This window comes from Gilbertella persicaria (genome assembly GCF_025201335.1).
Source record: "Gilbertella persicaria strain CBS 190.32 chromosome Unknown B0P05scaffold_69, whole genome shotgun sequence".
In the NCBI taxonomy this organism is placed as follows: domain Eukaryota; kingdom Fungi; phylum Mucoromycota; class Mucoromycetes; order Mucorales; family Choanephoraceae; genus Gilbertella; species Gilbertella persicaria.
This window is the reverse complement of record NW_026252030.1, coordinates 1-110409: the sequence shown is the minus strand read 5'-3', so window position 1 is coordinate 110409 and position 110409 is coordinate 1. Positions and strand designations below refer to the sequence as shown.

Genomic DNA, 110409 nt, shown 5'->3' with positions numbered 1-110409 from the left:
GCGAAACACATTCAACAGTTCATGGGATTAATCAATTATTTTAGAGAATTTGTACCGATGATCTCTACTGTTGCTGAGCCTTTGACTAGATTGAGCCATGCAAAGAACGTAGAAGAGCTGTGGTCTGATGAGCAAACTAAGAGCTTTAATGCCTTGAAAGCCATCTTACACTCAAATATGCTTTTGCATTAACCTGATTTCACCAAAGAATTCTTTGTTGCCTCTGATGCTTCTCAGTATGGTATATCCGCTGTATTATTTCAGAGAGATGATAAGGGTAGAGACAAATATATTAGTTTTGTGTCCAATGCTCTATCACCCTCACAACGCAGATGGAGTGCTACTCGTCGTGAGTTATATGGTGTTCTGATGGCTTTTCGTCGCTTCCATCAATATATTTGGGGACGCAGATTTACATTGCACACAGATCACAAAGCATTGATTTATATGCATACTCAACGAGATTGCAACAATATGATGTTGAATTGGTACGAAGAAATTCTGACTTATGACTTTGACGCTGTGCATATTCCTGGTATCCTTCTTAAACTGCCAGATTTGTTAAGTCGTTTGTATTCCCCTCTCGATAATTTCGATGGTAATCACAAACTGGTGGAGGGTAGCACTGACAGTCAAAAACGAAATGAACAAGCTGCCAGAATAAAACGAGTGACTATTCGTAGGAAGAAATATAGCAGAGACAAAAACCTGCATGTTCTTACCACACAACTTGTTGAGCAGACTAAGAAATCATTAGATTACTTCACACCGCCTGAGACTGAAAGAGAAAAGCTCTTGCGTGATGTGCACACTTTTGGACACTTTGGCAGTCATGCTATTGTTCGTGAACTGCACTCTCAAGGACTTCATTGGACAAATATGTATCAAGAAGCCAAGGAATTAGTAAGCTCATGTACTGAGTGCCAGAAGCATAACATTTCTAAAAGAGGTTACCATCCTTTGACAAGCATTGTTGCATTGCGACCATTTGATCATGTATCTGTTGACTCGTTAGGTCCTCTACCTGTCACTGGAACTGGAAATACTGAAATCTTGGTCTTGACTGACATCTGTTCGAAATACATCGTCGTCAGAGCGCTCAAGAATCAACAATCAGATACCATTGCCAATACACTTATGCAGATCTTTGGAGACTATGGATTTCCTCGTATTCTACAATCCGACAATGGCAGAGCATACCATAACTTGTTACTTGAAACTATTTCAAAAAAGCTCGGCATTGATCGAAGGTACTCCACTCCCTACCATCCTAGAGGAAATGGAAGTGCTGAATCCAGTGTAAAAATTGTTGAAAACACACTGAGAAAGATGTGTCAATCGAATAGTAAAGACTGGGATTATTACTTACCAGTAGTCCAGCTTTCTATCAACAACGCTATCAAGAATAAGACGTTGAGTTCACCCTTCTCATTGATGTTCGCACGCAAAGTCGGCTTACCTAAAAACTATGAAGAAAAGAACAAATATCCACTTCCTAGAGATATGATGACGCGCGATGATCTTGAGCAGCGCATTGATCACATGGAGAAGATTGTCTTTCCCGCTATCTTTGAAAGAACTCAAAAGATAAATGAGGAGCACACAAAGAGGTTTGATACGAAGAATATGCTTGTCGATATTGAACCCGGAACATATGTTATGGTAAGACTGCAAAAGAGACCGAGTAAACTGTCTCCATTATATGAAGGCCCCTATACTGTTGTAAGAAGAAACAAAGGTGGCTCATATGAATTAAAAGACGAGCAAAATGAATTATTGCATCGCAACTACGCACCTTCGGAGTTGAAAATCGTGACAATCGATGAATCAGCTATTGAAGACGAATACTTTGTAGTAGAAGATATTCGTGATCACAGAGGTCCACCAGGTAACAGACAGTTCTTTGTTAAATGGGCTGGATTCGGAGAGAAGGCCAACACTTGGGAACCTGCCTCCAGTTTCACTGACCCAACCATTATTGATCGTTACTGGACTAAAATTGAAAAGATCAAACAACTAGAGCAAGAAAGAACAAATGCCAAAATTAAGGACATATCTGCATCTATAAAAAATAATAAGAGTGTAAATAAGAAGACAGAAATAAGCAAGAGGGCTCTTCCTACCAGACAAAGTAGAGAAGAAGCATCTGTTGTAACAAGAGCTAGTAAAAGACTAAGAAAATAACTTGTGAAATGATAAGAGAAGAAAGATAAAATTTCCTTACGATTAGAAAACATATCACGCTAGACTCTGTACACAATTGCATTACATATGTTACAGTCAACTTGTAAATGCTGACATAAATGATAATTATGCGCATGAATTGATATGTTCACCTTTTAAAGAGCCGACTACAACTATCAAAGATAGATTGACTCTGGTGGAGGGTAATGTTGTGAACATATAGAATCTATATGCATATGATGATCTGACACTAAATAAGTCTTCATTTACATACTAAAATATATCATAATCAATTTACATCAGAAATAGACATAAAAGAACCTCTTGTACTAAATAAGACAATGTATCTTTTAATAGATCAAGACTTATAACCGAAATCCATAATTTACATTATTTAATTAACTTAAAGTAGTCTATGATAATAGAGACTCAGTCATTTGCATGAACTCTACTACTACTTACTCCGACATCTCTTCATATATAAATACCTAGAGAATGAAGAGCTAGAGATAGATACATATTTATTTTTGGATAATAAACCTATACAAGTTCTAATCGACTTCTTTGTTTTTATCTTCTCTCTTACATCACAACACGTAGAAGTACCTTCAAATCAGACCAGTCTTGAGGAAGATGTTCTGTTTCACACATCTTCAACTGAGAAAACCAGAGTTGGGCATCTCCCCTCAATAAAGACAAGGCGTACAACAACTGGTCTTGACCATGGGTCACCTTAACCAGCTGAAAATACAAGTCCATTGAGTTGATCCAACTATCGACCACCAGGGCATTTCTCTCGCCCTTGAACACTTCCGGCTCACGGACCTTGGGAGCCATACCTACTGCATATAGACCTGCAGCATTACCCATCTGAGTATCTGTATTCATCTTGAAAACCAGAGAAAAACCAGACGAAAAAAAACCAGAAAAAACCAATAGAAATAACCTAGATAAGACCTCTAGAAATAACCTACAATATAGACCTTGTAGAAAAAAAAACCCCTAGTATGACCTAGTAAAGAACCTTGCGATATCCTTTAACTTGCTTAAATAATTACGTCTGATGCTACCAGTTGTCGTCTTGATATTATAACAACTAATAGTATTTAAGTAATACTAATTAAGAGTAAAGAGATAGTTAATTAATTTCTTTATTGAATAACGATGATCTTATATTTATACTTTTCTACCAAGTACTATGGATAATTCTATAAAGAAAATAAGAAAGTTGTGGAAGGTTCCGGAACCATGGTTACTAATCTCTGATTAGTAATCAAGTGACTTGCTGTCTAGAACCTTCTAGCATTTTACTTTCCAGAACCTTCTTGTACCTTCGAGATGTCACGTGACCGCCTTGGTTTTGGAGTTGGCTTGAATCTTCTTCTCGTTACGACAGTTTTAAGAAGTTAAATGTTCCTCCTGTCTGACTCAAAAATACCAAGAAAGTGGTGACGCAAGCGGCTATTCCGATCCGGGTTTGTTTGTGTCCGTGCCGTTTCTATACTCTGGGTGTACGTAGTAAAGTGGTGAAGCACCCTCTGAGTAATGGCTGTTCTTGTTCTGGGTGTTGTAGCAGATGTTGGTGATGATTCTGGTGCGTTCGTGGTGAACATGTGGATCTAAGGACCAACAAGAATACTAACAAGCAAAACAATAAGCCATCTCTCATTTCATACAGGTTATGTATTTTCTCAACAGTGTTAATTCCCATTATTTTCTTATACTCTTTCTTATGTAAGCAAATCAAGACCTTTATTATCTTTACTTCCTTTTTTACCCGTTATCTGTCTGTACCTATCTATGTTCTTATCGTTGTATCTTAATACATTATATTTCTACTATCTAATTCCGTTGAATTGTATAAAAGCTGAATAAGCAAAACCTAATAAAATTATCGAACTTTTCTGAAAAGGATATTTTTGAAGGAGATTACCTGAAAATCTGGTGCTATTACATTCGAAGTAGGTTCTTTACAGTCTTTCCTTGGTGCTCGTGTGTAATAAGTGATTAATCGGCTATCTTACTTCTAGAATATCTGCTTCAATTCTTCTATAAACTCACATATCATCACTGTCAGTTTTGTCGTACCCAAACTTTGGTTCAAGCCCAATGTTAAGAAAGCGGCCAGAAGACACCAGCAGGTGCTCGAAGGTTCTGGAAATTATTAGTCAGATGTTTATCTGATTATCATTACCATATCTGGCATTTCCCTTATATGGCTACGACTTCAAATACTAGAAGCTTCCACTTGAGTCACAACTCAGACATTATAGATAGTATAAATATAAGTTGCATTCAATGAAATAAACATCATCTTTCAACACAAATACTAAGTATTAGTTACACTCTATAGTAAGTTTAGCTCTACAACTTATTATACGTATCTCCGGTTATACTTTACAAGTTTTATTGGCTTTGCTACTTATTGGATCTATCTACAAAGACGACAGTTTGACGTATGTTTATTTTGGTTGTGTCGCTTTTGGGTACTCTATTTTTCTGATTTTCTCAAGAGACTGCTATTCAAGATAAGTAATGGTGTATATGTTCTGTTGGTTGGTTTTGCTGGCTGTCGTTTGGTATTTGTTTGGTCGATATCCCTTAAGAATTGGTCGAGTTACAGTTGTTACAAGTTTAGTCCAATGGTAGTTCAAGATCTTCGGGCGAATCAGATTGCTTGTTGTGTTGGTGAGTTTTCGAAGAGTTTGGCGCAGGGTGTCTGTAGCAATGCTGGATGAATTTGTTTTTCCGCTCTATTGTGTTCTTTATTCATTTCATATTTTCTTTATACTCAATGGGTTATGCCATACAATTGTACTGTATGTGTTAGTTCCATTTCGTATTCTTTGTTTGACACTTATTTTTGTTTTGTTTTGATAGTCAATTGACTTTCTACTTTTTATATTTTCTTTATATTATTATTATTATTATTATTATTATTTCATTTCGTTTGGTATTTTCCTGTCTTTGATGTTAGCTATTTTGGTTTCTGTACTCAGTAGCGGACTTGTCAAGAATGGTACAAGATCAAGAAATTCCATTCGAATTATTGTTGAAATCACTAGGTGCATTGGTACTATTGGTGTTGTTGAAATTGTCTTATTTAAATCTCATTTGTAAAAAGGTTAAAAAGGAAGTGATTTACTTCAAATAAATTAAAATCGAATCTTTTCTTTCTGTTATCTTTTTATAACAACTTTATTTTTTTACTATCTTCAAATTCTGTCTTTGAAGCTTACTAGTACCTAAATCTTAAATCTATTCTTATTCCTCTTTGTTGTAATTGATATTCTTTACAGTCTTCTATCTCCCTTTGTCTTATTTGGTTCTACATATATTTCTAGTCAAAGGTAAACATACAGGAGGGATAAAGCGTTGTCAGGGTTTGTCGTCTTAATGTTGAAATAATTAATAGTATTCTTACAATAAAAATTAATTGTAAAGCGATAATTGATTTCCTTTATTTCATTGTATGTTATGTTTATATCTATACATTTTGTAAGGTACAATAGAAATGTCTAAGTAGAAAATAAGAAAGCTGTAGAAGGTTCAGGAACTATGATTACTAATCTCGGTGTAATGGCTGGAAATTCCGCCATTGATCAATAAGGAACTACCTAGAAAATACTAGAGTGGCGTAGCAACTCATTAGTAGCTGATATTCACTCGAACTTGCTAGAAATACTGCGGTTTACTATCTTTTAGAAAAGTATAAATAGGGTCGAGTTTAGTCATTTAGAAAATAGTTTTTTTGGAAAAAAAAATAAGAAAATAATAAAGTATATTTCACACTCCTAAATTAAATAAGCCTCAAATATTACACTCGGATTAGTAATCATGTGACTTTCTATGAGGAACCTTCTAGAGCCTTACCTTCTAGAACCTTCTTAGACATTCGAGATGTCATGTAACCTTCTTGGCTTTGGGTTCGGCTTGAACCTTCTTTTCGTTACGACAGGGTTGTGAAGTTAACAATTGAGTGTCCAAGTTTGACTTCAAAATATTTTTGGGTAACGTTGCAATTACTTTGATTGGTTCGTTGCTTGAAAACAATTTCTACTGCCAAGATATAAGCACTCAAGATCGCTCTGAAGCAACTCATACTATCTCTAAAAATGGAAGGCAACCTGAACACCAAAGAAGTTTCACAAATGTTTACATTTAAGCGAAAAAGATCACCTCACAATCGCAAATCTTCTCAAATCAATCATTTTCATCAATTCAATTTTTATCGAATGATACTCTAGAATAACAAAAATCATACGAAAAAGAGATACTGAAAACATATAAATATCGATATATTTCTTTTTAAAAATAAAAAAGAATAATCTTGGATCATCATCATCTTATAATGTTATAATAAAAAAAGACAGGTTATTTCTCTGACTACTTAATTGAAGAAGAAATCTGGAAAATCTTGGGAAGATTGAATCTGTCTGTCTGTCAATTGAAGTATACAAGAGAAAGGAAAGAAACAAATAAGCAAGAAGAAAGCTACTACACAATATTGTTAATTGGAGTCTGTCCTTGGTAAAACTCCTGTCTTAGTAACTGGTTGCTCTGGGAAAGAACACACTTGGTAGTTATCTGAAGAAGGATGCTTTTGGGAACATTTATTAACATTATCATGTACCTTAGTTATTTTTATCTTATATTCTATTTGTTTTGTTGTCAATTGTATTTTGAATTATTTGTACTGGATTTGTAAGTAAAAATCCATTGATGAGATCATGACCGTTTACATTCTGTAAATAAGCTTTTTTCTGTTGATCCGCGTTTAATTTAATAACACCAAAACTACTATAAAGAACACCCTCAACTTAGACTGAATACTCAACATTATACCGTGACATGGGTATGTGTAATTTAATCACTAATAAAATGGTTAAATCAATAAGTCGATTAGAACCAAAGACGGCCAAAAGAAGTTCTACTTTATCAAAGGTTATATTTTGTATTGTATTCATACTGTTTGTATGATAATTGATGATCCCTGATTTGGAACTAAGGGTGTATACACTATTTAAACGGCTGAATGGATTAAGGTACACAAGAACTGGGTACATGATCAGGGCACAGACCTCGTCTACCATTGTGATGTTTTGATAATAGAGTTATATAATAAGATGATATAGAGACAAAGGTAGATACTTTGAGACTGTTCTATACAATTTTATTGTTTTTTTTCTTGATTATAAATTATTCTAGCATATTTATACATGAAGAGATGTCGGAGTAAGTAGTAGTAGAGTTCATGCAAATGTCTAAGTCTCTATTATCATAGACTACTTTAAGTTAATTAAATAATGTAAATTATGGATTTCGGTTATACGTCTTGATCTATTAAAAGATACATTGTCTTACTCAGTACAAGAGGTTCTTTTATGTCTATTTCTGATGTAAATTGATTATGATATATTTTTAGTATGTAATTGAAGACTTATTTAATGTCAGATCATCACACGTATAATAGGTTGTAGAGTTTAGCTTACTATAGAGTGTAACTAATACTTAATACTTGTGTTGAAAGACAATGTTTATTGAATTGAATGCAACTTATATCTATACTATTTAGAATGTCTGAGTTGTGACTCAAGTGAAAGCTTCTAGCATTTGAAGTCGTAGCCAGATATGGTAACGATAATCAGATAAAAATCTGACTACTAATTTCCAGAACCTTCGAGCACCTACTGGTGTCTTCTGGCAGCTTTCTTCACATCGGATTTAGACTTAACTTTGGGTGCGACAGGTGAGACATGGCATGGAAAATAAAAAATTACATCATCTGGTTTTCTCGGACCACACGTGACTATTGGCTCCTCTGCGACTCGGACAATACCTCTTGTGCCGGATCTTCTCTGGTGTGTACTTAAGAAGGAGGTCTTATGCATTTTGTTCCTGCAATACTATAACAATAGCTTTTTGACCCGTTTTATTTTATTTTATATAATTTGACCTTGCTTTTGATGTTTGGAAACTGAATTGAATAAAGAGAAATTGAAGAACAAATCAAATAGAACAAGAATCGACAATTATATTCAATATCATAAACAGTCCTAAATCTCACACAACCACATCACACTAAGGCACTGCAAACGTATTATTGGAGGTCTCACCGAGACATATATTATAATTATCTGTTACTTATAATAACTGTCTAAAAACATCATATTTGCCTTGCCAACAAAAGTATAAGTCATCAGAAAAACAAAAAAAAACCTAGCAACAATTCGTCAACACAAGAAAAGAAACAACAAAGAGATTTTACCTGGTAAACTACAACAAAGCAGTACTATCAAAATAGAAAACAACAAAATGACACAACAGAGTGATGTATTCCTAAGATTTCTCCCACCTTTGGAGATATTCGAAGGAGCAGATGATTCAAGTAAAGCAGAAGAATGGATTAGATTAGTGAAAAGATTGAAGGAATTAGCCTCAATGAACGACAATGTAATTTTGGCTATCGCTTCCTCCAGTATGAAGAGCAAAGCAAGGACATGATGGTCAACAGTAGATGAAGAAATCAAAACTTGGAAGGAATTTGAAGACAAACTCACTGCGAAACTCATGAAGAACCGAGTGACTGAAGCTTGGGAAATGATCAAAACTATAAAACAAGGAGAGCATCAAGATTGTGCTGAAGTTGTCGACATTTTGAACCCATTGTTTAAAACGGTAAAACTCACAAATAATGATTTTAAAGTTTCCTTCTTCATAGCCTCAGTCAAACCAAACATAGCATATGAGTTAGCACGAGAAAAATCAGGACTCAAAACATATCAAAAAGTTACAGATAAAGCCATCGAAATCGAAAAGCTACAGAAAAAGTACAAACAAGGTAATTCACAGTCATCAGTAGTCCAAGAAAAAGAAAGTTCAATTTGATGTTGAACGTATCGACGTTCATCACGAGAACCAGAACACCAAAACAAACAATAATAGTCATAATGAATCAGACATTAGTGAGAGAAGAATATCAGCCGACTCGTTATCAGAACTCATTAATGCAGTGAACAAGCTCAATATTAATCTGGTGCAACATGGAAATAGAAATTATCAGCCTCACTGACTGAGTCTAGTCCCTGAGAAGAGACCACTTGTGCGTTGGAACTGCAACCAACCTAGTCATCCCAGTCGATTGTGTCCAGTTTCCCATGAACAGGGTAACCAAAACAATAATACATATCCTAACTCCAATTCTAATACTCGTGCAGACGGTATGGGAAAAGGGAGCGGGCATCAGTAAATTCAATGGATTACACTGATGCCCAAACGAGTACTCACAATTTTCATCCCCAAAACATAGTACAACACCCTCAGATCAACAACTCACAAGTAAATGCCGTAGAAGTGGTCAGCTCGTCTGTGACACCCAGACAAATCTACATCAGTCAACAACAAAACAACCCACCACAGAAAGAAGTAGATATCAATGCAGTAAAAACAAAAATCCAATCTGAAGAAACAACCTCATCACTAAAAAGAACTGGACAAGTACCTACAATGACATCAAGCACAATGGTACTGCCACCCTTATCAAATATACCAGTTAATGTACCACAAACGCAGCCTTACCGAAATCAGTATGTCACATTACCACCAGTACTTAAAGCACGGCAACCCCAATCAATGATGGGCCAATTTGATAGTGGAATGATGCCCATACGTAAGATAACAAAGAAAAATAAGGGTAAAAAGAAAAAAAGTCCACCTAGAAAATTAGAAGTGGAAGTACCTGTTGAAAAGACATGGGACAAATTGAGAAACACGCGTATATTTATTCCTTTAGCAGAATATCTAGCTACCAATAGAAAAGCAGCCCAAGTTGTAAAACTAGGAATAGCACATTTATACAGAAGAAAGAAGAAGAAGCAACCTGACGCAACAGAACCCATGATTATCAGTACCCTCAGAACGAACAAACTACTAGATGAACAAGCATACAAAAATCAACTCATTAATAACATACATATCACAGATGAAGATAGTGATTATGACACCGACTATGATAGTGCAGACGAAGAAAATAGCAGTAATAATAGCGATTTCTACGACTCTGACGAAGATAGTGACAGTCATGTTGATTATCCTTTTAATGCAGACGAAATGAGATACGCACAGCCATGTCGAGTATTAATTGTGATAAACAACCAACCTGTTGAAGCAATTCTGGATTCAGGTGCTGCTGTTTCAGTACTTAGTGCCAAACTAGCAAATAGATTGGGAATTACTCCAGACACAAGTGACTCTATACCGCTCAGTGGATTTGCTAGTCATAGCAGAGCCGTCAATTGTAAAGTAGCAACAGATGTTGAAGTCAGAATTGGTGGCAAGTTACGTCGGGAGCATTTTTGCATTGATGAATCTGAAAAAGAGAAGAACACTTGCTTACTAGGAAGACCATGGATCCGTCAACATGATATCAGACTGATCAACAGAGGAACAATGGCTGTAGTACTTACCAAAGGTGGATGTTGTGATGTAAGAGAGAAGATAAAAACAAAGAAGTCGATTAGAACTTGTATAGGTTTATTATCCAAAAATAAATATGTATCTATCTCTAGCTCTTCATTCTCTAGGTATTTATATATGAAGAGATGTCGGAGTAAGTAGTAGTAGAGTTCATGCAAATGACTGAGTCTCTATTATCATAGACTACTTTAAGTTAATTAAATAATGTAAATTATGGACTTCGGTTATACGTCTTGATCTATTAAAAGATACATTGTCTTATTCAGTACAAGAGGTTCTTTTATGTCTATTTCTGATGTAAATTGATTATGATATATTTTTAGTATGTAATTGAAGACTTATTTAATGTCAGATCATCATATGCATATAGATTCTATATGTTCACAACAGTGGACATGACAACATAGAAGTCCAGTGCTTGATAGATAATGAACATATTGGTAACAAAAATGAAGCACATGAAAATATACAAATATACTCCGTACAATTGTACAACACAAACATACAGACAAAAATAGATACAGGAAATAGGAGATTAGCTGATTTTACTACTTACCAAGAAGATGTGGTATCACAACCAGAATTCTTGAAAGAAGTGTTGCCAGAAGATAATCAAGAGTTATCAAAAGAAACAGCTGAACTGGTTAAAAGGTACAAAGATTGTTTTGTTGAATTCAATGGATTAGGAGTAGTAGAAAAAGTATATCATGAAATAAAAACAACCACAGAAGTACCAGTGAGATCAAAACCGTACCGTTTGACCTTGGATGAAGAAGAAAGCCTAAGAGAGGAGCTAGACAATTTACTCAAGCTAAATATTATTAAACCAAGCAAGAGAGAAAAGTATTGCGCTCCTATATTTTTTGTTCCAAAGAAAAATGGGAAGTTCAGAATTGTAGTGAACTATACTCAGCTCAACAAGATAACAGAAAAGCAATCATATCCTATACCACACATAGAGGAAGTACTTGATTCGTTAGGTGGAGCTACAATCTTCTCCACCTTAGACACCGCACAGGGATTCTGGCAAATTCAGATGCATCCAGATAGTGTTGAAAAAACAGGTTTTGTATCAAAGTTTGGATGTTTTGAATTCAATGTGATGCCGTTCGGGCTGACAGGTGCCCCTTCTACATACCAAAGAATGATGACAAATATACTTCAAGAGTATATAGGAAAGTTTTTATATGTTTTTATAGATGATGTTATCATATATTCTAGAAACAAAAAAGCACATTTAGAACACTTAGAATTGGTATTTTAAGCCTGTAGAAAAGCCAACCTGCGTTTGCGCCTCGAAAAGTGTAATTTGATGAAGAAAAGAGTGGTATACTTGGGGCACGAAGTAGGTGAAGGACTTCGCCCCGCAGAAGAAAATATCAAGAAGATTTTGAAATTGAAGGAGCCCAAGAACCTTGATGAAGTGAGATCCCTATTGGGAATGACAGGTTATTTTCGTAGATTTATAGAAGATTATAGTTCCAAGTGCCAACCATTAGTTAAGTTGATGAAGAAAAATGCACAATCTGAATGGACCCAGGAACAACAAGATTCATTTAATTACTTGATGAGCACCTTGATCTCACCACCAATATTATCATATCCGATCAGTGATCAAATCAAGATAAATACAACTGATGTAAGTTACAAGGGTTTAGGTGCAATTTTGTCTCAGTCTCCAGAGGGAAGTAATGAGAATGAAACAATAATTAGCTATGGATCGAAATCACTTGACAACACCCAACTCAATTACACAACATCTCATCTTGAAGCGTTATGTATCATCTGGGCTGTGAATAGATATACAGTGGTTACATTAAGTGTCCCATAAAACTCATTTGTAAGCATAAATTAATATATTTTCGTCGTATTGACCTTGTGTTAGTATCAGAAAAAGCACATTTTTCTGCTGGTTACTTCAATTTCTCTATTTAGTAAGGGATATCATTTTGGACAACTTAGGTAAAAAATGACGTAGCGTTTTCAAAAAAATTTCCTGCAAAACCTGAATACCTTATTTTCTTCGGCGAATAAGCATTCTCAATCGTGCGTTTTCCACATTCTTCGGCAGATTCTAGCACAACCTACCCAACTACATATAAATACGGCAAGCTTTTCAGAAAAAAAACTCTCTTTTCTTCATTCTATATAAATACCTTTTCTCCTTATTATCATGCCTTACAGCCTCCCGTACGATAAACGAAACAATGTCAAGTCTGCACTTTTATCTGGCAAATCGATTCGTCAGGTCTCAAAACTAACAGGTGTTACCAAATTAACAGTTTCTCGTATTAGAAAAGAGTTGCCAGAAATGAAGACTTGCACTGATACCGGTAGACCATCAAAAGTAGGTCATCTTACGGCTTGTTTGCTACGAGTGAAAGTCCGAACTGGAGCATTGAAGAATGTCAAAGAAGTCGAAACTTGACTGTCTGGACAGGGTATTGCTTTGACGTATAGTGGAACAGTCTCTCTGATGAAAAGGGTAGGACTATACTCAAAGCTTAAGCAGAAGAAAATTTTTCTGAGAGTTTCTCACCTTTCGAAGAAATACAAATGAGCCTTAAAATATTGTAACTGGTCCGCAAATGAGTGGAAGAGTGTCATTCTTACTGACAAGACGAAGGTCAATCTTTGGGGATCAGATGGTGCAACATACACTTGGCTACAGCAAGGGTTTAAAGCAAAGCCCAATAACTACAAGCTATTGCTCAAGTATGGAGGTGGCTCTCTGATGATATGGGGGTGCATGACATCTTCCGGAGTAGGATATGCCTCTCGAGTGCTTCAAAAGACAATGGATGCCGATTGCTATTTGGAGATTCTATTTGGAAATTCTAGGGTCGTCATACCTCGATACATTGGAGTATTATAGTATGGATCCATAAAAACCTATCTTTCAACAAGACAACGACCCAAAACAGAAAGCAAAGGCTACCATTTCTTGGCTCAAAGCCCACAAAGTCAACTTTATTGCTGACTGGCCACCTAACAGTTCCGACTTGAACCCAATAGAGCATCTTTGGAAACAGTCAAAGTGCAGGCTAGCTGGATATGATACAAAACCAAAAAATCTGGACGAATTTTGGTCAAGGGTCGAAAAAGAATGGTACAAATTTCGCAAAGGTGACATGGAGGCATACTATAGCAGCATGCCTCAACGTATAGAAGCATTCATCAAAGCAAAGGGCGGTTATACTAAATTTTGAGCATTTCAAATAAAGAGTAAATTTTGATGAAACACAAATTTTCTCTCTTTTAAAAATGAAGCACTGTTATCCTTACTGTCAATGCCTAATTGATCTATGTGCCAAGTCTCAGAAGGACCGACCGAGTTTTTGTAGAGAAGGGTAAAAAAACAGGTTTTATGGGACACTTAGTGTAACCACTGTATCTTCCCGGCACATCCGTGCATATTGACTTGAGCATATATTGAGGATTGAGTGAGACAGTTCCACAATGTTGAATCCATAAATCAGAGTTCGTCTGAAACTGCATATTTAATTGATTTATGATTTGAGCATTATTGGCATGTGTTTCTTGGAAAGCGATAATGTCAATGTCTAAGGAGCGAAGATATCGTATAAAAAGTTTTTATTGAGAGGGATTGGAGGTTTTTCGTAGGCTGCGACAGTTGAGTGTCGCAACTCTTATTTTACATGTGTTGGACATATTTAATGGATACTGTAGTTGTTTAGAGTTGGTCGCTAAGACCACCTTGTCCTAGTTCCATAGTCGGAGCTGAATTCATAACGGCTAATTGTACTTCTGGGAATTGAAAACCTGCATTGGTCATGGTTCTTTCACCTAACAAGCCAACCCACAAAATGACATCCTCCAAAGGGCGTCGTAACAACGATAATTTACCCAGAACTTGGTCGCAAGTAGCGGCTAGAACTATTGTGTCTGCTAACCAGTCGTCATCATTGGCTGCCATAGCTTCATCTGCACGCACTTCTGGTTCTTCCCAGTCGAAGTATGCTAGTACCAACACTCTTTCTTCAGGCACTATTACATCTTATATTGTCGGTTTAGAGAAAGATAGTGTATTGATTGATATCACCAACATTTATGATGTGAATGGCCTTAGACAGTTTCTTGGGTCACTTAATACCCATAAAGAGTATTATTTCTTTGACACTTTACTTTTTGAGCGCAAATATTTGCAGAGACGTTTTATTGAAACTTGCTGGGACATCAACTCAGAAGTATACAATAAGTTGATCAACACCGGTTTGCAGATGGAAGATAATAATATTATCAAAGGTTACCGCAGCTTGACCCAGAATGCGAAAATTGCTCGAGTTAAGGTTGAACGACTCCCTTTGATTCATCCTTCAACTCTCCGCGAACAAATAACCAAACGTTTTTCCCATTTTGGTGAAGTCCTAGATCTGGGATTTCATATGGACGGTGCTGTATTTTTCGGCCAGGGCTACGTCGTTCTTGACCTGAACAATCCTCACAAGTCTGAGCCTGAGCAACTTGGTCGAGTAGTGGATTGGCCCGAATTTGATCGTGAACTTCTGCTTACGTGGGATGAAATGCCCCAATTTTGTCGTTTTTGTCAAAAATCCGACCATTGTCGAGCAGATTGCATGGAACTCATTAATACTCGTCATTGTTATAACTGCAATGAGCGTGGCCATATCAGCCGTGATTGTCCTCGTCGTAGTCATGGATCAGGCCACCCTCCTAATAAGCGTATTGGGATCACAAAAGACAAGGCTAGTAGATCAGGATCCAACCTGCCCAATGAGCAACTGGTACAAAGTGCGAAGCCTAAGCAAATTGTCTCCTGCTGCATTGACTACCGTTCCTCGTAGTCAAATAGCAACCGAGACTATTCAAACATTTTCAAACGATATTACAGTAGTCGAGCATGAATTGATGGATCATGAAATGAAAGAGCAAGGAGATAGTGTAGTAGAAATCATTGACTCCGATGGAGAGGATGATGATGAATATCTTCAAAATATTTTAAGCAATAATCCAACCCAAGAAGCTTTGAACTTAGAAATGTTTATCCAGGAGCGTAAAAAGATCAAATTTAATCATGACGATGAGAGACATAGAGTGGTGCCTAATCATAATACAGGTGGATCTACAGGTACCTCTCCTGACTTTCAATAAGATAATCTATGCCTAAAAACTCTATGCAAATTGCCACCCTTAATTGTCGTGGCTTTACGAAAACTTCAGATCCTTACAAACAGTCCTTATTCATCCGCTTTCTACGTTCAACTAAATATGACATTCTATGCTTACAAGAAACACACGCATCTACACTTAATATACAGAAACAGCTCAACCTCAAGTTCCAGACTAAATCTAGTCTTTGGACAGAACACTGTGGCATTGTTTCCTTAAAATTTCAATTCTACCGATGGCCGCTTTCTCTTAGCGTCCGCCGTTCATGCCTCTGAACCCTCCATTCCTTTTATGTATATCCCCAATATTTATGCTCCTGCTCAGCGTAGTAGTCGATCCACATTCTTTCGCACGTTATCTTCCAATCAGCCATTAATGTCACATTTACAGTCAACGTCTTTGTCTATAATTATTGCTGGCGATTTCAACTATGACATTTACCGTAAATTCAATATTGATACGTGCTGGAATGATCTACTTCTTACTTCATTCCAAGATTGCTTTCAAAGTGATCCTCTTCCTACATTTGTTAGTACCACTGGTAGTCGCACACATATTGACTATATATTTTGCACTCTACCTCATGCTGACAATGTAATTTCTATGACTCAAAATTTTGTCAACTACAGTTGGACTGACCATGCCTTGCTTTCTATCAACTATCAACTGGTACACACTCCAGCTGGACCTGGTCCTTGGAAAGGTAATCCTAATCTTGCTCGACTATCTGCATATAGAAAAGGTTTGACAACACATATTGAGCAATACATGGATAACATCAACCGCTTGGATCCTGATTGCCCTTCAGCTCAAACTATTTGGAATGAATTGAAAGAACAAGTCAAAGTTTTTACTCGATCCTTCCAGATCGAGCGTAACAACTGGCAATCCAAATCTCTGAAAAAGCTTCAATCCAAACGCAAAAAATTTTACGAGATCATAAAAATACATCTATTTTATCATCTCTTTTACCAAAGGTAGAACAAATGATTACCATCTTGCAGGATGAATCGGCAGAAATAGAACATCTCAAAGCAGGCAAATTTTGGCAAAAAAAAGGTGAACGATCTCCTGGTCTTCTCAAAAAAACTTGCACAAGATAGGTCTACACAGCGAACAATACCAAAGCTCTTTGATCCCAATTCTAAACGATTGGTTACTAATACAGAAAGGAAGACAAAGGTGATGGTTGCCTTCTATAAGGCGCTATATCGTCCTGACAAGATCCAATCCTCTGATGTCAATACGCTTTTACAACGTACCAACAGCCAACGACTTACTAAAGAGCAAGTATCTACCCCTGAAAGTCCTATCACTTGGCTGGAGATATCGAAAGCAAGTAGACGCTCACCTCGTCAGAGTAGTCCTGGTAGCGATGGTTTGCCATACGAAATTCTAGGTATTTTACTTCGTGTTCCTTGTTTAAGGCAGCTGATTCTACAAGTATACAATGATGCCTTAGCTCATTCTTTATTCCCGAAATCATGGCTGCTATCACTTATGACTCTTTTGCCTAAGAAAAGTGATTTAACGCGGGCAGAGAACTATCGTCCTATCCAGTTGGTGAATACAGATAACAAGATCTTCACTCGGATAATCAACCACAGGATTATGACAGTAGCTACTACACTTATCAAAAGACATCAGCTAGGCTTTATGCCTGGTAGATATATTGCTGAGCATGGCTTGCTCACCCAAATAATAATGGAGAATGCAGCAGCAAACTACCGCCGACCAGACAAAGATCTTGGCATTCCTTTAGACCAAGAAAAGGCCTATGATTGTGTCAACCTTGGCTATCGCTTCAAGCATAATGATTTTAGTCAAGCTATCACCTTACCTGCTATCAAATTGCTTAGTTATGCTGATGACACTTTAGTTTTTATTCATAATATCCGTGACCTTCGCAGAATGCAGTTTTACTTGCAGACCTACAGTAAAGCATCCAATGCCAAGATTAACTACCATAAAGTGCGAGCAATCTCTCTCTCTGGCCATGTGATGATCTGACATTAAATAAGTCTTCAATTACATACTAAAATATATCATAATCAATTTACATCAGAAATAGACATAAAAGAACCTCTTGTACTGAATAAGACAAAGTATCTTTTAATAGATCAAGACTTATAACCGAAATCCATAATTTACATTATTTAATTAATTTAAAGTAGTCTATGATAATAGAGACTCAGTCATTTGCATGAACTCTACTACTACTTACTCCGACATCTCTTCATGTATAAATATGCTAGAATAATTTATAATCAAAAAGGAACAACAATAAAATTGTATAGAACAGTCTCAAAGTACCTACCTTTGTCATACAACTTTCTATTATCAGAATATCACACTATCCTTAATTGAGAAGTTAATTGGAGGACGATTACACCACTATCTCAACGAGAAATTAACTAACAAATAAGCCTTTCTATTGTATGAGATATAGCTATTTCAAAACTATTGTCAGTCATATAATGACCAAAAAGCCCAAGTATTATTCTTTAGAGTTTGGTGACCTAGGGCGTGGAGCGCAATTAGGTTGATAGGATTTATGGGGAGCAATGGCCTAATTTGGAGTATTTGGGAATAGGTTATGTAACCGCCGAGAACTATGCATTTTCATTGGCTCAAATTCTCCACCTACAACTGTATGGCCCCTGCCAACCAATAGACGCCAGTTTATACTTTATGCAAATAAATGATATCACTTTTCTTCATCTTTTAACATGAGCTTAACCGAAGACAATCCTCTTCCTTCAAGCGTCATTATAGTTAATGAGTCTACGCCACTTATTTCTCATGAGCAACAGTTAGCCGCCGGTCAATTGCATACAGATACTTCTTTCAGTCTCTCTCATTGCTTATCTTTTAGTCGAGACGAGCGTGCTCGAGAACAACAAATCATAGGACTTGGATCACTCGTCATGTCTTCGTTCTTGTTTGCAGGTGTATCTGTTATAGTCAAATGGCTAAATGCAGCTCATTATCCTAGCTTTCAAATTGTACTCGCACGTGCTTGTGTCCAGCTACCTTTAGGCTTGTTAGGTTGTCTTTTTACTTGGGTGAATCCATTTGGCAAGAAAGGAATACGACGATGGATCTTTTTTCGAGCATTGGCAAGTTCAGTTGCCTTGATTCTTTTTTTTCACAGTCTGACCCAGTTGCCTCTTCTTGATGCTACAGGTAAATAATGTTGAGATAGGACATGATACTTACTCAAATATAGTTATCTTCTTTGTTGGTCCAGTATTTAAAGTGATTATTGCTTGCATTGTTTTCAACGAGAGATTCTCAACCCTTGATGTGGTTTACATTCTTATATGCTTTGGAGGTCTTTTGTTAGTCGGCAAATCGAGTTCCATGACTAAGGCAGATGAATACGAGAGGTCATTTGCTGTTTCATGTGCATTAGCAGCGTCTTTGATGTCTGCTATGGCTTACATGACAGTCAAAAAAGTAGGCCAAGGAACGCATTTGATGGTGCATGTTGTGTATTTTGGATGGGTGACAATCTTGTTATGTTTGCCTGTAGTTTTGTTTGGATTACAAGACTTTAAAGCGCCTGTTCAGATTACTGGGCGTGAGTTTGTATGGATGGCAGGAATTGGTTTATTAGCTTTCTTTGGACAGTCTTTTATCAATATGGGGTAAGCAAATAGACTTTATAAATGGGAAAAGACAGTTGAATGTATTTCTATAGATTGAAAAAGGCGCCCATGGGACCAGGTATGTTTATTCAGTAAAAAGAGATCACTCATGTTTCGTTTAGTGACAGTCATGCGTACTGGTGATATCTTGTTTGCATTCTTATTTGGTGTTGGATTATTTAAAGAAATACCTGGAGTTTACACTATTCTTGGCACACTTATCATTGTCTGTATGACAACTTGCTTAAGCATGTATCGTTGGCATCGACAAGAACTAAAAGCAGCTGAAATTCGTCGGCGTAAATTAAGAGATAGACTTGTACAAAGACGCCAAGAAGAATAATACCCCCCCTATTACTTATATTTTTTATACATAAAGTTTTTTATTTTAATATACTGGGTTCACCAGGAATCCATTTACGAAGAGGTAAAGGCAAATTGACTGTACCATCAGGTGTTTGGTGTGTTTCCAAGAGAGCAATGATGGTACGAGGTACTGCCATAGCAGTGCCATTGAGTGTATGACAGTAATTCACCCAGTTCTCTTTAATATGCCAAGGCACGCGAGTATCTTTAGGACCTACGTTTTCTTTAAAGCCTTTTGACAAATATCGAACATCTAATCGACGTGTTTGATAGTCTGTACAATTTGAAGTAGAAGAAATCTAATTGAATGAGAAACATGACTGGGACTAATTATCCTGTTACCTCTCCCCAACCATTCTTTCCTGGCATCCAAGCTTCCATGTCATATTTTCTATAAGCACTAGCTCCTAATTCTTCTGTAGGCATATCTAGAATTCTAAAGCAGAGACCCAACTCGGTAAACATCTCCTCTTGTAAGGAGCGCATTTCTTCCATCATGGCCTCACTTTGTTCAGGTGTAGTGACAGCAAACAGCTCCACTTTAGAAAACTGGTGTACACGATACAACCCACGCTCTTCTGCTGATCCATGACCTGCTTCTGCTCTGAATGCATGGCTGAATCCCACAATGCGTCTAGGCAATTCATCTTCTTTAAACATTTTCTTTGCTGACAAGCCTGCTAATGGAATTTCGGCTGTACCTACAAGGCAAAGTGGAGGTGCAGTGGTGTTTGTTGTACTGGCTGTTGTCACATTGTAAATCTGAGAGGCTTCTTTCTTGCGTGGCTGGAACCCACATCCATAAGCAATGGAAGTACGGACCATATCAGGTGCCAACACAGGTGTAAATCCTTTGGACGCGGCTTTATGCATAGCGTACTGGATCAAGGCAAATTCAAGCCATGCACCGTAGTTTTTCAAGTAGTAAAATTTGCTACCAGTCACTAAAGCAGCTTGTTCAAAGTCGATCATGTCGAGTTTTTCTGCAATGTCAACATGGTCCATCAAAGGCGTTTGGAGCGTTGACATGCGTGGCTCACCTACTGTCTTGATGATCTTAGCGTTTGTCTCAGGGCCTAAGGGTGTATCCGCATGTGTATCGTTTGGAATTAGCAGAGCTTGTGCTGTCATGGCTTCTTCTACAGACACTAGTTTTTCTTCTACTTGACGGATCTGATCTTTCCATGCTTTGGCTTTACTGATGTGTTGATCTCGCTCTGCTTTTGTGGATGCTTCTCTGATCTGCGCATTGACTTGATCGCGTGCTTCTCTAAGCGTTTCAGAAGTTTGTTTGAGTTCCAGATGTTGTTGGTAAAGCTCTTTGAAGAGGAAAGCCGATTCAGGCTCATAGTTTCGAAGCTTCATGTTATTGGCTATAGTCTCTGTGTTATTGGCATAATATTGAAGGTTGAGTTGGGGTGGAATACGGTGGATATCAGTGTCTACTTTTGTAGAGGAAAAGCGAAGTCTAGGCAATAGAGTTCTGTTGATCTTGTTTTTAAGTTGGAGATGACAACACTGTCTTAACATGGTTTCATGTAAAAAGAAAAGGGGAGGAGGAGGGAGAGGGGGGGGGTACAGGGGATTAGCCTAAGAAAAAAAAAGTACCGGGCTGACTTGGGGCACAAAGAAAGGGGTTTTTTCTAACCGGACATGTATTTTGCCATAGCTTTGCATAGACGTACTTGACCAAGTCCACATGGACTAATTTATATGTTAATCCAATGTCTTTTTCAGTAAATCATTGTATCGATCCTTGGTTGGCAGAAGTCAGTTACAGCCTGGCTGATGGATATTGTCAGTTTATATATGCGTTAAAAGACAAGATTTTATTTGCTGTTGACTAACTTGGGGCCAGATAAACCGGATGTGATAAATGACACAGCATTAACTGTATAAAACAGCTGCTCAAATCAACCTTTGTTAATGAATGTTGTCTCGATCAACCCATGGACCAAACAAAAACGTAAAAAAGAAAAAACTCTTTCCTTTTAAACAAAGATACAGTTACATTCAAGTGACATTCAGATTTTGAAGCATAAATAAAAGAAATCTGTACTTGATAAAAGGCAAGTTTGCTAGCCAGTTTAAACAATTCCTTAAAGAAAACACTAATCATTTGAAGATACAGCCTATAGTAATAAACTAAAAGAAGAAGAAACGTTGAAGATAACTGAATGCAAAAGTTGAGTGGATACTGACAGTTTCTTAAAAGCAGAATTCTTTTTTCTTAGAAGCATACCATAGTAAAGCGTGGTACCACACTCATCTTTGCTCAGCTGTTATCGACTATGCATCCAAGAAAGTCAAGAATTATCCTACGAAATAGAACTAAGATATTCAATCTCTATGAAAAATTAGATACCACCTATTTTAATAAATAAAAGGACAAAAGTAAAGCTTTCGCTGCTTCTCCATTCGCTTTGATCACATCAATGTTTCGCAATGATAAAATATGTTTACTATGTCGATAGAAGACAACACATCTGTTTATCATTACTTACGCAAATGATAACAAGAGGCACTTTTACTCAAAATCCGTTTTTTCATGTTGTAGAAACATAGCCAATTTCGCTAAGAAAGTATGTTCCTTTGTTTCTTTCCTTACTTTACGTAGTATAAAGAATGTGTATGGCATTCCTCTTAGAAGCTAAGCTATTAAATAAAATAGTGCCGGAATTTCTATTTTGTAATGATGGACAATCGCAAAATGCACCCTTATTCCTAATGAATGCTTAAAAAGGTGTACGCAATATCCAGACTATAACAGTAAAAGAGAGAGAGAGAGAAAAAGGTGCCAATTTAGCCAATGGAGGTGAGGAAGTACGCGGGATTTGAACAGCTTGATGAATTAAACTAAAAAAGTCTCCTTTCTTTGTGTATCCAATGTATGCTTCTACAACACATACTTTTCACACGACCGAATACAGCTCTCATAACCCACCTTGGCAAAAACTGCTTTGGGTAAAACAAAACTATCCTGACAATTACGTTGATGACACATTCTTAGATGAGCTACAGAGAAACGGTATTGTACATCACTTTGTGATATGACTGACAAGTTCAAGTGAATGTAAGGACGTATGACTACTGGACGATGGTCTATGAATCAGGCATCATTACACAGCATATTAGCAGTGTTGTGATCTTTATAGCTGTTTTTATTTATTTACAAGATCACTCACTCTCTGGTAACCACTTGATCTGGACTGGATCCTTTTTGACAGGTGTTGGTTATATTTTTTGGGACTTGAGGATCAGAAACATGAACGAACTAAAGCGTAAATAGCTTTATTTTATATAGAGTGACTTATGATATTGAATAGGCCAGCGAGTTGTCAAAAGTGCATTTTTCTTCTTTATTACTTTGTTGGGTCTTTCGCCTATCTTGAAGACATTGACAAGTCAAATAAGTGATGATACCATTTATGCACTGACTGTGTGCTGCTTCCTTGCTAATATTTTATTTCACGACTATACGACTCAAGTCAAGTAATGTTGTTTTCATTCTTATGTAATTGAGACTGATGGATCCATAGAATACCTGGCTCATTGTCAACCAACGCAGCCATTTTTGCTTCTGTATTACTCGCTTCAAGATTAGATACGAATGTGGATGTGTTTGCGTTCCTGTCATTTGCAGTCGAATGGTTTTCTTTATTTCCAATCTTTCGAAGGCAATCCAAGGTACAGAGAACTAGCAATTGAACATTGCTGACAAGAGTGTAGGGTCTAGTTCAGATAAGCCTGACAGTGACAATGCTACTTGCCTGTGTCTTACTGTTCATTCGTATTTCAAAAGCCGTTGTGTTTCTGTACATGCTGGGCTTTTGCTTTCTCACTTTTGTTTGTCCTTACTGGCTAATTTTTATCCAGAAATATAAAAAGTAAGTCTATAGAAAGAAACACACAAGACTGACTTTTCAAGTGAAATCCATGGTCCTTGGGACGAAGCAAGGCCTCGCCTACAAAGACCAAGGCGTAACATGTATAGTAGAAAAAAAGTCAATGCATAAAGTTTATTTTAACCATGAAGCATCATCATCAGATAATCTTCTCGAAGGTTTTTTAGGTGTTACTTTTGGTTTTTCATACAAGTGACACTACCAAGCAATATTAGAGAAAGACTTTAGAAAATAAAACACGAACCTTATGAGCGTGGCGATACCATAACATGTAGTTGTTCTTCTTTTTTCCGTTACAGACGGGTACATAGTGACGACATTGGTGACAAAGGCCTTCAATCATGTCACCTTTGCCCATACGTTGGTCTAAAGGCTTCATGAATGGTTTGCCAGAGACAGAAGAAATTCCATGACAAAACTGCTTGTGGTACCTAGTGGCTATCAAGTTAATAAAGCAATCACAAATACCACGACTTACCAATAAGCACTGTTTTTGAGCTGTAGCCATTTTCCAGGATGACAACTATCACAGTAGCCTTCCTTGAGATGACCTGTATAGCGAACCCATTTAGGTGTGTAATAGTCTCCATCATAACGAAGCTTTTGACGACGTGGCATACCTATCAAAGAGAGTGAATACATTAGATTTTTGTAGCCACAATTACCATCTGATACAAAGTGACTATTGGGCAACATATAGGATTGCTTCTCTTCTGTTGCTGTGATGATGGATGGTGGTGTAGGCACCATGGGGGAACTAGTATAAGGTATGCTATCGTTCTCTTGAGTGGGAATATACGATGGATAGAGCATATGTGTGTTGCTGCCATGACTATCACAAGCAGTAAACCCATTGAGTTCACGAACAGACTTGGTTCGTTTACGATAGATACTTGATGGAGCCCAAGGATCTGTGCTGATTGGAATAGGTTCACTGAAACTAGGTACAATAGTAGGTGACACATCTTCTACACAGCGCTTTTTTGTTGCTTGACATATGGGCGTGTTGGAAGCATGAGAGACAAGCGTGTCTTTTGAAAATGTGTTTTGTTGCCAGCTGATTTGACATGGAGAGAACGATGTATCTGATGCTGGTAGGCTAAAATAAGTAAGGGTGGGCTGAACTTGATAAGGATGCATGGGAGGTGGTGGATGGTACCCGAGTCCAAACTGACTTGTGGTTTCTGACTCTAGTTCCAGTGAAGAATAGCGTCGAAAGGGGTGGTTGAAAAGTATCACATCCTCTGTCACAATAGAGGACGAGGGTGATTCTGGATCGATTGTTGTGGCTACGAAAGTATCTGAATACTTGCGTTCGACAGCCTTATTACTTGTGCTGCCTATGTCTTTATCTAATGTATACAAAACTACATAAGTTAGTATGACTAAAGGTATTTACACCAAGTCATACATTACAGCTCAAGTCTTGGTTGAATTCATTCCATGGTACATCTGTTGAGTTTGATTGGTTTTTATCTTCCAAATAAACTTTTTGCCAACAAGTAGCAGCAAACATGTCTTGATTATTAGAGTTCATTGTTGTTGTAAAAGGCATTTTCAAGAATGAATTAAAATAGGTCTATGTAAAAGTAAGAAAGAAAGAAAGAAAGAGAAAAGTTTGATTGAAGAAAGTGTAAGGATTATAAAAACCCGGCTAGTGTGACTATAGCATTGAGACACGAGAATAAGAAAAAAGTATAGATCAAAATCGTGTTATCCTCATTATTTTCAATGAAATTGTACCAGGGTCAGCTGGTTTGCAATGAAAAGACATATAGTTCAAATACAACTTTATTCTGGACAAATAAGTTAGATGGGTTCAATTGTTGAACAATGCGCTTTGCCGAAAACGGCTGTCAGATTACCGAAAATAAATATCCTCAAGCACATTTCAACTTGAATGTGAGTTATCTATTGTGTCCAGAAGGATATAAGCTACAGATGATAGACATTTAACTTTAGGGCCGGCAATTCATTCGGATGGCATATAATATATCTGTTTGTACATCCTCCCCTATATAGAACATTATTTCTGTACTATAACCCATTGTATGTTTCGTATGTTGCATAAAGTTACACATATGCAATTCTTAAATGTAAATTACTCACAAAACGAGATGAAACGATTTATTTTCATCCATTCAGTTTACTTTATTTTTGCGGTGTTTGCATCGGATTCTATTTTTTTTTATAAAAAAGGGGGTAAGGGAGAACAAAAGCAACGGAAACGTGTAAATCGCATGCAGGTAAAAGAAAAGGAGAGAAAAAAAGCAGAGAGAGAGAGAGAGAGAGAGAGAGAGAGAGAGAAAGAGAGAGAGACAAGTTGTGAAGAGAACAAAGTATATTTATTTGTGTAAATAGGATATTTAAAGCTAACTCAATCATCTCATTTCATTTTTATATATGCTTTAATAAAGAATGTTGATCTGCGCAGTCCATTTGACATGTCTAAAAACATAAACAATAATAAAATTGATTTGCAGTTATTTACTAAACTGTAGACGATTCTGGAGTGCAAAAAGATGTGAATAATGTCCTACAAAAATATCTCGGTTACACAAAAGCACAGACAAAAAAATTCCCTCTCCCCTCCTTTTGTAGAACCTAAGCATGCGTCTTTCAAATGGGCTGATAAACAGATGATACATATTTTTTCCAACAATGTCATAGCTGACAATCGAAAGACTTTTTGTCCTCGGTTCGAACCGCGTTATGGGTATACATGTTGAACCATACACTTGGTTAGATCGAGATTCGATCCTTTTTTAAAAGAAATGCGATTTATATAAAAATGCAAATGGAGGGGATATTTATAACAATGGATGTGTCATTACGTATATATTATATATAAATGCTGTGTGTGTATGTGTATATATATGTGAAATTATAAGAATTACTAAGAACAATATGGGTGCAAAGAAAAAAGGTAAAACTGTACAGAAAGGGAAATGATACGAAAGGTCGAGATCTTTTTTTTAGAGGCCAGAATCTTGAGTTATAAATCAAGGCACTTTGTATTCAATTCGTGAGCAAAGTCCATGATGAGTATTTTTCTATCTTGACTGGCACTACAATACACATGAGTATCTACACTATATAGAAGCCTGCTTACCTTATAATACGCTTCTTATCAAAATGAACGTCAAAGATCCAGCTTGAATGCCCACTTTGGAAATTCAAAAGACAGGCTCCTGAACTATTTTACAACATAAATCATGGGTTTGCTTGCTTCGTACGACTTACTTTGTATCCCAAACACGAATACTCTGATCATAACTAGCGCTTACGATCTTTTCGCCATCAAAACGAAGTGTTCGAACAAGCCCTGAATGTCCTTCAAAGACCATGGTGCATAAACCTGTCTAAAAAAATAAAATAAAATGTCAACTTGAGTTATTTTACATAGGCTATCGTACCTCCGCATCCCAAACACGAATTGTATGATCGTTGGATCCGCTCACGATTCTTTTACCATCAAATTCGACGCAAGCTAAACCATGTTTATGACCAGCAAATTCACGAATCAAGTTGCCTGTAGATACCTCCCAAAGTTTAATGACTGCGTCACTTGAGGCCGAAACGAGGTAATCACCCTTGAACTGAATAGCATTGACAGGACCATGGTGACCCATAATCATGCGAATGGGTTGGAAGGTACTGCTACTCCAAATACGAACAGAAGCGTCTTTTGATGAGCTAATAATATAACGATGATCAAATGAGACATCAGATACACCAGAAGAATGACCCTATGAGCTATTGGTGAATTGTTCCTAAAAAGTGACAAGTGGCTTACATGAAGTCTACCCCTGATACGTTTTGTTCTCATACTCCAAATGATAACAGTATGATCAGAAGAACCAGACACGATCACCTCATCATTATATTTCAAGCAAAGAACACTGCCTTGATGGCCTTCCAGTGTATCTGTGCACTGGTATTGGTGTAAATCCCATATCTTGATAGTACGATCTCGACTTCCAGTCACAATCTTTTCATCGTCAAACTGTAAGCAATAAACACTATCTAGATGACCAATTAAGTAATGAGAAGCCACTTTACCAATCTGCCAGCGTTTCTCAAGTTGGTAGCGCTGCTTAAACCAATAATACCAGCTTTGTTCTTCTTCTGTCAGATAGTCAATCGTGGGTGGAATTTTGAGCCGCCAATTGCTTTCTATCATGCGCAGTTTCCATAATTCGTCCACATAAAACAAGTTGGCCCATGCGCGGCTTACTTTAGGCACCACAAGCAATGTATTGAAATCGACAAGCGAGATGATATAGATGCAAAGTTCAGCTGGCAATTTCTGTGTAAAATCTATCAAGCGTGTTGGCCATTTTTTTTTTTTTTTTTTTTACTTGTTTTTTTTAAGTACCTATTCTTTTCTTGGGTGTCATATTTTGTTTCATTTCGGGTTTGTAACTATGGTAATACATGACACGCTTACAAGGCGAATGAGGTCGGTTTGAGTATTCTCTTTTAATATAAGGTGTAGGATAAGGTGCTGATGAGCGTTGGGTTCGATTGTATTGAGTGGTTTCAAGCGGTGGTGCTATTGGAATGCCGTAATTACTGTTCATGTTGTGATTGTGATGAGGTATAGAGTGGTTGATGCAATAGAATAAAATAGCCTAATGGCGTATTTTATAGATTGACAGAATCTACAACAAAGAAATATAGTTTGATATGCTGCAAAAGAAATAAGAAAAAAAAAAAGAATCTTTCTTCCCCTCAAGTGGTCAATAAAACAAGAAGGAAAGGAGAAAGGAAAAAAAAAAAAAAGATGTCATTCTTATACACTGCTATTCGAAAAAGAAAAGATGTTTTCTTCAAGTCCAAAATGGGTAATTTTTCAGAAGATAAAACGTCACGTGCAAGTAAGAAAAAGTAAACATGAACGGTTTACATACGCAATCGCCCTTTTGTTCGTATATTCCAATCCAAAGACTGGATGCTACACTGTAAAGTCTTTTTTTTGGATCAAAGTGGGCTCTCTAAGCCAAGAAAGAAGTAAAAGCAGGTGTAACTTTACAAAGCAAAATGTTGTAGTTTAAGCGCCATTTTTAAATACAAAAGGGTCGTCCTAACAAAGCATAATTTTACTGCTGGATTTGTGCAATGTTTTTATTGTCAATTGTAACCTTCCATTTCAAACAGAATCAAGAAAAACAACCATATTTGCTTTTATGAAAACATGTTTCCAGTATGAAAAAAAAGGGTAATTTCATCCTTAAAAAAAGCTAATTTTAAATGGTTGAAGCGTATAACTAATGCAATTTATTTTTGAGAGAGAACGCGAAGGCATCGGAACTGTTCTGAGAAAAAAGGGGTGCTATGACCAAATGTTAAGGAGGCAAAATCGGGCTTGTGCGCATTTATATTCCAGACTTGTTCTAAATTGGTTTAAAGAAGCAAGAAATATGTTATTATGATCTTGTTGTTGAATATCTTTTTAGTAAAACGCATTCTGTTTTACGGTAGCGCACAAGGACAAGATGCATCAGCATTTTTTTTAAGCAAGACGGAGATCAAGATTGTCATACTTTACTTTCGTCATCATTATTTACTCTTGTTCAAAAAAGAAATTCTCAAAAGGCGGTTTTTATTTTTTTCAAAGAGCGGTTTTTTTCTTTGACCTCCAGAATTTAACCACAAAGTTCAATTCAGAACTATCAATGGCTCTATCAAACAAGCTTGGATTGTATCAAATGATTGATAGGAATTGCATAACAAAGAAGATACAGAAGTTGATGTTGGTATATTTTGGCTGAACGCAGGGTTGTAGTGCTTTTCCAGTTTTTTAGCCTTTTTGTACATTTTCATCCAATTGATATCAAGCGTCTTGTTCTGTCGATATGCCTGAAATAGTGGCTGTAAGATAGATCTGATTTTATCATATCCAGTGGTATCTTATCCAACGGATCGGTATTGTTTTCTTGATTCAACCCATTTTTGATTTGTAAATAGCTTGGAAAATTAAAGCTAGCACCCAAAATGGAATTAAAACCTAAAGATATTACGCCTTTTTCATATATCTCTCAAGAATGATACCTTTCGCATTATTCAAGAGCCTTTCTTTCGACAACAGTAGCAACAGAACTATCTTCTTTTTTACATTTTGTTGTTCAGAGTCAGGAGCAGAGTCAGGAGTAGAACGAGCTACATCATTATTGAGCTTATCTAATTGATCTTTCATGTCCAGACATCTCAATTTTGAGTCATACTCAAACTGATAAGCAACGAACTGTCTGCCACAAGCTGCACCTCTTCTTATCGAATCTTATGCATCTCCTTCAAGTTGTTCAAGGTGGTTGTTTTCGTTTTTAGGTATAATTAAGTTCAAACAAGTTGTAACGCAAAAATAGAGTAAAATTGAATTGGAGGTATCGCACGTCTCTTAAAATATGAGTAGCAATCAATAAATTTGGCTTTTACACTCTTTTTTTTTTGTTACAAGGCTGCAAAGAACTTCATTATATCTCTTGGATATGCCATGAGTAGCATCTAAGCAAAAGGAATTGTTCAATACCATTTGTTCAATCCAATCAGGGGGATTGAAAACCCAAAATAAAAAGGTTGACAATGTTGTTGTATTCTTATGGTTTGCTGTTAAAAATGACATAATTTTTAGAAAATAAATGTGTCTCTAGCTAATTTATGAAAGAAACCATATCGTCCTAATCAAAACGATACAATCTTTTTTTTACCTAATGAAGTCGCATTATTCATTAAACTAGGGCATTGATAGTCTCATAAAACACACCTTTCTCAAACGATTGTAGGCATATTCAATGTTGGGCTTTCTAACACCATTACCCCACTCATTTACTTAACGCAAAACAGCTGTTCTAATATTTCTGCTGCTACCACCATCTCTTAAACCTTGTTCGATTATAAAAATTGTTTCTCTAGTCAAGGGTAAGTTCTAATATCGTCTTCTCTTCCAGGAACATGTATTATGTGTTTAGTCAAAAGTAGAGTTTGAACAACAGTACGATCATCCAAGCGGTTTTCTTATGCACCACACGCTTTCTTTCTTAAGAACCACTCTCTATCAGACATGTCCGCAGAGAAAAGGTAGCTAGAAAACACTTTATTCACTCCAAAAAGCAACCACTTTTGTATGAATATTCAAAATTATTTTCAATTGATCATTTTATAACAATCAACAGGTTTTGGTTTTTTTTTATCACAAAAAGACACCAGTAATTTATCAAATCAAAGATAAATGATTTATTTGTAAGAAAAAAGAACATTGCATAATAAAATGAAAACAATAGAAATACTAAAGAAAAAACTAATAGCAGCTATATTGTCAAAATGCTTCTTTTTGGACTAGGAACCGGAATGTTCGCCATTAATAAACGTATATTTATGCATTTAATATTTCTTTAAGACTGTCCCTTTTTAGCCACAGTTATATGAAACACCCCCTCTCTATATGGTACTCTGCGAATTTCAGTTTGAACATGTCCGGTAGGGGATGGTTCCTAAGAAAGAAAAGGGGTGGTTGTACATAAGAAGCCTGTCATCCAAATACTGAAAGATACTTAAAGTAGCCTGACATCCGGTTTTCTTGGGGTCTTTTTGACTTTATCTGACAGCTCTGAAGGGAGAGTATTTTTGGGCTCTATGAGATTCTCGAGTCTTGCCCATAACCAAATACATGGCTCTTCTCTTTCTTTTCTTGACCTACTTGCTCACACAAAGCTTACTAATGCAAGTAAGGCATTCCTCTCATTCATGAAAAGCGAGATAAACTGACGTATGAGTAATTTGATTGGTTGACATATTGATACTAAATAGGTAAACAAGAAAGCTTAATTTACTTTCAGGCAAAATAAGATAAAGTAAAAGCCATTAAAGGCAATTGTTAACCTGTCCACACTCAACCCTTCCTACCTCTATCGAATGAACTTTATCCGGTGACAGGAAATAAGTGGATTCAAGAAAAGTGTTAGAAACTGGAAAGTACCATGTTTTTCATATTGTCATCCGGAGACCCCAAAACGCTTTTGATCCAACTTTTTTTCATTCTCCACAAACCCTTGATGGGTTAAATAATGAGTTTTTTGCAGATGCCAAAACAATGGTACCTTTCAGTTACTGGACTCAAGAGAACATGTTTCAAACAAAATAAAAAAGGAGCCACTTTCATAATCTGGTTGTCGAGCAATGATCCAACAAAGAATGGTGCATTTGAGCTGTGTTTTGAGCATTTTTGCTCAAGACGCCATGTATATGTATTAGCAGTTAGTCTTTTTAAAGAATCCTATGCTATCTAGAGGGCCAAGGAATACAGAAAAGTGGAATCATAAGCATTTTTTAAGGTAAATATGGGTAAATGGGCATCAAACATTCAGAATAGTTTTGTTCGGAGATTGAAATAGAGCGATTCCAGTTATTCTTTTCGCTGTATCCGAAATCAAGTTTAACATGAGAACTGCATAAAGACGCAGTTTTATGGCTTTAGTGTAGTGGCAAAAGCTAAAGATCTTTTCCTTCAAGATCTACTAGTATAAAGAGAATAGTGACTCTATTAGTAAAGTATCGAGAAAATAAGCAAAAACGTTTACGAGATTTTTCGCTCATATCTCACTATTTTCATTAAAAAAAAACTTTCTTTTCTGAATCATTCGTTCCTCAAGAATTCTATACTATAAAACATGTGCAGTGGTTTATAGCAAAATGTACTAATTATATGAGCTTGTACTAGTGTCAAGTGCTTTTTTTTTCATTCTAAACATGAGTTATAACTATTTGATTTATCTTGCATTCAAAAAAAGGGGGGGGGAGCATTTATCTTATCGTTAAATATTAAAAGAAAATGTGTAATAATTTATTATGCATTAATTTAAAGAGCAGGAACAACACGGTCACAACCATAGGCACTACGACCAGCATTACAGTCACTGTAGGTCATACAACAACGAATACAGAAATCACCACTATCAGGTTCAATCAAATTGACGTAGTAACGGTAACCAGCACAGCTAGAACCAGGAGGAGAGCCAGAACCGTGGTTATCGTATTGACCTCCTTCATCCTTAGAACTCAAGTCGTACTTGGAGACATCAATGGTACCACGGACTTGAACGAAACCATCGTCCGTCTTGGTTTGGTAGCTAGCAGTTTGGATGAAACCGTCAGGGAAGAGACCGGCATTAGGAGCATTGACATTAGGCTTAGTACAGAAAGCAACAGCAGACTTTTCAGAATCAGCAATGGCATTAGTATCGACCTTACCATCGTTTTCGGCCTTGTTACCAGGAGAAGAAGGCAAGAACAAACAGAAGTCCTTGCTGGAACTGATTTGAACAACCTTACCAGTAGAAGAAGTACCAGAACCGCCACCAGAAGAGCCGGAAGAGCCACCGGGAGCAGTAGGACCGTTACAGACACCATTGATACAATCATCTTGACAGTCAGCTTGGTTCTTACAACAGTAACCACTGTAGCCATCACCATTGCCTAAACCATAAGATCCAGAAGTACAAGTGGTAGATGAACCGGAAGAACCGGAAGAACCGGAAGAGCCACCGGGAGCAGTAGGACCGTTACAGACACCACTGATACAATCATCTTGACAGTCAGCTTGGTTCTTACAACAGTAACCACTGTAGCCATCACCATTGCCTAAACCATAAGATCCAGAAGTACAAGTGGTAGATGAACCGGAAGAGCTGGAAGAACCGGAAGAGCTGGAAGAACCGGAAGAGCCACTAGGAGCAACGGGGCCGTTACAGACACCACTGATACAATCATCTAGACAGTCAGCTTGGTTCTTGCAACAGTAACCACTGTAGCCATCACCATTGCCTAGACCATAAGATCCAGAAGTACAAGAACTACCAGCACCAACAGGAACAGTGGTGCTCGATGTCTTAGGGGCACTATAGGACATGATTAGGTTAGCAACTATTTATCATTATATGATTATCTAATATACCTCAGACAGAGAATCTGATCAATGTATAAATTGGTACACTTGGAATTAACTAGAACATATTGTGAGTATATACATGCCAAGATGTCTCAAATAAACTTACTGGAAGGGTTCCATTTCTTGAGTTGGCTGGTGTAAATACCAAATTCACGAGCAATGACACTACACTATAAAAAGACAATGAGTTAGACACACACACACACATATAAAATATAAGTTTAGACTTACAGTATCACCTTGGAGAACAGTGTAAGTTTTATCACAAGAAACACTGTATGTCTTCATGGTGCTAGCAGCAGAAGCAGAGGAAACAAATGCCAATGCAGTACAGGCCAAGATTGAAAGGCGCATTTCGAACAAAGGAAAGGAAAGGAAAGGAAAATGAAAGAAAAAAAAGGTGTGATTGAATGATAAAAAACAAGATTACTTGTTTGTATTTATATCAAATCCTTGCAAAACAAAATGTTAATTTGACACGAGGTAAAATGTAACATCGAATTGAATAGGCTAAAAATGGTGCTGAAAAAGAAAAAAAATATCATATAGATAGATATAATTCATCACAATTTGTAGGTTTGCTATCATGACTATGCATTGTCGATTTTTTTTTTATTTTATCTCATTTTACCATTTCATTGTATCTGGGTGTTGTTTGAATTCTAAATAGTCTTTCAAGTCAAAGAAAGACAACTCAGTTTCGTTTTCTATATGGGGCAAAATGATGAACAAAAGCATTCTATTTTTGTAAAATCTTACCGATACCCTGCCATGCTAAGACAGCGGAATCGTCTGCCAAAATCAGCTTATCATCGTCTTCAACATTAATGATCAAGTTCATGGTCTATTAATAGCATTTTTAGTGGATTATGCTGAACAAATATATCAGTTTACCTTGTGTCCGTGGGCAACAGTGTAAACCTTAAGTGTATCTATTTTTAATCAATATTTCATACAAATTTAGACCCTCTCTTCTTATTTTGGGTTATTTTACCAAACTTGACGTTCAAATATGGCTTCCATCCAGGCTGTGAGTGAATTTCTAATAAACATGTGTTGGAGAATGTACAAGTAAGACTTACTTACTTTCTAAAACCATTTTTTTCAAGTCACCGACTGTACAAGTCTCGAGGTTAACGTGTTGCAAAACAAGGTTTTTACAGGTACGGTATTCAAAGTTCTTGATACAACGCACTGTTAAAGTGGCATCAGAAGAAGGCTTAGCGAGATTAGTGAGATCTTCAACGTTTGACATTGAGGGAATAAAGTAACAAAGACAAGAAAATCTTTTTTCTTCGAGAAAAAAAAGAAAGTTGGAAGATAATTCGACCAATCATTGGGTTCGGTAAAGGAAAGAATTCAGGCACTGAATTTCAAGTCACGTGAAAATTTTCGCGCGTAAATTCTTGTTCTTTCATCGCGCATTAATAAATTCCTTTTTCAACACACACATACACACACAAAATTTTTTTTTATTGCTTCCACTATGAGCTCGTCTCCTTCGATTGAACAAAAAATAGCAAGCCCCACTCGATACCATAATAGAAACAATGAACGATTCAAAGCCATTATGGCCGAAAGCCCACCTCGTGAGGTAACCAAAAGCAGTCCTTTACAACCATCTCGTCTATCGGAATACAAGGTATATGAGACTGAGAAATATGCAACATATGAAATACACAATGAAGATCGAGGTGCTTGGCGAGAGATAGATAGCCCCAAGCGAGACTCTATTGTCAGTCCTGTTCACAAAACTCAAGAGACAACAAAAGTTAAAGACAAGGTAGAACCAACCCGCATTTCACAACCAAGTACACCAGCACCGTCCTCACCACAACCATCCACTCAAAAAGAAGTGACGGAAAAGCGTCGCATACCTCATTATATGTTACCAACACGGGCTTCAGGAGAAAAGACAACCAAAGAAACAAAGACACTCGGTCGTCGCTCAAATGGTGGTATCACCGTAAGTATAATATGGATTATCTCTCAAGTATGTTAGTGACACTCCTCTATAGAAACGAGTGACAACATCCAAAATTCCTCGCTATCGATCTACAACAAGTATCAATGCTATCGAGGAGATTCAGAATGAGATGAAACCAGGTGATGCTTATGTTCCTATGGCTGCACGTATCCAACTGTATGAAAAGGGACTAGGCAATGCATCCAATAAGCATATGCCTATGGTAAGTGAACAAATAAATTGCCATTGTCGCTGAGACATTCTTTAGCCCAACAAGTATAATCAACCTTCCCCTCCTCCTTCTCGTTCGGGTTCTCGTCTATCAACACCTACTAGTAGCCAAAAAAGTCAGGATCGATCTGAACCACCTAGTTACCTTCGACCTACTTCATCCTCTGCTATTAAAAAACGAAAACCAAAGCAACGTACCAATGAAGCCAAGGTAAATGAATTTTGATTTCACCCCCAAATGTATTGAATCAGTTGATTAAAACGCTAGCCTTTTCGCTTCACTACATCTGATAATGCAACATTTAAAGAAAAACTAAGTTTATGGAGACAAAAAGAACATGAACAAGGAAAGAAAACTACAAAGCGAAAAGTAAGGTATCTAGGGATAATAGCTTATATTCATTCTTCGTAGGCTGATCATGATCTCAATGCATAATTTATTTCATTAAATAAGCCCCCTTTTGAAAAGTAAAAACAGTCTCGAGAAACAGCCACTTTTTTTTTTTATGATGGGTTGCATTTTTTAGAAAATTGAGGGTCAACAAAAACTTTTTTTTTCTTTTCTCTTATCGTTTCCAATAAACATCCATGGTAAACATCAGAACAACTTGTTTTAAATTTTAACTAATAACTCTCTTGCAGGCAAACTACGTTTTATTCGAAACAGCCTCAGGTTACGCTCTTTTCGAACGTCTCCAATCTGAAGAGATTGGTAGCAAGTTAGAGTCCGTCCAAGCCTCTATTGCTGATCTTTCCAAGTTCAGCAAGATGCTTAAGCTCAAGTCTTTTGCTCCTTTTAAAAACGCTGCTGATGCTTTAGAAAATGCCAACGATGTTTCTGAAGGTATTGTCAATCCTTCCTTGAAGGCCTTTTTGGAAATGAACCTTCCCAAGCCCGGCAAGAAATCCAAGGTCTGTCTTGGTGTTGGTGAAAAGAACTTGGCTGGTGCTATCAAGGCTGCATTGAGCGTAGATTGTGCTTCTGATGAATTGGTTCAAGATTTGATCCGTGGTGTTCGTAAATGGGCCGACAAGCTCTTGGGTCTCAAGAGTGGTGATTTGGAACGCGCCCAACTCGGTCTTGGTCACAGTTACTCTCGTGCCAAGGTCAAGTTCAACGTCAACCGTGCAGATAACATGGTTATTCAAGCCATTGCTACTCTTGACCAAATTGACAAGGATGTCAACTTGTTTGGTATGCGTCTCAGAGAATGGTACTCTTGGCATTTCCCTGAAATGGTCAAGATCATCAATGACAACTACAAATACGCCAAGTTGGTCAAGTTGATTGGTAACAAGGGTGAATTGACTGAAGACAAATTGGAAGCTATGACTGCTATTCTTGATGATGATGAAGCTCTTGCTAAGCAAATCTTGAGCGCTGCCCGTGCTAGTATGGGTGCTGATCTTTCTCCTGTTGATATGATCCAAATCCACACTTTTGCTAACCGTGTGATTTCCCTTGCTGAATACCGTCAATCCCTCCATGCTTATTTGGTCAACAAGATGAACCATGTTGCTCCTAACTTGGCTGCTCTTATTGGTGAAATTGTAGGTGCTCGTTTGATTTCTCAAGCTGGTTCTTTGACCAATTTGTCCAAATACCCTGCTTCTACTCTTCAAATCTTGGGTGCTGAAAAGGCCCTTTTCAGAGCTTTAAAGACAAAGGGTAACACACCCAAATATGGTTTGATCTACCATTCTTCTTTCATTGGCCGTGCTGGTCAAAAGAACAAGGGTCGCATCTCTCGTTACCTTGCCAACAAGTGTACTATTGCTGCCCGTATTGATTGTTTCTCTGACCATCCTACTGACAAGTTCGGTCAAGCCTTGAGAGAACAAGTAGATGAGCGTCTTAAATTCTTTGACAGTGGTGCCCTTCCTCAAAAGAACATTGATGTGATGAAGAAGGTGATGGACGCATTAGACGATGGAGAAGAAGAACCTGTTGTTGTTGGTAAGAAGAGAACTGCTGATGATGACAATGAAGAAGAAGAAAAGGTCAGCAAGAAGGCCAAGAAGGAGAAAAAAGAAAAGAAGGAAAAGAAAGAAAAGAAGAAGGAAAAGAAGGAGAAGAAATAGATTTGCTTTCGTTTTATATATATATTCACACCATCCCCATTATCAATTATTTTGTTTGCATGCTTCATATTTAAAATAATAAAAAGCGATCGCTAATTTTAAGTTTTGTACAGTATTTGAACCTTTGGACTCAAAATAAGGCAAATGTCTGTCTTGTAAAGTGAGGGCGGTTAAAATGCACCTAAAAGTAGAATATAACGAAAAATGGTATTTACACCATCGACAAAGGGGAACGCTGTTGCTGTTTATGTAAAATAGACTATATATTATGAAGCATAGGTTTATTTTAACCGAGAGAGTATGTGGAGGATTTCAATTCTCTCAATGAAGGAATTTCGGAGTTTGAATCAAATCAATTGCCTCCTCCCAAGCTATACTCTACGGCATTGTGTTGATTTGAGTTGAATCTTTCTCTTTATAACAACGTGTAAGCAACACCCATCCATCCATCCATTGATTCATCCATTCGCTGACATGTCTATAGTAGAAGATGCCTCCCAAGTTCGATCCTTCCGAGGTTAAGATTATCTACCTTCGTGCTACTGGGTAAGAAATAGAGTGATTAATGTCGATTAGTGATTAACATGGATTAGTGGTGAAGTCGGTGCTTCTTCTGCCCTTGCCCCCAAGATTGGTCCTCTTGGTTTGTCTCCCAAGAAGGTCGGTGAAGATATCGCCAAGGGTACCAAAGACTGGAAGGGTCTCCGTGTCACTGTCCAATTGACCATTCAAAACCGTCAAGCCCAAGTCTCTGTTGTTCCCTCTGCTTCTTCTTTGGTCATCAAGGCTCTTAAGGAACCTGTTCGTGACCGTAAGAAGGAAAAGAACATCAAGCACTCTGGTAACATCTCTCTTGATGATGTGATTGAAATTGCCCGTACTATGCGTTTCAAGTCTTTGGCTCGTGAACTCAAGGGTACTGTCAAGGAAATCCTCGGTACTGCTTTCTCTGTTGGTTGTACTGTTGATGGTCAAAACCCCAAGGACCTTGGTGATGCTATCGATGCTGGTGAAGTTGAAATTCCCGTAAGTTGATTTTGTTAAATTGTATGTCAAACTCATTATTGTGTTTTTGCAGGAAAAATAAATTGTTTCATGCGTGTTCAATAAACAATATTTTCAATATGTCGTACGTTTGGCAATTTTTTTTCTTGTAATGATCATGTAAAAGTGTCTACCAATGACGCCAACATGATAGCCGGGTATTGGGTAAACTAGACCGTTGTTCCCTTGAATCCGATTGGATTATCCTGCTTATAAATTATTAATTCAGGTTTCTCCATTGTGTTTTTTTTTTCTTTCTTCTTCTTTATAAACCATGTCAGACATTGAGTCAATTCCTCTTCTTGATAAAAGAAAGCCTTCTAAAAAGACCAAGCTTTTGCTCGGTTTAGGTGCTGCTGTCCTGATTATAGTAGGAACGATAGGCACAAGTCAATTGGCATTTCATAAGAAGAGTAAGGCACTTGAAATGACTATATTTATGTAGGCTTAACTTGTCCTTAGGTACTGTCCGCCAAAGCCCTGTTGATTTTAAGGGTCGACTTGTGAAAGGATCTAAGGCTGCTGTTGCTGTTGAAGCAGAAGAATGCTCTCAAATCGGTGTTAAAAGTAAGTGCAATGAGCTGATTTGACAAGTTTTCTTATATAAAAAAAAAATCAGTTTTAAAAGATGGTGGTAATGCTGTTGATGCTGCTATTGCTTCTACTTTGTGTATTGGTGTCATTGATAGTTTTGCTACAGGTAAGTCATCATTTTATTCACACAGATATATACTGACATAGAATGATAGGCATTGGAGGGTAGGACAGAAGAAAATAGGTATTGATTCTGATTTATTTTTTCATAGTGGTGGATTCATACTGATTCGATCCCCTAATGGTACTTTTGAATACATTGATTTCAGAGAGACTGCACCAGCTGCTGCTACACAAGACATGTTTGTTAAGAATCCTGAACTGGCTAAAACAGGTGGTTTATCAGTTGCCGTTCCGTATGTATCTATTTATCTGATGATAATGTGCTTATCTTTTTTTATTGATAGTGGCGAAATAAGAGGATTAGAATTAGCACATAAAAGGTAGTTTTATTGCAGGATGAGGTTACACACGACTCATTTGAAATAGGCATGGAAAGTTACCTTGGGAAGATTTGTTTGAACCTTCGATTCAAATGGCTCGACATGGATTTAAGGCAACTAAATTATTAGAGACACGCGTAGAGGTAAAGTGTGTGTGTGTATGCACAACTAAAAGATCGATTCATGGTTGTATAGAAAGATAAGGCATGGATGCAATACTTGAAGGAATGGTCAGAAGTGTATTTAGCGAATGGTACTCCTGTCAAAGAAGGTGACATTGTAAAGCGACCTTCTCTTGCCAATACACTTGAGACCATTGCTAAAGAAGGTGCAGATGCATTTTATACCGGTGAAATCGCCGCTTCTTTAGTGACAGCTATTCAGGCCAACGGAGGTGTTGTCACTCTGGACGACTTTAAATCCTATCGTCCTGTGATCCGACCTACCGTCAGTACTTTCTACAATGGTCGTAAAGTCACGACAACATCTGAACCCACTAGTGGCATTGTGCTCTTGAGTGTACTGAATCTGATTGAACGGTTTCAATTTAAAGTGGAGGGATTGACTGGTCTGAATGTACATCGACTTGTAGAAGCATTCAAGTTTGGCTATGCTTTTAGAACAGAAATGGGTGATCCTGGATTTATCGAAAATGGCGAGAGAATGCAAGAAGTAATGAATAAGGATTTCGCTGCCGGTGTTCGTCAAAACATCACTGTAAGTTTAACTTTATTTTTATTTTTTTAGGCCGTGTCTTATTTTGATCTTTTAGGATGACATGACGCATGATCCATTGTACTACGGCCCTAAATTTGATCACATTGAATCGCATGGCACAATGCATCTTTCTGTGGTGGATGAGAATAACAGTGCTGTTGCGCTTACGTCTACAGTCAATTTAGCCTTTGGTTCGCACATTATGGATCCAATCACAGGTGTTGTATTGAATGATGAAATGGATGATTTCTCTATTCCTGGGTAAGGAACGAATTCTGTTGATAGAAAACTCATTGACCATAGTGTTCCTAATCAATTCGGCCTTTACCCAAGCGAATTCAATTATGTGAGTCCTGGTAAGAGACCGTTATCGTCTATTACACCTACTATTATTGAAAGAGATGCTCAATTTGAAATGGCCGTTGGAGGATCGGGTGGTTCTCTTATACCCACTGCTACTTTAAATGTAAGCTCTATTAGCACTTGAGTAGTGATTAATGATTTGATAGGCTATTGTAAACACATTGGATTACAGTAAAGATTTATATCAAGCCATTGCTTCCCCACGTGTCCATCACCAATTGTTACCTAATGTTGTCGTGACTGAAAACGGCTTTTCTCGTCAACTTGAAAAGGAGCTGATGGCTAAAAATCATCGAGTTATGCAAATACCTGCAGAGATGTGCTTTTCAGCCGTACAAGCCGTTCGACGACTATCTGATGGTACAGTCGAGGCTGCCAGTGATCCAAGAAAGATGGGCATAGCAGCTGCTTACTAGTCCTTTTCCAAGCCAAACCTTCGTTTGCAGTATATTAAATAAAATATAGTTTATTGACGATAATATGGGTTTTGTAAATGATAGTTTTGTACCATGGAAGCACTCATGGTCTCACTTGCTCCATCATTGGACATGGTAGGACCATATCGCATACGATGATAGTCTTGTGCCACAGACTGTGGATGTATGATTGAATGGACAGGACTAGCTGTGTATCTCGAATAGCCACTGATAGAATGAGGTGCACCATAGACAGAGGAAGGATATGTACCCTGAGAGAGTCGATCACTACGATTTTCGGCCATCATTTGCTTCTCATACTCAGACCACCGTATTAAAGGAATGGATTTAGGATTGAATTCATCTTCATCGCCCACGATTGTCTTTTTTCCTTTGTCTCCTACCACTATACGCGTATTGCCCCACGAGAAATCATCAAAGTGCCAGTAAGCATATAAAGGGATATAGAACGAAAATACAGGCAGAGCCAGAATAGAGATAAAGAACCAGGCAATATACTCCCATCTTTTGTGAATAATAAAGATAAAGATCTGCAGACCATAAGTACAGCCTAGTGTGATAATGGTAATATAAGGAATTCCATTCGTAGCAGTAGCCAGCTTCCAAATGAGTACACCTAAATAGGCCAGCAATGCAGGTTGAATAAGTGTACTGAATAAATCCAGCATAACAATGAAACGCATAGAGAAACAACAGAAACCACACAGTTGATTCAAGAAGACTAATTCACCTAGATTATGGACAGTAGAGTTGATCCAACGACGACGTTGAGATACAAGTACACTCCATGTATCAGGCGCGTTCGTCTTGCATTGTGCGCCAGGATTAAATTTGGTCTTGAAGTTAGGAAAATGCTTTAACAAAAGAGTCGTTAAATACCGATCTTCACCAAGGTAGAGCAAGTTCTTTTTGTGCAATGTATCAACTACATTGACAGAATAATCTTCAATAATCTCATTGGATACAAACAAAGGGCGTTTTCTGTCAACGGTTCTTATACGATACATAGTAAAACAACCAGGTAGACAGCTCACAGACGAGAAAAGGGATTCAAACGATTTGATCATATAATGCGAAATAAAGTATTCATACACTTGGATCATAGTCACCCAAGAGTCTTTTTCGTTAGCCAAAGTTGTTTCACCACAAAGACCAATGATTTTGGTATCATGCGACATACTAGCTACAAGGTGACTCATGCCCATCGGCATGACTTCTGTATCTGCATCCACCATCAAAACATAATCATAAAGCTCGGGGCTCACACCAATAATGTTGCGCATTTGATGATACATTTCCAACTGCATTGGGTTCATAGGAGCATCAAAATGAACCTTATTTAGAAACTGCATCAAGACCAATTGAGAGTCGCGTTTACCTCGATTGCCTGGCTTTTGTCGTTCCTGTGGTGTACCTACTTTAGCCACAACAAGGTAAGGCACAACATGACCCCTGATTTCATACAGTCCGGAATAAAGTTTGGCTCGGTTATGTTGCTTCATGCCTTCGCCTACCGAGACAAACGAGACTGGCTCAGGGTCAATACGAGGATTCACACCGAAAATATCAAGCACAATACGAGGTGTAGGTCGGTCATTGCCAGAACCGATAATCATACCATCGCAAATGACGAGAATCAGTTTACGTTTATCATCATACCGCAAACAAGCAATGGAATCAATTGTTTTGCGAAGAGAGTCTTCGTCTTCAGTATAGCAAGTAATTTGACAAATCACGAGTTTCTCAGATTCTTCAGGCGTTTGCCCAGAACCGAACCGAAGTGCAGCCGCAAACTTAAAGAACACAACAGCACACAAACAAACCGTAATGACCAATAGAAAGTAAGTGGTAAATTGACATTTGATCGAGTTACGTATGTCAAGTAGACCTACATAATATAGGTTTCTTAAACACGCTAGTTCACGCTCTTTTTGAGTATCCGTAAGGGACAGATTGTTGAACTTGGAAGTGATGTCTGTACCCGAGTTCTCCCAGAAAAGACTTACTAGTGTAGTGTCCAAAAAATCGGTGCTTACATTAGCAGGTGCTGTTTTATTTGAGGGTGCAGTGATATATCTTCCGCCCATAATATATGTTGTCAAATCATAGATATGACTATCAATCACAGCCCAATTGCGATTAACGGATTCACCATTCAAGGTATAAGAACCTTCTGCTTCATCTTTCAAGCCTTTAGAATCATAGCCCATATTGCCAACTTTGTAGTTTTCGCGAAGCATGGTCATTTGATCATAATACCAGTTTTTACGATAGTCATCTGTATTGTATCGAAAATCATGATACTGTGAGTTATTGTCTGAGTAGGTATGAGAATAATCAAGCGATACATAAGGTGAGACGCCTTTGCAGAGATCAGAAACTTGGATAGGAAATAAGTCAGTGACATCGGTGCCTACATATTCTAGTATAGCACTCGTAGAGACCACACCAGGATAATGGTGTGCTGCAAAATCACTTAGTTTAAAAACTTCGCCTCGAATAGCAACATAGCCATCTGTATCTGAATTATGTTCAGCGAGCTCGCTGGTGGTATATACATTTTGACTCGGACAAATAAGGTCAGAAAAGAACACAAGGAACCAGATAATAAAGCCACATGCGAGTACAATGAAGCCACACAGAGTCACTTTTTCACGCCAGGCAATACGGACATCTTTACGCTTCATACGACCACATTTAATAAGACAAAAATCAGGCATCCAAAACGTAACTAGCCATACAAAATACAACCATCGTCTTCTTCCTGAAGTCATAGAACTTGTTTTTTCTTCTGTGGTATCTGTCTCTTGGGAGAGTGATTTGGGCTCTTGTTTGTCATGTTCAGATACTTCAAATTTTGATTCTGCATATTGGCTGTTAAATAAAGATTCAGTGACGGGTGGGTTTTCGTCTTCAGAAAAATACTCCTTTGTTTGTGCTTGAGAAAAATCAGCTAAAGAAGGCAAAGGATCTAATGGTGTGCCTGTGCGTATAAAGCCATCCGAATCTCTTGTATCAAGAGATAGGTAATTATCAACTTGATTGTCTCTTAATTTTTGGACCTTTTGTTCTTGTTTCTCCAAGGCTCGTAATTTCTCTTCAAGCATACTCCATATCGAATAACTCAAAAATACCTAGATAAAGGCATGTTATTTCTTTTTGTCTGCGATTCCATTTTCTATACCTTTGTAATGCCAATAGCCATATCGTAATCAGACCAGTTGTTTTGTAGTTTCACTGATTCGCATTGTTCTTTTTCAGACATAGTTGATTCAGATGGATAAAGTTGATATCTTGTAAGAAATTCAGCATGGGGCAGTGATGCAATATAGAACTGCTTTAGTTTTACTGCAAATTGCTCAAGATTCAAAGCTTTGATTTGAGTTTCTACAAGAGCACTGTCAAACTGTGTCGAGCTTGAAGTTACATTGGGTCGTATGCAAAAGACATTCCATATATTTGCTTCTTGAAAAGAATTGACAAGGTCATCAAGAGAGGAAGCAATTTGAGACAAAACTGTCTTTTTTCCTAGGCTGGATTCATTTGGTTGCCTTTCTTTGAATGTTTTTCTTTTACTTTGTTTCATAGAAGGTTGTCGAGCTGGCTTTGCTGATTGTTGGGCTGAGAGAAGAGCTGGCATAGTATGGAGTGTCTGGTTTTCCAGAGCAAGGTTTTCATCTGAGAATAAATCAAGTACAAAACCATTCCAGGAAGCAGGTGTATCAGCTGTGCCCCTAAATAGCGGAATAAAGTCACCTAAAGACTCATCCATGTTTTTGCTAAGAAAATCGTGAGGATCATAATTGACTTGGCCGGCAAAATGTTGGACTACGAATTGACGTGCACCCGTGTCTGATTGCCGAAATGAAAGTGCTGGGTTCTGGGCATTATATTTTTGAATTTTATCCAGTATGACTGTTCCTGTCAGTGATATGTTGCCGTTCACTTGTTTTTCTGTCAAATTGCTGATCACATCACATAAGCCTTTCTTAGGTCTTGTAAACAGATCTAGGCATGCAGTATTGATAACCGTTGGTTCAGATACCTGAATACCGCCTGTTTGTAGCTCTATCTGATCAACTTCAAAAATACTGTTTGCCAAGAAACAATTTATGCGCTCATTAGCATAATTAATACAAAACTGTTCAAAGCCAACAGCGCCAAATCCAGTCGTCTGTGTGCCTGGAAAGTCAAGGACTCCCACAAAGGTATTGAATTGATCGGTATATGTCTTTTGATTGATACGCTCCACAAGCCAGGAAAACAAAAGCGAGTAAAGAACGTGTGCCAACAAGTCTCGCTGAGCAGCTGCTTGTTCTGCATTCAAAATAAGCGTTGTCACATCCTTTCCAATGATTGTTGTCTTAAACTGAAAGACGGATGCTAGCACTTCAACCTCTAGCCCCAAAAAATCAGCTACAATAGCAATGGTATCAGGATTGTTGATCGTCACTGCTTCTTCTGCACCGACACCTAGTGTTTCCGTGAACTGAATGGTGCCTAAGTGCAAAATAGCAGCCAAGAGCTGAATGATGCGATTTGTCTGGTCTCTTCGAATACCTGCTGCTCGCATGAGGACTCGGAGTTCTTTGTAATTATCTTGATCCGTCTCGAGTAATCCGCGCCCATATTTGGCAAGATAAGGGTAGTCCTTAGGGCTATCTTTTAACTGTAACACCTGTTTTTCATCGGGACTAGTCCCAGATAAAAGCCAATAAAAGATGTTAAAATTGCCTTCGCTTGGCTTGTTACTTGTAGCAACCACGCGCGACTTTTCGAGAAAATAGTACAATGTCTTGGCACCGATTAATCTACCCCGTTCATTAAAATGAATTTCTGTATAGGCTCCGTAACGCGATGCTCCTGATTCATTATGAGCTGTTTTTGCAAGACCAAAAGCGTCTATGACCTTTTGACTACTCAAAATTGCTTGGTGAAGTTTGGATTGTTTTTTAGTGTTGCTGAGACGGATCAAATGTTGAATAATTAGATGTCGGATCTCTGTCTTTCCACTCCCCGACGCACCACTATAGAACCGGAAATTAAGCTTAAAAAAATCATTATGCTTTTTTTTTTTTTTTTTTACCTAAGAATGATCACTTGGTCCTTCCCTGTTCTTCGCATACAAAAAAAGGAACGATTGGTAAGCCCGAAAACATGAGGATTTAGCTTTTTAGTCATGACTTCATCCACTGTGTTCTTATACGATGCTACATAGTCTTGACTGGTCTGCGCATCGTTTTGAGCGAATTTTTTAAAGGGGTTAATGGCAATCATGCTGCATGCACTCAAGTCTGTGTAGTTGTTGTAATAAGAAAACCTTGATCGAAGAACATGTACCATTTGGTTCTTTGGATCGTCTAAACTACACATGTCGACGAGTGTTTCGACTGGCTGTGAAGACTTTCTGTCTGTCATGTTGAGTGAAAGAAAGAAGAAGAGAAGAAAAATGGGTTGACATGATAAGTACTTGACAGCTTTGTTTATTTAAAACACCGTGTTCTTTTTTTTTAACTTAAAATAGATTTTGTGAAGACGGCCAAGCATCATTTAAAATGTATAGTAACCTTTAATATGCGTTGTTTTTATTAAAGGTCATGTTGATCATAGCTAGACAGTCTTGTCTAGCGATTTTTCTTGGTACCATAATAAAAAACTTAGAGTTAAAAGAAAGCTACGTAATGTCAAAGAGGTTTTCGTTGTGCAAAGTTTACCTTATTTTATTTTCTCTTGCGCATAAAAAAGTTTTACAATTTTCGACTTCGTTTTTTTAGTGAGAGATATTGCATGGCTTTTACATGTTGAAAAAAGAAAAAAGAAAAGTATAATATGTGTATGTACTATAATAGAGAAAACCGAATTTGTCATATTCTGTAGAATCATAATGACGAATAGACATGATGTGATGTTTGACAAGATATCTCATGAGCCTCGGTCAGCTTTACTAATCATTCTATCGTAAAAGCAAGTAGTTTTTTTGGCTCTTGTCTAAGAAAAAAGTTTTACTGTGTGTATTTATTCCTTTGTATAAACAGTGCTAATCATGATTAAGCATCATTTGATTATCCTCATTATGGACTATGGTTGTTAAAGCGATTAATGAAAAGACGCTTTCTTCTCAACATAAAGGCAGACCTTCTCAAGCACTGCTATTATCCCTTGGGATATGGATAAATCCTTACATGGACTTCACAAATGGAATGCATTTGCGCAACCTGCTTTGTTCACAGATGGAATAGTTTGTGTAACTCACAATGCTTTCTTAGGATAGTTGTGATACAAGCAAAAAGATCCGAATATATGGTTTTATTGTTACCAGATTAAGCCGCCCATGAAATATTAACAAACCGATAGTTTGAATGCTCAATAAACTGATCAATACGTTGCTTTATCATGGCAAATTCTGATTGACAATGCGAGACATGATCTTCTAAATTATCTGGCACCTTTTCCCTTGCTTGTGGATAATCAAACAGTTGAGAAAGATAGCATAATTGATTATATAAACTTCTATCAGAAATCTGTATAGGCGTTAACAAACACAATAATTTTATCCATAGACTCATTTACCTCAGGAACCAAGTTTCCATTGCAGTTAGGTACCAAACAATGAGTTTCACTTTCATTTCGAGTATAAAAATCGCATGACTTATTACTGCAGACTAATATTCTATTGTAGCATTTTTCCACAAGAGATTCTATTTTCAGTCGAACTTGACACCAGATACTAGCAGCGTTCATCACAGAATGGCAAGATGAACATGTTAATCCAGAAACCATGTGTCCGTTTTCTACTTGAATAGGTCCTGTATAAATGCTGAGATGGCTACATGCAAAGCATTCAAAGGTAGGAGGCTCAATATGGCTGTAACGGTTAATATCATTTAACAAGATGAAGTCAGGATCTTCTTCTTTCTCTAATTTCTCCAGTTGCATAGTTTCCATTTCTTGTACCAAATCCTTCATATCCAAACCAAGTTGTGCTGTTAACTGTTGTATGTCAGTACCTTGTATAGGTTGACACAATCTATAAACAGGAGGCAAAATTTGCTTTTTCAAGTACCATTCAATATCTGTCTGATGTTAATTCTTACACATATATCTTTGTATAGACTTGCCTATTTCCGCTCTTTTCTCAAGAACATCGTCAATCATACGAGCCACTGGAGGAGAAGATTTGGAATCCTGTTTGCACATCACATAGGAAATAGTGTCGCCCACCCGTACCATCCGACCAGCACGACGCATTTCTTTAGCAACCATAACATGAGGATTGGATCTAGAGCCACTATACTCCTCAAGCGATTTCGTGAGTTGTTTTCGAATGATGTAGTCATGAATGGCATATTCTCCTGCTTTGGCCTTTTGAGCTACTGTCTTGAGATATTGATGAATAGTATCCACCGTTGTCTTTTGATCTGGTTCAAAGAAAATAGTCTTAAGAACATATTCAGATACATCGTGTGATAGACTACACCAATCTCTTCGCACTAAATCAAATCCTTTCACCTGCATGGATTCTTGCCAATGGCCGTCTCGAGATTGAGTAACGACTAGAGAAGCATATTTCTTTTTACGAGAGAGAAGTGTGCGTCTAAATACCCCATCAATGCCAATCTCAAGTAATCGATGATGACGATTGACTCTGCGCTTAAAGAGTTCACCCATAGCTTTTGCTACAGCAAGTTTCTTTTGATGAGTATTGATCATGACAGAGTCTGTATCACCATAAATCACATCCAATCCCATTTCTTTTGCTAAATCCACAGTACTTTGAAGAATTTCTCGACCCTTTTCTGTAATAAACATAGCAAGTGACTTGGCTTGAAAACGAGAAACGGATGAACCTAGAGAACCATACATACTGTTGGCAGTTAACTTGAGAGCCATTTGTTCAATTTCATAGCGTGATTGGTGAGCTTTGCCCACACCAGGCGCCTTCATCAATTGCTTGATCTTTTTTCTTCGTTCGATAAACATACTGACAAGTTCTGGCAAGACACCCATGGATTCATTGCTAAAAAATACGCGATCTTGATCAGATCTCATACTTGTAAAACACACATTGAATTCTTGCATAATAGTAGGGTATAAACTGTTGAAATCCAATAGCAAGACATAATCATCATACAGACCCACTTTAGGGTCAAGTACTAGACCACCAACAAACGAGTTTGATTCTGAATTGGTTGTTTCTTTCTTTTTGTGCGCTTCAAATTCTATGTAAAAAAAAAAAAAAAAAAAAAAATGAGACACAGAACTCCATGTCACTCGTTGCTTACCTAAATCTTGATCTAGCAACTGTAGCTGTCGTTTTTCTCTAAATGTCTTGTCTGGGCATATGTAATTCTTGCGATAAAACGTATGAAGTAAAAGATACTCATTACGTTCTAAACGCGCGCCATAAAGAGTATGCGACCATAAATTACCTGATAGATTTGTGAGCTGCTTTGTGAGTGGCAAGACGTTCATTTTAGTCATCAATCGATAGGAGAGATAGGCGTCATACAAACAATGCTTGACAAACAAAAGTAGCCCTTCTCCAGTTTCATAATGCTTTTCAAGATCATCAGGTTTGATATCCTCACGCACAATATGGAGTTGCGAAGAAGCCAGTTGTGTTAAATCATAAGATTTGCTCTTGATAAGATCTTTAGACGTAACAAACGTATCGCACACAATTCTTCCGCTCATTAGACGACGTTCTTGTAAACTGGAAACATCACTACCAAAACCAGAGGACAACTTGGGCCATTTGCAAGTTCGAAGTCTACCTATTTTGTGCCAATAATCAATGTTGTAGTGTTTCATTCGATGCAACAATATGTTTAGGCTGATGCCAAGAAAGTTATGACCAACAATGATATCTGGGTCAATACGATGGATCATGCTGAGTAAGCCATTCAAAAGAGCTTCTTCTGAGTTTTCAAAATAGACATGATGGTTTGTGCTTTGACTGTCTTGCTGAATGGCATCGGGTATATAACGTGTGTTGGGCAGTAAGCGTAGAAATGTAAAACAAGAAGCATTTACGGGTAATTTATCCTCTTGTTGAATGCTTACTAAGACAGATAAGCAAAGAGCCCAATTATAAAAAACTTACCATTCTTGCGAACAAATCCACTTGCAGCAATAATCTCATTCGACTTTATGCTTCTGTTCATTCTTGTTTTTAAGTTTAAAGACAATACTGTTAAGGGTGGCATTTCCTCTCCTTGATCAGCTACAGAGCAATTGTCCATCAAACTAACACCGTTCAAAGCACACCATGATTGAGTAGTGTCCGTCAATCTGACATTCTGAATATCTAGCCAGCAAGGACCCATCACATCCTTTTTGATAATAAAATGTTCAAGTGGACCTGTACTTGCACCAAAAATATGACTAAACGTATTTCCACTCAATGTATTGGGTAATTCATAATCTTTGTAACTGTAACATAATTTGATATAAATGGCTTCAGATGGAATATCAGGTGTGCCAAAAGCATATTTGCGCTTGCATTCTGTCAACGTATAGTCGAAAATACCTTTTCGTTTTAATAGTTCGTTTAATTCTGCTTTTAAATCGTTTAAAGTTACTTTTTCTGCCATCCCTTCTCCGGCATCTAATGATTGAGAGTAAGAATCTCTTTTACGCTTTTTCTCTCTCTTTACCATTCACTTTGTACTGCCTCGGAAGAATATAAATTTCTCTTGAAATACCTTGTAGTAAAATACAACAACTTTCATATTTGTTTTTAGGTTCATTGAACGTCTAAAAGAAAAGTAGTAAGCAAGTATATATCAAGCGTTTTTTTTTTTTTTTTTACCTTTCCGAAAATATAAACGGATCCTTTGTAAAACTGTTCATAAGCATCATACCACCACATTTTTAGCCTGACAGATTCGCTAAAAGCTTGTCTTGATTTAAATTGAACAGGCTCTACCAAGTGTTCTGATGAAGATCCAATTGATTTAGGCATATCATCTAGCCAATGCGTAGGCGTATATTGTGTGCTGGCATGAAATACAGGAGGTGTTTCTGGTTGAGAATTCTCATCAAGTGATATATCAGAGTCGTTGATTTCCATGAGTGATGATAGCTCATTATTTTTTCTAGATACGTCTTCCTGTGGTTGATCTATAGAAACAGATTGACTATTCGACTGTTCCTGTTGTTCTGAAGGCAAATTGGCATGGACTTCAATAGGTAAATCGCTATTTGTTTCTATAGGTAAATCACTATCCGCTTCCATAGGTAAATCGCTATTGGTCTCCATAAGCAAATTACTGTTGGATTCTGTAGTCTTGTTTGGATCATCTTCGAGGCCATCTTCCTCCTCATCAGAAGAAATCAAAATTGTTGTACTAAAAAGCATCTCCATCACAGGTTGAGTCAATAATTCTTCTACTTCTGCTTTTGCTGTAGCTGGTGCATTCTCCACTGAGAAACAGAGATGGGATTGTGTGTTTTCCTCTCTTGAATTGCTTGCTTGTTGAGTATCGGTTTCAAAAGTAGTATTATCCGCATCATAAAAAACTTCCTCATCCTCCTCTGAAGTCAATGCTGGATCTAACATGTTATTTCCTTGTGATTCAATGTTGTTTTCAGGCCTAAACGGACTGCTCTCAGGCAGCACTGGGCTGCTGTTGATGCTGAAAGACACACTTGAGCTTGAGCTCTCTACATAGGTTGCTAAAATGGTCCTTGTGTGTTCTTTTTCAATTGAGGTGATCTGGGTATTAAGCACTGCTTCGTCTTCGCTTTCGAGTTCATCGAATTCCTCTCCTGTATCTTCAGCCATCTCATCAGATTCATCTTGATTGTCAGAACTGCTTTTTATTTCTTCTGTCTCGTCTCTTTCTTCTCTTTCTTTTAAAATAGAGTCGCTTGTGATCGAGAGAGGATCTTGAATGTGGGTATCAATCAATTCCGTTAAATTATTCTGATTTAAAATAGCTTGTTTAGATGTCGTTGAGGATATATCAAGCTTGTTTAATTCTATACCGAGTTCTTTGTCAAGCTGATCAAATCCATTCTCGAGTCTGTCTTCAAGTTCTCTATCTCCAAAGTGAAACGCTCCTTTTGAAATGCCTATTTTTATCTCATATAAGACCTCCAAATTGTGCATAAGAAAAAATCCTTGCCTGACCAAAGACTACAAAAGAACAAATCCCCATAATCGGTATTGTCTGTTTCCACTTCTTCTGTTTGCTAAACAGCGAAAAAAAAAGTTAACTTCGAGAGACTAAGGAATACAAACATACATCTGGTGTATTTGTTTTATGTTTCTTGCTTGAGCTTTCCTCAGAGGGAAGGTCTTGGTTTGATCGCTTCGAGCTCATGAACAATCAAGCCACTAATCTATCAAGGAACACGGAAAGAAAGGGAAAAGGTTAAATAATGCACGCGAGACAAACGCGCGCGCGATTGATCTGTGACCGTATTTTGGCTGTCTTGGATTACCGCAAGAAAGCTTTTTCCAGTTTTGTATGTTTTTTAAGGTGTTGCTAGAATAGACTATAATTTGGCCCTAGGCCTACCTTTGTAGCGTGCGGTACACTTATTAAGTGAGCTCTAGCTGCTAAACTCTTAGTAGTCTCTTTTAGCTTCTCTATTTTTCGTTGCATATGCTATCCAACGCATGAAAACAGGTTCAAGAAATGGGGAATAAGAGCTCTGTGAAATCTCCCTTTGGCATATTGTTGTCTGCTGCGGTCTATTTAAACTAACCTGCATGAGATGATTTTGAAGTTTTACAATGTAGATCATTTAAAGTATTTATTTCCTGAGCAAGTCTAATTAGGAGGAAGCGTTCATTGGTTACTTTCACAAAGAAGGATTTGTTACACCGTACTACTTAATGTGAGACATGGTTTTCCACATCATTCAAAGCATCTTAGTCATAACAATAAAAATAAATCGAATTCTTGGGGAAAATGGATTTATTGGATTTTTTTTTTTGATCTAAACCCCATGTGAAAACCATTGCACTTAATACTAGTTTGTGAGTTTATGAGCACTAGAGTCAATATATATTTAGCTGCCACTAAGTAAATACTCGTCAATTCTAAAGAAAATAATACTTTTCAAAATAAGCTTGTTTATATGTATGTATGTATGACAGTTGTTTATTTTGTAAATAAGAATATTGTAAGACGCTTTGATAACCTATTGTACTAAATCTTAGTTGGAAATAGGTAAATCACATCGTGCTCTATATTCAGTTTTGTTTGTTTGTACCTTTTCTTATTGGCACCAGGTCAACAGTAACACAATTAATATTACAGTAATACCTGATCCCTTCTGTCTAATACGAATATGATTTCCCACTCTTTCTTTTTGTCTTTTTTTTATTTTTATATACAATGCGATTATCTGAAAAAACAAGATGTTTCGTTGTCTGTATTCTAGTTTTCTTGGTGACTATCAATAATGCACAAATCTTGATTTCGGATGATCCTGTCATTCCATCCACAACAACAACAACAACAACACTTAGAACTATGACCACTACAAAAGCTTCAGTCATAACCACTACAACAGAGGCATCCATAATTACTACTACCACAACCGTTGCACCTCCACCTCAAGTATCATCCACAACCACTATTGCTTCAACTACGTTATCTACACTCAGGCCTTCTTCTTCGTCCATCGCTTTGCCTTCATCTTCAGCTATCATTCCCTCCTCAAGCACATCATCTAGTATTGCTCCCATTACAACTTCTGCTATAACTTCGTCTAGTTCCATTGTACCTAGTTTGACATCTTCTTTGACATCTGCTACTTCCTCATCCTCGACTAGTCCTAGTCCTACGATGCCTGCTAAAAGTAACGATACAAATAATACACCTATTATTATAGGCTCTGTGGTTGGTGGTGTTGGTAAGTGTAACATGTTATGATGCTGTTCTCATTTTCTATAGTGGGCCTCGCTTTAATTGGAGGTTTGATTGCTTGTATCAATCGTCGTGGTGGATGTACTAAACGTACGGAGAAAAAGAATGATCTTGAAGATTACGGTCTTGGCGATTTCCCTCATCAACGCACATCTGGCCCTGCTCCTCCTATGGTCATGAACAATAACAAGCCTGTATCTCCTACTCTTCCTCGCCTAAACGAGCAAGGCAACTACTATCAAGACGATGCTTATGGCTATAGTAACCATCATGGTGTTCATTATGTGGATAACAATATGGACTATGGTATGCAGCCTCAACAACAACATTACTACTATCCTCAGCAGGAGTATTATGATGATGGTGGATATTACTATGATAGTAATACTTCAGGTACTGCCTATTCTCCTCAAGCACCAATGCAGCACAATAGTTCTCCTATGCATTCTGGTGTTGTTGCTGGACAACAATACATGATGAACAATTCCAATGTTCCTACGCTACCACAACATAATGTTTATAAACCAGATGAGGCTGGAAAAGCTTTACATTAGAAAAAAAAATATACATAATTTAATAAACAATAATTATAATAATAGTAGTAAAATAGTTTAAGCATAAGTTATCATAAAAGGGAAAGGAAGGGCGAATAATACAAGCATATAAATATAAATACAAACAAAAATACAATGCTCTATTGAGCTAAATAAATCTATAAAGTTACTTTAAAAGCTTTCGTTCTTCAGAATAATCAGACTTGAAGCCCATGACACTACGTTGTGTTTCTACAGCTTGTTTACGAGCATCAAGAGCAAGTGCTTTGTATCTTGAGGATTCTTCAGCATCGATTTTCTGACCCAAAAGGCCCTTTTCAAAACAGGTAGCAATAAATTCTAACGCTTCTGAATCATTCAAGAGTTCAGCATTACGCCAGTAACTAAATGCTTTTTGAAAATTGCCTAAAGTTTCATGGTATCTTGCCAACTCTTTCATGGCCAGAACATTGCCATTGTTGTTTTCTTCTTGAAGAATAGAGAGACCACGTTGAGTATCTTGCTCCAATGTTGTTTGAATGATCCAACCATGAAGCAAATAACTGCCAATCTTGAAATTAGCCAACTTGTTCTTAGCTTCTAAAGCTCTAGAGAACCAGTCAAAGGCAGTTTTGCGCTGTTGTTGAGTGGGTGTGGACCAAATCATCTCTTCAAGACAACCCAAAGCGTATTCTGCAGCGCCTTCAGGACATGTGTTGGACTGTAATGCTTTCATGTACCATGATTTTGCTTGATCCAAATTGATTTCACCTAAAGCTCCTGTTTCATATAATGTTCCAATACGAATCATGGCCAACGTAAAGCCATGATCCATAGCACGCGTGTAGTACTTGTAAGACTTCTCATAGTTTTGCATCATACGGAATGTCACTTTATCAGAAATCACACCTGTAAAGCCTGTACGATACAACTCGCCTAATTCGAAACTAGCAGCGCCACAGCCCAAGAAATCAGCTTCTTTCAAATCTTCTACACCCTCTTCATATAGGCCAGCTGCTATTTCTAGTTTACCAAGTTCATAAAAGGAAGGACCATGGTTCTTGGCAGCAGCCATGCGCAAATAGCTAACGGCTTTTTTGGATTTCACAGCAGCATTCAAAGGCGAGGTTTGCTGGATTTGATGAATACGATACTTGGCATAGTAGTAACATGACTGAGCATGACCTGCTTGGGCTGCCTTCAAGTACTGATCAGCTGCTTTCTTACAAGGCACATCAGGGTCATCTGTAGGTTCCTTGGCATGGTAGTATTGGCCTAATCTAAACATAGCACTGGTATCGTTACGAGCAGCATTGTAGAGCGTAGGAAACAAGTCCATGGTGGATCCACTCTTGTCTGAAATATCGGCGAGCTTTTCATAAGTTTCGTTGTTTTGTAAAAAGGCACAAGCTTTGTTGTAAAAGTCAAGAACTTTGTTGTTGTCGATCGAGACACCATGGCCATGCTCATAACATTGACCAAGACGGAATTGACCATAACTGAGTGCCATACGACCATAGTAGTCCAGCAAGAGCGTGGCTTCAAAGGGACTCATCAAATCAGAAAGACGCTTGATGTTTGCTGGTGTACGTTGCTCTGGTTCTTGCATTTTGTAATACAATATCATGATTTGAGCTAATGGTTCATCCGAAATTTCTTGGAACCAGTCAAGAGCTTGACGCTTCATGTTGTAATAGCTATAAGTAATACCGGCAGCAAGCTTCATCTTGTTGATTTCTACCAAATAATCATTGGAAGTTTTGATTTTCTCCACACGCACTTGGACCATGGATTCAGTAATGCGGTTCTTGAAAGAAATAGTGGTGGCTTTACTGCTCTCTACTTTTTGGAAGCATTCGTCTGCAGCTTCTTCTTTATATTCCATGGTACCGTAAAGATAACCTAATTCTAGACATGCCAAGATATGGCCTAATTGTTCAGCCTTGCTCAGATAGTACATAGCCTTTTTACGATAATTAAAGATAGTGCCGTTATGTAAGGCCAATAAACCTTAAAATGCGGATTAATAATGTCTTGAGAAAAAAAAAAGATAACTTACCTCGATAGTAGTACACGTCTGCTGATCTGAGCTTCTTTTCTGTGGCATCTACAAGTGATTCTAAAATAGGCTCAACCATATCAAGTTGTTCTTGAAGGAGCGTGTTCTTGTTGGATTGATAGTATGTTTCAATCAACTTCATTCTAGCTTGAACCTCAAGTGAGATATCTGTTGACTTGCATTGTAAACCATATTCGTAAAAAGAGCTGGCTAAAGGTTTTCTACAATGGGCACAGATTTCATCATCATGGCATTTAGCTACAATCGTTTAGTGAAACCATTGTGTACAAAAATAACTTACCTAGTAAAATAAAAGGTACAAATAAATTCTTGCCATTGTATTTCACCATCTCATTTAACCAAGAGAATACCAAAGTCTTGCTACGTGCTTTGCCTTCACCTTCAAGTACAATCAATTTAGCAGCTTCGAGTCGTGCATTCCAACCAATACTGTTCGTCATATCATTGTACGACGCAACCTCAATAAACTTGGTCAATGCACTGGATCTATTTTTAGCCTTCTTCAAGAATTGGGCATAAGCAATACTCAATCTAAAGTAAAAAAAAAAAAAAAATTACTATTTATGGATTCAACATGTTACTTACTTGTCTGGAACCCGCGTCTCCACTTTTTCAAACGTTTCGATGGTCTTGATGATATCATCTTGGCTCATCTTGGAGTAAAAGTTACACAAGTGTTGACCAGAACTGTGATCTTTAAGTTCAATGGCTTTCCACAAACAATGTAATGTGAAACGAAACTTGATGTCACTCTTATCTATCGCTTCTGATTTGGCTTCGCGGTAAAGAGCAAGTAAATCATCATAGACAACATGGTTAGTGTGTTGGTTGAGATCAGGTTCATACGTCTCACAAGGGTCGATGCCACTGTTGACTACGAGTGCCAACATACGATAGGCAATAGGGTCTTGGTCAGCACCTGCAGCACGATTGAGTTCTGTGTAGATATGGTAGCGGTTGATAGGCCCATTGGCTGTATTCTTGATCATGTAGTCAGCCAAGTACTGGATCGCAAGAGGATCATTGTGTTTAGCAGCAGCAGAGAAATAAGTGAATGCCTTGTTGAGATCACGTCCGCCTTCTAAACCAAGGCCACTAAAGTAATAGACACCTACTTGAGTTAAGGCAGGAGCATAGTTGAGTTCAGCAGCTTCCAAAAAGAAAGAAAAAGCATGCTTTTTCTGATAACGTTGGTTACTGTAGCCTTCTTTCAACATGAGACCCAGACGGTATTGACAATCAGATTTATTCTGACGGGCGCCTTTCAACAAACATTCAAATCCTATATCGAGGTTCTTGGCTACGATCTCAGTGCCATCGTCTAATTTGACGCCGTCCAGATACGCCCATGCCAGCCAGTAATGTGCGCCACTATAGTTGCATTCTTCAGACAACCGCTTGAGTGTTTGAAACGCTCTTGCGGGGTTCTTTTCTGCACCGCCAATACCATTGTATTCCCAAATAGCAATACGCACACTGGCTTCGTACTTGATAGCGAGTAAATTCCAATGTTGTTCATCAAAGGGAGTCGATTGGTACCTCAAGACCTCAATGAATTCACGATACGCATGCTGAGGATTTTCTTGCATAATCAACAGACCCCTTGACAGTTTGGCTGCAATGTTATCTTGGTAATTGGTAAATATTTGCATGGCACGGGACCGATCGACTGGACAACCAAGGCCCATTAAATACATTTGGCCCAATAAGATGTTTGCTGGTTCATCACCATATTTGGCAGCTTCTTGAATAAAACTAAATGCGGCAGAAGGATGCTTGGGGGTGCCAATACCTAATAGAGACAAAACACCTAATTTACGTAATGCTGGTGTAAACTTGTTGGACAGATACGTGGCTTTAGCAGCTGCAGCCATGTAGCGAAAAGCGATTTCTGCAAAGGCTCGTCCAGCCTTCAAGTAAATGATGGCAATTTGATAGCTACTGACACAAAAGATTGGACTGGTAGGTGAGATGTGAATATGCTTGCAGTAGTTGAGGGCGATCTCTATTTGGTTTGTTTTTTCGTAGTACAGAGCTAGGGAAAGAGAAGCAATAGAATGTCCCTGTTACATTGGTGAGTTACAATCACTATAAATATGTGTGTTACCTGAATGGAAGCCTCGTCTAGCATTTGAATCGCATCTTGTGTTTGAAAACCAGGCACGGTTTTCTTGAACAGAATGGTATTTCCAAAAGATACTTTAGCAGGTAAAACGCCAGCAACAGCTGCCTGATGATACAGGTGACAAGCATGATCTATATCGCCACGTCGCTCAGCATAATAGCCCAAAATAAATGTGGCACGAGCATTGCCATTTTTAGACGATTCGAGCAAATAACCAAGGCCTTCTTCCATGCTATCGTCTAGTTCGCAGAGCATACGCCCTGCTCGATACTGAGCAAAGGAGACAAGTTGTTGTGTTCGACTGTTTATTTTATTGTAAACTTGACGGCCATGACGCGCAATAAATTCAAACAGTTGAAATGCTTGGGTTGCATTAAGTTTGGATAAACAACGTAATGCGTCCATGTAAGTATCGCAAAAACATTTCTCGTAATAGAGCTCTTCGTCATTGTGTGATGTATCTGATAATGAGTCCATGTAGCTGTTTAGACTGGAGGCCACCGAATACGGTCGTTCGTTAAAGATGGACCCCACTGTTTGTCGAGTTGCTATTTTAGGGAAATCTGAATATTGGGATACTTCTGACTGAGAATCAGACGTAGACAGGTGTGAAAATAATGCGTCCTGTAGCGATAGTTTCGAAGACGCTGCTGACGAAATAGTGGTATATTCATCATTTGACTGGTTTATTTCGTATGTTACTCGATCTGAAAGTTGATCCAGGTTTTTCATGTACAGGCCAATATCATTCTTTTCTGTTGTGCTGATAAATTCATTCATGTCTGTCATTTTATCTTTGTCTATATAGTCTTCATATTTATCCATACTATTCGTTTGTTGTAATGGAGGTCGTTCTGGTTCTTTTGCTGGTGGTAATGGTGGTGGTGGTGTATGTTTAGTATCAATTGATTTAGATACTGAAGGGGTATGTTTCTTTTTGTTGTTGGTTTTAGATAATCCACCAAATAAGCGAGCAATAATTCCTTTCGCCATTGTTATAAAAAAATAAATAAAGAGAAAGTGAAAAAAAAAGAGGGAAAAAGCGGATTTTTATGGCCACTTGTTCTTTTTACTGCGTACACGCAAATTCATGACTTATTCCACGCATGCTTACAAAAAGTAAAAAATCGACGCAAGAATAAACAAATGTAGTATCTAGTCAGCTGAGGCACTTTCAAACACCGTATGATATCCACGACCAATTCAGGACACAAGGCCTCTATGCTTTATCAATGTTTGGGGGCAACACAAACCTCTTTTGAACATGAAACACTCAAATGATGCTATACGACGCTATTCTTGTGTTTACACTCGTTCCAAATAAAGAAACTGAGTTGTTGAACACAATTACCAAAAGCAGAACCTCATTGTCATTGTGGCAAAGTGGCACTGACAGGTGTACTGCGCTTTCTGTGTATAAAACATTGCTGCAGCCCTTTTTTTTTTATTGATTTATTTATTTAGTAATGATTCTAGCTTTGCAATGACCTATGCAAAAAAAAAACAATTAGAAAAATATGGCATATCATATGACAGCTTACTTGGTTGATGTCAGGTCTATCTTTAGGATCATTGACCAGTAAGAACCGAATGAAGTTTTTGAATTCGTCACTATAGGGGTCATCTTGTTCTTTGTCAGTTGGAAATTTGTAATTACTATTCAAAATAGCCAAGGCAAGTGAGCCACCCATTTCATTGACACTTGCCTCAAATGGGTTTTGGCCATACGCTGCTGCATACACAGTACATCCTAGACTCTATACTCAAGTAAACAACCATTCAAGAATTATGATTTCTTACCCAAATATCTACTTTTTCATCCAATGTGGTTCCTGTCTGCACATCAAATAGTTCGGGTGCTCGGTAGGGAATGGTTGAATTCTCGGCTGCAATGTCCTATAAATAACATGAATGACCATGCGTACAGACATACGCATCATGTCTTACTTGTTGTAATAACGCATCTTGCCTTGAATGGATAGGAATGCGTGCTTTTGAAACTGACCCGAAATCCATCAAAATCGGTGTTTTGCCATCATCCGATATAAGAATATTCCCCGGTTTTAAATCACGATGAGCTTACAGATTGAGTTAAAGTAGAAAGAGTCATGCACTTACCATAGGGCATACAATCACTGGTGTTGTCTGCTGAAGGCATTAGCGTATGTAGTACTTTTAGTGCAAAACACACTTTGAGAAAGAATTCAAGCAAGTCTCTTTCAGGGAAAAATGATTTGTTGACATTGTTTGCATTAATATTGTCTTGAAGGTTGCCTCTTTTATAATAAGGTAGAAAGATATAGACAGTCTTTGTCCCATCTGAGTCTGTAACTATACTTGTATCCTAACAATACAATATCAGCATGTCTTTCTTTCTTTCTTTCTTTTGCTTACAACAAGTTGAATAGTATATTCACTTTTAAACTTCTTGTACATGTCAATCTCATGCATAACATCAGTTAATGTTCTATCTCCAACTGGACAGCGAATCTTCTTTAAAGCATAGAGTTGTCGACTCGATTCATCTTGTACTAAATACACAAAAGAATACCCACTTAAAAAAACATTAGTACAAAAAAAAGGGAATGCCAAGAAACATACCCTTCTCCAAGTAGATTGATGACTTTATAATTCTTTTTATTGATTCGGATAGTGGGATTAGGAAAACAGCACGATGTTAAAGCATAGATTGTGTCGCGAGCAGAGGTAAATAAAAACATCATGAACAACAAAAGAGAGAGTGGATAAGAAAAGCTCGTCTGTTTCTGTACTCCCAAGTGTTGGTGTGACTCCTTTCTCTCTCTCTCTCTTTTGGAATTTGGTCAAGTTATGCAGGTGCCAAAAGGGGGAGTGCATAGTTTAACAGAAAATACTAGCAACTTTGAATAGGAGAAAGCAACAGTATTTGAAAATAGCTTGAACGATTAACTTCTATCTTAAAATTCAGAAGGAAACCTCCCAATTCAACAGTTACTGACAGTCTTAGTGTAAAGAAAAACATGCTGTAACATTCTCGATGTTCAATGTTATTGTATTCTGCGTGCATGATAATTTAACACACCAAAAGCAATCAAAGTCAAAAAGATAGCGGGCAAGCGTACGCAGGATTGTAAAAAAAAAAAAAAAAAAAAAAAAAAGACAGCAATATTACAAGAATTATGCGCAAAAGCTTGATGAGTTCATGTAACACGGCTGAACACAACTTCTTTCTGTTCATTTGTTCCATATTTGCATTGCAAATGGATCATCTTTTGACTGTCTTTGTGATTCTTGGCACTCCCAATAACATTTTATCCTTTGCAAGAGTCCGTAGCTATCAAATTATGTGCTATTTTGAGCAAAAACGCTCAGAACAGGGCTTAAATGCAACATTCTTTGATGTGCCATTGCTCGACAACCAGACTATCAAAACAGCTTGTTTTTTGATTTGAGACATGTTGTTTCGAGCCCAACAGTTGGTTAGTGCCATTGGTTTAGCACTTGAACGAAATTTATTTTTTTGACCCATGGAGGGCTGAGACCTCAGGACGGCAAATTCAGAAATATTCCAAAAGGATTGCGAAAAGTGTATTTCTGGGCACTTTTGATGAAAAGAAAGCGAGCTTACTAAGATGAGAAAGTCGACTCCATTTGAGCATTGTCCTCAAACTTGCGTTCAAAGTTCATTGTACACTATGAGTAACAGAAAAGAGACTATTTTCTATAGACGCTGAATAGTACAAGAACACTAATACTTACACCTTTGGACGCAAAATTTAGTCGAATAATACAATAGTTTTCGCCTCCAAGAAGAGGCCAAAATGGCAAATGAAGGCATTTTAGATCATGTTTCATACTAGTAGAGCAAGTTCCTTGCTTTTCTTAAATATGGATAGTTCCTGACCGTTTTGCACTCTTTGAAAAAAACAATTCGTTAGGATTTTTGGCCATTTTGCTCCACTGAAATTCACTGCCACTGTATCACCCATGTTTTACCTTCGTTTATTTTACCCTCATATCAAGAGCTTGACTCTTTGTCATTTTTTTTTCTAACGTTCACTATGTAGAGATTATTTGAAGTAGACTTTGTTCAAAACTTTATTTCTTTTTATTAGCGAGTATGTTTACACTGATAAGTGAAATTCTAAGATTATAAGAAATTGAGATGTGAGAAGTGCTATTTTGATGGCGATTAATAATAGCAGGTTTACGCACAAAAGACAATTGAGACATTTTACCCACCTTTTCAATGAAAATAGAATAATCAAGCATCTTCATTTTTTGCCATGAACCTTCTAGACTAATTTTTTATTCTTTCAACTAAACGTGCGCCTTTACATAAAAGATGGGTAGCCAAATAGAACTATGCTTTCAGTACAGACGGGGCTCAGGACCGAGTCCGATAATTGCTTGTCCATCCATAGACTCTGACTCACGTAGTTCTATCAATACAGCAGCTCAGGACAGAGTCCGTAATTGCGGCTGCATTGGGCTAGATTGTTAAGACAAAGAGAAAAAAAGAAAAAAAGGTTTAACCATTACGTACTTCAAACCCCGAGATCACCATGTATTGTTTCACCAACACCCATATATACCGAGTTTGAATAAATAGGAATCAGCCATTGAGATTTCACACTTTTTGATGGAGTATGGCGTGCCAAACCAGTGTATGCTTTCCACCCTAAGCTACAAGAGAAATTAGAGACGACTATACAACATCTGGTTCAAGGATTCAATGAAAACATATTGTCCCAAGAATAATGGGATGAAGTAAAACACAAAGCCAAGTCAATCTTAGAGAATATTCAGTGGATTACATTGATTGGCATATTAAGAGAATTCGTACTTTAGAAAAGAAACGCAATCGTTTACTACGCACAAAGCCTCCTCCAGACGTTCAGCGCTTGGTAATTCCACCTATTGGCAATGAGCTACAGATACTACAACAAGAGCTGGCTGAAATAGCTATTCTAAAGGCTGGTCTTCGCTGGCAAGAGAATGGTGAGTGAAATGCTGGGTACTTGAAAAAAAAACATCAGAGTCGAACAGTCCAACAATATATGTCTGGCTTCAAGGATAGCGATTCTGAAACACCAACAATTGTACATACCATCAAATCGACAATGCAGAATATTGTACAACGGTTTTATAAAGACCTATATGCGATTGATGCAGTACCTATGAATCAAATACAAGAGTATTTAGGTAATATTCACTTTCCAAGTAAAGTTAATCAGGATGAAGCAAATCTGCTCCAAATGGAATTTGATTGGGAGGATATTGTCAGAATGACAAAGCGTAGCCCAAAACAAAGTAGCCCAGGTAGTGATGGACTAGGGTATATATACCTTCAACTCTTATTTGGTTTTCCTTGTTTGAATCCACTAATACTCCAGGTATACAATGATGCCATGATAAAAGGAATTTTCCCTCAGTCATGGAAGGAAATCAGAGTGCGCTTAATACCCAAGAAAGAATTAAAAAATTGGAGACCAATTTCATTGATCAACTGTGATGGTAAAATTTTCACAAGGCTCATTACCCAACGTCTAGCTCCTATAATGAATCGAATTATCAACCCGCCTCAAAAGGGCTTCATCCAAGGACGTTTTATTGGCGAAAATGGGATGTACGTCCACTTGGTTCTACAACAAGCAAGATATGAACATCATCAAGGTGTAGGTTTGCTTCTCGACCCGGAGAAAGCCTATGATCGAGTATTACCAACATATCTTCAACAAGCCCTTGTGTCCCTAGGTTCTCCTACCTTATTTATACAGAGTATTTATAAATTGTTCTTTGATAACTCAATAGCAATCAATGTCAACGAATCCTTTACGGATCCAATACATCAGCAACGTGGGTTAAGGCAGGGCGATCCTTTGTCCCCTTTATTGTTCAACATCGCTTTGGAACCGCTGATTCTTTCAATCCAGCAAGACCCTACATACCAAGGATATGTCCCGACAATAAGTACTACATTTCAACAGATAAAGTGCATCGCATATGCTGATGATATCTGTGTGTTTGTCAAGGATACCACTGATTTTATGCGTCTCCAACATCACTTGACTAAGTGTAATACTGCATCAAATGCAAGATTTAACAAGAACAAGACGGAAGCTTTCTCATTGAGTGGTGTCAAGTCAGAATCTTGGGAATCATTGCTTTTGAGTCATGATATCGAAACATACTACCACCATCATTCCCCTTCTGCTTTTCGATACCTTGGCTCTTATATGCCATACACAAATTCTCAACCGAATCGTGTCCAGGATATGCTATTGGAAAAAATGCGTACACGGGTTCATGGTTACTCTCAGCGTCATCTCTCGCTTCAAGGAAGAGCTACCGTTGCCAACACTTTGATTTTATCCAAAATTTGGTACTGCTTGCGGTTGTTTGCGCCTACTAAGCGATTTCTGAATGAACTTCGTTCGATTATCTATGCTTACGTGTGTCAAAAGAAGTTTTCTTATGTTTCTTTTGACCAGTTATGTCTCTTTAAGGATCAAGATAGTTTAGGAGCTCTCAACCCTATCACACAATACTTGGTGCTGCAGATGAGATGGGTCTTCACTCTGCTTAGTTCGTCTAATCTAACAACTCAGCTCCGAGTGCTTATGAAAGAACACTTTGGCATCATGTCTCCAGATGCTGACCATACATTGCTACCCTTTTTCTCTAGAACTCTTCGCCGTCATGACCTTTGTCATCCCACTTCAGTTGTCAATGGTATTTATGCTGCCTTTGATCACTTTGGTATCAACTTCAAACTTGATAATGTGCCTCTTGCCAACTTGCTTTACTTTCCGCTAATTAACATGTTTCAAGAGGTACCTCAGAACCACTGGCTTCATCGACATTCAAAAGTATCAGCATCTCTCTTCTTACTCTTTGACGAACAGAGTAACCGGTTACGCCTGAAGGTTCGCCATGAATATGGGACATTGCCAGGATTGTGCCATCAGCTCTTTATAGACGTTCTTTGCAAACAAACAGTAGAACTTCAACCTTTCCTGTGGCAATATATTACACAAGATGCGATACCATCTACTGTCTCTGTCTATGATGCTTTGACTAAGCAATTGACTGATACAAGATTGTGGCGCTCTTTCTCTTCTAGGGATTTCTGCCTGCATCCTTATGAAGACAAAGCTAAATCCCGAATAAAGGCTTCTCGTACTTCGCTCTCTCTGTATTGGAGGACTTCAATGCTCTCTCAGGCTAGAACACTGTGGTATCGTGTGCTTCACAAGAAACTGCCCACTGCGTCCGAACTTTTCAAGATTGATACTGTCTCTACTCCTGTCTGTCGGCTGTGCAAATCACAACCCAAATCGTATGATCATTTCATAGCCCACTGCTCTACCAAGTGGAGTGTTTGGTTGGAAATACTGAACTGCTACTACCCTCTGGTATACTTTACTCCTTCCTCCCTCCACAAGATCCTCACTCTTCAAGCCTTTTCCCCTAGCCATTACAAACCGCCCCAAGCTTGTATCCATCATTACAATAGCTCAATGGAATATCTAGAAATCCTATTGTAACCTAATTCTCAACCAGGTTGCTTTTGAACATTCTTGTATCATTTCAGATACAATTTATCAGGTAGCCTTAGCTACAAAAAATCACTCCTTGCTAAAATAACTCTGATCATTGTATGATCTTTAATTTGTTATTCCTTACCCCTGTTTTTCTATGTCCCACCTCTCTGCGATGTGTGACTAAATAATTTTGTAAATAAAATCCAACTACAAAAAAAAACTTTCTGATCCCTCTGCCCCATATTCTCTTTGGAATAATATAAGGAACATCCTTAAAATTTTTTAGGGGAAATTTCTGACGTAAGCAAGCAGGCTGGACAGTAGAGGTTCTAATATGGGGGTGATGAAGGTGGCGAGAACGTTAAGTGATATCCATAGTTTTATTCTATATATAAAAAAAAAGTAATTCAACCTTTTAGTCATCGATAATTATGATTTCGGAAGGAACTTTGTTTGTAATTTTTTGGGAATTGGCCTTATCTGTTCTAGTATTTCTTGAAAGCGTTTTCATTGTCTTGGTAATAGAAATACAATGGATTGGTTTTTGCAGCTGATATGAAAGCAGCTGAACTTCAATGCGCACTAATGAATATCATTGACAAGTTGGAAATGGATTGGTGAGGGCTTTTGGGTTTGGTTTCTGGGTAGATTCAAGGGAAGAAAACTAAAGAGGATACTACCAGAGGAAGGATTCTCAGCAGAAGTATAAATGCAAACTGGTGAACAGTAAGCATCAGCTAATGCTTTCATGACTTTGGAGGTAATCATTAAGTCTTTCAAAAGCAAGCATCAATGATTGAGCTGCATTCATACCCCGTTCCAAAGCACCATGGCCTCCCTCAGCTCTGTGTGTTATCTTACAACCGTAATGCTGTAGTTAGTCGACAAATACACCAGCTCATTTGTGGAAAGTGAGCTTCCATTCACATTCATAGTAATCTCGAAAATTTATTCTGGCGTTAGTTTCTTAAAATTTTCTGTTAGCATCTAAAAACCTAGTTACCTCATGCGAGACAATGTTGTATTCTAAGTAACTCTTTGAGTAGAGTAATTTCTTGACCAGTGCTTTAGAGGTTTCAATTGCATCTTCGTAATTGAAAATTACTAAACTACATTTGGCATCTAAGTTGTTTAGCATGTGCCAACTACGCAAGACTTTTTTTTGGATTGAGGAAACAAGGCATCAAGAGCATCCTTCAATGCTTTGCACTTGTTGGTAACCAAAATAGTTCTTTCTGAGAGTGCTGGAAAGGCCTTTAAGGTTTTGTAAGAACCAAAGATATGTTTCTGTGTTTTGATTGCTGAACAAAGCAAAGGCAATAGGAAAGGTAACGAGGTTTGGGCGACTAACATCACTTACTCCATAAGCACAAATGAGAGGCATTTTTAGATTGTCAGTGCCATAAGTTGCATCAATGATCACGACTTCAGAAAATCTTGCTGTTCTTTCTGTCATCAAGTCATTGACTAAAAATACATGCTAAAGAAATCGAGCTTTGTTACATCTATATGAGACAGTGTAGCCCTTGTTTTCCATTGCTTTAATGACCTCAGTCGTAGCCTTTTCAGGAGCCATGAGACTACTTTGTTTTCTCTATTATGTACCACTCCACCACCTTCATCAGCATCGCGTCACCCCTTCAGATTAAGACACTTCCTATCCGGCCCGCTTGCTTACGTCAGGGGTGTTCCCTAAGAAAATCTATGGGCGTTCCTTAATATACTTGTTTATACATCTTCTGTTTCTCACTATAAAATTTGTAACTCAAAATGTCCACTGATTGCGCCATAAATGCAGTTGAACGTGCTGCCAACGAAGCAGTCATTTTCCAAGCTGAGCAGCAAATTGAAGTAATCAATCAAGCCAGAAAGAGAAAGAGGGTAGTAGAATGTATGCATTAGTACTATCTTACGCTTTTTGCTAAAGTCGATGTCTTTATAGAAGCAGAAGAAAATGAAGATGAAGCTCGCGTAAAAAATTTGTATTATATGAAATATAGAAACATATAACTGACATATCTGTTTCATGCTTAGAAAGAAGTTGATGATAGTGACGGAATAAGCGTCATTGGACACAACAAATCTCTAATGTCTCTGGTTCGATCACATGGCCTGAAAATTTGTTCTAAAAACCTGAAGGATTGCAATGCAACCGAAAAGTATTATGGCAGGTAAGCACGATGGCTTGTATGTATATATATTTACTCCTTATTCAGACTATGCTTGAATTCAATTGTAGTGCTCGAAGATGAAAAATATATGAAGATGCTGGACATTAGTAACGAAGCAGCTACTGAATTGAGCAAGCATTTTGTAGTTCCTACTGTTGAAATACCAGAATTGAAAGATAATCTAAAAAATGTATTTGACAGGTCTATTAGTGTAAGACATCAATTAATACAGTTTTTATTTATTTACTTATTCTTCAATACTTATACATGTAACAATGACTTTTAGATGGAATGCAAGCAAAAATATAAATTTTTAGCAATCAAGTCATTCAGTTTTTCTGGCGATGATTCCAAGAAACTTTCCATTATGGCCAACATGTAATTACATGAATTACCATAGCCTGTTGAGTCTTTTGCTTATTTTTTATAGTTACAAACTAATAAGTCAAGAAAAAAGTATTTTGGATCACTGGCAAAGCTCTTCAGAATGGACAATAATCATCAAAATATGGGCAAACGTATTTGAGACTTTGTTTGAGGATACAATGATTGAACTGATATGGTAGCGTAAAGTTTGTTATTAGTATGATTGTGTCTAACTTCATCTCGGATAAATAGGGGAGACACTAAGAATGATCCATTCAAAATAGACCTTCGTTTGTGTGTTGTTGTGGACAAGAAAAAACATGATGTTTCAAATACTGAATTCAAGAAAAATGGTAATAGATCCGAAAGAAAAAAGGATACCGCCAAGCTAATGGCTGAAGGAAAGCAAATCCTGAATGAGCTTATCAAGTTACACAATCTTGACCTTGAAGAGTCAAAGAAAAAAAGATCAATGGTTGTTCAAGTTTGTGGTAATTTTTTTTCTTTAATATGATCAATGGTAATGTCATTAACTAAAATCTTTTAGGCCTAAAGGCTTTAATAACTGAAGTAAGGCTTGTAGCCCCTGGCTGTTATATGCCAAACCAATTTGGGAAAACATTGAAATATCCCTATGACCTCAAAAGCGCCAAGTTGTTCCTGGAGCAAAGTTTGCAGCAACTTTTTGCCTACAAGGTTTGCCTAACTGTTCCTTTAGCTGATATTTGACCTAACAATAAAAAAAATGGTAGGATTATGTTATTGAAGAAGCTCGATCAATAAGAGGTGCTTTAAAAAAAGATACATCGAGCTTAGGCTCAACAACAGCTACCAAAGACCAGTACTTCATCAAACAAGTATACCATGTGCAAGATAGCATGAAGACATGGCCGAAAATGAATAATGATATTTTTAAGCAATAAAAAGTTTATAAAATATATCAAAGAAAAAGCTACTAAGCAGATTTATGTAACAGTAAAAAGAAGATCAAAGACTTGTTATTGAATGTAGAGAAAAAAGACAAAAAAAAACGTATACTCACTTTCTCGCAATAGTGTACAGTTCTCACATATTTTTTGCAGAACAAACCCTTTGGCTGTATCTCATAACGATGGATAAGCATTTTTGATTATGCATTGGTCTTGTAAAAGCTGATTGTGTTTATGTCAAATGGCAACGTTATGGCTTTGAGTGAGATAGTCCAATGACCATTGTAGGACTTCTCAAAATGCACAAAGATAAGGAGATAGCAAGCAAGTCTACTAGTGGAAAACTGAAGACACAATACAGAAATACTTAAAGACAGTTAAAAGATGATCCATTTGCAATGCAAATATGGAACAAATGAACAGAAAGAAGTTGTGTTCAGCCGTGTTACATGAACTCATCAAGCTTTTGCGCATAATTCTTGTAATATTGCTATCACTTTTTCATGTCTTTAAGTATTTCTGTATTGTGTCTTCAGTTTTCCACTAGTATACTTGCTTGCTATCTCCTTGTCTTTGTGCATTTTGAGAGTATCAAGGTATCATGCGCATACAGTCTGCTATTGTCGGAGATCGGAATAGGTGAAGATGAATTTCCCAGAAAGTCCTTGAGGGGCAATACGGCCCTTCTAGTCAAAATCACAACCTTGTCACTTACTATGATCATGCATTGCAAAAAAAAAAAAGATGCTCTCAAAGTGGTATAGAGTACACTCAAAATATTTGTTTTGCAAAAGTCACATAAAAAGTGTGCGCTATCACTTGAAAACGATGATATGCTTTTTGCCTTTTTCTTAGTATTTAATAGTGAATATATCATGTTATTTGTATCGTTCAATGCGGCACTTGAAGCTCTACAGATTTACTTGATTGATTTCCTTACCATTTCTGATGATTTTGTCTATTTAAAATCGTGTTTGTATTATAGATGCATTTTTTTCTCGCTTTCAGATACCAAAACAAAATAAGAAACACTCGTCTATCTCTATGAGATGACCAGTTTATTGGTTCCCTGACTAAACTCAAACTGACCAAAGGGAGATACTTCGGCTAAAGTCGAGTCGATAACAAATGGCTTGTACAGGAGAACATGGATTTCTATCCTTGTAGAAGCACATGATCTTTGCTCTACTATGCCACTCTATTTTTGCCCGTCTATTCATTATGGCAGTATAGTAAGTGAGATTGTGTTCTTATCAAAACGACTCCCTGAATAAGCACCTCGTTGTGCTTGTGAATAAAGAGTAAACTAGCTTGGATGAATATCATTGGCCAAGTTTGTATCCATAATGCCTTTATCCAAAAAAAGCTCTGACCGGAGTCTTAATGCAAAATAGATATTCCTCTTTCTCTCATTTTTTTCTTTATCTTTTTTTTTTAATTGTTCGTATCGATGACAGACAGAGACATGCCCTACATTACGCCTGAAAAACCCACAGTCTCAAAAAGTTCCGAACAAAAGACCCAAGTAGTCGATTTAGAAGATGGTCCACTCTTTCGAGCGACGATCAAAGAATACGAAAAACGTACCAGTGTCCTCAAAAGTTACCTTAAACGCATCCTCAAGACAGCCAGTGCCACACTCGAGGCCAAACAACATTTGCTGGAACAAGATAAACTGTTCATGGAAGCCTTACGTGAAGCGCCCTTTACAGAACCTTTGTTTTCACATTATTTAGACGAGACCTGGGATAAATTATACGAGCAACAAGAACGATTGGCTTTCTGTATGCAGAATTTGTTGATCATTCCACTTCAAAAACTGTACGATATGGACATCAAAGCAGTCGATGCGAAACGGCGTCAATTTGAAGATGTCAGTAAAGACTATTACTCGAATTTAAGCAAGTACCTGAGTATCAAGACACCCGGCATGATCCCAGACATCAAAGAAAAGCGCAAACAAAAGACTGAATTTGAATTCAAGGTCAAAAAGAGCGAGTTTGATCTGGTTCGATTTGACTATTACCAGTTCTTGACAGATCTACATGGAGGCAAAAAAGAACAGGAAATACTATACCATTTGCTGAACCATTATGAAAAAGAATATGCTTATCATCAAGCTGTCTCAAAGACACTCGAACCTCATAAACAAGGTCTGGATCAATTAGCGACGTTGATTGCAGAAGCATCCCGGGAACAAAAGATGGTCAATCAAGAACGAGACGAAAAGCGAAAATTGCTTGTGTCGAAATATACACCCAGTCAATCAACAGACGAATCAGAAAAGAGGAAATCGTTTCTATCGTCTTCACCCTCTGTCTTGTTGACTTCACCCATGATGGACATGGGATCACCGCCTCCACTTTCAGACGAAGACAAGATTGGATTAGGCATTCAACTCGAAAATAAATTCAAAGGCATTCGTGATCTAGAACCTCAAGACCAAGCATTCAAAGACAGCACAGGCAGGCGAAAAGAAGGATTCTTGTTTGCTACTTCAAAACCCTCCAAAAACCATCATAATACACCTACATTTGATATGTCGTCTGCTGTCAATTGGCACAAGTATTGGTGTGTCTTGAGTGGAGGTCAGTTGCATGAATATAGCAATTGGAAAAAGCAGCTCGAGAGCCATATTGAGCCTATCAATCTTCGGTTTGCCACCGTGAGAGAAGCACGCAACACAGACCGTCGGTTTTGTTTCGAGGTGATTACACCTCAATTTCGTCGTATGTATCAGGCTACATCCGATGAAGAGTTAGCGAGTTGGATAACGACCATCAACAATGCCATCAGTAGTCTCTTGAATGGCATGGGAAGTGCGGTGGATCTATCCAGTAGTCCAAGCACCAAGAAACCCAACGGACATTGGAAACACACACGATCCTTTAGTGGTGCCCTGAGTGGATTAGCAGCAGCCAAAGACAAGTATCTTAAAAAAAGACATTCAAGCCCTCAAAAGCCTCTTGTGATTTCATTACCTATGATAATACCTACACAAGAGGCAAAATCAGATCGTCTGTTGACTGAATTAAGAAAAGATCTATCCAACACAATCTGTGCAGACTGTTCAGCAAAGAACCCAGACTGGTGCTCACTTAACTTGGGTATTTTGATCTGTATAGGTAAGAAAGACAATACACAAAACATCGCCATTGATAAGGTGGGGGGTTTTTTTTTGGGTCTAGAATGCTCAGGTATTCATCGTAGTTTGGGTACACATATCTCCAAAGTCAGATCCTTGACATTGGACAGTGCCTCATTTACAGCAGACATCATTCAACTCTTACTTCAGATTGGAAATGCTAAATCAAACGAGATTTGGGAAGCAACACTAGCTGAGCATGGTACTAAACCTGTGCCGACAGACACACGCGAAGCCAAGCTGAAATACATTCAATCGAAATACATGGACAAAGCACTCGTCAAACAACTGGACATGAATCCGATGGACTTACTCTACACAGCCATTGAACAAGACGATATTCCTAAAGCACTGTATGCGATTGCACTTGGTGCAGATATCAATCAGCCCTTAGAACACACAGACAGTATTCCTCTGATGACTAAATCTAACCTTCAGTTGCCTATCTTGGACGTCAATGGCAATGAATACCTGGATCGCACCATGCAAGTCACTGTGCTGCCGGATGATCGGTTCATTGTACGCTATGCGATTCATTTTGCCTTGCTGACACAAGACACGCAGGACGCATCGCGTGTGTTTTCTATGGCTGAATTCTTATTTCAGAATGGCGCAGATGTGTTTATTGTGGACCAAGTGAATGGTAGGCTATTGGCGGATCTGATTGGTGTAGGTGAATTGGTGGATGATGAAGCGATTGACTATCTGAACATGAAGAACAGTCTCAGGGGCCAAGCAGCCATTTTAAGAAGACAGACCATACCTCCTCCTGTGCTTACATAGACAAGATTTATTGAATAAAAGATGTTTATTCCACAATTAAAGTAGCACTTGGCCATAAGCCTTTTTCGTCCTTTATCTTCTTACTGGGATCAGGATCATACACTTGTCTTGGAAAGGAAGAATGAATCGTAAAACTGTAGTGGTGTTCATAGTCTGGATCAGGCAATTCAGTCTCGGGCGGCGTATGCAAGTAAGGATAGGCTTCAATAAACTGATATAAAGAAGCCAATGTATCCTCTGCACTGAATTTACGGATCACACGCTCCCCATTGGCCAAGCGAAAACTGATCTTGGTAAAATGCTCGATGGGTTCTCCAGGTAATTGATTCACCAGTTGACTAATGTACAGTTGTCTGTTTCTGGCCTGTCTGGAAGCTGCTTGAGCTGCTTGGGCTGCGGATTCTCTTTCTTGACGTAGACGGTCTTGTTTCTCTTGATCTGCTCTCAGACTTTCTTGGTAAGCTCTGTCTTGTTCTTGGCGTAAACGACGCTCGGCTTCTCGTTGTTCTCTTTCTTGTCTTAGTTGATCCAGGGAGGGACCTACACGCTGCATCGCATGTTCAAATCGACGTATGATCATGCTGGGTGTGACAGGACCTTCAATGCGATCCACCACAGCCATCTTGGTGGATTGGAGTGCAATGATCGCCAAGAAGGGATACGTTGTTGCTTGTAATAAATGACTGACTTGAAATGCTTCTGTATATCTTGCATTACCACCCCATACCATCACTTGATGTTGATGAAGAAACTCCAGTAATTCAGGCCGAGTTAGTGTATCTCTGATCAAGTTGAGTAAAGTAAATCAAACATTGGAATTTTACCTGCAAAATGCTTCATGGTGATCATGTTCTTCACTCGTCAAAATGACCAACAGGTATTTCAGTTGATCTTTAGCGACTTGCAATGCTTTGGCATACCCACCCTCGTGAAAAAAGGGCGGGTGATGTGTACCGAAACAAGACTCAAATTCCCTCAAGAATCGGTCTGCTTCTGACCGTGGATCTCGTCGAGGCGCAGTGATACTGGGCCGATAGAACAAGCGAGCTGTGTACTGGATTGTATGCCAACAGAGTCGCCAGACCAAGTTGAATGGCCACATAAACAAGGATAAGATAAACCGCTTTTTGTTATGTGTTCGTGATGCACCTAATAAAGCTGAAGTGGTGTTGGGTATCTCCTCCTGAGGATAAGCTTGCCTTGATGTCGATGCATAATATCGATTCTGTATGGCGTTCTATAGATAGGTTAAAACAGAGTACCCCATCATTCACTTGCCTTGAGATCCCAGTGGTTGTCTTTAAGAACACGTATACACTCTGCTGTGTCTTCTATCTTGGTTTCTGACTATCATGAATAAGAAAGATAGTTCACTGTGGTCTTGTCTCTCTCCTTACCTGGTATTGTTCTAATATTCTCTTTTGTGTGTCATCCAGTGTGGCCATGGTGGAATACGAAAGAAAAAAAAAAAAAAAAGAGCATAAAGGATCGGACATGATCGGACTTTTTATGCTGGACCGGAACCAAGTTCAAGAGGTATAAATTGAAAGCACTCCTTGGCCCTCCTGATTGTTTTTTCTTGAGCGTTTCGTATCTCAAAGGAGTTAAATCGTTACTTACGCATATTATCAGGTAAGCATCCATATATGTGACATGGATGGATGGATGGATGATTGACACACATAACATGGATTAGACATGAAGTATCTCGCTGCCTATCTTCTTCTCAACGCCGGTGGTAAGGCCAACCCTGCTGCTGCTGACATCAAGACTCTTTTGGGTTCTGTTGGTATTGAAGCTGAAGAAGAACGTGTTTCTTCTTTGATCTCTGCTCTTGCTGAAAAGAACATTGCTGAAGTAAGTGATACATATTAGAGAAGATAGACTGACATGGACGTATAGCTCATTGAAGAGGGTAAGGAAAAGATGTCTTCTGTCCCTACTGGTGGTGCCGTTGCTGCTGCTTCTGGTGCTGCTGCTGCTGCTTCTGATGCTCCCGCTGCTGAAGCTGCTGTTGAAGAAAAGGAAGAATCTGATGACGATATGGGTTTCGGTCTCTTTGATTAAACACAATAAACAGCTTTTTCTTTGATAGTAACTTCAAAATTTTATTCTTGTTTATCTAAATATGATTATTTGATTGCCATTTTTCTCTTTGTTGTTGTTGTTGTTGATAATGTTGTCTGGGCATGTTGATCATGGATGACATTGGCATGATGTTAGCATCCATCATGGGCATGGGTTGAACTGTATGTCCGTTCTGTTGATGATAACGTAATCCATTCGCCGTACGATATGCTTTCTTACATCCTACCACTGAACATTGATATGGTTTTGCATTCGAATCTTCTGCTGTAACATTACCATGACCAGAAGATCCTTTGGCTTCTCTTAAATGGTACTGAAGACCATTGATGTTCTTGTATCGTTTAGGACAGTTAGGCATAGCACAACGATAAGGTTTATAGATCTCTTCCAGGTTAGGATGTGCTGATTTCATATGGTAAAACAAGCCATTGGAAGCAGAGAAACTAGCAAAGCAACCCATGACACCACAACCATAAGGTCCAATGTCACTATGGATACCTTCTTTGCGTTCTTCACGACTCTGCATGGGTGGATACTGCGCTAATACAGTAGGATCAGGCTGCTTTTCATTCGACCTAATTGTGTTTGTCAGCCAAACATAGTGTATCGATGACTTACCGATCATCAGGTATCCATCTTTCTCTTGGTCTGTTCAGTTGTGGAGATGTATTCAATGGTGGAAGTGTTGTGTTGTTATGATAGACCATATCCTGCATAAGAAGCGCGTTAATTACAAGTTAGGATCAATACAACCTACCGAATGAAATCCATTGTTGTATTGTATTGGTGAGTTCATGGGTGATGTATCTCTGTAGACAGGGCGGAAATGACTAGATGATTTCTCATTAGTTTCGTTATGCTTGTAGTTGAAATTAGGTAGATGAGTTGTTCGAGTAGATGGAGAATAAGGGTAAGCATGCTCTTCTGATGGTTGTTGACTATAGCCACTATAAGCAGGATACTATCATAGTCTAGGTAAGAAAAAAGAAGAAGAAGAAAAAAAAGAAAGAAAAAAAATATAAATAAACTTGCCATATTTTCTATATTTTTAATAAGATAAAAAAAAAAAAAAAAAAAAAAACTAATTCACAAAAAAAGCAGAATTTTTTTTTTTCTTTTCTCTTGTGTTTCTTTATCCAATCATATTCATTTATCATCTACCAATGAAATGACTTTCCTTGTTCTACATGATATCATTTGATCAAATATACGCTTATTTAGTATATTAAACAAGTATTCAAGTATATTGCTCAGCAGTAAATACCAGTAAAATCACTATAACACACATATTGACTTGGCTGCACAGAAAAAATAAAAATAAAAAAAAATAAAAAATTTAGCCCATCATGCCAAGATGATAAAAATAGAAATCTCCTTTTTTAAATAACGAATTCAAAACAATAAGCAATTCTTTTCCCTTTTTCTTTCTTTATAAAATGCAAAACAATAACAATCACCCTGATCCATATGCTGGACAATACCCTCTTCCTCCTCCTTTTGTGGGTGATCATCACTATTTCCCTGAAAATACACATTATGCTTATCCACCACAGACTCATGCTACAGCACCATCACCACCAGTGTCATTACCACCACCACAACAACAACTACCAGTATCATTACCACAGCCAGAAGTCTATGTACCTCCACCAGAAGTCTATGTACCTCCACCCCCTCCACCCCCTCCAGTAGCCAATGATTATTATCCTCATCATACAACACCACCACAAGAAGACTATCATGATCCTCAAGGACAGTCTTTAGATGCTTACTTGAGACAAGAAAGAGAAGAATATCTAAGACACCAAACGGAAGAACCGAGACCTACTGTGATACCTTTAGATTCATACAAGAACGAACAAGAAGAAGAAGCACCCATGGTAGAGAAACACGAATATCTCGGCAGAAAGGAAAGAAAACGATTAAAGAAACAACAAGCAATCGAAGCACAGTATGAACCTCATTTGGCTCGACCCACTTATGCACCTCTGAATGAAGCTGAAACGTATCGTTATCGACCTCAAGAAGACCGAGGCAGATCCCCTTGTTGCTGTTGTTATAATCCTGCTATTACCTGTTGTTCGTTCTTTATGTTGCTTGTGAGTTGTGCTTTCTTGGCGGCCGGTGTGGCTATGATGATTGGCTCAAAAGTAGTGCAGGATAAATGTAATAATGAATGCACCAATGTGTCAGATTCGATTGCCAATGCATGTTCGACTGTTTGTAACAAGGTGCTTCATGATGGTTTACTTTATGGTGGTGCTGTCGTGGCTGGATTAGCTGGTATTGCCATCATTTGGAAAATAGTCATGTGGACGTGTGCAGGTTATTCTCAACGAAGATAATAAAGTGCAGGGTCCAATTTCAATCTGAATTTTAAAATAAGCGTAGCAGTTAAAAAGTATCTATGCTGGAAACTATATATCATTGTCTATATTTATAGTTCTTACACAAAACCAATCAGAGAAATAAACTTGAATATTTCAGGTACGCAATAAAAATTAAAAAAAAAAAAAAAAAAAAAAAAAAAAAAAGTGTGGCGTTTGCGTGTTTTTGTGCGGTGATTGTATAAATAAATTGCTTTTTTTTTTCTCTTTTTTTTTTTTCTTTTTTCTTCTTCTATTTAAAACGACAATGCGAAGAACAAGCAGTACAGCTGGCATGGTAAGCCCTATTTGGTCTCCCTTTAAAGAAGTTCTCCTTGTATTCATGTTTAACATTAGTCGGGAGAAATTGAACAAGTCGTTACCAAGTTATTAAGAACAACCAAGGCTTTACTTGAAGCTTTGACTCAATGGTCTCTTATGCGTGCCTCTAATACTGAAATATTTGGTATTCATGACACACTCGAGAAACAATTCTTTCTTGTCTCTCAAGCCTTTGAAGAAGCCACAGTCGATATGAGGTAAACAAAACAATGATCATGGACTTGTATCTAACACGCCCATAGCGATTTGCAATGGATTCCTCGTCAACTACGAGAATCTGTTTCTGTCGCCATGTTAGAAACACCCTCTCCTGCCATTCTAGACCAATATCTCCCCCGTATTCGTGAGGTTATTGTTCATTTATTACATGGCTTGAAAGGAAAGCAAGCCTTGTTGCGAGAAAAGGAAAAAGAAAGAGATCAAACAAGAGAATCACGTGCATCCATCCGATCGACTGAATCATGGAACCGAGAAGTTCCCCTCGCAGCTCTAAACCGAGGCAGTGGGTCTCAGCGGATGATGATGTACCCACAACCTTCTTCGCCTCCTTTACCACCTTACCCTCCTGTTTCGCCTCGTATGACACCTTCAGGTGAATACGAGCCTTGGTCAGGTGGTATGCCTCGTCCTTCCATACCCACCAACGACTTATCGTCCCGTATCATGCCTCGTAACAACTCAGTCTCTTCACTTCGATCCAATTCACCCAAGATGCCACACCAACCTTTACCTACACGATCGACTTCTTCTGGAAGAAGTCATCCACCTCCACCACCTCCACCTGCTCCACCTGCTCCTCCTGCACCTACCCGTGTCGATTCACCCAAACCACCTCAGGTCGATGAAAGCGATCCAAATACAGCCAGTGCCTTAGCCGCTCTAAAACGCCAAGAAAATCTAGCCAGACGATCTTCAGTCCGTCGTGCTTCTATGTTTCGTGGCACAGGTGAGTATTATGGCGGTAGTCTGTCTCGAGGCAAAAACCAGTTTTATCCTTCAGAAGCACATGCGCCTCCAGTCCCTAGTTTACCTTCTCACCCATTGCCGACAACACAGGAAGAAGGCGTATCCACACGAACCACGGAGCCACACGCATTCAAAGAAGAAGCGCATCGTGAACAACAGCATGGTAAGGTTGCGTTTTTGTTTCCTCTATCTAATCTTTTTTTTTTTATAGAAATAGGCCTTACGTTATTTTTACAGATTGGCAAAGAAGTCAAAAAAGTACATTATCAGGGCGAATTAAGCATTTCTTCTCTCAACATGTTATTTCTCGAGAAATTCAGTTATTCCAATGGTCAAGATGATTTCCCCAAGATCTATATCCGTGATCCCACTGTGGGTGTGTCGTATGAATTGACGGATTTATCTGAAGTCAAGGATAAATCCGTACTTTCGTTTCATGTGCATGGTAAGATTGTATAGCTATTGAGTTGATCGACTCACAGTTTAATGTAGAAAAAGAAGAACAGCCTTCTCAATCCCTCTCAGAGATCACACAAGTATTCAACAAGGAAATTACAGAGACACGTCGTCTATTAGCAGAACAAATGGAAGAGATCAAGAAACAAATCGACTTATCCACCAAGGCAAATGAAGAAAAGGAACGTCAATGGATCGAACAACTGACATCCCACGTCTTGTCTCAACAAACAGCACCTGTAGAACAAACACCGGAACAGACAGACCAAGCACCACCTCAAACGTCTGAGCCCCACACCACCTCATTCACAAAAGAACAATATGAAGCACAACGTTCGGAAATCGAGACATTGCGTCGCGACTTGGCTGTCTTGCGCCAACTTGAGCGTGAAGTGAGAGAAGGCACGTCCAGCGTGATTGCTGACATGAAACAAAAAGCAGCCAGTTTCAAAGAAGCGGCTCATAAGGCCAAATCAGCCGAGATCCCTGTCTCAGCTGCTCGTGCCAGTCTTGAAGAAGGCAAGAAGACATTATTGGAGAAATCAGATAAAGTCACGACTCGCTTGGAAGATTTGCAAGACACGATTGATCAACTCAAGTTGGATGTCACTCAACGTAAATGCCGTCCTTCAGAAACACAGATGACACATTGTGCCGATGAACGCAAAGCACTTGCAGAAGAAATTGAAGAGTTTGGTCAGTTCATTGGTCAAGTCAAACCTCGCTGGAAAAAGACATGGGAACAAGAATTACAGACGATTGTGAAAGAACAACAGACACTAAAGGATCAAGAGTACTTGTTGTCTGATATGAAGGATGATTTAGATGCTCTTTTAGAAGTGTTTGAACAACTCGAGAAGATTTATGCCTATCAAGCCAATACGAAACCTCAACCTAGAGAATTCCGTGTGGCTCCTGCTGAAGAAGGATTTGAAGGCATGGCAAGTGTGATGAAGCAAGTAGCAACGATTGATGTTGATCATGAACGTCGTTTACGTGCTTTGGAACAAGCCGATAAAATGAGGCAGCGTGAATTGGCCAACCGTATTGATGATTTTGAAAAGGAGCTGGTTGGATTTGTAGAGACAAAGAAATTAAAAAAGACAGGAGGTGCACTTGAAATTGATCGTTTGCGTAAACAAAAGGAAGAGCAGATGTTAAAGGCCATGTTTACTGAAAAGAAAGCTGCTACATCCACACCTACTTCTGAAGAACAACCTGTATTGGAACAAGTAAAAGAAGAAGAAGAAGAAGAAGCAGCGGAATAATCCCCCCCCTTCCCTTTATAAAAAATTATATGCTTATTAATTCTATATACACATAATTCCCCTTCATTTTTTTTCTCTATAAACATATCTCACGTTAGATGAATCATTAAAAGTGCATTACCTGTATCATGCAAATATTCTCAACTTTTATTCTCAGGAAATCTATGAGAGTATGACAGCTCTAAACTTTAATTGTTGAACTGAGAACATTTTAAAGAGGCGACTCTCTGCGCATAATATGTTTATCATTGGACCCCTAATGATCACATATAGACTTGCAGTAATAGGAACGGAGTATTCTTTCAAATTATCCGTGCAATATGTGTGAAAAAAGTGTGTGTCATCTTAATTTATCTGGTTCTAAATGCACTTTGTCCTCCCCTTTTTTTTTCTTTTCTTTTTTTTTTCTATTTCTTCATGTCGAAACCTCTTTTATTAAGCCCACAAACAATTCCTTTAGCCAAGTCCATTTTAAAAGTGGAAACAGATGAAGAAGCATGTGAACCACATAATGTCCGTATTTTCTTTGATCATATGTCTGCTATGACGATAGCACCTGAAGTCGAGAAACAAGACATGGAAATCAATGCCAATGGCTATAAAATCCATATCTCGGTACTTCGACCTATTGGATCAAAAGATACTGTGTTGCCTGTCATTTTGTTCATGTAAGTTATCCATTTTAGCTTTTATTTCTAATCCACATGTAGACATGTAAGTTGTTTTCTGCATCGATGTGCCACTGATGATTCATGAAGGGAGGAGGCTGGATCTTTGGTTCTTATACGACACATCGTGTCTTGACCAATAATGTAGGTACCATCAGATGGTTGGACTTGATCTCATTTTTTTTTCTAGTTGGTCAACTTAATGCCTGCCTGTATTGTCTTTGTACACTACAGTCTTAGTCCCGAGGTAAAATACCCCACTGCACTTGAGGAGTGCTATGCTACTCTTTGTTGGGTTCAACAAAACGCAGCATCTATCCATGTTGATCCACACCGTCTTGTTGTCATGGGAGACTCTGCCGGTGGCAATCTCTCTACTTCTTTGACAAGTAAGTAATCAATCCATGGCCTATGGCTGATCCATATCCTCCTAGTCCTTGCTAAACAACGAGGTAACAAGGGCATCTCATACCAAGTCCTGTATTATCCTGCACTTGATATCAATTTTGAATCAGAATCCTATATTCAAAACCAACATAATTCATTTTTGCCTCGTTCTACCATGTTGGTCGTTTGGGACGCTTATCTGAATCATGCTAATGAACGTCATGTAGCTACAGCTGTGCCTATGTCTAGCCCGAAAGAAGTCTTGGAGGGTTTACCCCCCGCATTGATCATTACAGCTGAAGCGGATGTCTTAAGAACAGAAGGCGAGTTGTATGCCAACAAGCTGACGGAGGCAGGTGTGGAGACCATGTGTGTACGTTATTTGGGTGTTCGCCATGGATTCCTGAGTGCGCCTCAGCTTAGATCGCAGGCTCATGCGGCTATTGCACAAACCATTGATGTGTTAAAGAAGCATTGGAAAGAAGAATCTACCTCTAGACTTTAAGTGATGTATTTAAATAAACCAGAAGAGTGAATGAAAACACGACACACTTAATATCCCTTTGTGCCTTTTTCAAGCATTAAGCTTATGATACAATCTCAAATCATAGCTTCGACTTTCTTAAATAAGCTTCCAACATAAACCATCTTTCTTTCTTGAATAAAGTTGGCAAACAATCTATTAGCATAATAATAACACTAGCAGCGGATTGGTAGCCCACTACCGGCACGAGTGTTTTTTAAAATAAATTATAAAAGAACCTATTTATGCAGAAATATAGCAAGCTTTGAAAAAGTCAAAAAATTGTCATTTTGCCCTTATGATACCATTTGAAAATCTTATATTTTCACTATTTTGCGATTGGTGATCGGTAGAGACATTGTAGACATAACATGTCTTAGTACGAAATGTTTTTCTAGGACTATAAAATACACTCCAAGTGTTAGGTCTACAAAAATACTATAAAAAGTGTATGCTATAGCTAAGAAACAAGAAACATGTTTTTGAAGGATAGCTCACTATCTTGATACTCAACATATTGTGTTCTTTACATCATTCAATTCAATTTATTTACACCTACCAACTTTGTTAATACACTTTTCTGATAGCTCTTTGCTTTTAAACACTTTTAATCCATCACGTCTCTTTTTTTTTAAGTTATGTTTATTGATTGAGCCGCGTACACTAAGAGTAATGGTCAAAGTGAAGGGGTGGCTGCAATTGAGATAGTGTTAAAAACTGATATAAAATATAATAACTAAATAAAAGAAAACAATGTAGAGGTTATAGGAGTGAATGACATTGATCCTCTTCAATGGTCTGACGAGCATTGGATCGGATGCTTGCCAATATTGCTGTGGATACAATGGGGGAATTCGATATGGTTTGATTCCTTTCCTTTGGCAGTACCAGTTGTACCAGAAGTCTAGGGACAAAAGAATCTCTTTGATATCAGAGATGGATGTGGTAGGCCATAGGAACTCGAAAATTATTTCCTGCCATACCTTCTCTTTAGTTGGACAGCAGAATAACAAGTGGATGGTTGAGTCTTTTGAAGATATAAAAACTGGGCAAAGAGGGGAATCGAACACTTGAGGTATAATAAAATGCAAGAGCTTGCGATAAGGAATACACACCAAGATAAACCGGTATGTCACATTACGTTGAATAGAGGTAAATGGCAGGGACCAAAAGAATTTCTACTGTACCTCTGCAATAGTTTTCAAGGCCAACGGAACAATCACAGACGAGAGAACTGACTGACGAAATGTCTTAGCCGAAGCCTTGATATTGCCGAGCAATTGATTATCTTGGAACCGAAATTGGTTGATCAAGGGCGTAAATGAGACCGTCGAGTCTTCAAGTGGAGCAGGACTACAAGCAGAACTAGAAATGACTAAAGTTTCAAACTCCCAGAATCAAGACCTCTAAACACTGTTGTGGGTGTGCGCTTCCAGTCAAGTAAGGCTGGACCACGAGTATCTTTCCAGTGAACAAAATTAAGACGAGCATCATATTGAAAGACATCTGCTACCATCATTTTTTTTGACACGGAGGGGAATCATAAAGGACGAAGAAGGAGGAACGTAAAGCACAGCTTGTAGAGGTAGGGCCATAGTGGTAGCAGTATTATCACGTCTCTTGAATGTCTATACTTTTTTTAAAGTTTAGTCTTTGATATGAAATTACTAATTTAAACTCAGATTTTTCTAAGGAACACTCCACATATGCTAAGCTTTAGAGCATTAAAAATGAAATCCTATTTGACAATGCCCTCCATTCCTATCTAAATATTAAAGCATCTTTTAGAAATTAGTCATGATGAAATAAATTTAGTCAATAACAGCTTTGATGAAAGCATGATGGTTACAGGAACAAATCTTCTAAATCTGAATGAAGCTGTCTTTCATAAATTAGATAGCATACAATACAAGAAAAAATTCTTTGTTGTATCACATATGGGAATGAATACACTATTTGAAGACATGTATCAAGTGGGTTTTATGATTAGATATTATCATATGTGTGTCTGACATTGTTGAGTTTTTACTAAAAGGAAGCCAGTGTATTAGAAAAAGAAATATGGTAGTACTATCATTTTTACAATTGAATACAAGTTAATGCTTGAAAAGACCAATCAAAGAGCTTGGTAACAATCTGCTTACCCTGCAACAAGGCTGATATTCAATTTTGCATCATTTTATGAGAGAGTATTAAAAAGATCGTGAAACACACAATCACTTTCTGGGCTTTATTGAATAAAAAACAAATGAGCTGATCACTAAAAGAAAAAAAAAAAAAAAAAACTCAGAGTGATACGGAACTGCATATCAAACACTCGCTCTCTCCTGACATGAGCTTCTCCTCTTGTAAGGAGTTGTTTTATAGTTTGTGAAGAATCGTTTCTTTATAGAATAGAGTTTCATATTCTTTTTTTTTCTCTCTCTCTCCATGTCAATTAATCAATTATATCATCTCCGATTTAGTGTTTGCTTAACGTGGTTTGACTATCTTCTGCTTCTGGTATAGATGCCAGGTAACCAATGTTGGATAACTGGGGCGGTAGTGATAATTTACGTGTCCTTGGTTTCTTTTCTTGAGGATCTTCTTGAAACGTGATAGCAGACGCCGCTTGGATCTTTTCAGGAGTAGACCATCTTTTTGGCTGGTTATAAAGTGCGTTTGAGATACATTGAGTCAAGAGTTCTTCTTGCTTTTGTTGTTGTTCTCTATCAATCAAGACTGTCTTGTGTTTCTTTTTTATCCATTTCTTTTTAATGGAAGGAAATCGTTTTGTACTGGGTGGGTTGGGGTTTGTATCTGTATTATTTTTAGATTTTTTCAGGCTAAAAAATCGATCCAGTAAAACTTGCATTTGATGAAAAAAAAAAAAAAGTATGAAAGAGAGAAAGAATAGGAGAAAATTTAAATGTCAATAAAAAATACCATACAAAGTGGCTTATTTTTTCTTCTTCTAACCTTCTCTTTCAGTAATTTGATCAATAACTTTATTAAAATGAAAAATGAAATGACATGCTTGAAATGTTAAATGTGTATATATGAAATAAGAATCTATTATAGAATAAGAAATTAATAGGTGAAAAACAAGTAGGCGGCATAAATAAGTATATGTTATATACATCATTTTTTGTTGTTCATTAAATCCATTTTGGCCTTGTCTGACAATGCATTCAACAACAAGGCAGAAGCATCAGGTTCTTCTGTTTGGTTGATCACTTTATGAACAGTCAAGGATCCCAACTTGTGAGAAGAAAGTTTGTTTAAATAGGGTAAAAGACGAGGGCATAAAACACGATAACGACCTGGAAGTCCAGAGGTATCTAAAAGCCAATTGAGTAACAAGACACCATTTGCATTGGTCGTCAATAACACAGTATTCTGCACAATGGCTGCGGTAACATAGACCTAAACGTATGAGATCATATGTTGTGTACAATGTATCTTACCTGTTGTTCTTTAGTCGCAATAGGGTTTTCAAGAATGGAACGAACAGCGCGAGCACCAAATCGACCTTGTCCAATTTCCCAACATTTATCAACAATAGCATCAAAAATATACTGGTTGTGTTCACTTCCTTTGCGCAAACAGCATTGAACTACATAATTACCAAATTGATCCAACAACAACAAGGGTACATAAGGCGCAATATGTTGACGCACTAATTGAATCTGATATATCTATGTCAATACTCAAGCATCACAACTGCATCCATTTACCTGTTCAAATGTATTGGCATAGTCAATGATCTTTTGAGCAGCCCATGTACCATTCTTATGAACACCAATCGACGCAAGAAAAGGAGCAATCTTTTCCAGCATGCGCAACTTTGTTTCTTCTGTACAATGCTCAAATAGTTTTTGAATGACTGTATTGCCAATATAATCTGTTTTATGTTTGTGAGTACGTTTTTTTTTAAAAAAAAAAAGAAATCCATACCACTGCATAATTCAACAATTTCCTCTGTACATTCAGCAGCAATCAATTCCACTTCTTCCTGAGATTGATTTTCATCATTCTCTAGTCTCTTTCTCATCTCACGAAGACGAAGAGGCTCCAATCTTCTATCTGCACTAAGTTCAGGCACAGGAGGAATGACAGAACAATACGTCAAGGGCATACGATCTTCTTTGAGTCGATCAGAGGGTTCGTGGTTCAATTGTTGCATAATAAACTGTCTTTCAGAAGCAATGGCTGTATATAAGCTGGGTTGTGTTGTCTGCTGTTGACCCGACGCACTCATCATCATGTTGGTCATCATCATGGCTGTAGCCCATTGGGTAGCTTGATAGGCTTCAGGTGCTGTAGTGGGTGGCTTGACTGGTTTCTGAGGTACGGGTGTATCTTCCGTTTCGTCCGGATGATTCGACGGCACTTTGGCAAACCCAATACGGACAGCACCAGTACCAGGACCCAAAATCTCTTTGTTTTGAAGTGCTTTACGTGCACGAACTGCGTCTTCTTGATAATCAAAGTTGATGAATCCACAGTTCTTGTGTGATAAGACACGGACAGACTCAATCGCACCAAAAGCAGCAAAGATGTTGCGCAAAATAGCTGGGTTCATGTTGGCAGGAATATTGCCCACCCCTAATCATTGGTGAATACATACCTCTATTTTTTTTTGGGATGACTTACATAAAGCACGCGTGGGGCCTTGTGCGTTAGGACCTGCTTCGTTTGTCAATGCCATAGCCAGGTTGACATCGGCTTTGCCAAACCCAACACGGACAGGCGTACCGCCCAATTTGGATCCCAGTCGTGTCTCTAAATCTTCTTTAGCAGCCACAGCAGATTCCATGGTCATGAAATTCACAAACGCACATTCTTTGTCAGACAAGATACGAGCACTTTCCACTTGACCATAAGCAGAAAACAACTGGACAAGATCAGGGACACTAATGCTCGGATTAATGTTACCTAACCAGAGAGCACGAGAAGGTATCTGGGCTTGTGCAGATGAAGGTGAATCAGCACCGTCTGGCTGACCATAGTATTCCTAGCATGTCTAAGTTTAGTGTGATCATAGAGAACAATGGATCGCTTACTTGATCATCGTCTTCTTGTTCTTCATGCATGTCCAACAGATTACTGCTGCTGCGTGAGGATCGAAGAGGTGTTTCCTTTCTGGGCCGTGGCATGGTTGGCTGATTTCCTTCAAAAAGAGAAAACGAATCAGCCATGCCTAGACTGATGGCTCGAGGTCGATGCAATACACTTGACCGTGTCTGAGGTGAAAATGGACTAAAGGGTGCTAAATGGTTCAGTTGTCCTGCGACTGTATAGGACCGACCACGCGCAGATGTACGTTCAGCATCAAATGAATGATTGACTTCATCATCGAGGCCGAGTGAAGCTAAAGTAGAAGCAATCGTGTTGGAGGCATTCTCGTCAATAGGGCTGGAGGGGTCATAAGGACTAAATCCACTCTCGGGCTGAAAAGGAGTAGGTAGTGTCATTGAACCTGAACGGTGGCGTGTACTTGGTTCCATAGGTGGCATAGTTGGATTGACTAAATACATATCGGCTGCATATGGAAAAGCAGAAGACTGAGAAGGCATTGTATCTGCACGCGATCTTTTGAGTGGAGAAGTGCTGGAAGGAGACAACGCGGGCGTAAAAGAAACACGCGAACCAGGTTGACTTGTCATATCGCTTGGTAGTCTAAATGATGAACACATGACACTTCCCTTGAGTTGCTTACCTCGCTGAAGAGAGCGATAGATTGGGTGATTTTTGTAGTGGATTCGGATTTTTACGAGGATTTTGTCCGTCGTTTACCCAAGTAAAGTCCATGAATAAGAATAAAAATAAAGACAATAAAAGGGAAAAGAAAGAAAAAGAAAAAATGGTTTCGTCAGATATACAAAAAAAATGTGACAGCTGAACTGGAAAAGCATTTGCAAGCAAAGTCGTATTTTACCATTTGCTCAATGCAATACAACATGTAACTTGTACGTATGTATTCTCGATCCGGACTTACGGATAAGGAGTCGTCAAATAAAAAGTTCAGCTCAAGTCCGGTCTTAAAAAAGGGAGTTCATATGAGACCCTTTGTTAAATTCCCGATCAAACCAACCAATCAAATGCTCATGACGGCGTCTATTTTTGAATATCCCATTTGTCATAAGGATTTCCCATAATTTTCTTTTTTTCTCTTTTTATCATTTTATTTCCACTATGCCTTCACCTCCAAAGCCTTGGGAAGTGAACAATGCTAATACTACTGCTGTTGTTACTTCTCCTTCAGCAGCAGCCACAATCTCAACAAGTGCTCCTGATATTCCAGCTCGTACTACTACTAATACAACAACAATAGACTTAGCACCTGCAAGACCAACTTGTAAGTGACTCGTCCCATTACATCTTGTACTCATCCTTAATAGCTTATACCAATACAGGCTATGGTTCCATGGGAAACTATAGTTCCATGGGTTACAATTCAACCTATGGTAATGCTGGGTATGGTTTAGGTTCATCGTACAATCGATATGGCTCTGGCTATGGTTCTTATGGTGGCTATGGTGGTGGCTATGGTTCTTATGGCGGTGGTTATGGTTCTTATGGCGGTGGTTATGGTGGCATGAATCGATTTGGTCGCATGGGTGGCCCTGATGAAATGGGTCTCACGCAACGCATGGAAATGGGTACTCGTCCTGCTTTCGAAGTCGTTGAGAACATTGTAGGCTCCTTTGGCGGGTTTGCTCAAATGTTAGAATCGACCTTCATGGCTACACATTCCAGTTTTATGGCCATGGTAGGTGTTGCTGAGCAACTGGGCTTTCTGAAGAACTATCTAGGTCAAGTCTTTAGTGTCTTTGCCCTCTATCGTTTTGTCAAACGAGCCGTTCAGAAAATCACAGGCCGTATTCCCTCGGCTAAACCCATGGAAATGAACCTAATGGAATTTGAGAACTTTGATAAAGCACCTCATGGGCCCAAAATGTCTCGTAAACCCTTGATCATCTTCATGTTGATGGTCGTTGGTCTTCCTTACATGATGCATAAATTGATTCAACTAATCTCTGCTAATCAACAGAAACAGATGGCATTGCCCGTGAATCAACAAGCACCCATTGATCCTTCCAAATTAGAATTTGCTCGTGCCATGTATGATTTCAATGCAGAATCATCGATGGAACTCTCATTGAAGAAAGGTGACATTGTAGCCGTCATTTCTAAATCAGATCCCAACACAAATACGGTCAGCCAATGGTGGCGTGGAAGACTGAGAGATGGTACCATGGGCATGTTCCCTGCAAATCATGTCGAAATCATTCAAAAAGGAGGTCCTCAACATGCAGCACAAGAAGCGAAAGAGGTGTTGAAAGAAGAAGCACTGATAACAGCGCCAAATAGTCCTCAAGAGAAACTCGTCTAATTATTTATTTTTGTATATCCCCCCTCTTTTTTTGTAATATAAAAAAAAAACTATTTTGCATGATAATCTCAACCTTCTCTTTGTTGTGTGACTGCTTCCATGTTGAAAGTAAGTTATTGGTGTGCTTCTTTCCCCCCAGCTTATTTTTTTTCTGTCATTATATAAACAACTGATGGAAGAAACAAAGGTAGACAAAGTACACATATAACTAAAAACTCTAAGTCTTTTCTCAGCAGCCCTCTACTGAAGATCTCGAACGTCAACGCGAATTACAAGAAGAAGCTTCTCGACGTTTGTTTGCTTTGGTAAATGTGGATGCTTACATACACCCTTTTATTGACACATGTCTAGTTAGAAGGAGCAGCAAACCAAAAAGCCCATGTCAATGCTGTCACTATTCTTGGCATCAAAACAACTCGACCTCGCTTTCTTGAATCAGCAACCAAAGACATCATGGAAGCAAAGACCTATGCCGACGTGATCAACACTTCACAAAAGATTGCTCAGAAATTGCAACAGTTTGATATATTTGAAGAACCTGTTCAGGTCTTGCTTGATAACGCATCAGACAGTGATCCTTTAGCAGCTCCTGATTCTATCAATGTTGTACTTCAAGCTAAAGAAAAAAGCCGTGTGTTTATCAAGACAGGGACAGAAATTGGTAATAATGAAGGCAACATGGCAAGTAGAGTAGTTTGCAATAGCGCGTTCCTAATCTGTCTGTAGAATGGATCTGTCACAGTCAGAAACGTGTTTGGTGGCGCTGAATTATTAGAGACAGTCGCTTCATTCGGCACAAGAAACAGTTCTGCATTCCAGGTATGCTATGATGTTGTATTGTCATTGATCTCAACCCTATTTCTTTAGTTTACATTCTCAAAACCTGTGAAAGCTTCTCCTGACTCTCGACTTGAAGCCAATGCTCATAGAGTACTTTGTAACAACACATTGGCTTCTTCTTATGAAGAATTAGCAAGAGGTGTAGGACTTCGTTACAAGACAGTGTCTCGCTTTGGTTATCATGAATTAGGCTATGATTTGACATGGCGTTCAATTGATAGAGTTTCTCCTCATGCATCCTTAAGGTAAATCATCAAAGAAGTCACTTGTTTGTAACCTACTTGTAGCATTCGAAAAGAAGTAGGTGAATCATTAAAGTCTTCCATCCTACATACTTTTGTTCGAGAACGCCGTGATGACATGTTACTTCCTAGCCGTGGTCATTACCTTCGTCTTGCCAATGAACTCTCAGGCGTTCTCGGTATCGGCAATGCTCACTTTTTCAAAACAGAACTTGAGTCGCAATACTGCCACCAATTTGGCGGTGGAAGTCTTTTGGTAGACAAAGAGACAGATGCGTTGTTAGGTGTGCATCCAGGATATGTGTTGAGCACCACATTTAGAGCCGGCTGGCTGGCCAATTGGCAAGAGAAAGGGTCTACTGTCTCTGATCGGTTTATGCTGGGTGGGCCCTTATCGGTGCGTGGGTTCCGTACTGCAGGTATCGGTCCTCGTGACTATAAAGATGCTTTGGGTGGTCACATGTACTGGGCTGCTGGCCTCAGTGCCATTGCTCCTCTACCCAAGTTGGAATCCAAGCCCTTGAGAGCTCATGCATTTCTGAATGCAGGTACAAACGTGCCTTGGGCCATGGGAACATCCTTAGAGGCTACTCGACATATCCTAACACAATCACCCAGTGTCTCTGCTGGTCTTGGTCTTATTTATCGTCATAGTATTGCTCGTATTGAATTGAACTATTGTGTACCACTCACGGCTGCCAAAGGAGATCAAATCAAACGCGGCTTACAGCTGGGTATTGGTATCCACTTTTTATAAATATATTGTTTATTCCATATATACAAATCATCTTCTTTTGCCAAACAGTAATTGAAGGTCGTCTAACTTTCTATTCTTGGCTTCATCTCTAGACATGTAAAGTTCATTCACAAGGACATGCTTTCTATCTTGAATATCTAAAATACGCTCTTCTACAGAATTTGTCATGATGAACCGAGTCACTATCACTTCTTTCAATTGACCTAGTCGATGTACTCGGTCAATGGCTTGTGATTCAATAGCGAAATTCCACCAAGGATCCATCATGATAATTCGATTGGCACACGTCAGATTTAACCCCACACCACCTGCTCTTAAACTGATCAACAGTACATTGGTATCGCCAAGCTGAGCAAATTCAGCCAACACTTTCTCTCGTTGTGTCTGTGCCTGTGTGCCATCTAACCGAGTATACCGGATAGTCTCATAGTCTAATGCTTCCCCAATTAAATCCAAGAAACCAGTGAACTGCGAAAACACCACGGTCTTGTTGTTCTCTTTTTGGTTTTGTCTCAAGTGTTTGATCAGCGCATTCATTTTGGTGGATGGCTTAAACCCACCAATGGCTTTGCGAATATTGTAGCGTACAGATTGTTCTTTGTGTTGAGCGAACTCGAGTAATTGAGTCTGAAGGATAGGTCCATGTCGACAGACAGGACACTCACCTGCTGTTCCTTCCTCTTCTTTTTTCTAGTGTAGATGTTGAGTACATCACTCTTTTGTTTGAGTGTCCTTACTTGAAAGTAGTCCAATACACAAGGTCGACAAGCCATATGCATACATGGCATCACAATCATACTATCGACTGTCTCAAAGCAAATAGGACATTCCTCAGCCATAGGCGGTGCAAGTGTTTCTTGAGGATTGGGCGCGGATTGTTGGTGTGCCAACATGTTTTGTAGTACGTTCATTTCATAACTGCTGCTGGTATCAGATGCTTGAGATTCCGTGTTATTCTTATGGGCAATTAATTCCTCTAATGTCAAGGACTCTTTGCCTCCTAATCCTTTGATGGTCTCCTTGGCCGCTTCTTTACTCTGTAAGGCAAGATAAGGATGACAACAGATTTGACGTAGTCGTGTCAAGAGTTGAAAGATAGACGCATAGTTCTTGCCTAGTTTACCTGCTTCACAGAAATAAGAAAACTTGATTTGAGAATCATTGTAGATGGCGTCATAGATATCTTGCTCTTCAGGCGAGAAAGACAAGTATTCAATATGGATATGTTTCGGCGGTAAGGGAACCATCGGCTGACCCTTTCCATCCCGCATGGCCTTGGTACGACGCAAGACAATGGGCTCCAAGACGGTCTGAACAGCACCCAGTGCGCGTGCATCTTGTTTCTCAAAGGGCAGGGTGATAAATGTTCGCCAAAAGGTATGATTGGCCCATGGTTCATGGCGCAAGAACCGAACCAGCGAGTACAGATCATCCAGCTTGTTTTGAATGGGTGTGCCAGTCACTGCCCATCGACGCTTGGCTTCCAGGTCACGACACGCATGGGATGTCTTTGTTAAGCGGTTTTTGATCTGATGGGCTTCGTCCAAGACCACACGCCAGAATTCAGTGCGGAACAGACGCGAAGGTGTGCCAGATTGGGCTGATGTCCATTCAGCCATCACAACGCCATAGGTTGTCACCAACACATCAGGTGCATTCCCTTCCCAACAATACAGATTGGCCAGAGACGATGCTGAACGTTCATCACCATAATAGACACTGACAGAGATCGTGTCTGGCTTAGACCCTCGGATGATTTCATCACGCCATTGAGCAAGTAAAGACATGGGACAGACAATCAATGTGGTAGGTGATGGCTTGATATGAATGCCTGTTGAAAATGGCTTCTTTTTGTTGGGTGTGTATCGATTGGTATGGATCAGACTGAGTATTTCGATCGTTTTACCCAACCCCATTTCTATCAACAGAAGCGTGAGTTATCCATGCTTCTTGATGGAGCTTACCATCCGCCAAGATGCCTCCTTTCTCTTGCTTATTGGCTTCAGGGAATTCAAGGCTGAGATCACCACTATAAGGATTAAAATAAAAGAAGCGATGCTCATCACACAATGGACTAGGAAACCCATACTCTTCCCATAAAGGATGCATGGACCTCATGTCCATATCACCCTCTTCATGTTCATAGGATTCTTTGGCTATCATCCATGCAAGAGCCTATGACAAGAATCAGACCGTGTATATCAGGGCTAGACTTACTCTTTGTTGGTATTCTTTTAATTCGAGTGTCATTGTACTCGGTTGATCCATGGGCTTAATTTGAGCATCAAACACTTGAGCCTTTTCATAGATTGTATCCAACTGTCCATCAGTCACTTCCTTTTCATCCTCCTGCTCTGCGTCCTGTTCTTTGTCTGTAGGGGGTGTGGCTACTGACTGGATCAACATGTCCCATGTATCGCTCTGCATATGCTGAACAGCCGAACGTATAGGCTTCAGTCCTAACTGACGAAACATGTGCAACAAGGCTATTTTACGCAACACAGGCAATTCCTGTCGCTTCTTCTCATTCTTTTTCGCATGAGGCATGGTATGGGACATGAATGAGTTCATGTACAGTGCTGCTGGCAACAAGTAACATTGGATGGTCAAGATCATATCTTCGCCTGTCTTGAGTAGTGGGGGACACCAGACGATCGAGCCTTCAAAACAACAGAGCCGCTGGTCCAACAAGACTGCCATATAGTCTGCTGCTTCTCGAGGAAACCGACCGATTTCTCGACCATTGTGTGCAAATCGAACAATGCGGTTGACAGCATGGTGTTTGACAGCCGTGACTTTGTCTCTGACGATGGTGATCGCATCGCCTTCTTTTACGGGTGAAGCACCTTTGATCAATGACCAACCTAGCTTGATGGATCAGTCATTGGCATGCCAAGTTTGACTCACCTGTCAATACAAGATCGCCAATATAATACTTTTTGCCCATGGGCTGAGTTGGAGGTGGTTCTGTAAAATAAAGGTTGATGGCTGCTTCTACATTGTTGTTTGAACGGTAGAGTAAGTTATCTAGTGTTTCTAAAGGAACTTGTTGGCCGAGAATAGATTGTAAAGAAGCAATCGAGGCTTCGTCTCTTGACCTTTTTGACATGACAAAGAGAAAAAAAAAGGAGAAAGGAACTACGGCCAAAAGCAAAAAAAAAAAAAAAAAAGTTAGACGCGTTCCAAATCCAGAAAAGACGCGTATTGTTTCACAACGTATTAAATCTCAGTTGATCTTGGTTGATTAGCGTATATATACAGAGGATATAGAAATACGAAAGCATATATACTTTTGCTTTGATAGTATGAAAGGTAATGTCCTTAAATGGAAATCAACATACATACATACACACACACAAAAAAAAAACGCGATGTCATACGTTGTAATTCAGATGTCATCATATACCATATATTACCTAGTTTGAAAAAATAATATAAATTCAGGTTTATCTTTGACGTATTTTATTTTATTTAACTTGTTTAACTCTTGAATCAAACGGCACACAAAGTAGAGCGTCTACAGAGTATAAAATAAAATAAAAAAAAAGATCAGCCTATAAAATAAGTTTTCAATGGCCGTGGTTGACTTGTACACATTCATGGTTTTTTTTTTTTTTTTTTTTTTTTGTATTGTTCTTTATCATGCTCAAATCACTGTGTTTCAAAAATAATGAACAGGATATTTTTTTTGTGAAAAAAAAAAGCCCGTCGCATAAAAAGATGGTTTGTTTATTTTTCTTCTTCTCTTCTTTTTTCTTAAACAAAAATAACGATGGCCAGTAAAAGTCCTCAAGCATATGAAGTAAAGAAACTCGGTGGCACTCCTGAGCAACAAGCTTACATGAATGACATAATTGATCAATTCACAACGGATGCAGCCAGTCTTCATCGAATCAAAGAACATTTCAAGAAGGAAATGGATAAGGGTTTAGAAAAAGAAGGTGCTACTGTAGCCATGATTCCTTCTTATGTTGAAGGTCGTTTGACAGGTAAGCAGAGACACACGCTGATGCATGTTATTCAACCTGTCTCTAGGCAAAGAAGAAGGCCATTTCCTTGCTCTTGACTTGGGTGGTACTAACTTACGTGTTGTGCTTGTCACGTTACTGGGTGAAGGCAAGTACAAGACTGTTTCCTCTAAATCCAGAGTATCTGATGAATTGAAACTGGGTCCTATGCGTAACTTGTGTGGTAATGTCATATCAGATGAAACACTTTGAACTCCGAACTAATTGGATCGGATAGATTATATTGCCGAATGTGTCGATACTTTTCTGACTGAACAAAACCTGGAAGATCAAGAGACTGAGCTTAATTTAGGCTATACTTTCTCATTCCCTGTCCTTCAGTCAAAGGTATTTTCAACATGTTTAACAACATATACAGGACCACTCATATATATATATATATCATATATAGATTAACCGAGGTATTTTATCTACCTGGACAAAGGGTTTTGCTTGTTCGGGTGCTGTGGGTAAAGACCCTGTTTTGATGTTACAAGATGCTCTTTTGAGAAAACATGTACCTGTTCGTGTCTCGGCCCTTGTGAATGATACTGTCGGTACTCTGTTATCCAACGCGTACAATAAGCCTGCCACATTAGCTGGTCTAATTTTAGGTACTGGTGCCAATGGTGCCTATATTGAAAAGATGGACAAGATTCGTAAATGGAAGGGCGGTAAAACAACAGCTGATGAAATGATTATCAATATGGAATTCGGTGCCTTTGATAACGAACGCCACATTTTACCACTCACTCGCTTTGACAACAAACTCGACCGTCAGTCGATTAACCCACACGCTCAAATCTATGAAAAGATGATTTCTGGTATGTACCTTGGTGAAATCACACGTAATGTCCTGACCGACATGATTGACCGTGAGTTACTGTTGAAGCGTGAGACAAACACATCACTTGCCTGGTCTAAAGATATTACAAAGCATTGGTCATTTGAGACTGCTTTTATGTCAAATATTGAGGCTGATGATTCAAACGATTTTGCCAACACGAAGGAAATCCTGGATACCAATTTGAATTTTCACGATGTGACTACAGACGAAGCTGGCTTTATCAAAAAGATCTGTGAATTAGTAGGTAAGCGTGCTGCTCGTTTGGCTGCTGCTGCTATTGCTGCTATTGTTGAACACTGTGATATTGGTCCTGAAGGGTGTGATATTGGTATTGATGGTTCCTTGTATGAATTCTATCCTTCTTTTGAAGAGAGAATGTACCAAGCACTTGAGGAAATGATGCCTGATCTTCCTGACCTTCGTAAGCAGATTCGTCTTGGTCTTGCCAGAGATGGTAGTGGTGTTGGTGCTGCTCTCACGGCTTGTGTTGCTGCTCGTATGGAAAATCAACGTAAAGCATAAGTAGATTAGAAGAAAAAAAAAAAGAATAAGGATTGTAATATGTTTATATATATATATACATAATAAAACATTAAAGTTCAAATACACTGCTTGTTGAAGTAATACCATTAAAAACACACGTATTATGGATAGGTATATATTGATGGGTGATTAATTTGATGGCTTCTTGTGCCACTAAGCCACCCAACAAAGCAGCTAGATTTGGAGCTTCTAAATTACCAAAACGTACACTATTATAGTATGGTCAACCAAGAGATGAATGAAGTTGACTTACTAGTTGATGATGGCTTTGTCCATACTATCACTTGCTAGAATCTCTTCAGTGTCTTCAGTAGCTACATTCCTTTCTTCCATCAACCATTGGACTTTGGCCTTCAAGGGTTCAATATCATCTTCAGAAGCTAATATATGTCAGTAAAGAAGATTGTTGGCACTTGTCTTACTTAGCAAACGACCATAGTCTAGTTCAAAATAGTCACTAGCTTCAAATACAAAATGATAGTTGAAGTTTTCATCATTTTTTAACAATTGAGCTAAACAAGGCTATGTTAGCGTACAGGATCCACAAATACCAAATTACCTAATTTAGTTCCTTGGAGATGGTTTTCAGATAAGACCTTGTATGAAATCACACGGATACTGGCAGCATTCTTACAGAAGGTCTCAATCGTTTCTTCTGGAATACTGACATCAGTACCTTCTATTAAGCCATAGACACGCTGCTTAATAGCATTGAGATCAGATAAAGCCTTTTCTCGATATACATTCTGTAACCGAATATAATTTAACGTGTCTGATTTCATGTCGGGTAGTTTTCCAGATAATGGAAGATGACCAGCACCTTCATGATCAACAAAATCACGTACTGCTCGAGCCAAGATCCAAAAATAAGGTGACTTTATATATGTGAGAGTCGTGTTTACTTTTAGATGTATGACTTACTTGGCCATTGGCATGTTGACAAGAAGGGTCTTCAAAAATACGACGCACTTCAGAAGAAATCTATAGAGAATAAGTGATTGCGAGTGGTAACATGGTACTTGCAGTAGAAGATGAAGCCAGTCGCCATACATTGGCAATGGCTTCTTCAAAGTTTTCTTGATCGGGTGTTCTCATATCAGCACGTAACATCTTTATCAACTCTTGTCGTTGTTGATATGATTGAGGCACTTGACCTTCATGCGTTTCTTTATAAGCCTTAACATAGTTCAACAAGATGACAACAAAAGGAACATGACTGTGATCTGTTTGGTCGAGTTTGTCTAAATCAAATGTGTCTACATAATCCATCAATTGTTGAAAAGGACAAGATAATCGAAGATCAATGGCATTTTCAGGATGTGTCTCAATCACTAGATAGGATGAGCTGGATACTTTGTTTGTATGTATATACCTGTGTGCTCAGGAGCTTGAATGGTAAATGTGCCTACAAGACCTTTACATTTGACAGCAATAAGCGTTTTACCTGTACATTGACAGAGAGAAGCAAGTTTTGAGAGATGATGAATAGGCATATTTACAGCTAAGATCATGGTAAATGGATCAAAAAAATCAGGTTGATGTTCTATCAACTCTTGGGCATGCTAAAAAAGAAAGGTAAGGGTCAACTAAAGCGATGCCAATAGAACGTACCCTCTCGATAAATTTGACAGTGGCATCTTCATTCAGTTCTTGAAGTAATTCTGCTGCAGACTTTGCTTTTGGTTGGCCAGTGCTATCGGCATCTAAAAAGAAGTTGCTTTTGATGTCTTCGTTGGTTACTTTGGAACCGTCAACAATAGTAACATGACCAACACCTAATATGAAAAGTAAGAAAAAGGTCCATGGTCTATCGATGTTTACCTGGAAGCACAAGATTCTTAATGATTTCACAGCCTGTTGAATTGGCATTGAGTAAACAAACATTGGCATGTTCTAACGCTTGTTGTCCAGTGGCTGCCCATAGTCTACCATGTGGCATGAGCTTGATAGCTTATAGTTTAGTTTTTTTTCACCTTAATTGTCTATCATATTTCTGTGTCTTCAAGTCGATGGTGGTCATGGTATTTACGAAAAAAAAAGAAGGCGTTTACATAAATAGACGCGTTTGACGAATTTGGAAGTTGAGTTTCAAAATTATACGTCACCTGCTTACAAACCTGAGCGACAATTAAATGATTAAGTACTTCACCTGAAGGATATCGTATTCAAAGTTGCTTTCTTTGAACTCAAACATACCAAGTATTTTAGTATGCTTTACTCGTCTATATTTTGTGAATTGAATGGTGAAAAGATTACTGCCAGTCTAATAAGTGATATATGTTGAAATGGACTTCTTTTCTATTACTCACAGTGTACAATGAATTTTGAACGCATTTTTGAGGACAATGCTCAAATGGAGTCGACTTTTTCATCTTAGTAAGCTCGCTTTCTTTTCATCAAAAGTGCCCAGAAATACACTTTTCGCAATCCTTTTGGAATATTTCTGGATTTGCCGTCCTGAGGTCTCAGCCCTCCATGGGTCAAAAAAATAAATTTCGTTCAAGTGCTAAACCAATGGCACTAACCAACTGTTGGGCTCGAAACAACATGTCTCAAATCAAAAAACAAGCTGTTTTGATAGTCTGGTTGTCGAGCAATGGCACATCAAAGAATGTTGCATTTAAGCCCTGTTCTGAGCGTTTTTGCTCAAAATAGCACATAATTTGATAGCTACGGACTCTTGCAAAGGATAAAATGTTATTGGGAGTGCCAAGAATCACAAAGACAGTCAAAAGATGATCTATTTGCAATGCAAATATGGAACAAATGAACAGAAAGAAGTTGTGTTTGATGATATTGTCAGTTTTTGTCAAGCTCTCGCAGGCGATATTCAAAGTATTTCTTTCCCTTTTCTTATGTTCCTGTGTACACCATGCTCGCTATCTCTTTGATTTTGAGTGGTTTTGGTGTGCTAAAGTGATCAAGAGGTATTATACCAATGAAAAGAGACAAAAAAGTTACAAAGCTTCACAATGATCTCTATTCAATAAAGTTCACTTCTGAAATATGACTTGTTTCTCATATATTCTGGTTTTATTGCTAGCGAGGCTACTACAGTTGTGGTTTTATTGACTACTCTAACATGATGGAATACAGAGGGTATTTTAGGAAGAGTCATCATCACCATCTTCATCTGTAAATGAGTTGTATGCTTCCTCTAGTTTACATTCTTCACAGAACCATTTACCTGCTGGTGGTTGAACTAGACCTACACAAGCATAATGAAACCATTCACGTTCACACTAAAACGATAAGCGTAAATTCAAAAGCAATAGATACTTACATTCTCTCCGTCGCAAGCAATCATATCACCAAACGAAACTTGTTTACAGTAGCAATACGTAGGTTCATTACTGTCAATATCAAACTCATGATGACTCATGCTTGAGGGATTAGGGCGATTTGAATGATGTATTCTATGTGTTCTATGAGCCTATCTATGTGTGTATTCTATTATTACCTTTTACGAGTAGAAGGCATCCCATCCACTGGCATGGCCCTTTTTCGATTGCCTATTATTTCCTAAGGCATTATGCATAAATAAATAAAATAAATACCTGGCAAAAGATGAGGACCCTTTCGTGTTCTTTGATGAATCCAATCTGATTCATGAATGCCACTCTTGGCTACTTGAAAGTCAAGACGTTCAATATGGCGTGACACAAGATCGTACATGCGCATCGCCAATTCAATTTTCTGGTCTTGCTTTTGCATAGCTGTCTTGTAGTCCTTTTCAATTTGGAGGCGAGTGGTAACTAGTGCACTTGTATTGGCAGGAGAATTACGGCATATTTTAGTGTATGCACGTCTGTTTTTTGAATAGCCTTCTTTAAACTCTGTTGTTTTAACGCGTCAACGAGCGTCGAGTGTAGTTCACTTACTATAGAGATCATCATCCATACGCCTCAGCTCATGCATGTTTTGATCTATCTCAGATGGCAAGTTTTGTAGGCCTAATGACACATTAAACAATTGTTCTGGTTTATTCGTTTATTTACTTTCAAGATAATCATCATAAATATCTGCTACAGAAGAACTCATTTTAAGGAAAAAGAGAAGGAAAGAGAGGTGTTACACATGATTATTCTAAAAGTCTTCTTCGTCACTTTCACTTTCACTATCACTTTCACTTTCACTGTCGTCTTCTTCTTCGACTACTTCTTGTATTTTGACTGTCTTTTTGTTCTTTTTCTTCTTTTCTTCAATTGCTTCTTGTTTAGCTAAAAACTTTTTGATCATCAATCCTTTAGTAGCACCAAATGACTTTTCCCATTCATCCTTGACTGCCTTGTACAACTGAATAGTGAATCGAGCATCTTCAACAGAGGAGTGACTACCTGATTGAATAGTAATACCCAAAATTTCCTTGACCAGCATCTTGAGACCAGGTGTTCTTCCTTTGGCAAGTTTTCTAAAAGGCTTGTAACGAGATGTATCACGGATCAACAAGGCTGGATGAGACAAGATCAGAGCTTGCAAATCGTTATGAACGGCATGACCCACTAAAATACGATTACGAATAATGGCTTCCACTTTATATTGTGCTTCTTTTAATGTCAAAGCTTCATCGGATGCCAAATGATGAGGTTCAATACCACTCACATGCGTACGATAGTCTGTTACTTTCTCTTGGGGTTTGACATGACAATCCAACAAGACAGCACCATTGTAGTTAACAATAGAGACACGAGCCAAAGCTGAGTCTTTACCATCAGGTCCTACACCCACCATTTCACAATCGATAGCCACGTATTTACCCAACTTGGCTGCTTCTCCAGAAACTGAATTCATTTGAGCCACCAATTGCTTCTTTTTTGTGCGTCCATCTTGAGCTGTTTCTTTTTGATAGACCGATTTGAGTATAGCTTGATCGACATCATCTGCAAACCATAATTCGTCTTTGCTGGGTATCTTGGTTTCTGTGATTGGTTTAGGTCTAGATGCCTCAAATGAAGCTTTCATTTTTCTATCTTTTATCAGTACAAGCTGTTTTATAGTACAAATGACTTACTCGATACGTTGTTTCTTGTTGAAACATTTGTAGTTGGGACTGATTTCAAATTCATCTGTCTTTCTCTTCTTTTTTTCTGTTGATTTAGGTGCCACTGTCTATTTTCAAGTTAGATCTTGGTTTCTTATATATTAATTAGACTTACAGGCAAGATCTTTTTCCAATTAGAAGAAGGTTGAGGTCTTTTTGAAGTCTTTGTACCTTTTGCCATGATCTAAAAAAGACAAACAAGGAAACGAGTGGCTTACCAGGCCCCGTCAGAAACTTTGCTCGGGTCAGCGGAACTTGAATCTATACAATTCACACTATCACATTTATGCGTGTTCAAATGACATGCAGCGGCATATCAATGCATAAATAACGCTGATGTCTTTTCTCTCCTTTCCTCTTTATGTTGACATACTATTTTCTGGCTCTCGTATTATTACTACACACTTGTAAAAGTGATGTTATTATCACCACAGACCCTCCTAATATTCATGACTGGATAACAAGACAACAAAAAACAAGTTTTGCTGTTATCCAACATAACATCAATCCTCCCAACACCACAAGAGGGTTCTTTGCTGCTTCTCTCTCTACTTCTTATCCTGACTACTTCTATACCTGGACACGTGATGCTTCGCTTGTTGCTCTTGTATTGACAGGACTGGAAGAAACAAACGAAACCTTATTAAGGGATTATGTTGATTTTCAAGTTCATACGCAAGATATACCCACTGTATGCAACTGTCTAGGTGAACCCAAGTTTAACAAGGACGGTTCTAGCTTTACAGGATCCTGGGGAAGGTAACCCATAGCATAGGGTAGTCAGATGCTGATATCAATCATAGACCTCAGAATGATGGCCCTGCAGAAAGAGCCATTGCATTTATGGCTATTGCCAAGCGACTTGACCAAGACAGTCTATTTCTCAAAGATACACTCTATCCTGCACTTTTGAAAGACTTGGACTATATTATACAAGTATGGCAAGAACCTTGCTTTGATCTCTGGGAAGAAGTAAATGGCGTCCATTTCTATACACTGATGGTGATGCGCCGTGCACTTTTAGAGGCTGTTGATGTTTTGCAAGATACAAGATATGCATCAGTCGCTCAGCAGATTGAACAGCGTATTGAAACATTCTGGTCTCAAGAAAAGGGTTATATTATCACAGCACAAGATTTTCAGAATGGTGTAGATAAACAGTTAGACGTGTCTGTCTTGTTAGCAGCCAATTTAGTAGCTAATAGAAACGATGGCTTCTTTACGCCTGGATCAGATAAAATACTCGCTACAGCTGTTACTCTTGAAGAAGCCTTTAAAGCAGAATATCCTCTAAATCAAAATTTAGATCCTCATTTGGGTGTTTCTATTGGTAGATATCCCCATGATCTTTATGATGGCTATGGTCTTTCAGCAGGTAACCCATGGTTCATTAGTACAGCAGCTTATGCTGAATTGTATTATTTGGCTATTCAAGAATGGCGAACCACAGGCCTTACAATCAATGCTATCAACCGACGCTTTTTTGAGCATGTTTACCCTGATGGTTGTCCCTCTCAAGTGTATTTTGGACCTGGTACAATGGAACTAGAGCAACTGGTATCTCATGTGAGTGCCGAAGCAGATAAATTTCTGGCTACGATACAATATCACCAGGCTCGCAATGGTAGCATGTCTGAACAATTTAGTCGCTATAATGGTTATATGGCAGGTGCTCGTGATTTAACATGGTCTCATGCTGCTTTTATTTCTGCAGTGCAAGCTAAAAAAAAATAAACATTTAAGGTTCGTCAATAGGCTGAGTAGCACTTGGAATCTTTCTTCTGCCTAGTAAAGTGGCATTGTTCATATTGAGTTCAAATAGACCACCGTCTTTGTTGGATTTGTTACGAGGTTTAGGTGTCTGATCGCCTTCTACTTGAACCACTTCCAATTTGTTCCTTAAGGCTTCTAATTCTTCGTCTTCTTGTGTGGAGGAAGCTGTTGTGCTGTCATCTTCAGTGATATGATCATCCACATCGTCATCCATATCATTCACTGCACTCATGAACAAAGACCGGTGATTAGGCTCTGGTTGTTGTTTCAATTGTTTTCGTCTCTGCTTTTCTTCAGTCATGCGATGAACTGCATAAGAAATATCAAACATTTCCTTCATTGAAGACACGCCACTAAATAAGTCTCGGCGGGCGTAGTGGCACCTGAAGTGATAGAAGGTGCGCGGGAAGCGGCACGTGAATTGGCACGCGAATTGATCACACTGGAAGATACGGTGGGACAGCGGCTTCAAGTTCTTCTTGATCGCGGTTACGTTCTTGAATCATTCGCTTAAATGCTTCTGCTTCTGTCTCGGTGTTTGTTTCTGTTGCGGTAAACATAGGCACTGTGGTTAAATCAATAGGTGGTTTCTTCTAATACGTGGTCAATGATATATATATTTTCTTTCGCCCAAATTTACCTCTTGTTTCATCCATGGATGATCCAAAAACTCTAGAATAGTGAATCGCTTTTCAGGATCTACATGCAATAAGTTTTCAACCAAATCTTTGGCTTCTTCTGAAATCGTATCCCACCAGGGGCTCAAGAATGTATATTGCCCTTGGCCACTTTTTCCGTCAAAACCTTAATTGATTCATCATAAAAGGGAGGAAATCCACATAACAAGGTATACAAGACGCAGCCCAAGGCCCACATGTCTACTGATTTTGAGTAACGCTGGTCTTTTACAATTTCAGGAGCAGTATAGCCTACTGTGCCACAAGGTGTCATGGTCTGTTGATCCCATACCACTTTAGAAAGACCAAAATCAGCTATTTTGACTGCACCAATACCACCACCACCTACACCTGGTGTAAATTCACCTTCGTCTTCTTTAGGTTCATCAAATTCTGAAGGTGGTAAAGGTGTGGATCTCTCTTTAAATGGAATAGGTACAAATAACAGATTTTCTGGTTTGATATCTCTACAAAAAGAATGAGTTCTATGCGTTTGTATGATGCTTGCATACCTATGTACAATGCCCTTTTCTTCATGTAAATAACGAATACCTTCAGCTACTTGTCGAATACAATGACGAGAAAGGTCTTCACTAAAGTAAGTAAGACGTACAATCTGATGAAAGATTTCTCCGCCTTCACATAACTCAAGCACTAAAAAGTAATACTATAGAAAGTATCATTATCCTTGTCTTATCTACCACTTTTTTTTTTACCTCTTTTGTCTCTATAAAATCATACATGTCAATAATAGAAGGATGGTCTAATGTCTTCATAATTTGCGCTTCTTTTAGTACACTTGCTTTCTATGATGTTGATCAATTAAATGAATTATACAAACATTATTTACCTGTTGATTGCTTAGTTCATGCTTGCTTACTATTTTAATAGCCACTTTTTCATTTGTGTCTAATTTAAGCGCTTTATAAACTTTAGAGAAAGCACCACTGGACTTATTAGAAAAGAAACTGGTATAGTATAACTTACTCTCCAAGTTTGTTTTTTAATTGATAGTTTTCTAGTCCTGGATAACTTGGCATAGTCTGTTTAGCCAGGTTTTCTTCTTCTACCATACGGGCAGCTTGTTCGTATTTTTGTGTAGAGCTGCGAGAAAGAGATTGTTCACTTTTTCCACTTTTAATAAAGTTTTTGATTTGACTAAAGACTGCCATACTATATATATATTTGTACTGAAATAAAAGAGAAAAAAAGATATATTTTTTTCTGCTTTTGATTATTTATCTGGTCCATTTTAAAGGCCGCCTACAGTCGCTGTTGCCAGGCACACCAGCAGAGTCGGGTACATGAACATACGAGAAATGAAATCATAGACTGACAAAACCAACTTGCATAAACATAATCATAATGGAACATGATATCATAGTATCACTTCAGCACCCTATTGTTACTGCTCTGTAAAAATTGTGTCTATTGTCACTACGGCTTTTATTTTTATTTTTATTTTTGCAAGTGATGTAATTTTTCTAGCAAATAAGACTATGGCATTGATTTGTTATGTTTCTTTAGATTTACCTATTGAGCGGAATTGGTTGTGTAACACTAGGTGAATTCGTTTATTTCCTTAATTTTTGTTTACAACTCCACTCTTTATTTTATAATTTTTTCTACTTTTTTTGTTAGTTCATGCTTCGAAAAAAGCCCTGTCAATGTAATAAACCATTGTATTGTGTCTTCTATTTAATAACGCTCTATAGATTGTAAACTCAGGAGGAGGAAATGTGAAAAGCCCTCAGATACAGGGCCCTGTAAACTTTGTTTTAGACTGAAAAAGAAATGTATACCATCAGAAGAAACAGTTCCAGAGGAATATAGTCATGAACAACAACTCGTAAACCAAAAATACGAAAAACTCTACTTTCAATCTAAATATCTCGAGAAACAGCTTGCCGATCTCGACACTGAGATCGAGAAAGAAAAGGCATTGACCAAAGAAGAAAAACAGTGGCAGCTTGAATTCAGACATGGAAAGCTACACCTAATATCGAGAATTAATGATTTTCAGGACTTGATGCAGTTTAGCGAATCTTCCATTCGCTTCTTGTCGCCGTTTGGCAATACATTTTATCCGGATAAGCTGGATTTTCGATTGACGAAGTCTGGTGTAGTGGATAGATTATTCAGTATGATTGTACAAAACTACAATGAGTTACCAATGTCTTCGTCTTCCCCTCAAATGATCAAGCATCGTTTTGCCACTGGACTTGTGCAGTACATTGACCCAGGAACATTTGTGCCTCAATTGATTGACAACTACTTTACATGTAACTATAATGCTGTACCACTCCTACATGAATCAACGTATCGAGCACACCTCAAAACATTAAAAAACCCTCTTACTGATATAGTCACCATGAGTATATGTACAGTAGCTTCCATAAGCTTCTGCACCAAGCACAGCATATTTGAGATTGATGAACGTCGTTTTATGTCCGAAATATATTACGATTTGTGTATGGATCAATTATTGCAGACCTTCGACGATCAGGAACGAGCATTAGAATGTTTGGTTTCTATCAATTTACTTCAGAGCTTTATGATGATAACAATGCGATTTGGCGAAAGCTATAAATGGAACGCTATTGCGGCAACCCTAACTGCCAATCTTCAATCCGAATACTCGGACTTTTTGAAAGGCAAAGACCAACAAGACCTCAAGACACGTATTCGTTATGCTTTAGTGCATCGCAATGTGGCTCATATGCAGAATGCCATGGACTTTGATGGAGTGATTAGGATGCATAAAGGCAAAGAACTAAATCTATCAGACTATCTTTATTATGACATTTTACCAGACGACTCGGAGAGATGCAAACGCATGTTAGTGGCAACAAATCATTGGCTCAATCTGTGCTATCTTCCTGGATTTAGGCGTATTGTAGAGTTAGAAATGCAGTGTTATCGAGGCGAAAAGGTTGTGTTCAGATTTGAAGAATTGGTTCAGTTTGAGCAGACAGTGGCTCAATGGTGGAACGCACTATCGAACGATTTAAAGATATCTCAAGCACCTTATGGTCTTACCAAAGACGCAGTTCAATCCTGTCATGATATCACCAAATTATTAATGGCAATGGAGCTCTATACCAAACTAATGAGCTTTCAAAGTTGCTTGTTGTTTCCTGGCTCTATCAAAGGTTTGCATGACATTTACAGTATTGTCAAAGACAGAGCTACCTATTTGTGTCTACATATTGCAGAGATATGCTTGGTTATTGTCAAAAGAATTGATGACCTTGAGACAGTCTGCCTTGGTAAGTTAGTATTATGACAGTAGCCTGTTAACCGCTTTCATATAGACCCATTCACATACGTCTTACGGGTCATAGATATTTTGATCAAGCTGATACAAATAGTAGATAAAGAGATGAAAGAAAAGCTACGGCACGTTTTACGCAGCTACTATGATAGAGTCTATCGTCAGAATATCCCCAAGTTTGACCTGACATCAAATCATACGCCTTATGCTGTATTGTCCGCTATACCTGTTGAATCGCTCACATTGCCACTTGCTGAATTATACAAAGAATACCCGCTACCAGGGCCTGCCATGATGTATGATGTGTTGCACCATTCCCTGGTTAAGATAATCAAAGCACCTTAATTTATATATTTTTCATTGATAGATCATTTTCAGCACTGTAATAAATTCATTCCCTTTTCTTTTTCTTATTTATGTCAGAAGTAGATATACATTGTAATGCCATACGTTGTAGAAAGCCACTTTCATTAGAAAAGCAGGCAAATAGAAACACATCGATAAAAGTTTACTCATTGTCCCTTTGTCTAGGCTTGTGTGACATCTTGTTCTCGTAAATGGAGAATAGCATTGAACCATACTTAATACTATAGGATAGACATCTTTTGTGTTGACTGTTCAAACCATGTCTTTTCAAAAGCACTTGTATGCCCTGCTTGTAATGCTAGTCTTGGTCAAAAGTAAGCATAATGGATTTTATATTGATGCTCAACTCTGTTTATACTAGTGACGACATTATTTTGACTGACATGAATCCTTCAGAAGATTATAAATCGGTATAATATAGTGTATAAACTCTGTGAAATATTAAATTATTGTCCAGTCTGTATTAGCAGGTCTTAAGCCTGAAGTTATTTTGGATATCTGCTCAAGAGCTATTGCATTCTATGAATATCAGACATCGCAAGAGCTTCTTTACAAGTCTATGATGCAAAAGAATGTTGAAGACAAGTATCATGCATTAAAGGACAAGTTTCAGATGATTACAAGAGACTTGAACCATGTCATCAAGAGTAAGTTTGAAAAACAAAGCTTTTATGGCTAATATATTTTCTAGGCGAAAAGGAAAAGAATACAGGTAAGTAACAAGATAGAACTGTGTATGTAATCGTGTATAGCACTCTGGAAAGACTTTGAGCAGGAAAAGGCAAAATATCAACAAGCACTGACTCGATTAGACGAGAAATCAAAGCAGTTTCAAAGACTACAGACGATTTATGAGAAGCTCAAGCGAAAGACAAACACTTCAAACATGCAAGAAAACCTTCTCTCTCCTCCTCCAGCTACGACACCTTATCGTACAAACAACTTAGTTGCAATAAACCCTCAACAGCAACAAGTACCTCAACAGCAACAAGTATTTCAACAGCAACAGCAACAACAAACCATTATCTTGGATGAAAGTGATGTCATTTCAAGAATAGGTAGAGTTTCAACAGTTGCAGGACCGCGTTCCATTTACCATCATCAACAAGGTAGACCATCTCGTATTCCTTCACCTATTAAGACAGCTGCATTTCATACGAGAAAATGCCATCATTCTCCGAGTAGAACAGATCAAAGAAGAGGCTCTCACAGCAGATATCATTAAACGTTATGACTAAATGTAAAAAATTTATTTCAATAAATATAATACAAAAGTAAAGTTACTTAAGGCTTCAAGACGACCTTTAGACCAGTGCCTGCTAAAAAGACCTTCCACGCTTCATCAAATTCATTGAGTTTAAAGGTATGAGAAATCAGATTGTTCCAGTTGACTTTGCCCTCAGCCAAGATTTTGACAGCACGGTTAATACCATAGGGGTTTGTGTAAGTTGATGTGATAGTGAGCTCTCTTCTATAGATATCAAAGGGAGAAATAGACACGCGG

At 38.2% G+C, this 110409-nt stretch overlaps 41 protein-coding genes across 41 annotated transcripts; 21 read left to right on the top strand and 20 right to left on the bottom strand.

The window, feature by feature from the left end:
* Window positions 1–3631: 3631 nt before the first annotated feature.
* Window positions 3632–3986, bottom strand: B0P05DRAFT_563576 (uncharacterized protein). The gene has a single exon (XM_051580733.1). It carries the CDS (start codon window positions 3893–3895, stop codon window positions 3683–3685), a length of 213 nt encoding a protein of 70 aa, XP_051429797.1. The 5' UTR covers window positions 3896–3986; the 3' UTR covers window positions 3632–3682.
* A 4513-nt stretch (window positions 3987–8499) lies between these two features.
* B0P05DRAFT_629267 (uncharacterized protein) lies at window positions 8500–9367 on the top strand (the record flags this gene model as incomplete). The annotated part of the gene is made up of 2 exons (XM_051583484.1): window positions 8500–8662; window positions 8699–9367. 2 exons carry the CDS (start codon window positions 8500–8502, stop codon window positions 9070–9072), a joined length of 537 nt encoding a protein of 178 aa, XP_051429796.1. The 3' UTR covers window positions 9073–9367.
* Window positions 9368–9681: 314 nt separating this feature from the next.
* On the top strand, window positions 9682–10877 carry B0P05DRAFT_322096 (uncharacterized protein). Its single transcript, XM_051573531.1, has 4 exons — window positions 9682–9853; window positions 9999–10603; window positions 10650–10792; window positions 10842–10877. The coding sequence occupies exons 2-3, from the start codon at window positions 10081–10083 to the stop codon at window positions 10670–10672; spliced, it is 546 nt and encodes a 181-aa protein (XP_051429795.1). The 5' UTR covers window positions 9682–9853; window positions 9999–10080; the 3' UTR covers window positions 10673–10792; window positions 10842–10877.
* Window positions 10878–18241: 7364 nt separating this feature from the next.
* B0P05DRAFT_321905 (uncharacterized protein) lies at window positions 18242–19980 on the top strand. The gene is made up of 4 exons (XM_051573530.1): window positions 18242–18996; window positions 19040–19460; window positions 19514–19539; window positions 19583–19980. The coding sequence occupies exons 1-4, from the start codon at window positions 18540–18542 to the stop codon at window positions 19801–19803; spliced, it is 1125 nt and encodes a 374-aa protein (XP_051429794.1). The 5' UTR covers window positions 18242–18539; the 3' UTR covers window positions 19804–19980.
* On the bottom strand, window positions 19865–21402 carry B0P05DRAFT_563534 (uncharacterized protein). Its single transcript, XM_051580732.1, has one exon. The coding sequence runs from the start codon at window positions 21354–21356 to the stop codon at window positions 20157–20159; it is 1200 nt and encodes a 399-aa protein (XP_051429793.1). The 5' UTR covers window positions 21357–21402; the 3' UTR covers window positions 19865–20156.
* A 1310-nt stretch (window positions 21403–22712) lies between these two features.
* B0P05DRAFT_480489 (phosphatidylinositol N-acetylglucosaminyltransferase subunit C) lies at window positions 22713–23842 on the top strand (the record flags this gene model as incomplete). The annotated part of the gene is made up of 6 exons (XM_051575128.1): window positions 22713–22854; window positions 22895–23107; window positions 23153–23318; window positions 23366–23513; window positions 23568–23713; window positions 23755–23842. 6 exons carry the CDS (start codon window positions 22713–22715, stop codon window positions 23840–23842), a joined length of 903 nt encoding a protein of 300 aa, XP_051429792.1.
* B0P05DRAFT_321789 (uncharacterized protein) lies at window positions 23746–25382 on the bottom strand. The gene is made up of 5 exons (XM_051573529.1): window positions 25148–25382; window positions 24397–25098; window positions 24210–24351; window positions 23976–24162; window positions 23746–23929 (listed from the first exon to the last, which is right to left on the bottom strand). Exons 1-5 carry the CDS (start codon window positions 25284–25286, stop codon window positions 23846–23848), a joined length of 1254 nt encoding a protein of 417 aa, XP_051429791.1. The 5' UTR covers window positions 25287–25382; the 3' UTR covers window positions 23746–23845.
* A 1108-nt stretch (window positions 25383–26490) lies between these two features.
* Window positions 26491–28493, bottom strand: B0P05DRAFT_563518 (WD40-repeat-containing domain protein). The gene is made up of 6 exons (XM_051580731.1): window positions 28110–28493; window positions 27528–28051; window positions 27148–27480; window positions 26975–27093; window positions 26844–26927; window positions 26491–26799 (listed from the first exon to the last, which is right to left on the bottom strand). Exons 1-6 carry the CDS (start codon window positions 28312–28314, stop codon window positions 26727–26729), a joined length of 1338 nt encoding a protein of 445 aa, XP_051429790.1. The 5' UTR covers window positions 28315–28493; the 3' UTR covers window positions 26491–26726.
* A 968-nt stretch (window positions 28494–29461) lies between these two features.
* B0P05DRAFT_321688 (uncharacterized protein) lies at window positions 29462–30280 on the bottom strand. Its single transcript, XM_051573528.1, has 3 exons — window positions 30264–30280; window positions 29786–30130; window positions 29462–29741 (listed from the first exon to the last, which is right to left on the bottom strand). Exons 2-3 carry the CDS (start codon window positions 29928–29930, stop codon window positions 29554–29556), a joined length of 333 nt encoding a protein of 110 aa, XP_051429789.1. The 5' UTR covers window positions 29931–30130; window positions 30264–30280; the 3' UTR covers window positions 29462–29553.
* Window positions 30281–32496: 2216 nt separating this feature from the next.
* Window positions 32497–34085, bottom strand: B0P05DRAFT_500020 (uncharacterized protein). Its single transcript, XM_051575425.1, has 4 exons — window positions 33909–34085; window positions 33784–33847; window positions 33684–33732; window positions 32497–33627 (listed from the first exon to the last, which is right to left on the bottom strand). Exons 1-4 carry the CDS (start codon window positions 34029–34031, stop codon window positions 32589–32591), a joined length of 1275 nt encoding a protein of 424 aa, XP_051429788.1. The 5' UTR covers window positions 34032–34085; the 3' UTR covers window positions 32497–32588.
* Window positions 34086–34253: 168 nt separating this feature from the next.
* On the bottom strand, window positions 34254–34975 carry B0P05DRAFT_563509 (uncharacterized protein). Its single transcript, XM_051580730.1, has 5 exons — window positions 34764–34975; window positions 34672–34719; window positions 34572–34609; window positions 34437–34521; window positions 34254–34384 (listed from the first exon to the last, which is right to left on the bottom strand). The coding sequence occupies exons 1-5, from the start codon at window positions 34930–34932 to the stop codon at window positions 34305–34307; spliced, it is 420 nt and encodes a 139-aa protein (XP_051429787.1). The 5' UTR covers window positions 34933–34975; the 3' UTR covers window positions 34254–34304.
* A 146-nt stretch (window positions 34976–35121) lies between these two features.
* Window positions 35122–36407, top strand: B0P05DRAFT_563506 (uncharacterized protein). The gene is made up of 5 exons (XM_051580729.1): window positions 35122–35643; window positions 35696–35866; window positions 35912–36085; window positions 36143–36244; window positions 36287–36407. Exons 1-5 carry the CDS (start codon window positions 35164–35166, stop codon window positions 36308–36310), a joined length of 951 nt encoding a protein of 316 aa, XP_051429786.1. The 5' UTR covers window positions 35122–35163; the 3' UTR covers window positions 36311–36407.
* B0P05DRAFT_500013 (uncharacterized protein) lies at window positions 36408–38070 on the top strand. The gene is made up of 2 exons (XM_051575424.1): window positions 36408–36465; window positions 36517–38070. The coding sequence occupies exons 1-2, from the start codon at window positions 36463–36465 to the stop codon at window positions 37954–37956; spliced, it is 1443 nt and encodes a 480-aa protein (XP_051429785.1). The 5' UTR covers window positions 36408–36462; the 3' UTR covers window positions 37957–38070.
* A 17-nt stretch (window positions 38071–38087) lies between these two features.
* Window positions 38088–39285, top strand: B0P05DRAFT_321567 (60S ribosomal protein L12). Its single transcript, XM_051573527.1, has 3 exons — window positions 38088–38502; window positions 38550–38982; window positions 39035–39285. The coding sequence occupies exons 1-3, from the start codon at window positions 38447–38449 to the stop codon at window positions 39041–39043; spliced, it is 498 nt and encodes a 165-aa protein (XP_051429784.1). The 5' UTR covers window positions 38088–38446; the 3' UTR covers window positions 39044–39285.
* B0P05DRAFT_575847 (gamma-glutamyltranspeptidase) lies at window positions 39275–41533 on the top strand (the record flags this gene model as incomplete). The annotated part of the gene is made up of 11 exons (XM_051581665.1): window positions 39275–39413; window positions 39463–39567; window positions 39620–39700; window positions 39750–39759; window positions 39807–39950; window positions 40002–40037; window positions 40084–40180; window positions 40233–40754; window positions 40810–41015; window positions 41058–41220; window positions 41264–41533. 11 exons carry the CDS (start codon window positions 39275–39277, stop codon window positions 41531–41533), a joined length of 1773 nt encoding a protein of 590 aa, XP_051429783.1.
* Window positions 41534–41564: 31 nt separating this feature from the next.
* Window positions 41565–47355, bottom strand: B0P05DRAFT_563490 (chitin synthase-domain-containing protein). Its single transcript, XM_051580728.1, has 4 exons — window positions 47269–47355; window positions 46641–47228; window positions 44739–46581; window positions 41565–44688 (listed from the first exon to the last, which is right to left on the bottom strand). The coding sequence occupies exons 2-4, from the start codon at window positions 46970–46972 to the stop codon at window positions 41584–41586; spliced, it is 5280 nt and encodes a 1759-aa protein (XP_051429782.1). The 5' UTR covers window positions 46973–47228; window positions 47269–47355; the 3' UTR covers window positions 41565–41583.
* Window positions 47356–47874: 519 nt separating this feature from the next.
* Window positions 47875–51518, bottom strand: B0P05DRAFT_480526 (uncharacterized protein; the record flags this gene model as incomplete). The annotated part of the gene is made up of 7 exons (XM_051575130.1): window positions 47875–48075; window positions 48125–48631; window positions 48698–49749; window positions 49816–50616; window positions 50658–51161; window positions 51211–51310; window positions 51366–51518. 7 exons carry the CDS (start codon window positions 51516–51518, stop codon window positions 47875–47877), a joined length of 3318 nt encoding a protein of 1105 aa, XP_051429781.1.
* A 2507-nt stretch (window positions 51519–54025) lies between these two features.
* Window positions 54026–55024, top strand: B0P05DRAFT_563471 (uncharacterized protein). Its single transcript, XM_051580727.1, has one exon. The coding sequence runs from the start codon at window positions 54441–54443 to the stop codon at window positions 54990–54992; it is 552 nt and encodes a 183-aa protein (XP_051429780.1). The 5' UTR covers window positions 54026–54440; the 3' UTR covers window positions 54993–55024.
* A 134-nt stretch (window positions 55025–55158) lies between these two features.
* Window positions 55159–59908, bottom strand: B0P05DRAFT_480452 (uncharacterized protein; the record flags this gene model as incomplete). Its single annotated transcript, XM_051575127.1, has 5 exons — window positions 55159–56981; window positions 57031–57288; window positions 57332–57582; window positions 57637–59114; window positions 59159–59908. 5 exons carry the CDS (start codon window positions 59906–59908, stop codon window positions 55159–55161), a joined length of 4560 nt encoding a protein of 1519 aa, XP_051429779.1.
* Window positions 59909–60538: 630 nt separating this feature from the next.
* On the bottom strand, window positions 60539–61916 carry B0P05DRAFT_563467 (kinase-like domain-containing protein). Its single transcript, XM_051580726.1, has 7 exons — window positions 61778–61916; window positions 61571–61730; window positions 61295–61520; window positions 61124–61254; window positions 60977–61072; window positions 60718–60933; window positions 60539–60664 (listed from the first exon to the last, which is right to left on the bottom strand). The coding sequence occupies exons 1-7, from the start codon at window positions 61897–61899 to the stop codon at window positions 60629–60631; spliced, it is 987 nt and encodes a 328-aa protein (XP_051429778.1). The 5' UTR covers window positions 61900–61916; the 3' UTR covers window positions 60539–60628.
* Window positions 61917–68925: 7009 nt separating this feature from the next.
* On the top strand, window positions 68926–70327 carry B0P05DRAFT_321242 (uncharacterized protein). Its single transcript, XM_051573526.1, has 6 exons — window positions 68926–69251; window positions 69304–69435; window positions 69492–69730; window positions 69787–69935; window positions 69992–70246; window positions 70295–70327. The coding sequence occupies exons 1-5, from the start codon at window positions 69160–69162 to the stop codon at window positions 70160–70162; spliced, it is 783 nt and encodes a 260-aa protein (XP_051429777.1). The 5' UTR covers window positions 68926–69159; the 3' UTR covers window positions 70163–70246; window positions 70295–70327.
* Window positions 70328–71521: 1194 nt separating this feature from the next.
* Window positions 71522–74131, top strand: B0P05DRAFT_563448 (uncharacterized protein). The gene is made up of 3 exons (XM_051580725.1): window positions 71522–71862; window positions 72220–73293; window positions 73357–74131. The coding sequence occupies exons 1-3, from the start codon at window positions 71850–71852 to the stop codon at window positions 74094–74096; spliced, it is 1827 nt and encodes a 608-aa protein (XP_051429776.1). The 5' UTR covers window positions 71522–71849; the 3' UTR covers window positions 74097–74131.
* B0P05DRAFT_641800 (thioredoxin-like protein) lies at window positions 74122–75576 on the bottom strand (the record flags this gene model as incomplete). The annotated part of the gene is made up of 4 exons (XM_051583787.1): window positions 75494–75576; window positions 75375–75443; window positions 74921–75333; window positions 74122–74878 (listed from the first exon to the last, which is right to left on the bottom strand). The coding sequence occupies exons 1-4, from the start codon at window positions 75539–75541 to the stop codon at window positions 74122–74124; spliced, it is 1287 nt and encodes a 428-aa protein (XP_051429775.1). The 5' UTR covers window positions 75542–75576.
* A 96-nt stretch (window positions 75577–75672) lies between these two features.
* B0P05DRAFT_321099 (60s acidic ribosomal protein-domain-containing protein) lies at window positions 75673–76191 on the top strand. Its single transcript, XM_051573525.1, has 2 exons — window positions 75673–75953; window positions 75999–76191. Exons 1-2 carry the CDS (start codon window positions 75795–75797, stop codon window positions 76161–76163), a joined length of 324 nt encoding a protein of 107 aa, XP_051429774.1. The 5' UTR covers window positions 75673–75794; the 3' UTR covers window positions 76164–76191.
* A 27-nt stretch (window positions 76192–76218) lies between these two features.
* B0P05DRAFT_592077 (uncharacterized protein) lies at window positions 76219–77472 on the bottom strand (the record flags this gene model as incomplete). The annotated part of the gene is made up of 4 exons (XM_051582960.1): window positions 76219–76759; window positions 76803–76894; window positions 76942–77145; window positions 77467–77472. 4 exons carry the CDS (start codon window positions 77470–77472, stop codon window positions 76219–76221), a joined length of 843 nt encoding a protein of 280 aa, XP_051429773.1.
* A 391-nt stretch (window positions 77473–77863) lies between these two features.
* B0P05DRAFT_563438 (uncharacterized protein) lies at window positions 77864–78696 on the top strand. The gene has a single exon (XM_051580724.1). It carries the CDS (start codon window positions 78062–78064, stop codon window positions 78527–78529), a length of 468 nt encoding a protein of 155 aa, XP_051429772.1. The 5' UTR covers window positions 77864–78061; the 3' UTR covers window positions 78530–78696.
* An 86-nt stretch (window positions 78697–78782) lies between these two features.
* Window positions 78783–81582, top strand: B0P05DRAFT_518944 (actin interacting protein 3-domain-containing protein; the record flags this gene model as incomplete). Its single annotated transcript, XM_051575730.1, has 5 exons — window positions 78783–78848; window positions 78908–79089; window positions 79135–80021; window positions 80076–80296; window positions 80341–81582. The coding sequence occupies exons 1-5, from the start codon at window positions 78819–78821 to the stop codon at window positions 81580–81582; spliced, it is 2562 nt and encodes an 853-aa protein (XP_051429771.1). The 5' UTR covers window positions 78783–78818.
* Window positions 81583–81978: 396 nt separating this feature from the next.
* On the top strand, window positions 81979–83214 carry B0P05DRAFT_563436 (alpha/beta hydrolase fold-domain-containing protein). Its single transcript, XM_051580723.1, has 5 exons — window positions 81979–82250; window positions 82285–82288; window positions 82341–82394; window positions 82441–82639; window positions 82685–83214. Exons 1-5 carry the CDS (start codon window positions 82000–82002, stop codon window positions 83140–83142), a joined length of 966 nt encoding a protein of 321 aa, XP_051429770.1. The 5' UTR covers window positions 81979–81999; the 3' UTR covers window positions 83143–83214.
* A 2899-nt stretch (window positions 83215–86113) lies between these two features.
* On the bottom strand, window positions 86114–89003 carry B0P05DRAFT_563427 (uncharacterized protein). The gene is made up of 7 exons (XM_051580722.1): window positions 88862–89003; window positions 88206–88821; window positions 87796–88156; window positions 87097–87747; window positions 86877–87043; window positions 86607–86828; window positions 86114–86565 (listed from the first exon to the last, which is right to left on the bottom strand). The coding sequence occupies exons 1-7, from the start codon at window positions 88951–88953 to the stop codon at window positions 86281–86283; spliced, it is 2394 nt and encodes a 797-aa protein (XP_051429769.1). The 5' UTR covers window positions 88954–89003; the 3' UTR covers window positions 86114–86280.
* Window positions 89004–89320: 317 nt separating this feature from the next.
* On the top strand, window positions 89321–90604 carry B0P05DRAFT_563425 (Peroxin 13, N-terminal region-domain-containing protein). The gene is made up of 2 exons (XM_051580721.1): window positions 89321–89500; window positions 89544–90604. The coding sequence occupies exons 1-2, from the start codon at window positions 89338–89340 to the stop codon at window positions 90536–90538; spliced, it is 1158 nt and encodes a 385-aa protein (XP_051429768.1). The 5' UTR covers window positions 89321–89337; the 3' UTR covers window positions 90539–90604.
* A 59-nt stretch (window positions 90605–90663) lies between these two features.
* On the top strand, window positions 90664–92644 carry B0P05DRAFT_320919 (surface antigen-domain-containing protein). The gene is made up of 6 exons (XM_051573524.1): window positions 90664–90725; window positions 90772–90843; window positions 90890–91219; window positions 91265–91357; window positions 91406–91623; window positions 91666–92644. The coding sequence occupies exons 1-6, from the start codon at window positions 90711–90713 to the stop codon at window positions 92375–92377; spliced, it is 1440 nt and encodes a 479-aa protein (XP_051429767.1). The 5' UTR covers window positions 90664–90710; the 3' UTR covers window positions 92378–92644.
* Window positions 92405–95486, bottom strand: B0P05DRAFT_592068 (SNF2 family N-terminal domain-containing protein; the record flags this gene model as incomplete). The annotated part of the gene is made up of 5 exons (XM_051582959.1): window positions 92405–93067; window positions 93115–94295; window positions 94342–94552; window positions 94595–95241; window positions 95285–95486. The coding sequence occupies 5 exons, from the start codon at window positions 95484–95486 to the stop codon at window positions 92405–92407; spliced, it is 2904 nt and encodes a 967-aa protein (XP_051429766.1).
* A 663-nt stretch (window positions 95487–96149) lies between these two features.
* B0P05DRAFT_480509 (hexokinase-domain-containing protein) lies at window positions 96150–97753 on the top strand (the record flags this gene model as incomplete). The annotated part of the gene is made up of 4 exons (XM_051575129.1): window positions 96150–96366; window positions 96413–96568; window positions 96623–96732; window positions 96797–97753. 4 exons carry the CDS (start codon window positions 96150–96152, stop codon window positions 97751–97753), a joined length of 1440 nt encoding a protein of 479 aa, XP_051429765.1.
* A 273-nt stretch (window positions 97754–98026) lies between these two features.
* On the bottom strand, window positions 98027–99267 carry B0P05DRAFT_480540 (uncharacterized protein; the record flags this gene model as incomplete). The annotated part of the gene is made up of 6 exons (XM_051575131.1): window positions 98027–98154; window positions 98197–98286; window positions 98334–98649; window positions 98696–98742; window positions 98794–99105; window positions 99147–99267. 6 exons carry the CDS (start codon window positions 99265–99267, stop codon window positions 98027–98029), a joined length of 1014 nt encoding a protein of 337 aa, XP_051429764.1.
* A 1380-nt stretch (window positions 99268–100647) lies between these two features.
* B0P05DRAFT_563384 (uncharacterized protein) lies at window positions 100648–101838 on the bottom strand. The gene is made up of 6 exons (XM_051580720.1): window positions 101773–101838; window positions 101656–101727; window positions 101332–101610; window positions 101235–101286; window positions 101058–101190; window positions 100648–101016 (listed from the first exon to the last, which is right to left on the bottom strand). Exons 1-6 carry the CDS (start codon window positions 101813–101815, stop codon window positions 100879–100881), a joined length of 717 nt encoding a protein of 238 aa, XP_051429763.1. The 5' UTR covers window positions 101816–101838; the 3' UTR covers window positions 100648–100878.
* Window positions 101839–101860: 22 nt separating this feature from the next.
* Window positions 101861–102996, bottom strand: B0P05DRAFT_575825 (ribonuclease H-like domain-containing protein; the record flags this gene model as incomplete). The annotated part of the gene is made up of 3 exons (XM_051581664.1): window positions 101861–102740; window positions 102786–102883; window positions 102931–102996. 3 exons carry the CDS (start codon window positions 102994–102996, stop codon window positions 101861–101863), a joined length of 1044 nt encoding a protein of 347 aa, XP_051429762.1.
* Window positions 102997–103176: 180 nt separating this feature from the next.
* On the top strand, window positions 103177–104549 carry B0P05DRAFT_582024 (Six-hairpin glycosidase-like protein; the record flags this gene model as incomplete). The annotated part of the gene is made up of 3 exons (XM_051582153.1): window positions 103177–103222; window positions 103250–103574; window positions 103619–104549. 3 exons carry the CDS (start codon window positions 103177–103179, stop codon window positions 104547–104549), a joined length of 1302 nt encoding a protein of 433 aa, XP_051429761.1.
* On the bottom strand, window positions 104502–106476 carry B0P05DRAFT_563376 (kinase-like domain-containing protein). The gene is made up of 8 exons (XM_051580719.1): window positions 106253–106476; window positions 106116–106212; window positions 105982–106071; window positions 105778–105932; window positions 105428–105732; window positions 105229–105368; window positions 105042–105178; window positions 104502–104971 (listed from the first exon to the last, which is right to left on the bottom strand). Exons 1-8 carry the CDS (start codon window positions 106435–106437, stop codon window positions 104554–104556), a joined length of 1527 nt encoding a protein of 508 aa, XP_051429760.1. The 5' UTR covers window positions 106438–106476; the 3' UTR covers window positions 104502–104553.
* A 407-nt stretch (window positions 106477–106883) lies between these two features.
* On the top strand, window positions 106884–108938 carry B0P05DRAFT_563374 (uncharacterized protein). Its single transcript, XM_051580718.1, has 3 exons — window positions 106884–106934; window positions 106981–108534; window positions 108580–108938. Exons 1-3 carry the CDS (start codon window positions 106910–106912, stop codon window positions 108882–108884), a joined length of 1884 nt encoding a protein of 627 aa, XP_051429759.1. The 5' UTR covers window positions 106884–106909; the 3' UTR covers window positions 108885–108938.
* A 195-nt stretch (window positions 108939–109133) lies between these two features.
* B0P05DRAFT_438399 (uncharacterized protein) lies at window positions 109134–109533 on the top strand (the record flags this gene model as incomplete). Its single annotated transcript, XM_051573730.1, has 3 exons — window positions 109134–109219; window positions 109267–109315; window positions 109363–109533. Coding segments are annotated over 3 exons (306 nt in total), but the record flags the coding sequence as incomplete, so codon positions are not given.
* A 656-nt stretch (window positions 109534–110189) lies between these two features.
* B0P05DRAFT_592059 (uncharacterized protein) lies at window positions 110190–110375 on the bottom strand (the record flags this gene model as incomplete). The annotated part of the gene is made up of 1 exon (XM_051582958.1): window positions 110190–110375. A coding segment is annotated over one exon (186 nt), but the record flags the coding sequence as incomplete, so codon positions are not given.
* Between the last annotated feature and the right edge of the window lie 34 nt (window positions 110376–110409).

Coding starts and splice junctions, on each gene's coding strand:
- B0P05DRAFT_563490 (XM_051580728.1), bottom strand. CDS start 46,972: ATGACAGACAGAAAGTCTTCACAGCCAGTCGAAACACTCGTCGACATG. Junction 46,582..46,640: donor GACCAAGTGATCATTCTTAG/GTAAAAAAAAAA, acceptor CCGGTTCTATAG/TGGTGCGTCGGGGAGTGGAA. Junction 44,689..44,738: donor TGGCTATTGGCATTACAAAG/GTATAGAAAATG, acceptor GCCTTTATCTAG/GTATTTTTGAGTTATTCGAT.
- B0P05DRAFT_563534 (XM_051580732.1), bottom strand. CDS start 21,356: ATGTTAAGACAGTGTTGTCATCTCCAACTTAAAAACAAGATCAACAGA.
- B0P05DRAFT_500020 (XM_051575425.1), bottom strand. CDS start 34,031: ATGCGCCTTTCAATCTTGGCCTGTACTGCATTGGCATTTGTTTCCTCT. Junction 33,848..33,908: donor CTGTTCTCCAAGGTGATACT/GTAAGTCTAAAC, acceptor GTCTTTTTATAG/TGTAGTGTCATTGCTCGTGA. Junction 33,733..33,783: donor CAAGAAATGGAACCCTTCCA/GTAAGTTTATTT, acceptor AATATGTTCTAG/TTAATTCCAAGTGTACCAAT.
- B0P05DRAFT_563471 (XM_051580727.1), top strand. CDS start 54,441: ATGATGCTGTTCTCATTTTCTATAGTGGGCCTCGCTTTAATTGGAGGT.
- B0P05DRAFT_563506 (XM_051580729.1), top strand. CDS start 35,164: ATGAGCTCGTCTCCTTCGATTGAACAAAAAATAGCAAGCCCCACTCGA. Junction 35,644..35,695: donor GCTCAAATGGTGGTATCACC/GTAAGTATAATA, acceptor ACTCCTCTATAG/AAACGAGTGACAACATCCAA. Junction 36,086..36,142: donor AACGTACCAATGAAGCCAAG/GTAAATGAATTT, acceptor TTAAAACGCTAG/CCTTTTCGCTTCACTACATC.
- B0P05DRAFT_563509 (XM_051580730.1), bottom strand. CDS start 34,932: ATGTCAAACGTTGAAGATCTCACTAATCTCGCTAAGCCTTCTTCTGAT. Junction 34,720..34,763: donor GAAAAAAATGGTTTTAGAAA/GTAAGTAAGTCT, acceptor CATGTTTATTAG/AAATTCACTCACAGCCTGGA. Junction 34,385..34,436: donor CTTAGCATGGCAGGGTATCG/GTAAGATTTTAC, acceptor TGCCCCATATAG/AAAACGAAACTGAGTTGTCT.
- B0P05DRAFT_321242 (XM_051573526.1), top strand. CDS start 69,160: ATGGAATGCAAGCAAAAATATAAATTTTTAGCAATCAAGTCATTCAGT. Junction 69,252..69,303: donor CTTTCCATTATGGCCAACAT/GTAATTACATGA, acceptor TATTTTTTATAG/TTACAAACTAATAAGTCAAG. Junction 69,436..69,491: donor ACAATGATTGAACTGATATG/GTAGCGTAAAGT, acceptor TCGGATAAATAG/GGGAGACACTAAGAATGATC.
- B0P05DRAFT_563376 (XM_051580719.1), bottom strand. CDS start 106,437: ATGGCAGTCTTTAGTCAAATCAAAAACTTTATTAAAAGTGGAAAAAGT. Junction 105,933..105,981: donor ATTTTATAGAGACAAAAGAG/GTAAAAAAAAAA, acceptor TACTTTCTATAG/TATTACTTTTTAGTGCTTGA. Junction 105,733..105,777: donor GAAAAGGGCATTGTACATAG/GTATGCAAGCAT, acceptor TTCTTTTTGTAG/AGATATCAAACCAGAAAATC.
- B0P05DRAFT_563427 (XM_051580722.1), bottom strand. CDS start 88,953: ATGGACTTTACTTGGGTAAACGACGGACAAAATCCTCGTAAAAATCCG. Junction 88,822..88,861: donor CTATCGCTCTCTTCAGCGAG/GTAAGCAACTCA, acceptor TTCATCATTTAG/ACTACCAAGCGATATGACAA. Junction 87,044..87,096: donor AATTGTTGAATTATGCAGTG/GTATGGATTTCT, acceptor AACATAAAACAG/ATTATATTGGCAATACAGTC.
- B0P05DRAFT_563436 (XM_051580723.1), top strand. CDS start 82,000: ATGTCGAAACCTCTTTTATTAAGCCCACAAACAATTCCTTTAGCCAAG. Junction 82,395..82,440: donor ATCGTGTCTTGACCAATAAT/GTAGGTACCATC, acceptor TTTTTTTTCTAG/TTGGTCAACTTAATGCCTGC. Junction 82,640..82,684: donor TCTCTCTACTTCTTTGACAA/GTAAGTAATCAA, acceptor ATATCCTCCTAG/TCCTTGCTAAACAACGAGGT.
- B0P05DRAFT_321789 (XM_051573529.1), bottom strand. CDS start 25,286: ATGCCTTTTACAACAACAATGAACTCTAATAATCAAGACATGTTTGCT. Junction 25,099..25,147: donor ATTCAACCAAGACTTGAGCT/GTAATGTATGAC, acceptor TAACTTATGTAG/TTTTGTATACATTAGATAAA. Junction 23,930..23,975: donor GGTATCGCCACGCTCATAAG/GTTCGTGTTTTA, acceptor ATTGCTTGGTAG/TGTCACTTGTATGAAAAACC.
- B0P05DRAFT_563438 (XM_051580724.1), top strand. CDS start 78,062: ATGGTAGAGAAACACGAATATCTCGGCAGAAAGGAAAGAAAACGATTA.
- B0P05DRAFT_563467 (XM_051580726.1), bottom strand. CDS start 61,899: ATGATGTTTTTATTTACCTCTGCTCGCGACACAATCTATGCTTTAACA. Junction 61,255..61,294: donor CAGTGATTGTATGCCCTATG/GTAAGTGCATGA, acceptor TCAATCTGTAAG/CTCATCGTGATTTAAAACCG. Junction 60,665..60,717: donor ATAGACCTGACATCAACCAA/GTAAGCTGTCAT, acceptor TTTTTTGCATAG/GTCATTGCAAAGCTAGAATC.
- B0P05DRAFT_563425 (XM_051580721.1), top strand. CDS start 89,338: ATGCCTTCACCTCCAAAGCCTTGGGAAGTGAACAATGCTAATACTACT. Junction 89,501..89,543: donor AGCACCTGCAAGACCAACTT/GTAAGTGACTCG, acceptor CATCCTTAATAG/CTTATACCAATACAGGCTAT.
- B0P05DRAFT_321688 (XM_051573528.1), bottom strand. CDS start 29,930: ATGAAAGATCAATTAGATAAGCTCAATAATGATGTAGCTCGTTCTACT. Junction 29,742..29,785: donor GCTCTTGAATAATGCGAAAG/GTATCATTCTTG, acceptor TAATATCTTTAG/GTTTTAATTCCATTTTGGGT.
- B0P05DRAFT_320919 (XM_051573524.1), top strand. Junction 90,844..90,889: donor CTCGACGTTTGTTTGCTTTG/GTAAATGTGGAT, acceptor ACACATGTCTAG/TTAGAAGGAGCAGCAAACCA. Junction 91,624..91,665: donor TCTCCTCATGCATCCTTAAG/GTAAATCATCAA, acceptor ACCTACTTGTAG/CATTCGAAAAGAAGTAGGTG.
- B0P05DRAFT_321567 (XM_051573527.1), top strand. CDS start 38,447: ATGCCTCCCAAGTTCGATCCTTCCGAGGTTAAGATTATCTACCTTCGT. Junction 38,503..38,549: donor ATCTACCTTCGTGCTACTGG/GTAAGAAATAGA, acceptor AACATGGATTAG/TGGTGAAGTCGGTGCTTCTT.
- B0P05DRAFT_321905 (XM_051573530.1), top strand. CDS start 18,540: ATGAGCTTAACCGAAGACAATCCTCTTCCTTCAAGCGTCATTATAGTT. Junction 18,997..19,039: donor GCCTCTTCTTGATGCTACAG/GTAAATAATGTT, acceptor ACTCAAATATAG/TTATCTTCTTTGTTGGTCCA. Junction 19,461..19,513: donor CAGTCTTTTATCAATATGGG/GTAAGCAAATAG, acceptor GTATTTCTATAG/ATTGAAAAAGGCGCCCATGG.
- B0P05DRAFT_322096 (XM_051573531.1), top strand. CDS start 10,081: ATGATTATCAGTACCCTCAGAACGAACAAACTACTAGATGAACAAGCA. Junction 10,604..10,649: donor AAGACCATGGATCCGTCAAC/ATGATATCAGAC, acceptor TGTAGTACTTAC/CAAAGGTGGATGTTGTGATG.
- B0P05DRAFT_563448 (XM_051580725.1), top strand. Junction 73,294..73,356: donor GGGTATTTTGATCTGTATAG/GTAAGAAAGACA, acceptor TTTTGGGTCTAG/AATGCTCAGGTATTCATCGT.
- B0P05DRAFT_563374 (XM_051580718.1), top strand. CDS start 106,910: ATGCTTCGAAAAAAGCCCTGTCAAT. Junction 106,935..106,980: donor TCGAAAAAAGCCCTGTCAAT/GTAATAAACCAT, acceptor AACGCTCTATAG/ATTGTAAACTCAGGAGGAGG. Junction 108,535..108,579: donor CCTTGAGACAGTCTGCCTTG/GTAAGTTAGTAT, acceptor GCTTTCATATAG/ACCCATTCACATACGTCTTA.
- B0P05DRAFT_563384 (XM_051580720.1), bottom strand. CDS start 101,815: ATGAGTTCTTCTGTAGCAGATATTTATGATGATTATCTTGAAA. Junction 101,611..101,655: donor TATGGATGATGATCTCTATA/GTAAGTGAACTA, acceptor TTAAAACAACAG/AGTTTAAAGAAGGCTATTCA. Junction 101,191..101,234: donor ATGCCTTCTACTCGTAAAAG/GTAATAATAGAA, acceptor TAGAACACATAG/AATACATCATTCAAATCGCC.
- B0P05DRAFT_563518 (XM_051580731.1), bottom strand. CDS start 28,314: ATGAACAGTAATTACGGCATTCCAATAGCACCACCGCTTGAAACCACT. Junction 27,481..27,527: donor GTATCAGGGGTAGACTTCAT/GTAAGCCACTTG, acceptor AATAGCTCATAG/GGTCATTCTTCTGGTGTATC. Junction 27,094..27,147: donor TTCGTGTTTGGGATGCGGAG/GTACGATAGCCT, acceptor TTATTTTTTTAG/ACAGGTTTATGCACCATGGT.
- B0P05DRAFT_563576 (XM_051580733.1), bottom strand. CDS start 3,895: ATGGGAATTAACACTGTTGAGAAAATACATAACCTGTATGAAATGAGA.
- B0P05DRAFT_321099 (XM_051573525.1), top strand. CDS start 75,795: ATGAAGTATCTCGCTGCCTATCTTCTTCTCAACGCCGGTGGTAAGGCC. Junction 75,954..75,998: donor CTGAAAAGAACATTGCTGAA/GTAAGTGATACA, acceptor ATGGACGTATAG/CTCATTGAAGAGGGTAAGGA.